Source organism: Lontra canadensis, unplaced genomic scaffold (assembly GCF_010015895.1).
Source record: "Lontra canadensis isolate GAN:19392208 unplaced genomic scaffold, GSC_riverotter_1.0 scaffold116, whole genome shotgun sequence".
Lineage (NCBI taxonomy): Eukaryota > Metazoa > Chordata > Mammalia > Carnivora > Mustelidae > Lontra > Lontra canadensis.
In genome coordinates this window covers 1,824,360-1,968,538 of record NW_022631110.1, presented here as the reverse complement: position 1 = coordinate 1,968,538, position 144,179 = coordinate 1,824,360, and the positions used below count along the sequence as shown (strand labels likewise).

General features: G+C 46.8%; 2 protein-coding genes across 6 annotated transcripts in view; one reads left to right on the top strand and one right to left on the bottom strand.

Moving 5' to 3' along the window:
* The first annotated feature begins 62,318 nt into the window (after positions 1–62,318).
* Positions 62,319–120,982, top strand: RAI2 (retinoic acid induced 2). 2 transcript variants are annotated; one of them, XM_032840812.1, is made up of 2 exons: positions 62,319–62,512; positions 118,999–120,982. In XM_032840812.1, exon 2 carries the CDS (start codon positions 119,023–119,025, stop codon positions 120,610–120,612), a length of 1,590 nt encoding a protein of 529 aa, XP_032696703.1. In that variant the 5' UTR covers positions 62,319–62,512; positions 118,999–119,022; the 3' UTR covers positions 120,613–120,982. The 2 variants fall into 2 exon arrangements, with proteins under 2 accessions (XP_032696703.1, XP_032696702.1); XM_032840811.1 differs by lacking the exon at positions 62,319–62,512 and adding an exon at positions 62,742–63,094.
* A 22,669-nt stretch (positions 120,983–143,651) lies between these two features.
* SCML1 (Scm polycomb group protein like 1) overlaps positions 143,652–144,179 on the bottom strand; it is a 13,220-nt gene continuing 12,692 nt past the window's right edge. For all 4 annotated transcript variants that reach the window (XM_032840727.1, XM_032840728.1, XM_032840725.1 and 1 more), the window contains one exon: positions 143,652–144,179. This exon is cut by the window's right edge and continues 1,131 nt beyond it. The gene's annotated coding sequence lies outside the window, so the exon portion shown is untranslated.

The following is a 144,179-nucleotide window of genomic DNA, read 5'->3' as shown; positions in this document are numbered from 1 at the left end:
CCCCAGATGGAAGGGCTTGGAAATCCACCACTCCAAGAATTCATTCTGCCATTGAAACCAGTACCATTTACATTGATAAGCACTTAAAACTCATCAAGCACAGTGGAAAGATGGGACTTCTCATCTCATTTCATTCATCAGAGCAGTAAACGGCAAACAACTTTTTTTTGTCTGCCAGCTTGCAAAATGATGACAATAACTGTTATTGATCTGCATATTATCACACTATGTCCATGATCAGGTTTTAGAAATAGAACCTTCAGATTGTACCCGGACACCTGGCCAGAGACCACATTTCTCAGCCTCTGTGGCAGGAGTGTGAGACCGTGCGGCTCTGTTTTAACCAATCAGAAAGGAGCAGAAGTGAGGTGCATGTAATATCTTGGGTCATGCTCTTAAAGGAATCTGTTTGTCCTCCCCCCCACCCCACCGGCGTCTTGTGGGTAAAAGTGAAGCTGTGATAGGTGGTGGTTCAGTTTCAGTCTGGAAGATAAGGAAAACACCTGCAGGATTTTGTAGGTTTTTATGTTTTAAGTGCGCGGGCTGAGCGGGAGCGGTTAGAGTCTGTTTGATAGGGAGGATGCTGGAGCTCAGAGCGGCCAGGCCTTTTTTGCTCAGTTGCATACCTCTGCAGACACAGAGTCACATCCTGAACCTGGGGATTCTGACCCTGATTCCAGTGCTCCTTTTACCGTAATGTTGCCACTTCGTCCTCGGAAACCTTAAGACATAGCCCTACACATTCCTGAGAGGGAGATCTGCATCGGTTGACACCCTTGCTGTTTCGGTAGCTTAAGCATCCCCGTCTAGCTGGTGTCCTCTCTTTTCTATACCTCTTCCCAACCCCCCCGCCAAACAACAAATAAGCAAAGCTATGTAAAGCAGGGTTGTTTAAAAAAAAAAAAGGTTGATGGCGTTGCTTAATATCAGAACTTTCAAGGGTGGGAGGGGAGGAGGAGCTGTAGGTGGAGTATTTTATCAGTGACGCTGTTTACAATTGCCAGCACATGGGGTAATAAAAAGCAGAACAACTTTTGGTCAGTTTTATTATTGTTTTAAAATTCTCTACAGACAGTGAACCCCTCATTACCTGTACCCGCTTTTTGCCTGTGCTTTGGATGGACCGCTTCTCTCACCCGCCCCCCCTTAGTATGCTACAAAATAATAGTAACGAAGGCAAGCAAAATCATAAAATGTAAAATCCACCAAACTCTTGCCTTGATCTCTTTGATATGTACACATGTCCAGGAAATGGCTAGAATGTTTGTACCAGTTGCCGCCTGTTACGTTAAGAAGAGCTTCTGTCAAGAAAAGGAAAGCTTGTCTGTTTCCTTGGGTTTTTCTTTCCCTCTTATCTCCATAGTTACAAGAATTGGTTCTGTGCGTTTTTTAAAGCTGGCATCTTGCCCAACTCAAATTGATTATAAAGGTTGGGAGGGACAGTTAAGATCTGCGCCTTGATTCCCGGCAAGTTGGTTGTTCTGGAAGATAGCGCTGACAGCCCAAGCAGCATGCGGAGGGGAAGGCAAGTCTAGAGACTCCCTCGGTTATTATGGAGCCGCTGAATGACTCACTGGGTTGTGCTCTTCCTTGGAGGAACACAGAAAGATGAGTGCCTAAGTGCCTGGCAGAAATTAGCAAGAGGCTCTTTCCTCAAAGGCTTTATCATAGGGTTGCCAGATTAAAGACAGAAGACCAATTACACGTACATTTCAGAGAAATAACAAATGCTTTTTTGGTATAAGTATGTCCCAACTATTAAGTGGAATATACTTGTACTAATAGATACAGGAGACCCAGTTAAGCTGGCATTTCAGACATGCACATTTTAGCAGGGCATCCCATGTTTTTATTCGGTAAATCTGACAGCCCCACCTATAGAAATCCGGTAAGATTTTATGAAATTGTCTCTTTCAATTTGGGATTAGCCAACGCTAATTTATTGGCAGGGGTGGGGGCATGCAGGGGAGAAGATCAAAAGGAAAGAGACTAGACTGGAAGACGGGAGCTCGAGCTCTGAGTCCTGTGCCAGCAGCCGCCTGTGTGAAGCAGGACGAGGCACTTCACCTGTCTGAGCCTTAGCCTCTTAAAAGGAGGGGATTACATGGTCCCTGTAAGGATAAAATGATTTTAAGTTCTTTGTTCTTCTCCACGCTACAAATATTATGATGGAGTTCCTTTTCCGTAGAGATGTTGTAGGTTGGTGCTGTCCAGTAGAAATAAACCACAAGCTGCATGTGTGGTTTTAGATTTTCTAGTAGCCACATTATAAGGTGAAATTAATTTCAGTAGTGTATTTTATTTAACCGATTATATTAACATATTATCATTTCTATGTGTAATCAATATAAAAGTCATGAGTGAGGTAGTTTACATTCTTTCTGTGTACTAAGCCTTCAAAATCTGCTGTGGAGCCTTATGGCACGACTCCATTTGGACTAGCCACAGTGAAAGCGCCAGTCCCCACATGTGGCTATTCTATGGCAGGGGTATAGGCTAAATAAATCACTGAATCGATAAATAAGTAGATCTTACAGAATTAGACAAGTTCAAAAGTGAGAAATCTGTAGTGGGAAGCATGTTCCTAAGCCTTTGAAAGTTAATATACAGTTGATCCTTATTATTCATGGATTCCATATTTGTGAATTCACCTACCTGCTAAACTTTATTTGTAACCCCCAAATCAATTTTGGTGGCAGTTTTGTGGTCATTGGTGAACATGATTTGTGCATGGGGTGAACCCTTTGAGTGGCCCAGTGCACGTGTTCCCACCTTGGGTGGAACAAGGTGATGTTTTGCTTCCTTGTATCAGTTCTCATACTGTACACAGAGCCCTTTTTGTGGTCTGCTTAGTGCCATGTTTTTTGCATTTTCGTGTGCCTTTTGTGGCTGATGTCGCTGTTTAAAAGGGCCCCGAAGCATAGAAGTGAAGTGCTTTCTCGTGTAAGAGGGCTGAGCTGTGCGTGCTGGAAAAAATATGTGTGTGAGATAAGCTTCTTCTGGGCATGAGCTAGAGTGCCATTTGCCATCAATTCAATGTTAATGAGTCAACTATATATTAAATGAGGCGGCTTTAAGCAGAAACACACATAAAAGAAGGTTATGTATTGATCCAAAAATGTTGTGACCAGAGGTTCACAGCCAGGGGTAATGGCTCCGTGTTCACCAGTTCGTGTTCGTGGAGATTTTATAGAATGCAATTACCACAAATAATGAGAATCAACTGTACTTCATTGCTCAGAAGAGTTGTAGATTTATAAAAAAGTTGAACCGATAGTATAAAGATTTTCTGTATACCGTCCTTTCCCCCCGTCATGGACACGTTACGGTAGTGTGGTTCTTTCGTTACAATTAATGAGCCAGTATCAACACATGAGTATTCAATGGCGTCCACAGATCATTCAGATTTCCTTAGCTTTTACTTCATGCTGCTTTTCTTGGACATCAGGATACCACACGACATTTAGTTGTCACATCTCCTTGGGCCCTTCTCGGCTGGGAGAGTTTCTCAGATGTCCCCTTCTTTTGGATGACCCTGATAGGTTTCAGGAGGACTGGTTAGGTATGTTGTAGAATGCTCCTGTACTGGGATGTGTCTGATGTTTTTCTCACGATTGGGCTGGAGTTATGGCTCTGGGGAGGCAGATCACAGGCGTAGAGTGACATTTTCATTGTGTCATATTAAGGGTACATATTATCAACATGACTGATGATATTGGCCTCGGTCACCTGGCTGAAGTAGTTTGCCAGATTTTTTCACTGTAAAGTTAGTCTTTTCCTCCCCTGGCCGTACTGTCATCTTTAGAAGGAGGTCATTATGGGTAGCCCACACCTAAGGTGTAGGGCGCTGTGTTCACCTCCTCGAGGGTGAATATTTACAGAATTTCTTTGGGATTCTCCTGCACGGGAGACTGTGTCTTCTCCATTTATTAAGATATTCAATCATTTATTTATTGCAGTAGAAACTCAGGGATGTTTGTTTTATACTTTGGTTTGGAACCCAAGACAACTTTATATATTTACTGCTCGAATTGTTCCAGCTTTGGTGACTGGGAACTTTTTCAGTTGATCCTTGTGACCACTCAACATAGTCCATCACTCTGCCATTGTGTGTGTGTGTGTGTGTGTGTGTGTGTGTGTGTGTGTGTGTGAGAGAGAGAGAGAGAGAGAGAGAGAGAGAAGGGGGAGAAGAAAGAGCATTTCCTTACTTTCTGGCTCTACAAGATACTCCAGGCTTATTTTGTATATTTCCTGCCCCAATCCTAGAATCAACCATTTCTCCAAGGAGTTGTGATTCCTTTTATTAGACCCTAGTACACTAGTATTAGAAATGAGTGTCTGGGGGGGTACCTGGGTGGTTCAGTGGGTTAAGGCCTCTGCCTTCAGCTCAGGTCATGATCTCAGGGTCCTGGGATCGAGCCCCGTATCAGGCTCTCTGCTCAGCAGGGAGCCTGCTTCCTCTTCTTTCCCTCTGCTTGCCTCTCTGCCTACTTGTGATCTCTCTCTGTCAAATAAATAAATAAAATCTTTAAAAAAACAGAAATGAGTATCTTGGAGGTAGGTTTGCTCATTGTTACTGGGGTGTTGTTTCTTTTAGGACCTCCCAGCTGACAGAACAGAGAAATAGAGGTGTGTATACTAACCCATACATTCATACGTCTCTATAAATATTTCTGTTTATATCCATCTGTGTCTATATTAAGCTAACCCTAAATTCATACTGATGTCTCCAACTAATCCATGACCACGTGGGTCATTCTAGCCTCTTCCCCTTGCTGATCTGTAAATTTCCACTCCAACAGTGAGAAACCTGGCTCCCACCATCTGCCATCCATTTACTTAATTGTTCAATTCCAGCATACATGTATAGAGGTATTAGCTCTGCAGAAGTACTGTAGACTTTTATGAGATGTTTGTTTCCATTATAAAGCTAACATACGTTTAACAAAGAAAATAGGAAAACTAGATACAAATTGGGAAGGAGCATCCTAAGTATGTCCCATCACCGGAATACAACCTTTGCTGATGTTTAAGGTTATTTCCTTCCCGTCTGTCTTCTCACTGGCCCTTTAAAGCAGCCAGAGTCTCCCCACACCCCCTAAAGCTGCTAGTGGCCATCTCTCAGGACCGTTCCTGGCTCCCCCTCCATGGCCCCTATCTCCAGTCCCCACACCCAGAAGCTGAGCTGCTCTGCAGCTTTTGGACTTGATGCTTTCCTTGGCTTCCCTCCATTTGGCCGTCGGCCCCCTCAGGGGCACCAGCCTATCCTTAATTCACCTCTTGAAATGAGACCCTGATTTGTCTCAGGCCCTAGTCCCAGCCTAGTCCTGTTTCCAGTCTCTTTCCTCCTATCACTTAGGGCTCATTTTTCATAGCTGTAGTCAGGTTTTAGATAAGATTTTGAATATTAATTTTTCCATCTTAATACTATATCATAAGTGTATTCCATGTTATTACAGTTTTCCCAATCCCCATTTTCCTGGGTTGGTTTCATCAACAGGATTTACTGTGAGTTTTTCTTTTTTTAAAACCATAACCTATTGAAAACCTGAACAGTCCCGATTTCCTGCTATTTTCAGGCACCAGCAATGATACGTTAGAGCCTTCTAGTCTTTTCTGCATTTAGAACAAATAAGACACATTAGAATATATTCAGTCACTCCCAGAAACTGAGATATTAAATCAAAGAGTATTTCAAATTTTCAATGCACATCAGTAAATTTCTTCAACACGTGTGGTACTAATTCCACTTAGGGTTAGTGTCAGAAGACACGGCCTCGGGTTTCCCAGTCCCTAGCCCCATAGGGCTGCTGCTGGGTGTTCTTGGGAGAAAGAGAAAGGGCCCCAGGTTGACCCAGTGAGGCAATTCTTTGTTTTTCTTTTTTATGTTATGACATGAATCCAGATATACTACAGACAAATCAGGGCCTCAAGCCATTGTAATAACAATAGTAGTATGTATCGAGGGCTTCCTGTGTGACAGACACTCTTCTGACAGTTTAAATAATGTGTTAAATAATGTCATTCTCACAACACTAAGAGGCAGGCATCTGCTGGTCTCCATTTTACCGTTGGAGATGCTGCGCCATGGAGAAATTAAAGGACTTGCCCAAGGTCACTTGGTTTGTACATGGTAGAGGCAGGATCTGAACTCAGGCACTCTCATGCCACAGGCCATTCTCTGGGTGCCTCTGTGTGAGATGATGAGCTCTTCATGAAACAACCACCTCCGTTCTGTGTATTATTTACTGTCTCCTAAAACCAAACCCATAAAGAGGGCTCCCTTGTCATATTCTGTGTCTTTTTTTTTTTTAATTTCCGTTATAGAAAAACTTGTCTTATTTAAATGGGTCAAAGAACAGTATGAATAAAGGTCGCTTTCTTTATTAGCAAGCATTCCAAAAGAGAAATTTGCATTTCCACTAATTAAAACTGTATCACAGATACAGGTGATGGTTCAGTGTTCTAGCCAATAAGGAAGTACAGGGTGCCGAGCTGAGCTCCGTAACTAACTCCGGGCTGTCCTTGCTCTTCCGGGACCGGTCTTGCCCCAGTGTCTGGGGGATTCCTAGAACAATCCTGAAAAAGGTGCATGACTCTAGAAAATGTTTTCTTATGTATAAAAAAGACCAGTTCCTTATCTTTCTACATAGAATGTCTAAGATTTGTCGTTCCTATATGAGTAAGGGAATTGGGTTGAGGTGGTCTTCAGTAGCTGGGAAAAGCAAAAAGAGATGATTTGAAAGATGGCCTTTGAAAAGTTTAAGATTCCCTCCATCAACACTGCTCTGTGTTCGTTACAGTAATACCAGAATCGCAATAGATGAATCCATTAGCTGTTTATTTCTGGCTGATGTCAAGTCCATCGCTGGGGCTCTCGCTCAGCAAGTGGCCTTCTGTGGCCTCCTTTGGGGGCCCATTTCCCCCCATCTTGAGCTAGGTCTGGAGCATCAGCGGATGGGGAAAGAGAGTCTGCAGAAGGCACCCTTCCTTCTTTACCACCTCTGCCCAGAAATGAAAAGTGTGTTTCCACACATGTTCTGCTGGTCACCAGCCAGTTAAAGGGCCTCCCCCGCGACTATGGGAGATGGACTTGCTGGCTAAGCAGCCGTTTTCCAGCCACACCTCAGCGTCACAGAGGCGAAGGCCAGTCCTGGTGGCTAGGTCGTCAGCTCTGCCATGAGAGCCGCAGATGGACTGGGTTCAAGTTCCTCAGGACAGTGGAGGACACTGGACACCGAGGAGGAGGGCACTCTGTGGAAGGGTAGAGCCCCAACGCCACACTCTCTGCGACTTGCGCCGCGTGGCCCTGGGTTGCCCTGGCTACAGAAATGTGTGGAGAGCTGTCTTCCTGTGTGTTGGACACAGAGGGCCTGGAGAAATCACAGTCCTTGATGGTTTGACTCTAAAGTGAGCACAAAATAAGGAACGTTAATGAGGTATGTGGAGCAACCCCATCGAAGTGGGGGTGTGGGGTGGTTTATGCATGGGCACTGACTTCGTTAAGCAACAGAAAAACTGCCTGATGCTTTAGAACAAAACCAAACAAAAAACCCAGATGCTGTCTAACTGTGTGGCCGTGTGCCTGACATTTGGCCACTCTGGGGCTTAGTTTAGGCAAAAATGATGATGTGGCCTGATTGTTTCCAAAGCATCTTCTATGATCCTATGACCTATGAACTCTAGAATGGTAACGAGCACTTCCAGAGCCCTGAGAAAAGCCTCCTGTTATAGATCTTGATCTGGCTGGTGCTTACACAGATGTGTTTACTTTGTAAACATTCACTGAGCTGTATACTTATGATTTGTGCACTTGTCTTTATGTATGCTGTCCTTCAGTTTTAAAAGTTTACAAAGGAAAAAGAAAAAACAACCCTTGTCATTGTATCCACCCCTCTTCAAATAAGGAGCCTAACATGGTTTTCAAAGTCCAATCCAGGCCATGAAACATGCACAGGATAGAGACATCCTTTGCTGGGCTTCTCCCCAGGATCTTTCCCCCTGTACTCTGTGTCTCTGGGACAGGGTAAAGGCAACTACCTATTGCAAATGCACTCAGACTTTTCTAGAATCTCTGATTCTCATAGATATGAAATCCAGGGAAGGAAGAAACAAGGCAAAACGTGGCCATACTCTGTAAGCCCACTGACCGGTTTTCAGTGACTCCTTGGAAGACTCTTTAGGGGGTGTCTCCTTTGGTGCTGGGCATGTCACATCTCTGGCCATCAGCCGCCATGTTGTAGATCCCTCTGAATGGTCCCCATCTTCAGGCAGTTCCTTAGTCAGAGGTCATCCTTCTGCTAGCATGTGACCTCATCTTCAGACCACACCAGATTGGGCAGAGATGGACACATGTCCGAACAGCAGCACATCGTGATCGAAAGCCCAGCAATAGCCTGGAGTAAAAGTTCCACATAAATAGAGATGACAGATTAACTGGTACAACCTGATCTTCCTGGGGAGCCTGGATGTGTTACAAATACAGAGTCGGGCAGGTGGGTGAGAGCCCCAGAGGAACGGTGCCTAAGAGAAGGCAGGCAGAAAAGCCTTGAGGAGGAAGGCTCGTGAGCGGCCATGACCATGAACAAGCTTTGCATAAGCAGAAGCCAAGAGATTAGCAGGCTAGAAGGTGGTTGATTGGCAGGAGCAGACACAGAAATCCCAAGGAGGAGGACACTGACTGAGAGAAATGGCAGAGCCCAGAGAAGGTGGCCATGGAGTGTGAGCTGCCCGTGAAGAGGCCCTACATCTCCACTCAGGCTCGCTTGAGGGCCCTTGTGCTGCTGTTCTTGCTTTCCTTCTTGGTGTAAGTACAAGAACAAGATTCCTGTCACCCTTATTTCATCTCTCAGTTCCCACATCCATAAAATGGGGATAATAATGCCTATGTCTCAGCATTTTATGGCGTTTAAATCAGTTGATGCATATAAAACACTTAGAAGAGTGCTTCCCACATACTAGGTGCTCAAGAAGCATAAGTCATATTCACGGGGACAACGGTGATGATTCTCACGCATGTTCTTAACCCCACAAGACCCAAAGCGATCAGAGTGACTGTTACTTTCATACAAAAGGCCCTAATTATTATTATTATTTTTTTAATAATTTTATTTTTTATAAACATATATATATTTTTTCCCCAGGGGTACAGGTCTGTGAATCTCCACGTTTACACACTTCACAGCACTCACCATAGCACATACCCTACCCAATGTCCATAACCACCCCCTCTCCCAACACCCCTCTGCCCAGCAACCCTCAGTTTGTTTTGTGAGATTAAGAGTCACTTATGGTTTGTCTCCCTCCCAATCCCAACTTGTTTCATTTACTCTTCTCCTACCACATTAACCCCCCATGTTGCATCTCCTCTCCCTCATATCAGGGAGATCATATGATAGTTGTCTTTCTCCGATTGACTTATTTCGCTAAGCATGATACCCTCTAGTTCCATCCACGTTGTCGCAAATGGCAAGATTTCATTTCTTTTGATGGCTGCATAGTATTCCATTGTGTATATATACCACATCTTCTTTATCCATTCGTCTGTTGATGGACATCTAGGTTCTTTCCATAGTTTGGCTATTGTAGACATTGCTGCTATAAACATTCGGGTGCACGTGCCCCTTCGGATCACTACGTTTGTATCTTTAGGGTAAATACCCAGCAGTGCAATTGCTGGGTCATAGGGTAGTTCTATTTTCAACATTTTGAGGAACCTCCATGCTGTTTTCCAGAGTGGTTGCACCAGCTTGCATTCCCACCAACAGTGTAGGAGGGTTCCCCTTTCTCCGCATCCTCGCCAGCATCTGTCATTTCCGGACTTGTTAATTTTAGCCATTCTGACTGGTGTGAGGTGGTATCTCATTGTGGTTTTGATTTGTATTTCCGGCCCTAATTATTTTACCTGATATTTTAAATTCCAAAATATGTGGCTCAATATTAACTCAATTCTGGCCTTACCTCTACTCTTAACTTTGCTTCCAAACACAGTCTGCTTTCCTGTCTTGGGGCTGTCCTCTAAAACACTTGCTTTCTGTCATAGTTGTTAGTGGCATCACCATCACCTGAAGGGAGCCTGTGGATGTTTTAGGCACTAGAGAGACTGTGGTTTTCTAGAAGCATCAGGAACCTTGCAGCAAGTCTGACCTGAGCAGTAAGGAAGGAAACCTGCTGAGTGTGCCAGTGTGAACTTGGAACGCAGAACTAACTTGTAAGATGAATGGCAGACCAGAAAAGGTGTATTCCACCCGGCACAGTATGCCACTGGATGTCATCCTCCACAGAAGCCCTGACATCTCGAAACCTGCTAGAGCATTCAGTTGCAAGGACCTCTGGGAGAAGATAATTGTCTGAGCTTGAGTTTCTCCGGAGGCCGACTCAGAAACAAGGTCTCCCATACATGGGGCTGATCTGGAACTCTGAGGAAACACCGGAGGGGAGCAGGCAAGTGAAACAGGGAAGGGACGGCGGCGGCGAAGGAGTGTGCTGTCTAGCCGATGGTCCCTGTGGGCAGCCGGCTTCAGTTCCTCGGCACTTCTGGCCTGCCACAGAGAAGGGCCGTGCAGACGTCAGGGACCAGAAAGGGTAAAGAAATGCAGGTTCTGGCAAGTGGGAGTCAGGCTGGAGCGCCCCGAAGTGTTAAGGACCAGGGGCGGGGGATGGGCAAGGCACCTGTCCTGTCCGTGCCTGCTCCAGCAGCCCAGCCTGCCCTGAAGACGGGGCTGCACGTGCACTTCTGGGGATCAGGTGCTTGTCTTACAAGCCATACTGACAGCCTGTACTTCGTCATTTTGCAAATCATTTGGGTTGAGACAAATGGAATGGTTCTCCTCAAATGGTAATTGCGTTTTCCTGGAACTCAGCACGGGCTTGTTTATCTGCCCCCTGCACGTTGCGGCACGTAGCACGTGTGGATGGGGAGCATGGTGAAACAGCCGCACAGAGCCCCAGCACGAGGCTGCTCACAGACCTGCCCAGAGGACACCAGATGCTCTGTTAGGTCGTCCTCCTGACTGCATGGCACCAACAAAGGAGCTCTCCATGCTGGAGGTGGTGCATTTCTGTGATCGCGCAGCAGGCTGCAGACACGAGATTTATGTCATTGCAAGGTCTGGCAGACGTTCTACAGCGCGTCAGTGGCACGGGTGAACACTCGGGATGGGGAAGGTTGCTATTTTAATTTACATGCTATTGCTATCCATTTTGGCTGGCTTACCCAGAATGCCCCAGATACCTATTTGCATGGGAAGCGTTCCATATTTGTAAGACAGACCATCTTGTGGAAATTGGTGTTTTGTCACTCTCCCAAACAGTGTGAAGTTAGGAAAATGGCTTGTGTGTCTTGTTTGTGTTATAAAATTCTAGCATTTTTTTCTTCATCTTTCTTTCTTATCAACATTTTTGTCAAGGGAGCTCACAAAAGCCAAAAGGATCCTTTTTACCATTTTTTTTTAAAACCATCCAACATGAAAAATAAAACCTTCTGTTATGCCTTAATTATTGTTTGCAAAAATTCTGAGTTGTTTCATGCCACGATTTTTGTATACTACTGAGATGGCCTGGTAGAAAATTGAAAGCTTCCAGAAATCATTTTGAGAATTTCTTCTTTTTATTTTTCTCTTGGAATATTGATGTATTAGACAAAATTTGCTACAGACATTTATTTTTAAAAGCTGTATGATTTCTTTTATATCCTAAACTATTATTTTGCAACATATTTCTATGCATTATTGAATTATCACATTTTTCAGTTTCATTTTTATATGATGAGTTTTGTTTGTAGAATGCCCAAAATGCCATATATAATATACATGCATATTTAAAATGATAGATGCATTCAGAATTCCAACAAGAGTCTCATATAATTGCAGTGACATAATAGAATATAATGCAATAAAAATGCAATTTATCCCAAGGACATATTTGGCAGAATGCAGAGGTCACTGTTTTCTGACCCTCATTTTCAAGCTTCTGTCTGACATTTACATTGTATATCATTAAGAGCATACACAAGTATATCATGTCTTTTTGAGACTAATTTTACATAAATTATGTGTCTCTTTGATTTGTTTGCATAATGGGGTCTTGAGTCTATATTAGGAATGTCACATAGACCAGCCCCCTACCATCACAAGAATGCTGGAAGTAAATCAGAGAAAAGAGAAGTTGGAGATTTCTTCTGAGACATTCTAAAAACAATCAACAGCAGACTTCTTCCAGTAATATATATATATATATAGATATAGAGAGAGAGATATATATCCAGAATTTAAGTACATACATGGGATCAGAAAAGGATAAGGAAGTCCCCAAATGCCAGACAGGAAGAAAGGAATCAAAGTCAGAGCACTAAGGCCAAACAGGTACTCTAGAACCACAAAGATTTCATCTCAGGTTCTGAAAAGGAGCATGGCAAGCTTACTAGGGAAGCAACCCTGGCCCAGGGAAGTTATGAGGACGCTGGTGGCTGGGCCCCTGGGCTGAGAGAAGTCCTCTACAGGAGATAAAAAGCCCAGGACTACCCTGTACTTGGTGTATAATTTGAATTCACATTTCCTATATGGCACAGGAAACAAGCTAAAGAACTAACATAAAAATGGATCTAGAACATTTTGAAAGCTACAGAATTCCCAACTGAAACAAAGGCAGACCTACTCTGCAGGTCCATTTTCACGGGTAGTGACTCACAGGACTCCAGGGGAAAAAACCAACCTGCCGAAGAAGAATTCACAATAAAAGTTTGATTGTATAGAATAATGCTCCCATGGTGAGGGTCAGTTAGAAAGTTCAGCAGACCGGAGAATAAGCATCCCAAGTTGGATATTATAGAATCATCTTGAATATGCCGTAAGTATATTTTAAATAGTTGAAGATATAAAAAAGAGAACCAAAGTGAAAACCCCAGATACTATGAAAAAAGACCAGAGAGATTTGACTGAGAACCAGATAGAGTTTCTACTGATGAAAAATAGAGTCATAGTAATTAGTGGACAGGTTTGAACAGTCGTGTAGACAATGGCAAAAGGAAACTTAGTTAAATGGTACCTGTGAGGAAATTACTCCACAGGTGGCAGAATGGGAGAGGGAGAGAAAGAGAGAGAAGTAAAGAGAAATAACTATGAAAGTAATTTGGAGCAAGTCCCAAATTATGTCTAATCAAAGCTGCAGAATGAATAATCAATGGGAAATGAAATGGGGGAGAAGCAATATTCCAAGAGATAGCGGCTGAACATTTTCTGGGGCCAAAAAAAGACATGAGTTTTTAGACTAAACAAAGCATGTCTTTTCCCAAGCAAGATCAATTAAATCCACACCTTAAAAAAAAAATGTGGTAAAACTACAGAGCGCTCCAGTAAAGGAGAAAATCTCAAAACCAGAGGGAAAAGGAAAAAAAAAATAGCCTGCAGAGGAACCATACATGTTATAATTCAATCACATGGTCAAATCTGACTGCGAACATACCTGGGAAATGTAGTCAGGCCATGTGTCCAAGAAGATGGTAACATGGCTTTCAGAGACGAGATGCCATCTCTGCCACAGTGTAATTATCACCTTCTGAGTGGTGAGCTCAGATCTATGGAAGAAGAAGGGAAGACGAAGGATGCTCTTTGGAGATTGAAGCCTTTCTAACTATCCTCCAGTCACACTACACAAAGCACTGGAACTTTCTTCTCTGATATTATCTTGGCTTTACTGTTGTAAATGGCAGGGAAAGAATTCCCCCACCCAGATGGAATATAACATGTTCTAGAAATGAATCTTGTCCAACCTAAACTCAGAGAAGGGTAATCATTTGGGTTTGTTTCTCAAATGCAGAGCTAGCCACTCATAGAATAATAAACTTAAGAAGATCTCAGTGAATCACCCAGGTTAGCCTCTGCCAATGCACTGAGTCATGAGGGTCTCATTTGCGTGTGGCACACAACAGACTCAGCAAAAGCTTGTTGAATCCATTCACTGATTCTTGCATTCAGCAAAAACTTATTGGATGGCTACACTGAACCATTGTTCTATATCTGCACCGTCCAGTACGCTAGCCATTAGTGACATGTGGCTTTTTCAATTTCAATTAACTAAAATTAGAAATTCAGTTTCTCCGTTACACTAGTCACATTTCAAGTGCTCAGTAGACACATGTGGCTAGTGGCTGCCACATAGGACAGCATAGGTAGAGAATATCTCCACTGTCACAGCAGTTTCTATTGGCTAGATACTGAAAGTATAATAGTGAACACGACAGACACATTTCTCATCTTCATGAAGCCTAGATGCTATGTCAGATGGTGATAAGCCTATGGAGAAAAATTAAGCAAGAGTGACAAATAGGGAGTGGGAGTAGAGGAGTGGAGGGGAAGTAGTTGCAATTTTAAATACAGTAGTCTAGGAAGGTCTCCCTGAAAAGATGACTGTATTAGTTAACATTATGCTAGCTGATATAACAAATAAGCCCTCAGGCCTCAGTGACTAAACACAAGAGTTTATTTCTTGCTTTAATCACCAGGCTGTGGGGAGGGACTCTGGAATCACCAGGTAGAATCTGTTCTGTGTGGTCCTTCAGGGCCACAGGCTATCAGAGGCTCTGCCGGCCACAGTGCAGAGCTTCCCAAGGGGCTCTGGATGCTAACATCAAGTCAGCAGATGGGAGAAATGCAGAAATGGAGTATGGTATAAGAGGTCTCTCTGGTCTGTGGGGCAGGCCTGGACATGATGTAATCATTTTCACCAGCATTCAGCTTGCCCAAACTCTGTTTGCTGGGTATAGAGTAGATTTGTGACAGAGGGCAAGGAGAACTCAAGACAGAGGACTTAACCGAATGTGGTTAGAATGCCTTATTTTTGCCGATTTTGCAAAAGCACATGACATGTGAACATGTTGCCCGGGCCCCTTTCGGGGCTGGTTAGGGGTCTGTGCAGGTGAGGGGCCTCGCAGCTTAGGCTTCATTAGCTTGTGCCAGTTAACCTTAAAATTATTCAGCCAGGGAATGGCCACAGACTGTGTAACTGGGTTTTAGCGAAGGAGTTAGCCAAGATCGTCATCAATTTTTTATAAACAAATTATGGCCAGTTGGATGGAAGTGAACAACCCACACTTGGAGAGAGAACCTGAGAAGATAGCCCTGGAATATCCTACCTCACCTCCCTATTCCAACCACACTGGCCCCCTTGCTTTTCCTCCTCGATGCCAGATGCACTCCTGCCTCAGGGCCTTTGTAGTTGCTAAACTGCTCCTCTCCCCTCCCCCCCACATTGCACGCTGGCCCCCTCCGTTCTCTGAGGGACCTGTTACTATGGTAGACAGCAGCTCACCAAAATGTGTGCCCCCAACCATAGGGTAGAAGGATTAGCAGTGCAATAGATGCATCTAGGTAAGGATATGTGCTAAGGTGGCCAAGTCATCCCAGTAGGCCTGGAACTTCCACGGTTTGGGCACTGGCAGCCCCTCAGCTCAGGAGATCATCTCCTTAGTACCGGCAGACTAGCTCAGTTAGTCACCCTACTCGGCAAGGCACAACTTGGGAAGCTCTGTGTTGTGGACAGCAGAGCATCCTTCACATCTGGTGGCCCTGAAGTGGCCAGAGATGAGATCGGGCTATGGGGAATTTGAGTTGGGGGTGCATTTAATTTATGCTTAGAGGGAAATATTTATGTGGTTCACAGTGACTTGTGTGTATAGTTAATTTATTGTTAGTTATCCCAATCCAAGAGTGGCTCTGGAATCCTTCTGCTTACTTTCTATGCCAAGACATGCGGCACTGTGACAAAGACTTCCCTAGTCGTATTGAGATGCCAACTGGACCTATGACGCCAAGTACCACAGATATGCACAGAGTGGAGGAGGAAGAAGGTCTGGAAAGCATACAGCTTGATGTTGTGGAAAATTCTTCCATCAACAGACACAAGGGGAGGATTCAGTTCTCACTGATGCCTAATCAAAATGGACATGCTCCTGGCAACGATATACTTGGGGTGCTGGCTTGAATAGTGTCCTCCAAAACTCATGTCCACTTGGAACCTCATAACGCCGACCTTACTTGGAAATAGGTCCCTGAAGATGTAATTTAGGATGAAGTCATACTGGATTAAAGGGGGCCCTAGTCCCAGGGCTGGTGTCCTTGTAGAGGAGAGGGCCCACGGAGACACAGAAGTAGCTATGTGAAGATCAAGACGGAGGCTGGGGTCGTGCTGCCACAGGCCAAGAAAGGCCAGGAGCCATGAAGAGCTGAAAGAGGCAAGGAATGAGTCTCCCTTCCAAACTTTGGAGGGAGCAAAGACCCCGATTTGGGACTTCTGGCCTCCAGAACGGTGAGAGAATGTTGTATGAAGCCACCCAGTTTGTGGTCATTTGTTTTGGCAGCAGTAGGAAACTAATACACTTAATAAACGCAACATTTATCATTACAAGCATATAATGTGGTTTTTTTTTCCCTTGATGAATTGCAACAGATAAGAATAGGATTCCCGTGCTCGTATGCACAGACTTACCGCAGTACTCTAGGCAGTACGGACAGTGTGTGTAGTTGTGTGTTACAGGCACCCCAGCTAGCAGTAATAAAAAGATGAATTTCAATCAGTCACGATGGAGCTAAGGCTGAATTATTTCTGTTGTTTCTGTAGACAATCGTAAAATGATTGTCACATGAAGAGGTTATCAGAGTATCTAGAAAAAAAGGAAAAAGTATTATAAGTATATTTCAGGAAACTAATTCATACGAAATACTGTCACTTTAGGATTTTTGTTTGGGAGCTTTGTCGTTCTTTTCTTTGAAATTTATAATTTGTTGCATGTTTTGTTCTTATTCTAAGTAAATATTTACATGTGTACCTAATTTTCTTATTTTGTATTTTTTAAAAGATTTTTAATTATTTATTTGACAGAGAGAGAGACAAAGCATGAGCAGGGGGAGAGGCAGACTCCCTGCCGAGCAGGGACCCTCATGTAGGGCTCAGTCCCAGGACCCTGGGATCATAACCTGAATGAAGGCAGAGGCTTAACTGACTGAGCCACCCAGGCACCCTGTATGATTTTTTTTTAAGTGGGTTCTACACCCACCATAGAACCCAATGTAGGGCTTAAACTCATGACCCCGAGATCATTGCCTGAGCCGAGATCAAGAGTTGGATGCTTAACCGACTGAGCCAGCCAGGCGCCCCTATTTTGTATGATTCTGCAGAGCTTCGGGCCCCACAAAGCCCGATCTGTCCTTGGGCATGAAAAACTGACTCCAAGGGAATTTTCCATCAGCATCTGTTCACTGCATGATTTTCAGAAATCTATGCGCAAGTTAAGCCCTCTGGAAGCTTGTATCATAAGTGAACCCAGTAATCCTAGATTTACAGCTATCCTGCACGAACAGGATTTTCACGAGGTAGTGAACACGGCTCTAAATTTGCTTGTGCTTCTCGTGGTTTTGACACAGCAGTTCGAATGGCAGCTTGGGCAGAACAGAAGTCTGTTGTTCCAGACTGTCCTGTGTGCGGCACACTGTTTGGCATCCCTGGCTTCCACCCACGAGATGCCAGCAAGAGGCTCCAGTCTTTGACATTAGAATCATCGCCAAATGTCTCGGCATTTCCACCAGGCTTGTTGATGGGGTCGGGTACTGCTCCCATGGAGAACCACCGCGGCAGCAGAGGGCCCTGAGATGTTCTCTGTAAATCCCATTTTATCAGATTAAAATTCAATTAGAACTTAATGCGAGGACGAATCCCTTTGCTTTGTGCCCCACTTACAGGGCAGACCCTCCTCAGCTTTTCCACATCAGCCCCTTTCCCCCACAGGGGAGCCTGGGAAACCAATTTTGGAAAAGCTCCCCGTGAGATTCTGACATCCATGGAGACCCTGGCTCTCAGATGAGAGTGGTTTTGTCCCCAGGGGATTCTGGGGACGTTTTGGTTGTGACAACTCAGGAGCGGGTGCTACAAGCATCTCGTAAATGGAGGCCAGGGTTGCTGCTGTATGTCCTACAGAGCACGGGATAGCTCCCATGGAGAAGAACGATCCCGTCCCAAGTGTCACAAACACCAAGGTTGAGAAGCCCTGATCTAGACATTAGATGGATCCCTGAAATAGTCCAAGTGACGCCCATTTAAAAAAAATCAAATTCTCTTTTATGTAACCAAGACTTTGTGTCCACCAAGTCCTAAGGTTTTCAACCAGGCTGACTTGCCTAGGAGCCATAAGCAGTGCGCCTGCAAGGTCCAGTCCTCCCCTGAATTGTTGGGAGCCCTCTGGCTTTGCTCCCCATCCCTTTCCCTCATCTGTCAGCCTGTCCCCAGCCCTTCTCACATCCGACAGGATTGGTCTGAGCCCTCAGGGAGTCCTGGTCTCACCTAGCCTCTCTAGGCAATTACGGCACAGCCAGTCTAGAAATACTCATCAGACCTTTTCTTCCTGGGTTCACGGGGATCACATTTCCCAGCCTCTCTTGCAGTTAGGTTGAGAGCCATGTGACAAAGTGCTGGCCCATGAAATGGGTGAAGAAGGGTACTCTTTTCCTGGCTGGCCTAACACTGGGGTCAGCAGGGAGGGCATCCAGAAGGGACCTCTCCGCAGGGAAGCCAACAGTAACCACAGTGCTGGCTGGTGAGCCCACCAGAGGAGGGGCTACCGAGGGGCAGAGTGACCCCGGGGCTGAGGGCTGCAAGGTGAACCCGAGGCTGGGGGCCCTGGAGAGTCCCAGCTGGACTTCAGGAGGATACACAACTTGTGTAAGAGGCAGGAGAGCGAAAGTGGGGCCCTGAGTAGCTGGGAGTCGCCAGCTGTATACACTGTCAGCAGAGACACCAGGGTGAACGGGGGCAGATGGACAGGGACGCCACTGGTCCCGAGGCCTGCCAGGACCCAAAGAATGTCATGAGGACGTGGCAGGTCTCGGCCTTTCTGCCCACACCCCTGTCCCTCTATCCCTTGAGCTGGGTGGAGCTCAGAAAGGGACTTTTCTCAGATATTCCCCTAGATTTTTATTTTTCAACTTGTCAAATAGTAAGAAAAGTTGAAAAAGTAATGTCATCACCTGGAACCTCTTCACTCAGAGTCACCTAACACTTCTCCTGACGTCATTCCATTATTCTCTCTTTCAACTCTGTTCCCCCTCTGCCTCCTCCCTCCCTCTGTCTCTCTCTCCCTCCCTCCCCCATCTTTTTCCTCTCTCCCTCCCTTCCTCCCTCCCTCCTTTTGCCTAAACCTTTGCAAGTGTCATAATGTGTGTTATAATCCATCCCTCGCATTAATCTTTGTGATGGTTAATTTTATGTGTCAAATTGACTGCACTAAGGGATGTCCAGACGGCTGGTAAAACATTATTTCTGGGTGTGTTTGCGAAGGTATTTCTGGAAGGAATTAGCACTTGAATCGGTAGACTGAGTGGAGAGGAGCTGTCTTCAGTAACGCGGTGCAGTTCGGTTCACAGCTCGGCACCATCCAATCCCTTGAGCGCCTGGCTGAGATTTGCTCTGTTTGAGGTGAGACATCCACATTCTCCTGCACTCAGACATTAGTGTTCCTGGTTCTGGCCTTTTAGACTCAGACCAGTACTTACTCCGTTGGGCCTCTGTGGTTCTCAGGCCTTCAGACCAGAACTGAATCACACCAGCTTTCCCGGGTCTCCAGCTCGTAGAGAGTAGGTTGTGGGGCTTCTCGGTCTCCGTAACTGCGTGAGCCAATTCCTATAATAAATTTCCTCTATCTTTCTATCTATCTATCTATCTACCCTATTGGCTCTATTTCTCTGGAGAAACTTGACTAGTATGGATTTTGGTACCAAGAGTGGTTCTAGAGAAACAGAATTTTAAGGGTGAATTTTCTGAATCAGTTCTGCGTTTCTGGAATTGGCTCTTTAACCTGATTAGATTTCAAGATGCTAATGACTCTGTTTCCAGCAGTAAACAGAGAGGGTGTAATTTTGTTACATCGTGCCAACCCCCCTCCAGAGTGGCTATGGCAGTTTCTGCATCCACCAGCAGCGTGGGAGAGTGCCTGTTTTCCCACAGCCATGCCAGCAAAGGTTTTTGTCAAGTCTGTGGGGTTTTGCCCAACAGATGGATGAGAAATGTAGTCTCACTGTAATTTTAGCTTATTATGAGTGAAGATGAGCAATATATATACATATATTCTTATATTTAAGAATCATTTGAGGGTGCCTGGGTGTCTCAGTCTATTAATGTCCGACTCTTGATTCTGGCTCAGGTCACGATCTCAGGGTTATGAGCTTGAGCCCCGTATCAGGCTCAGCACGGGGCGTGTGGAGCCTGCTTAATATTCTCTCTCTCCCTCTCCCCTGCCCTGTAAAAAAAGAATCATTTGTTCATTTTTTTTCTCCAGACTGCCTTTTTATATTTGTCCATCTTTTAATTTTGCTTTTGATCTTTTTCTTCTTGATCTTTAAGCGCTCTTTATATATGTGAGGAAGATTGGCCCAGAAAGGGGCCCTTTTAAATGGAAAGAGAAGTTTTAAAACTGGGAGACATGAAGATATGACTGATTGAAAGGTTGAATCTGCTTTGTTAGTAAGCAGGGGGGAACATGAAGATGATTAGGTCATACACAGAAAAATAAGATAGTTTTCTCTTCTCTTTTTTTATTCTCATAGAAGTCTAGTGCGGAGAGAACTGTGATGTACCACATATGGCTAACACTCCAGAAGGATTTCAAATCAAATGGGCTTCCCCCCGGACTTCCTGAAAGTGAGACCAGCTGCTGATACATGTAGCCAATTTGCCAACCATCTCCTTTTTAAAGAACAAGATGATGATGTGATCTCAAGGAAAGTCTTAAAGAAGAGGCCATAGTTCTGGTTTTTAAACGCTGTAATGGGTGCCATGATTAGAGGAGAGCCAGGTATCTCATAACTAACAGTAACACACTCTTGGCCCTAATTTGAATTTGGGGCTTATGTTTAAAGTAGAAAATAGCAATAGAAAAATGTGGAACTCAAACCGTTGTCTCCAGATAAACATCTTGTAGTAACCATGACTTGAGAACGTTCTGAGTGCGGCGGGCTTGAACGTGGTCACAGAGCATCTGCGCGGCATTCTCTTTGATGAGAAACGAGGAGAGAAAAAGCCACTAAGCGCCCTAAGGGAACACATCTTGGTTCTTCCCTTGCATCTTTGTAGGGGCTGAGATGTTCTCCAAGAAGAGAGACCTTGGGCCGGACAGGTCCTGGAGAGTTCATTTCAAGTCCCATTCTCACTCAGCCTTAGAGACAGAGAGAGAGAGACAGGCAGACAGACAGCAAGAGCCCTGGACAGCGACCCAGATGCAGAGGCACAGTGCGTGAAGCGACCCTTGCGGGGGGGGTACTGTGGCTGCCCCACAGGATACCACGGAGATACCAACGGAGAGCAGGCTGCTCCAGCCGACCGTCTGTAAGCAGCAAAGGTAAGTGGAGAACCCGGAGGGAGTGACAGCGGCGCTTATAATGGCGTGATCAATAAAACCTGATTGCGGTGGGGTGGAAAAAGAGGAGAGCAAACAATGATGGCCAACACAGATGGCTCATTCTAGAAGTTTGAGTGCAAAAGGGAGTGAATGCATTAGGGCAGTCTGGCATTGGATGTGGAATTGAGGGATGTGTGTGCGTTAAGTGTCGGAGATTTTACTTACGGTGTGTTTGCACACCGTTCCAGCTTTCTCCAGTATGCACGGGGAAATTGAGGAGATAGTTAGTTGCTGGGCTTGGTCTTTGAGGCGGGCAAGTGCTTGGGACTGGCGTCACGGGCCTGCGACCTGTGGAGGCACCCGGGGTCCCACGCTCTGAAAGTCCTGTTTAATGCTCTGTTATTGCCCTCTGGAGATTGTTGATACTTGGACTTTTGTAAATAAAGTCCAGTGGAACTTGGGAGGTGCCAGGGGCTTGGAGCCTCAGCTCACGCACAGTCCTGCCTTGTCCATCTCACTGGGGCAGGTTCTTAGACACCGGCTCCCAGCTGTCTGGTGCCCCAGAACCCACCTGGCCTCCCCCCCCATCCCTGCCCCACACCCAGAAAAACAGCTGGGTGGGAAGTGGAAGGTGGAAGAAGGAGGACAGGCCTGATTTGTGCTGTCAACATCCATTCCCGGGGCGCCTGGGTACAGGCTGCTTGAGCTCAGGTGCCTACACCCTGGGGAGTTTCAGGGCAGGCTGTGGTGGTAGCCATCTTGGCCCAGCGTTGGCACTGCCACGGCACGTCCAAGCAGCTTAACGGAGGCTGCATTCTGGTGGAGACAAGCTTCTCATCCACCCCAAATTTGGTACCTAGTGTGCCCTGGTATGCAGGTTTCAAGATCCCTGAGGGTCATCTGTCGGCTGTGGACTTAGGAGACACACCCATGGAAGGTGGGACTCGACTTGCTCAGAGCTCACCCCCGGTCTCAGGGCCACGGCTAGGCAAGGTGGCCAGTGGGAGACCAGGCCCAAGTGTGTGCAGCAAAATTTATGCTAGTAATCTAAACCTTTCAGTTTTTCTATGTAGCCTGACGTTAAGCAGCAAATAAAAGCCCCATGACAAGTCAAGAGACAGAATGAGAAAGACAGGAAAAAGCTCTATGTTTGAGTACCATTTCCCCTGCTTTTTAAGCAAGGTGTCCCACATTTTTAGTTTGCACCAGTCCCCACAAGTTCTGGATTGAATTCTTCCTCTTAGGCCAGGCACCGTGCTAGATGTTTTTATGTCAGTGATCTCATTTGACTTTCTGGGTAATTCTGCCCTAATGACCCTGTTCTTAGAACCAAGCAAAGGCATCCTTGAGCAAGCACAATGGTTAAGGAGGGATAGGAACTCAGGTCTGTTCTTTTTCTGGGAAGAACTCCGATATTCTCCAGGTAGCAGAAATGATGTGTGTCATGAGATAAGCCTTTATCTTTTTTTTTTTTAAAAGACTTTATCTTCATATCAGTGCTTATCATCTTTAGTAGCTAGTACTCTCTAAATAATTCTCTTTTTAATTCTTTCCTTAAAAAACATATAAAGGCTCAGATTTTTTTTTTTTTTCGAAGTGAGGGGGCTTTGCAGGGGACCAGTACTGCCAGAGCCAGAATGGTAGGTGTTTCTGGTTGGAGAGAGGATGGCCAAGGTGGCCTTATCTACCCTCCCTTCTCTCTAGTGGGCTGCTGGCAAATGGGAAACACCACTTCTTGCTCAAAATCAAAAGCCTCATTTGCCAACCTTCATGGTGGAAAAAGCTCCCAACATGACGAGGAGCTGGAAGGAGGTACATGGCAGTGAATGGCATTCCCATTGTAGCGATGTAAGACGTAAAAACCCCTCGAGATCATAGGCGAGATAAAGTACAATGCAACAATTAATAAATGATCTTGTTTTTAATATGATTTATATAATTGTATGTTTATTCCATTTAATTCTTTATTTTCACATTTCAAGTTTTTATCTAAATTCTAGTCAGGGGTGTCTGGGTGGTTCAGTCGGTTAAGCATCTGACTCTTTGATTTCGGCTCAGGTCATGATCTCCAAGCTGTGAGATGGAGCCCCACCTCGGGCTCCACAGAGTCTCTCTCTCCCTCTCCCTCTGCCCTCTCCTCCCCTCTCTCCCCTTCTCTAAAAAAAGATAATAAAAGAAAGTTCTAGGTAGTTAACATACAGTATAATCTTGGTTTCTGGAGTAGAATTCAGTGATTCGTCCCTTCCATATACCACCCAGTACTCGTCACAACAGGAATCCTCTTTAATATATTTAATTAATTGTTAATAAGGGCTGTATTTAAATCAGCCAGTTGACTCAACCCTGGAAATGAAGCCAGCTCTCGTGAGCCAGTGTGGGCCGGTGGAAGCTGTGTGGGCTGATCCGAGGCCCCATGAAGCGGCACAGGCCGGCTCTAGCTCACCATTGCTTCTGAGGAGCTGAGCTGCAGAGGGGGGTGAAGCGTGTTTATGTCAGTTTCCGGGGGCATGGGTACCCAAGGAGATAGGATGTGGGGTTCCCCGTTTCAGAGCTTTAGCCAACACCCATTGCACCCATTTTCCTTTCCAGTTGATCTGAAGAGCTTGCTGGATCTTTCTTGCTCAGCGTTTGCCCAGCTGCCCTGGCCAAGGCCCGAGGGAACCAGTTCTGCTCTGCCTGCAGCTGGAGTGGCTCTAGAGGAGCCCTGAGCCTGACCCCAGGGCCGAGGAAGGCGTCCTGTCCTTGAGCCAGTTTTCTTTCTTGTTACAGACATCTCAGGGCAGAAACAAAACCCCAGAGTAGGAAGGGCTCTAGGAAGCTGCTGGGCCCCTGCCCAGCTTACAGATCTGGAAATGAGTCCCAGAGGATGCAAGGGGCTTGTGCTCCGTGCACTGGATGCCCATGGACCTCCAGGGTCTCGGCCACGCTGCCTGTCTCTCCCCCCCACGCAGTCCAGACAGTTTTTGAGAGTGGCTTCTATAGCAGGCCTCACGCTACGTGCTGGGGACTCGCCAGCGACAAGCCTGCCATGGAGGCCGTGTAGGGCCAGGGGACAGGGGTCCACTGCAGGGCGCGTGAATAAGAGGCTGGATCCGTGCTTTCCTTGGGGGTTGTTGTCATGTACGTGCCTGGGCTGAGGTAAGAGTGTTGTGAGAAGAGAGGCGCCCACTGGAACATTCGGTTGTTGGTGCAGTTTGCCCCGTACCCTGGGCCGCCCTGAACGGTGGCAGGGGGAGGTGCTGGAACCCACTCACCTTGCTCCACCTGCCAGGGACTGCCAGCTCCTGCTCCCAGCTCCCCCGGGGCCCACGGTGGTCCATTCTCCTCCGCCTAACCCAGGGCCCCATAGTCTTATTACTGGAGCCGGGCCTGGCACCAGCCATGTTCCGGAAGGCCCTGCCCATTCTCCTCGACCACACAGCGCCTGCCAGGGGGTTCAGCCGCCTGCTTCCCTAGAGACAGGCAGCCTGGATGGGGGCAGCATGCCCTTTGTTCTTAACCCCCTGCTAGGGCCCAAGAGGCCCAACCCTGTCCAACTGGGAGGCCAGTGGCCCCGGTGCTGAGTGGAAACACCGTGGGTACTCTGCCTGTCCTGCTGCCAGGCCTGGGAAACCCAGGAAGGCGAACACACCAGTGTGTACTGTGCCTGCACCAGGCTCAGGACAGCCTGAAGACCAGCTGTCTGGAAAAGCACATCCGGTCCTACACACACGAGCGACCCTGCCGTGTGCCCCCTTCCCTTCGGCATTGCCTTTATGAGCCAGAGCAACCTAGACAAACACGGGCATATGCAGACACATCTCTGCTGCTCCCCACTGTCCCCTGAGGCTGATGGGGGTGGGGCAGCCTCCTAAAGGAGAGTTGTGAGCCTGGACAGACCCTTAGGACACAGGGAAGCTGATAGGACATCAAAGACGTTCCCTTCTCCCAACACCCAAGGAACCGGGCAGTACCCAGAGTCCGCCACACATCGGTCCCTGGCTGCCAAGAGCCTCAATATGAATCCGAAGCTGTTTCCTGTCCAGCTCCACATTTAGGGGCTGCCAACAGGGAAGCCCCTTTGGACTCCGAAACATTGCTTTCCCGGGCTTCCTGTTGGCAGAAGATGCCAGAGTACAGGTCTCCGCCTGCCAGCAAGCTGGGCCTCAGCGGTGACAGTAGGCACCATCCTTGCAGAGGCCCTGGAACACCAAGGCCTCTGAGGGCCGGCTGCGAAAGTCCCCGTCCCCCCCACTCCACTTTGACATCTGAGCGCTGAGCCGAGCGGAGGAGTCACAGCGCCCTCTCCTCAGCCCCTTCCACCTTCGCTCCTTCCGACGGGCCTAGGCCCATCTTCTTTCACTGTGTCTCCACGCCGCTCACCGCCCCCTCAGAATGTGTGCTCGTCTTCGGGAGCAGCTTGCTGCTTTCTGTCAAGAGCGTCACGGCACAGTAAGAAGAGGGCCGGACCCCGCAGAAGCCTGGCCCAGGCGGCAGAAGCTTCTGAGCCCCAGACCCTACCCGGCCCAATGGGGCTGCCGCTAGAGCTGGCCTTAGGAGGTGTCCCCGGCAGTGGCCCTGAGCCCGTGCTGCCACGGAGGGCCTACACTTTACCCTGATGGAGATATCCCGACCCCCGCGGAGGGCCCAGGTGGGAAGAGAAATACCACAGGGGAGGAGGCTGCTGGCCAATGTGTATCATCCATAGAAAAGTGTGGCCAGGAGCGGGGGGCTGTTCCTGGGGGGAAGCAGCTGGCGTCCGGGCATAAGGTGTTCAGGAACCTCCACTAGGAAATGAAAAGCTGCTGCCCTGGAGGCAAGAAGAGGAGGGAGGTGAGAACGGCCAGTGGGGTACAGCTGTACCCCCTCCCCGGGAAAAGGCAGTGGGGCAAGGCGGGGAGGGGAAGTGGCTGCACCCCGGCCCGGGGTCCGGAGGACCGCTGCTTGTGTGGTGGCATTTTCCATCCTGAGACCATTTCTGCTGGGGAAGATGGGGCTTCAGGAAAGTCCGCCAGCCCAGGAAGTCTCCTTGGTGGCTGAGTGTCCCAAGCGGAAGGAGAAAGTCGCCCGCACAGGAAGTGGCGAGCAGGCCGTTGCGGGGGACAGAGCCAGTCATTTGCCCCCATCCTAAACAGAGACCCCCCCCCCCCGGCCAGCCTGGGCAGTGAGAGTCCTCTGATTCCTCCAAATGGGAGGCTGGAGCCAGAGTATCAGCGGCCATCGGCACCTGGTCTTTTAAAAAAAGGGGACCCGGAAGCCCTGCAGCTGGTTTTGCCAGGCCCCAAGCAGGAAGGAGGCCTCCACAGTGACGGGAGGGAAGGAGATGGATCGGTGGGTCTAAGACATCTCCAGACTGTCCAGCTGTAGTTCCAGGAAATTCTAGCCCCTGGAGGATAAGCTCCCCTCAGAGAGGAAGAAGTGGAAGTGGAGTTGCTGAGCAGCCGGGAGAAACTAGACGTCCCCGGACCAGGCGGTGATCCCGGGGACAAGCCTGGGAGCCGTACTGGTGTGCGGACCACACGGCCTGAGTGCGACGGGCCAGCGGATCAGCCCTGGGAGTGCTTTGGCGGTTCCTTAGCTTCTTTGTGCGTTGTCCTGAGGCACGTAGGGCTGAAGGCAAAGGAACTCCCCATTCAGTGTGTGGCTGTGGTCACCAGGCAGTGTCTCAGGACCCTGGATGGAAGTGGCCCCCTGCTGGCTGCCTAGCCTTGGTTTCCAGGGTTGCTCGCTTCTCTGGAGGGCAGCGTCTCTTCCCCAAAGTACCTGCTCAGATTACCTTAACGGGAGACCCACTCACCACGGCCAGGATTCTCTCTGTGGCAGAAGGCGGCCCAGGGAATAAGGCATCCTTTCCGGGATGGCATTGCGGGCTGGTTTCCTGGACATGTGACCTGTGCCGTCCCTCAGGGCCAAGGCATCAGAAGGGCACCCTGCTGGGTTTAATGCTCTGCTGTTGGTGTCTTGGGGTTCTGGATAATTTTTGAATAAGGAACTCCACATTTTCATTCTGTACTGGGCTCCCCAAATTATGTAGCTGGTCCTATAAGTGCAGATGGGAGCCAGTGCATAAGTTAGGGGTCAGCTTTAGCTAAGAACAGACAATTCATTTGTTGTAGAGGAGGGAGAAAGTACAGTCACAGGGAGGTTGGTGGGTGTGGTGGTGGGGACCTAAGGGACTGTTCCCTGACTGCTAGTACATTTCCAGTGGAGTAAGAAACAAGGTCATTGGGTGACGGTGCAAAAGAGGGAGAAGTGTCTGTGGTTTGAAGGAACAAGATCGTCTATAAAAGTGGACTGATTGGGTCCTTCCCAACATCTGGGATGATTCATGGGCCCCCTCGGGGGGCACTGTGTTTAGAGGGTCTGAGAGGGTCAACCGGCTAAAAGGACTTCCATCGTACCCAACAAAGAGCTGCTGGAGCCAGCCTTGACAACAGTTGTCCAGTGTAGGGGAAGAGCATCAACAACAGCCCATCCAGCTAAGGTGGGAGCTGACAGAGTCGTCCCAACGGCCCCCACCGGTCCCTGATTGGGAAAACCACGATGGTCTCTGAACTGCAGGTGGCCAAAGAGAAATCAGTGAACCTGCTCTTATGAAGGATGTTAGTGGTCTCTATGGTGCCTCATCCCTTGGCCAGTCCTTGGACCTCGTCCTACTTGACCCATCAGCAATAGTGACAATGTTGATCACCATCTCTTCCTTTAAACTCCTTGTTTGGTCTCTGAGATGCCACCCTCTCTTGGTTTGCCTTTTTCTTACTGGCTTCTCCTTCCCACCCACCTGCCCTATACTTCCTTGTCTTACCAACCTCTAAGCTTTGGAGTACCCCCAGACTTGGTCTTCGTGTTTCTTGTCATTGCCTCTTACTCCCTAGGTGATTTTATCCAGGCCCATGGCCTAAAACACCACCCGGATACTCATGCTTCCCACATTTGTATCTCTAGCTCAGACCTTTCTTCTAAACTCCCTACTTGTGTATCTACCTGCCTAGCTACTGGACATCTTGATTAGGAGGCCTAACATACATCTCAACTTAACATATCTACAAGAGAGCTGCTGATACCTCTCACACACCTTCTGCCCTGCACACTTCTTCCTCTCAGTGAACACCCAAACCCTGCTACCGCTGCTTCCCAGAAAGATAGACCCTTCTACCACCACCCACCCCTCAGCCAATTCCCCACCGAGCTTACTCACTCCCACTTTAAATTCTGATTTGTAGAGCCTAGGTCACATGCCTGCTCCCTTGAGGCTGGGAGAATGGATTCTGACTTTGAGAAGGGAAATTCTCCAGACAGAGAAGAGTTTTCAAAGATGCTGAGTAGTGGGGCACCTGGGTGGCTCAGTTGGTTAAGTGTCCGACTCTTGATTTTTTCAGCTCGGTTCCAGATCTCAGGGTCATGAGACCATGCCCTGTGTTGGGCTCTCCACTCAGTGGGGAGTCTCCTAGAGATTCTCTCTCTCTGACCCTCCCTTCCAAGATAAATAAATAAATCTTTAAAAAAAAAGGTGCTGAGTAGCCACAACTTAAAATTTCCTCATATTTTTAAGGAAATATGAGTACTAACTCTCCCTAGAGTTTCTGATTTTCTCCTAATATTTCATACCTGAATCTACTACATCTAGACCATTAGCTTTTTTTTTTAACCTCCAACAGTCTGCCTTAGTCAAGTTTATCCAATAACTCTCAAGCTTTTTATTGTCTTTTTTTATATCGATTTAGGTCACATCTAATTAGGTTATAGAGGTCTAATAACAACTGTAAGCATAAACAGGTTTGAGAACAAATTTACCTCACTCTTGGCTAAATATTCAACTCAAGCATGACAACAGAAGCATCCTGACATTTGACAGAGTAGCCTTTTAGCCCTGAGCAGTTTCTGGCTCTGGGTGTCAGTCCTGCTTCTGGTGGCGAGTATTAGTTAAGGCAAGTCGAGTAAGCAGAGATGGGTTAAGAGAACTTCTGTAGCTTGCTTACTGCTCTTATGAGAACGGTGACTTCACATTTAGTGTCTACCTGGATTCCCTTTTGACATTAAACACCTTGGGCTCCTATGTGTCTCCTGCCCCTCACACTCAGCGAAAGGCTGGTTCTTTTCTCTTCCAGAACCCTTTGTTGACACATCAGTCTGTTGCTCTCTGGAGAGATAATGTGCACCTTTAGCCCAATTCTGAAACCATCTGACTGCAGGGAAGAATAAATTTTATAGATAGACTGATAAACAGCTATACAGCTAGAATTAAGTATCATATATCAAGCATTAAAATATATTTATTACTATTAATAATTAACTAAAATTAATAATATTATAATATTTATTATAGCAATATGTAAATAAATATGTAAATAAATACATATATCTCAACTAATCAGACACTTTTGAAAGTAAGTAAAGGGGGCACTATAAAAACTAGGATAGGACAACAAGTGTAAAAACCAAGATGTTTTGTCTTGGTAAAGTGAAATGCCCGATAAGCCTGATGTGTAGGTGCTCATGCAATGGCAGTCGTCTCCAAAGTTCCCAGAGAGGCTTACAGGGATTGTCAACATGGTGAATTTTGCTTATGGTATGTCGTCTGACTGATGCAGTGATTTTAGGGATTGAGATAAATGATTTTTGCTGTGGTACAGTAGCATTCCAGAAGGATAGACTGCCCGGGATAGACACACAGGGATAATGTGATCCTATCTGGTAAGATTCTGTTCCATATCTGGAAAACCAACATCTGGTTCTGGTTCCAAACCACTGAATTCTGGTATGTACTTAGACTGTGCCAGCTTGGAGAATTGAATGGTGATGGATACCACTCTATTTATGCTTTAAAATGCCATACCCTGCAATTGCATTGTGTATTGTATAACTCCAAGATTGATGAGGTGTACCTGGACCAATGATGCTTTGAGTCTTCCCAGCCCAGGTGCCAAACTCTGTGAATGAGTGAGCTTTCAGATGATTTCCACCCCAGCCATCTGCATTCATCTGAGAGATCCTGGGCCAAAACCTGCCCAACCGAGCCAATCTCAAGTTCCTGACCCATAGAAACTGTGAGAGATAATAAATTATTGTTACTGTTTGAAGCCACTAAGTTTATGGGTGATTTGGTAGGCATTAATAAATCACTAGAACAGGTACATATATGTTCTCTCAACAGAGTGTCCAACAATCAATGGATTTTATGAGTTGGAGCTTCAAGGGAGGGCTCACTGATGAAGACAACAATTTAGGGGAGAACCTGAATATATATGGTGGTTAAAAGGGCTGAATATGAAACCAGAGGCTAGTGCATTCATGAAAAAGATGAAGGAGGGACCCTCCAAGAGTTAAGCCTTTGTTTCCCAAACCCCACTTTCTCATGGCTTTCCTCTGTCTCACTGGCCATTGCCTCTCAGTGTCTTTGCTATTTTCTCCTCATGTGGGTGGTCTCTAAACTTTGGAGTTCCAGGCCTCAGACCGGACTGCTTCTCTCTTATACCTAGGCAATCTTATCTAAACTCATAACTAAATACTATCCACATGCTGATGGGTCCTTCCTTTGAGTCTCCAGAGCTAACCTCTCTTCTTAACTCTAGGCATATGTATCCAGCTGCCTGCTCTACATCTCCACTTGGAGGTCTACTAGGAATCTCAGACTCAATCTATCTAAAGCCAAACTCCCAATTTTCCCCCAAACATGCTCCTCTTTCAGTCTTCCCCATTTCAGTAAATAATGAATCCATCATTCAAATGGCCCAGGAAACATCTGAAGTTATGTTTGGATCCTTCCATTTATTTCACTGATTCATTGATTCATTTATTCATTCATTATTCACAGATTCATTTATTTGCTGATGTTTGATCCATCAGCAAATCCTTTTGGTTCTGCCTTCAAAATACACCGAGAAACAGCCCATCTCTCATCATTTTTACCACTTCCTCTATATTCCAAGTCACCATCAGCTCCCATCTGGTAGATGAAGGTGATGAAGAAAGATAGTGGTACACTCAGAAGATAATTCAAAACGGGAGTTGAAAATTTTTCTTAATTAAATTAAACTTTTTATTTAAGATAATCGTAGATTCTCATGCAGTTAAATAATAAAGAGAGGTTTGGGGTTTCTCCCAGTGGTAACAAAATCACAACAAAGATAATGACTTTGATATGGTAGAGATACAGAACATTCTCATCACCACAGGGATCCCTCTATTGTCCTTTCGTAACCACACCCACTTTTCTCCCACCCCTGCCTGCATCCCATCCCTAACCCCTGGCAACCATCCCTCTGTTCATTTCTAGAATTTTGGTCATTTCAAAAATGTTATATAAATGTTATCATACAGCTTATAATCTTTTTGGATTGGCTTTTCCCCCACTCAGCATAATTCCCTGTAGATTCATTCAAGGTGGTTTTGTGTCTCAATAGTTTATTCCTTTTTATTGCTGAGTAGTACAATAGCTTGTGTAACAATTCACCTGTGGTAGGACATCTGGGTTGTTTCCAGTTTGGGGTTGTGAATAAAGCAGCTATGGACATTCATGTATAGGTTTTTGCATGAACATAAGTTTTCATTTTTCTGGGATAAATGCCCAGCAGTGCAATTGTTGAATCATATGATACTTGCATGTTTCATTTTTTTCAAATAATCATCAAAGTATTTTCCAGAGTAGCTGTGCTATTTTACATTCCCAGCAATAGTTTGAGTCAACCAGTTTCTCTGCATCCTTGCCAGCATTTGGTGCTGTCACTGTTTTTAATTTTAGCCATTCTGATAGAGGCAGTAATATCTCTTTGGGGTTTTATTTATTTTTTTTTTGAAGTATTTATTTATTTATTTATTTGAGAGAGAGAGAGAGAGAGAGAGAGAGAGAGAAAGCAACAGTGGGGGGCAGAAGGAAAGGGAGAAGCAGGCTCTCTGCTGAGCAGAAAGCCCAATGTGGGGCTCAATCCTAGGACCCTGGGGTCATGACCTGAGCCGAAGGCAGACATTTAACCAACTGAGACAACCAGACACCCCTCTTGGTGGTTTTAATTTGCATTTTCCTAATGGTTCATGATCTTGAACACCTTTTCTTGTGCTTATTTACCATCTGTATATCCTCTTCTGTGAAAGGTCTGTTCATGTCTTTTCTCATTTTTAAATTGGATTGTTTGTATTTTACTGTTGGTTTTGAGAGTTCTTCATGTATTCTAGATGCTGTCCTTTGTTGAATATGTGCTTTGCAAATATTTTCTCCCAGTCTATAGCTTGCCTCTGCATCCTTTCACAGAGCAAAAGTTTGTAATTTTAATGTCCAATTTATCAGGGTTTTTTTTTTTTTTGAGAGAGAGAGAGAGAGAGGGGTTTGGGGGAAGAGGGAGGGAAAGAGAGAATCCCAAGCAGGCTCCATGACCAGCACAGAACCCAACAAGGAGCTCAATCCCATGACCCAAGGTCTGACCTGAGCCGAAGTTAAGAGTTGGATGCTTAACTGACTGAGCCATCCAGGTGCCCCTATCCTTCTTTTGAACTGTTTTTGTACCTAGATCCTTTACCTTTCCATATATTGTAGAATAATTTTGTCCATATCTACAAAAAGTTATGCTAGGATTTTGATAGGAATTTCAGTAAACCTATATATCAAGTTGGTGAGCGCTGACTTTTTTTCAGTGTTAAATCTTTTGATCATGTGCATGGTATGTCTCTCTATGTGTATCTTGTTGGATTTCTTTCATCAGTGTTTTGTAGTTTTCAGCATAAAAGTCCCACAAACATTTTCTTAGATTTACACATAAGTATTTACTTTAGGGATCATAAATGATATTGTATTTTTAATCTCAGTGTTTGTGTGCTCATTGCAAGTATACAAAAATGTCATCGGGCTTTTGTAAGTTCCTCTTGTATCATGCCACTTTTCTCAAACTTACTTATTTGTCCTAGGAGTACTTTGCAGATTTCCTGGAATTTTCTACCTAGATAATCATGTCATCTGCAAATAGGGAAGGTGTCATTTTTTTCTTCCCAAACTCTATGCCTTTCCTTTCTTTTTCTTTCCATATTATACTGGCTAGAACCTCCAGAACTATGTTGCATAAGAATGGTAAGAGCAAATATTCTTACTTTCTTCCTGGTCTTAGGGAGAAAGCAGTCAGTCTTTCATCATTAATATAATATTAGCTGTAGTCTTTTGGTAGATGTTCTTTATCAAGTTGAGGAAGTTCCCCTCTATTCCTAGTTCTGAGATTATTCTTTTATTGTGAATGGATGTTGAATTTTGTCAGATGTTTTCCCTGCATTATTTGACATGATCATGTGATTTTTATTCTTTACTGTTACTGTGGTAGACTACACTGATTGATTTTTGAACTTGAACCAGCCTCGCATCCTTGGAATGAGCCCCACTTGGTCATGGTGTATAGTTCTTTTTGTATCTTGGTACATTTATTTAATAAAATATTATTAAAGATTTTGGTTTCTATATTTATGAAAGAGAGGGGTTTTGTTTTGTTTTGGTACTCTTTTTATCTGGTTTAGTATCTGGCTAATACTAGTTTAATAAAATGAACTAAGCAGCGTTTCTTCCTCTTCCATTTTCTGGAAGAGATTGTATAGAATTGGTGTTAATTCTTTAAACATTTGGTAGTATTCTCCAATGAAACTATCTGGGCCTGCAGATTTCTTTCTGGAAAGTTTTAAAATTATAGATTCAATTTCTTTAATGGTTATAGGGCTATTCAAATTATTTGTTTCATATTGGGTGAGTTGTACTACTTTGTACTATTTGAAGACTTGGTCATTTTCATCTAAGTTGTCAGATTTAGGTGTGTAGAGTTTTCAGAGTATTTCCTTATTCTACTGTTGATGTCTACAGAGTCTGTAGTGGTAATCCCTGTTTAATTCCGGAGAGCGGTAATTTGTGTCTTCACCCTTTTTTGTCATTTTTGCCAGAGGTTTGTCAGTTTTACTGATTTTTTTCAAAAGACCAGCTTTCTGTTTCATTGATTTTCTCTATTTTTATGTTGTCAATTTCATTGATTTTTTTTTTTTTTGGTTTGGTTTTATTCTTACCTTCCTTATTGAGGTTATTGAGGTGGGCACTGACAATACTGATTTGAGACTGTTCCTCTTTTCTAATGTAAATGTTTTATGTTATACATTTCCCTCTCAGCATTAGCTGGGCCTCATATATTTTGATGTGTATATTTTCATTTTTATTCAGTTCATCGTATTTTTAAATTTACTCTTGAGACTTTGTCTTTAATGCATGGATTATTTAGAAGTGTGTTTAATTTCTTTTCTTTTTTTAAAGATTTTATTTATTTATTTGACAGAGATAGAGAGATCACAAGTAGGCAGAGAGGCAGGTGGGGGCGGGGAGCAGGCTCCCTGCTGAGCAGAGAGTCCAATGCGGGGCTTGATCCCAAGACCCTGAGATCATGACCTGAGTTGAAGGCAGAGCCTTAACCCACTGAGCCACCCAGGCATCCCTGGAAGTGTGTTTAATTTCTAACTGGAGATTTTCCCGTTATCTTGTAGTTACTGATTTCTAGTTTGAATCCATTATGGTTGGAGAACATGCTTTGTGTTATTTCAATTCTTATAAATAAGTTGTGGCTTTTTTAATGCCCAGAATACAGTCTTTATATATTACCCATGGACAGTTGAAAATAATGTGTATTTTTCCATTATTGGGCAAAGTGTTGTATAAATATCCATTAGATCCTGTTGCTTGGTAGTGGTGCTGGGTTCTTTGACATCCTTCCTGATTTCCTGTTTAGATGTTCTATCAATTGCTGAGAGTGGGGTACTCTAGCTTCTAAATATGATGCTAGATTTGTCTATTTCTCTTTTCAGTTACATCATTTTATTACTTCACAGATTTGTCAGCTCTGTCATTTGATTCATACACATTTAAGATTGCTATGTGCGCCTGGTGGGTTGACTCTTATTGTCCTATAGTGTCCCCCTCTGTGTCTGGTAATTTTCTTACTTTATAGTCTCACTTTATCTAATATCAATGTAGCCAATTCTGTTCTCTTTTGACTGTTTACATGGTATATCTTTTCCCACCATTTACTTTCAGCCTACCTATGTCATTATATTTGAAGTTCATTATAGTTGTGTCACGTTTTTTAATCCACTATGCCAATTTTTAGTCTTTTAATTGGTATGTTTAGACCAGTTACATTTAACGTAATTATTGGACTGTTAAAGCTTCAGTCTCCATTTCATTTTTTAAAATTTGTTCTCTGTGTGTATCATGTCTATTTTGTTTTCCCTGCCCTCCTGTCGGTTATGTAAACATTTTTTAGAATTTAATTTTGGGGTAGCTATATAGAGTCATTGAGTGTATCCCTGTATAGCTTTTTTAGTAGATGCTTTAGACATTGCATTATATATACATAGCTTATCAGAATCTGCTAGTCATTTTTACCAATTCTAGTGAAGTACAGAAACCTTAGCTGCCTTTACTCTCCTTTGTCTAGAGTATAATTGTCTTAAATATTTTTCTGCATACATTTAGAAACACATCAGATAGTTTTATAATTTTTGCCTCAATTATGAAACATAATTTAGAAGACTAAAAAGAAGGAAAATGTATTGACCCACACTTTTCTCTTTCTCTTGTACTTCCTTCCTTCCCGATGTTCTGACTCCTTTTATCATTTCTTTTCTGTTTAAAAAATTTACTTCTGTCACTCTTTTAAGATAGGTCTGCTGATGACAGATTCTCTTAGTTTTTCATCATCTGAGAATGTCTTGATTTCCTCTTTTCCTCTTCATTCTTGATGGATAATTTCACTGGGTATAGAATTCTGGATTGGCAGTTCTTTTTTCTTTCAGTACATGAAAAACATACTGCTTTATATTAGCAGTTTAATAATGATTTCTGATGAGAAACATGCTGTTGTTTGAATTATTTCCCCTCATAGGTAGTGTGCTGTTTCTCTCTCACTGCTTTCAAGATTTATCTTCACCTTTGGCTTTCAGAAGTTTTACTATTATATAACGTGGTGTGGCAGTTTCTTTGGTTTTATCCTGCTTGAGGCTTGCTCAATTTCTGAAATTTATAGATTTATTTATTTCACCATATTTGGAGAGTTTTCAGCTATTATTTCTTTAGCACTTTTCCAGCCCCATCCTCTTTCTCCTCTCCATCTGGGTCTCCAGTGACCCAGATGTTAGACCTTTTGTTATACTCCCGTAGTTCCTTGAGACTCTGTTCATATTTCTCTGACTTTTTTTTCTCTTTTATTCAGGTTTGGTAATCTTCATTGTTCTTTCTTTAGATTCACCAGTTCTGTCCTCTGTCCTCCTTTCTATCCTGCTATTGAGCCCATCTGTTGAGTTTTTAACTTTGGTCACTATATTTTCAATTCTACAATTTCCATTTGGTTCTTCTTTATATCTTCTCTCTCTTTGCTGAGACTTCCTATTTCCTTGCTGATACTGCCTGCATTTTCATTGCTTTAGTCTTGTTTGTAATTGTTCCTTGAAGCATTTTTATGATGGCTGCTTTTGTCTGTGTCATATCATTCTAACAGCTTTTCCATCTGTGTTGGCATCTTTTGATTGTCTTTTTTATTCAAATTGAGATTTTACTGGTTCTTTGTATGATGAATGATTTCTCTTTTTTACTGAGACCTGGACACTTCTGTTGTCGTATTCTGGCTCTTACTGAAACCTTCTGTTTTAGCTGGCTTCCTGACACTGCTCAGGCAGGAGAAGCAGGAGAGACACTTTATTCCTGCTTGGTGAGTAGAAATTCCGGTTCCCCACTTAACTTCTGTTGTCATCCTAGGGGAGTTCCAATTCCCCACAAAGCCTTCCCTGACACTTGGGGTGGTTGTCTCCTTACCGCTGGATAGTGGGGAAAGTCCACTAGGACTCCCAGTGGGGAGGAGAGAGAGGTGCCTCATTCTGGCTAGGTGGAGATAGGGTTCCAGACTTCCCACCTGATTTCCACCAACACTGCATGGGGTGTGTGTTTGTTACCACCAAGTGGGGAAGAAAGACATGGCTCCCTACTTCCCTACTGAGCTTCCTCTGACTGCTCTGGTGAGAGGGGGGCCCAGTTACAGCCATGCAATGGTGGAAGTCTAGACTACAGTTCTTTCTGTGGTGTTTGGCCAGAGTAAAGTAGTTATTTTCTAAATATTCCATCTCGTGAGACTGTCCCTTTCCTGGTACTTTGACTGGCAATGGCAGTTTTTTGTTTGTCGTTGTTGTTTTTTGTTGTTGTGTGTGCGCGCGCGTGTGTGTGTGTATGTGTGTGTGTGTATACCCTGTCTGTGTTCCAGACTGTCAGCTTCTTCAGCTCCAATTCTGTGCTATAGGAGGCAAAAAGAAACTTCACAGACTTCATGACCTTGTTGTTCTTCAAGGTCAGAGCTCCCTAGCCAGTCTGCCTTCCTTTCTCCACCTTTCAGAGGCTTTTTATGTTTGTTTTACATTTAATGTCTAGGGTTGTTAGTTGTACCTAGTGGGAGGAATAAGGAAAAGTATATCCACTCCATCTTCCTGAAAGTGGAAGTTCCCCAGAAGTTTTTTATATAAAGGTTTTCATATAAATATGGGGGAGGAGAAGTGAATGATGGTATCATCTTCATGAAATGCAGTAGAATAAACAACATCTGTCTAAGGGAGTTTTAGGAAGTAGGGAGCTTCATCGGAGAGCCAGGCTTCAATTACCACTAGATGGTGAAGGAACAGGCATCTGCAGGGTTGCTTGCTATGGAAGGAGGCATCAAAATTCCAACGGACACTGTGTAAAGGACTGGGAGGGACGGGAAGAGTAGGAGAGGTAAAAAGCAAAGCAAAAAAAAAAAATACCTGGGCTGACAGTATGGGAGGGGAGAGAGGACCTGTGGGGTTTATATTTGAGAGGTGACACAGGTGTGACAAGCAGATTGACTGCTTTAGCAATCACAGATAAATTTGGTGTCACATCAGAACCTGATCACAGTACACTCTTAGTGGTCGGGAAATGGGGTGCTACAATGGGGAGCAGGTAGGTAGGAGCAGGAATGACACCTGCAACATTTGGGTTCCATTTTCCCAAAGGCACAGCTGGACCCAATACAAATAAACCCTAAAATGAAGAGTTTAACTTCCAAAATGTTCTGGAAGAGTGATGGGCCACTCATTAACTCAATCTCTACCCCTTATTTTCCCATTCTAGTAAGGTTCTCAGACAAACCAGTATAATTCCTTTGCAGTGAGGCATTTTCTGATATGAATTTTTGGAAGATTTGAATATTAAGGTTGTCACTTTAAGATAAACTGTTGTTGTTATTGCAACAAGCATAATACTAATAAATTTATTGAGTGCTTATTAGATGCCATGTAATGTTCTAAATTCTCGACATGCTTTAAGTCATTTAATCCTTACAACCATCCTAGAAGGTAGATACTAATTACTATATTAGCTCCATTTTATGCATGAGAAAACTGGGGATGTGTCAAAGGAATCAGAAATATGTTCAAAACCTTCACTGAATTAAAAATTGGCAGAGCCACCTTCTCTGTTACCACATTCATTTCACAAGAATCACAAAGAATGATGTTTTCCAGTGCTTTCCTAAATAATTGCTACAATTTAGTCCCTGTATTTATTTCAGTTGCTGGGATAAAAAGTAACGAGTGCTAATCTCATTCATTTCATCTCTGGCAAATCACTTGATCCATTATCCTTATTTTCCCTGCCTTTCAAATTGGGACAATCATACCAGGCCACCACCCCTCTAGCCACAGAGAACAAAAGCAGTAAGATTTTACTGCAAAACATTTTCAAAAAAATTGAACTTGTGCTAAATTATTATTCCACCCATAGGGAGCTGGGTGGTGGCTAAAGAATGAGAAAAGCAGGAAATGGCAGAAAAATCTCAGAGGAGAAGAGGGTTACCTAGCAAGGTGTAACCCAAGAGAACAAAGGTGGAGGAACATTTTGAGATGCCAGAGGTTTGCTTTGAACTGTGTCTGCCCCATGTTGGCTCTAGGCCCCTTCAGACAGGGCTCGTGGGCTTCTCTTGGGGCCTCCAAGATGTCTATGTCATGTTGTCATGTTAAGTAATGACTTGAGTTGTCAAAAGAGCTTCTTTGGACTGTTTCCCAAGTCTTCACCCTTGTCTCTCAGCTCCTCTTTCATCTGCCTTTCCAGAGGCTCCCAACAGATGGTTTTCAGGTTCGCCCATATTGATTTTGCTTCATGCAGAAATAGTCCGGATCACCTCCCTCAGGGCAGAGCTCTAGGTCAGTACGATGTGGGCTGGGTGCGTCCGTGCACATGCCCTTGGAGCGCTGTTCTCTTGCCTGTTGTAGAATCAGTGTCCCGCACTTTGCATTTATCTTCACAGAGCAAGGAAAACAAGAACATTTCAATGTGGTCTTATTATAAGCCATTTAAACACTGATAAGTCCCCCCTAGTGATACACTTCCAGGGTGGGGCAAATTTGGATCTCTTTTGAGTCAAGACTATAAACAGAAAATTCCTCACTCCTGGGTTGAAGGCCACCACAGATCAACTTACTGCTTGAAAATCTGCAGATTCTCCCATCACATTGGCTCAGATTCTGAGCAGACTTTAAGATTTCCATGCTGTCATTTTTAAGGAAAGTTTGAATAATGGAAGACCAAAACTCAAATGCCATTTGTTTGCCTCTGTCTTCTTTACCAAGAGGAATGCTGGTCCAGGCTTCTTATCAAAGTGTAATCCCCCAAGAAGTACTTCTTTTCTCACCTCTGTTTGGAAAGAATAGTATACAAGATCAATGTTTCAAGATTTATTTATTTATTTGAGAGAGAGAGAGAATCTCAAGCACTCCATGCTGAGCGGAGCCCAGCATGGGGCTCGATCCCACAACCCTGAGATTATGACCTGAGCCAAAACAAAGAGTTGGATGCTCAACTGACTATGCCGCCCAGGGACCCCTACAAAATAGACTTTGAAACAACTTAAATTCACAAACTTTTGTATTTTTCTGTCCATCTCTTCCCTTCCCCTGCTCACACAATGGAATATACTGTAAACAAACAGTTTTGAAATAAAGTTTCCATCATAATCATGTCACTACTCAAATATATTCAATGATTTCCAGTGGCCTACAGGATAAATTTCAAAATCTTCAGATAGGCCTTACATTCTTATCTCGCATTCTTCTATCTATAATCCCTTCACTTCAGAAGCCTTCTAAATATGTTTTCTACTTTTCCCTGCAGAATAAGGTACCACCTTCCTCATAGCAACTCCCTGCTCTTCTACATATCTAAAATCCTTCAGAGAAATGGTTCTCAAATGTGGTCTCTAGACCAGCACCATCCACATCATCTGGGAACTTGTTATAAATGCAAATGCTTAGGTCTCACCACAGACCTAGGGAATCTGAGTTTCTGGGGAGTGAGGACCTACAGTCTGATTTAACAGTCCATGTGATTCTGGTATGTATTCAAGTTTGAGAATAATTTTTAGCTCAGATCTTACCTCTTTCTGGATGCTTCCCTGATCATCATAGCTTTCATCAAATCCATTAAGATGTTTCCATGTTTGTCCACTTCATTTGGTAATCACCATGTACAGCCCTGTCTAAGGTTAGCTACATTTTATGGAAGCCTGGGATGATTTCCATTCCTTCCCTCCTCCTCCTCCTCCTCTCCCTTCCTTCCTTTCTAACCTACCACAGGCCCTGGCACAAACATCAAGTCAGCAGTTGTTCATTGGCTGAGGTTAGATGGCTAAGCAGAGTTCATATGTTTTGGTAGTATCTTTACAGCTTAGTCTGTAAGAAAGATGTATCCTTCCAAAACTTGTCCTTTTATTTCCCTGACATAAAAAGAATACTAGGATAGATGGCTCATGGCCCTAACTCTTCTAGTACTTCCTGAAGCAAATAATCTGGAGACACTAAAAATCAGTGATATAGACCATCAATGTGTCAAGTATCAATGACTAAACAGGTCCCAGAAGAATCTTGATTGCATGAACGGTGTTCGTCCAGTTCAGGCTACTTAAGACAAAGAGACCCCAAACGGTAAGTCAGAAAGATCAATCTGATCAACCAGTAGGACCTCATGGCTCCCTACCCACCCCCACCCTACTCCTCAGGGGAAGTGGCCCTTCTCACCATGGAGGGCAGCATGGTCAAATGTCATGAGAGGTAGCTCATCCTCTCTTAGGGTCCACTGGTAAAGTGAGAACACTGTCCTTTCAATACCATCCTCCTTTATAATTTTCTCCCTTCCCTGCCCACCATGAACCCTACATTTTGACATTTTCCTGTACAAAGCAAATTGCTCTTAAATGTCATCATGCCGAAAGAAAAGTTAAGCAACCAAGTTGCTAGGAGTCTTGTGAGAACAGAGAGACACTCCTTTGTAAGATAATTCTGGGCAAAAAAGAGGTTTAATAATTTTTATTCTATGACTCTACTCTGGTCTGGGGAATTTCAACAGGATTTGCAGTTAGTGCTCATAAACCATTCTGAGATTCCAACTCCCCTTAGAGGAGTGAGCTCCAAACCTTTTTTTTTTTTTATAAAGATTTTATGTATTTATTTGAGAGAGAGTGAGAGAGAGAGAGAGAGAGAGAGACAGAGCACAACAGGGTGGAGGGTCAGAAGGAGAAGCAGGCCCCTGCTGAGCAGGTAGCCCAATGTGTGGCTCGATCCTGGGACCCTGAGATCATGACCTGAGCTCAAGGAAGACATTTAAATGACTGAACCACCCAGATGCCCCTCCAAAACTTTTTTTTGATCCAGACCCCTATATCAGTAAAAATATTGGGGGCATGAACCACTGATAGAGATATATTTGTTTCTAAGTTATATTTGTGTACTACTAGCTCAAGAAACCATAAGCAGTCACAAAAAGGTTAATTATGGTGGCATACTCTTATCAGTGCCCAATCCAGAACACCTTGGCCCATCCTAGCAGTCATCTGCAGAAGGTTCCTGTACAAGTAACTGCTTCCAATGTCTGTCCTCATGAAAGCATTCTCGGACTATTAAAGTATAGTCAGTATATTTGAGAGACGCCAAAGTGTGAGGGACCTAACATACCCCAGAACTGACTCTTAACCAACGAGGGACAAGAGTCAGTGGATAAACACTCCAAGTACCTTGCACCTCAGAGGGACAGGGTTGTTCCACACAGCCTTTCAGAGGGTCCTGGGTGCCCACAGTAGTAATCCGTTCATCAGCATACCTTGGATTGGCTTTCCTGCCTTTGTATGTCCCTTCCATACTCCCTCACTGTCTTTCCCAGAATCACCTCCCAGATAAGATACTTGCATCTAAATCCTTATCTTGGGGTCTGTTTTGGGGGAACTCCAAACTTAAATAATTACTAACAACATATTTCTCGATAACTTCGATTTTTAAGTACTCTGATTTGAATTCATTATTTTATATAATATGGCTGAGGCTGAGCTACTAGGGTAGAAAAATTGTTACTGCTGCCATTTCTCACTTTCGTGAACTTGGGTTAATGGCCATACCTTGATCTGTGGTTTCTTTGCAGGGATTCTTTAAGCTACTTGCCAAATTTGAGAGTTATTAGTTAAAACTGGGTAACATAATTTGCAATGCCCCCCAACCAGGAACATATCAATTGGCAATATGCTGAAAGAAATTATCACATGAGGGCTCCATTGTCAACTATTCCCAGTGTGGAACATTCGCTCCTTCCCCCAGGAGACCTTGAAAAACATTGAGCTCTCTCATACAGACTGATGGAGGGCACTGGGGGTGATCTTTATATTAAATAAGAATAAAACTGCATCTGTCTATCTACTGACTCTGACATTTGCTCCCTACACCTGACGGTATTATCTCACCCACCCCTGGGGTGGGACCACCGCATTTTGGAGACCACTGCTATAGAGAATCCAAAGCCATGTCGAAACAGCCAAAGCCAAGTGGAGGATTGAAGGTAAAGAATATACTATCTCACACATAGTTTTGCTTTGGAGCTCAGGTGACAATATGACACAGTGGAGAAGAGAGACATTCTCTAGACTGCTGGCCCCGAGTGAATGTCTCTCTGCTACTGCATCATGGACCATTTAGCGAGCATGGCAACGGAGTGCACTCCGTGGGAAACTGAAGTTCCCACCCTCATCAGCAGCCCTGGGAAGAGACCCTCACTCCACTTTTGAGTAGATGACACTGACAAGGGGAAGCCATTGCAGGAGAGGAGAAAAATTTGATCACAGTGGATGTGCGGAGGCTGCAGCTGCCATACTGGCTCCCGAGCTCACTGTGAAACCCCTCCAGGGACATCCAGGAATACTTGGTTGGGAGGGGGCTTTTCCAGAAAGCTCTTTGGGCTGTTGTAACAAAAATACCCTAAACTGGGTGGCTTATAAACAAACGTTTATTTCTTGCAATTCTGGAAGCTGGAAGTCCAAGATCAGAATGCCAACATGTTTGGATTCTGAAGGTCCACTTCCAGGTTACAGACTGCTGATTTCTTGTATCCTCACATGCTAGAATGGGTAAGGAACTCTGTGAGGTCTCTTTCATAAGAGCACTAATCCCAATCATGAGGGCTCTACCCTTATGACCTAATCACCTCCCATAGGCTGCCACCTCCTGATATCATCATCTTGTGGAGTAGGATTTCAATATATGAATTTGGGGGAGGAGGGGCACAGATTTCTGACCATAGCGCTGGTGGCTGTGAATAAGCAGGTGGAGTTACGATCCAGGGAGCTTGGATTAATTTGACTCAATCCATATCCCCCAGGAGACATTTGGGTTGCAATAATGATTTGGGATTTTTTAATTATCAAATAAGCAAATGATTATTTAACATCAAATCATTATTTCTCCAGTGTGCCTTGGCACTGCTGAGCCAGCCACACTGCAAATAAAACATCAATGGCTTTTTACCTGTTCACTTCATGGGAGGGCAGTTTTTGGCGCAGGGGAATATTCTGGAACATTAGTTGATGATCTTATATTGAAAAGGGATGAGGAGGAGAACCAATAATATTAGTGCTTCTAGGCAGGTTTGCAAGGGCAGATTTGCTTCCTCTTGCCCCAAGTTGCAGGATTATAGCTGTTAGAGCCTGCCCTATAAAGGAGTACATCACTCTTCTTGGTGAAATCATGTGTACATCGTATTTTGCGGCTCTGACCCTTAGATTCTTCCAAGTTGAGTCATAATTATACTGTTGGGTGAATTCTTGCACCTGTAATTTATAAACCTGATCGTTCATACTCAAATCCTTGCCATCTCACCTGCTCATAGAGTCATGATTTAATAGCTCAGCCATGAGTTGAGGTCTGAAGTTACCAAAGCATCATAACTTTTACCACAGAAACTCTCAGACATGGAGGAGGAAGCTAAGACCCTTGAAAGCAGTTGCACCTCAGGCAGAAGTGTCAGCTCACTGCAAGACAGACACTTCTGGAAGCTTGGTTCACTTTTTCCGGATGCCGAGAGGCCATTTCATGTGTTGGAGGAAATTCAGGGTAGGTGAGATGGCATCCCAACATCTTGAAAGTGTTAAGAGATTTTCCAAAGATACCTTAATCTATTTCCAGTGAGTAGTTTCCCATGCCTCAAAATAACAAATAATCACAGCCCAATTGCACTTGCCAAAATACATAAACCTTCTGTATCGGGTAGTGAATTTCATCCAGAATGCTATCTGCAGTTTGGTTTCATTTAGAGATAGTTTTCTTGGAGGATTTGGGGGGAAGGAAATCTCTTATCCTAAATTTCTTTAAAAACAAATGTCTTGGGGTGCCTGGGTGACTCAGTCGGTTAAGCATCTGCCTTCGGCTCAGGTCACTGAGGTCAGGTCACCCAGGGTCCTAGGATTGAGTGCCTCATTGGGCTCCCTGCTCAGCAGGGAACCTGCTTCTACCTCTCCCCTTGACAGCTGCTCTGCCTGCTTGTGTTCTCATTCTCTGTCAAATGGATAAATAAAATCTTAACGAAAAACCTCACCATTAAAACAAAAAATAAATTTCTCTTTGGAAAAAGACTCCTAAATATTTTATATATATATACATACATACACACACATGTATGTATATATATATTTATTTATTTGAGTCTTTCAGTAGATTTCTAAAAATTGAACCTGAAAAAGGCAGGGATATAGATATTGTTGTATAAAAAGATCTAATGAAAAACTGAAACACATTTAATTAGTAAGTGGTCAGCCTTTATTGGGAATCCTGCATATACTATTGGGAACAAAGGTTTAGCTTATATGAAAGTGATCACGGGCAAAAGAAGCTTGGAGAAATGTGAAATATTAGAAATTGTCACAGATAAATCTGAGAAATCAGACGCTTAAAGAAAGACATAAGAACTGGTTTTACAGACTTATCCAAATGCCAATTATAATTTAATAGTCTCCCCCTAAGAGTAAGCACTCCATTGGTAATTATTATCTTGAAATGAATTCATGAACATTAAGCCCCCTCCATGAAGGGTGCTTAAGAGACAATTAATAACAGACATTTAATACTAGTCAAATTTAGTAAACATTTGTTTCTTTTGAAACCTTCTGCTCATTTGCCAGATAGGCAAAAGGTACTTGGCTATTGTAGTCTGTCTTCTAGAAAATGTCGTGTTTGGAGTTTCAAAGTGGCACCCTGGGAAACAGTGTGCTGTTACCATGGTCTTGGAATGTCATAATCCTGAATTCTGCAACCATCCTGCAGCCAAATGTGAAAGCAATTTTGGGCAAGCAACCTAATGCTTCAGATGCTCTTGTTTCTAATCCCATCATAAAGCAAATAAAATAATAACCTCTCTCAGCTTCTTAACACTCTTTCCACCCTTGGCTTCAAGGCTGTTCTCCGCAGTCTTTCTGATCTCTCCTTTTACTTTGCTCACTCTCAGTGGCATAGCTAGTATATTGTACACCTGGAGCAGATCATTTTTTAAATGCCTTGATTTCTATACCAAAATTATTTCCAGTAGCAATCATATAACAATCAGAATGATACTTTCTTCAGTTGTTCTTTAGTTTTAAAATAAACAGTTAAAAATTAGAAGGCAATTTTGTTCTGGACAAGATGGCTTAGACCCATTTCTCCCTGCTCCTCCCTGCTAAGTGCAACTATAAATCCTGGAAAGGACTCAAGTGGCAACCAAAGGAACACTCCAGAAGGTGGGAAGAGAAAGGCAAGCTGGTTTGGAATCCTAGGACCATAGGAACAACACAGCAGCAGGATGTCTCAAGACCCAACAAAAGAAGGCAACCCAGGCCTGGCATTTTCAGACCCTCAACCTAGCAACACAGGGCAGGCCAGGTGGGCTCATTTCTTCACCAGATCAAATAGTAGGCCTTCTGACAACACCAGGTGATCCTGACAGTGCCGGCAGGGGGGGTTGATTAGGAGCCCCACTAAAAGCAAGCAGCTAAAGGAAGTGCTCTCCTCCTTTGCCAGACCTGAGACTCCTCCCTTGCCAAGAGACACCAAGTGCTAGGTTGGCACTGGCAAGAGAGACTCTGATCTACGCAACAAGCCGCCTGGCCCTGGAAACGTTCTTCATCTCAATGGTCCCTTGATTCCCTTCCTCTACCTAGAGACGTCAGGGGGCCCTGACTGGGGCAACCCCTTTGCTCCCCTCAAGCAGCACCACAAGGGACCAGTGGGAGTTCCTGCAGCACCCGATAAGCCAAGTTACTCCAGAAAACACTACAAAGGCTTTGAAAATTAAGCTGTCAATCAAGCCACACCACAAAAAATAGGTCGGGACCTGCATGCTAAACCTAAACAGAGAACTACTTGCTGAAATAAAAGATTTAAATAGGATCTAGAGTCTCATAGCATAATAGTAAAAATATCCAGGATGCAATCAAAAGTCACCCATCGTAAAAAAAAAAAAAAAAAAAGGAAAAGAAAAGAAAATCACCCATCATATTAAGAGCCAGGAAAATCACAAGTTGAATGAAAAAGACAAACAACTGAGGCCAACACAGGGATGACTCAGATGTTGGAATGATCTGACAAGGAGTTTAAAGTAACCATCACAAAAAGCATCAACAAGCAATAATAAATTCTCGTGAAATAAAAGAAAAAAGAGAAAATCTCAGAAAAATATGTTATGAAAAATATTGAAACAGATATCTTCTAACTGAAAAAAATACAGTACCCCAAATTTAAAAACTTGCTAAATGAACTCAATACTAGAGTAAATATGTCAGCAGATAGAATCAACGAATTTGAGAACAAATTAGTAAAATATACCCAATCTGAAAAAGACAGAAAATAGATTGGAATAAAATAATAAACAGACTCTCAGGAAACTGTGGGACAATAGGGAAATCATTCGTAGCTTTGGAGTCCCAAGAGAAGAGGAGAAAGAGAATGGAGCTGAACGAATATTAGAAAAAGTAACATCCGGGGCCCCAGGGTGGCTCAGTCAGTTAAGGGTCTGCCTTCGACGCAGGTCATAATCCCACAGTGCTGGGATTGAGCCCTGTGCTGGGCTCCCTGCTTGGCGGGGAGCCTGCTTCACCCTCTCCCCTGCTTGTGCTCTCTCTCTCTAATAAATAAATACAGTCTTTTTAAAAAAGAAAAAAAATAATGACTTAAAACACTCCAAATTTAACAAAAGAAAAGACACAGATACAGGATTCTGAGCAAGCCCCAACAGGCTAATTTTTTTTTTAATTGTGTAAAAACATTATAGGCAAACCTCCGAAAGCTGAAGGCAAAGATAAAACCTTGAAAGCCGCAGAAATGACACATTACCTATGAGGGAACACCAATTTGAAAAGCAGTGGGTTTCTCATCTGAAACCAAGGAAGGCAGAAGGAAGTGGTATAGAATTTTTCAAGTTCTGAAAGGAAAGAATGTCCTTTAGGTGTGAAAGGGAATCAGACATTTACAGATAAAGAAAAATTAAAAGAATTTGTTGCTACCAGACCTACTCTTAAATAATGGCTACGGGAAGTTCTTCAAGCAGAAAGGAAGTTGTAAAAGAAGGAATCTTGAGGCATCAAGAAGGAAGAAAGTTAATTTTGTATCCTGCAACTTAGCTGAATTTGTTTATTCTAGAGGTTTTTTTGTGGAGTCTAGGTTTTTCTATATATAAGATCATGTAATCAACAGAGACAATTATATTTCTTCCTTTCAGGTTTAGGTGACTTTTATTTCTTTTTCTTGTCTAATTGTTCCTGCTAGAAGTTCCGGTATTATAATGGCTAGAGGTGGTGAAGGTGAGCATCCTTGTCTTGGTCCCAATATTTCAGGAAAAGCTTTCACCTTTTCACCCTTCAGTATGATGTTAACTAGGAGCTTGTCATATATGGCCTTGATCATGTTGAGATACATTCTTTCTCTACCTCATTTGTTAAGAGTTTTTTTTTAATCATGAAAGGATGTTGAATTGTTCTACATTTATTGAGACGATAAGGCTTTTATCCTTCATTCTGTTAATGTGATGTATCATGCTTACTGATTTGTATATGTTCAACCACCTTGCATCCCAGGGTTAAATTCCACTTGGTCATGATGTATGATGCCTTTAATGTGCTGTTGAGTTCATTTGCTGGTATTTTGTTGAGGATTTTTGCATCTATCTTCATCAAAGATAAAGGCCTGTGATTTTCTTATAGTGTACTTGTCTGGCTTTGGTATCAGGGTAATGCTGGCATAATAAAATGAGTTTGGAAATGTTCCCTCCTCTCCGATTTTTTGGAAGTGTTTGTGAAGGATTGGCATTAGTTCTTCTTTAAATGTTTGGTACAATTCACCAGTGAAGCCATCTGGTCCTAGGTTTTTCTTTGTTGGGAGTTTTTTTTATTACTGATTCAACCTCCTTACTCATTGTTAGTCTGTTCAGATTTTGTTTTTTCATGATTCAGTCCTGATAAGTGTACCTTTCTAGAAATTTATTCATTTCTTTTAGAGTTCCACTTTGTTGGCACATAATTTTTCATAGTAGTCTCTTGTGATCCTTTTTGTTTTTGTGGTATCAGTTGTGATGTCTCCCCCTTCATTTATAATTTATTTGAATCTTTTCTTAGTCTAGCTAAAGTTTTGTCAATTTTTTCTTTTCAAAAAAAAACCCCTCAGTTTCATTGATTTTTTTTATCGTTTATCTGGTCTTTTTCCCACTTATTTCTGCCCTAATCTTTGTAATTTATGTCTTTGAACAATAGAAAGGGCAGCCATATGGCTGAATACAGTAGACTATCCTTCTTCTCCCAAATTTTACAAATCGTATTTTATAACTGAAACAAAAGTTATAATACCATCTGATATCCAGACAATAATGGCTGGAAGCAATGGGAGTAAAGGGACCTAAATGGAAGTAAGAGTTCCACACTTTACTTGAAGTGGCAAACTGTTGATGTAGACTGTGCTACATCACATATTTTTGTTGTAATATCCAGAGTAACCACTAAGAATGCTATATAAAGAGACATTCAGAAACACTATGAATAATGCAAGATGGATTCCTAGAAAAGTTCATGTAATCCACAGGAACACAAAAAGAGAAAGAAGGAACAATTAAGAAACAAATAATAAAATGGCAGACTTAAGCTCTAATATATCAGTAATTATAGTAAATGTAAATGGTCTGAATACACCAATAAAAAGACAGACTCATTGAATGAGTTAAAAAACAGGAACAAATAGGGGCACCTGGGTAGCTCAGTCAGTTGGGCAGCTGCCTTCAGCTTGGGTCATGGTCGCTGGGTCCTGGGATCGAGTCCTGCATCGGGATCCCTGCTCGGTGGGGGAGCCTGCTTCTCCCTCTCCCTCTGTCTGCTGCTCTGCCTACTTCTCGTCTCTCTCCATCTCTCTAATAAATAAATAAAATCTTTAAAAAAAAGGACCAAATATATGCAGTTTATTAAAAATTCACTTCAAGGGGTGCCTGGGTGGCTCAGTCGGTTAAGCTACTGCTTTTTGCTCAGGTCATGATCCCAAAGTCCCAGGATCAAGTCCCACATCGGGCTCCCAGCTCCACAGGGAGTCTGCTTCTCCCTCTGACCTTCTCCCCTCTCATGTTCTCTCTCACACACTCTCTCTCTCAAATAAATAAATAAAATCTTAAAAGAAATTCACTTCAAATTTTATGTTATAGGTAGGTTGAAAGTAAAAGGATAGAAACAGATTGACTATACAAGTACTAATTTAAATAATCAGAAGAGGCTATAATAATATCAGATAAAGTAGACTACAGATGAAAGAAAATTAGCAGAGACAGAGAGGGATATTACATAATAATAAAAGGGTCAAAACATTGATTAGCTATAATGACTCTGTGTATGCACCAAACAGCAGAGTCTTAAAATGAATGAAGCAAAAACTAATAGAGCTGAATTTGGAATAGATCAGTTCGCAACTACAGTCAGGGACTTCAACATATGCCTCTCAGCAATTGAAGAATTAATTATTAAGCAGAAAATCAAAGAGGATATAGAAAATCTGAACAACATAATCAACCAACAGTATCTAATTGGCATATATAAAACACTCTACCCAATAATAGCATCCATGTAACAGTTACCAAAATAAACATCTAGAGGCATAAAGCAAAATACAACAAATTTGAAAGCATTGTGATCATACTTAGCATGTTTCCTGAGCACAGGTAATCAAACTAGTAACCAACAACAGAGGAAAAAAACAAGAAAATCTCTAACCACCTGAAAATTAAGCACTCCTAAATAATTCAAGTGACAAAGAGGACGTCTCCAAGGAAATAAAAAATACACAAAAGAAATGAAAATAAAAACACAACAAGAAGAAAATATAAGGGAGGCAACTAAAGCAGTCCTGAGAGGGAAATCTATAGCTGAAAAAAGCTAAGATCAAAAATCAATAACCAAAGTTTCCATCTCAAGAAACTAGGAAATGAAGAGTAAAATATACCATAGCAAGAAAAAGGAAAGAAATAATAAAAAGAAATGAATGAAGTTGAAAATAGGAAAATAATAGTAAAAATTAATGAAATAATGTTTTGGTTCATAAAAAGTAAAACAATATTGATAAAGTTCTAATACAGCTGAAAAGAATGAAAATAGAAAAGAAATAAATCACCAATATCAGTAATTAAACAGGGGATATCACTACAGATCTTATTAATTATGAAAAAGTTAATGAAGGAATACTACAATGGTTTACATCAATAAATTTAACAACTTAGAAGACATGGACCAATTCTTCTAAAACCACAAGCTACCAAAACTCAACCAAAATGAAATAGGTGATCTGAATAGTCCTATGACCACTAAAGAAACTGAATTTGTAGTTTTAAAACTCCCCCAAATAGAATTCTTCAAGTCTAGTTCCATAACAACATTCTACCAAACACCAGTTATACAAAATCTTTTCTAGACAACAGAAGAGGAGGAAAATTTTCTCATTTATTTTATGAGGCAAATGTTACCCTGACACCAAACTAGAACAACTGGTACCCCCAAAAACAAATTTGAAAAACAAAACATTAAAAAAAACCTACACACCAGTACTGCTCATGAACTTAGACCCAAAAGTCCTCAACAAAATATTAGCAGACCAAATTCAACAATGTATAAAAAGAATACACCATGACTAAGTAGAATTTATCCCAGTTATGCAAATCTGGTTCAACGTTCAAAAACGTACTAATGCTGATCTTTGACAAAGGAGCAAAAGAAATACAACACGGTAAAGATAGTCTCTTTAGTACATGATGCTGAACAACTGGACATTCACATACAAAAAAAAATTAACCTAGGCACAGACCTTATACCTTTCACAAAAATTAGCTCAAACTGAATCATAGACCTAAACGTAAAATGCAAGTATAAAATGTCCAGAAGATAACATAGGAGAAAACCTAGATGAACTTGGGAATGGCAGTGAGTTTTAGATAACACTAAAGTCATGATCAATGAAAGAAATAATTGGTAAGTTGGACTTTATGAGAATTAAGAAGTTCTGCTCTGCAAAAGACAATGTCAAGAGAATTAGAAGACAAGGCTGGGAGAAAAGATTTTCAAAAGACACATATGATAAAGGGCCATTATCCAAAAATACAAAGAACTCTTAAAATTCAACCATAAAAAACAACCCAATTAAAAAATAGCCAAAGAGGGGTGCCTGGGTGGCTCAGTGGGTTGAAGCCTCTGCCTTCAGCTCAGGTTATGGTCCCAGGGTCCTGGGATCGAGCCCCACATCGGGCTCTCTGCTCAGCGGGGAGCCTGCCTCTCTTCCTCTCTCTCTGCCTGTCTCTCTGCCTGCTTGTGATCTCTGTCAAATAAATAAATAAAATCTTTTAAAAAAATAGCCAAAGACCTTAACAAACACCTCACTAGAGAAGATGTGTAGATGATGAATAAGCATATAAAAATGTTATGTGTTTATCATATGTTATAAGGGAATGATAGCATATATTATAAGGAAAATGCAAGCTAAAATGACAGTGAGATACCGCTCCCCATGTATTAGGATGCCAAAATCTGGAACACTGATAACACCAAATGCTAGTGAGGATGTGGAGCAACAGGAACTCTCCTACATCGCTGGTGGTAATTTGAAAAGGTACAGCTAATTTGGAAGATAGTTCGGTAGTTTCCTATAAAACTGAATGTGCTCTTACCTTAGGATTCAGCAATCACATTCCTTGGTATTTACCCAAAGGAGCTGAAAACTTAATGTCCACACAAAAACCTGCACATGGATAGTTATAGCACCTTTATTCATAATTGCCAAAACTTCAGAGCAACCAAGATGCCCTTTAGTAGGCGAATGGATAAATAAACCATGGTACGTGTAGACAATGGAATATTAATAAATCAGCACTAAAAAGAAGTGACCTATCAGGCCATGGAAAAACATGAAAGAACCTTAAATGCTATTAATAAGTGAAAGAAGCCAATTTGAAAAAATCTGCATACTTATGATTCCAATATACGACATTCTGGGAAAGGCAAAACTATGGCGACAGTAAGAAGATCAGTGGTTGCCAGGGGTTGGGGGAGAGAGGAGGAATGATTAGCTGAAGCACAGAGGATTTTTAAGGCAGTGAGAGTGGTCGGTATGATATTATAATGATGACGAAATGTCATTATACTTTTGTCAAAATCTGTAGAATGTACAACACTAAGAAGGAAACCAAAGGCTTTGGGAGATTATGCTGTGTCAGTATGGGTTCATCAATTATAACAAATGTATCAGTCTTGTGAATGATACTGATATGGGTGGGCTGTGTATGTGGAGGGGTTGGGGTTATATGGGGAATCCATACCTTCTCAATTTTTGTGTGAACTTAAAACTGCTCTAAAATATAATAAAGTCTTAAAAAATAAATCAATGGAATCTATCATATCAACAGACTAAAGGAGAAAAATCAGTTAATCACTAGTAATTGATGCAGAAAACACATTTAACAAGATTCAACAGTCTTTCATAATAAAAAAAAACACTCTCAGTGTCTTCTCCTTTCCCAAGATTGCTTTGGCTCTTCAGGGTCTTCTTTGGTTGTATGCGAGTATGAGGATTGTTTCTTCTATGTCTATGAGAAATGCCTTTGGAATTTTGATAGGGATTGCACTGAATTTTTAGATTACTTTAGGTAGTATGGACACTTTAACAATATTAACTCTTCCAGTCTAACAACACAAGACACCTCTCCATTTATTTGTGTCTTCATTGATTTCTTTTCATCACTGTATTATAGTTTTCTTTTTTTTTTTTAAGATTTTACTTATTGGATACAGAGAGAGAGAGATCACAACTAGGCAGAGCAGCAGGCAGAGAGAAAGGGGGAAGCAGGCTCCCCGCTGAGCAGAGAGCCCGATGTGGGGCTCGATCCCAGGACCCCGGGATCATGACCTGAGCTGGAGGCAGAGGCTTAACCCACTGAGCCACCCAGGCACCCCTGTATTATAGTTTTCAATGTATAGAACTTTCACCTCCTTGGTGAAATTTACTCCAACGTATGTTATTCTTTTTGATGCTATTGGAACTGTGTTTTCCCCCCAAACTTCTTTTTCAGATGGTGTGTTGTTAGTGTATAGAAACACAACTGGTTTTCATCTATTGATTTTGTATCTTGCAACTTTACTGTATTTGTCTATTAGTTCTAACAGTTTTTTGGTGGAGTCTTTAGGGTTTTTTCTTTTTTTAAGTATTTTTTAAAAAAGATTTATTTTAAAGAGAGAGAACATGAGCAGGGAGAGGGGCAGAGAGGGAGAGAGAGAATCTAAAGCAGACTCTGTGCTGAGCACGGGGCCTGACACAGGGCCCGACCAACGACCAAGAGATCACAACCTGTGCTGAAATCAAGAGTCGGATGGGGATGCTCAACTGACTGTACCACCCAGGCGCCCCTAGAGTTTTTTCCTATATAAGATCTTGTAATCTGCAAAGAGACAATTTAATTTCTTCTTGAGTTTGGATGCCTTTTATTTCTTCTTCTTGCCTAATTGCTCTAGTTAAGACTTCCAGTACTATGTTGACTAGAAGTGAAAAGAATGGGCACCCTTGTGTTATTTCTAATCTTAGAGGAAAACTTCTAGCTTTTCACTGTTACGTATGACAATAGCTGTGGACCTGTCATATATTGGCTTTATTAGGTTGAGGTATATTCTTTCTATACCTAATTTTTTGAGAGATTTTATCATGAAAGGATGTTGAATTTTTTTCCAATGCTTTTTTCTATATCTACTGAGATGATCATATGGTTTTTATCCTTCATTCTGTTAACGTGGTGTATCACATTCGTTGATTCCTGTATGTTGAACCATCTTTGCATCCAAGGGATAAATGAAACCACAAGAGACCCCAGTTGGCCAAAACAATCTTGAACAAGAAGAACAAAGCTGGAGGCATCACACTTCCTGGTTTCAAATTATATTTCAAAGCTATAGTAATCAAAACAATATGGTACTGGCATGAAAACAGACACATAGATCAGTGGAACACAATAGAGAACCCAGAAATAAACTCACACATATATGGTCAACTCATCTTTCACAAGGGCGCCAAGAATATACGATGGGGAAAGAACAGTCTCTTCAAGAAATAGTACTGGGAAAACTGGATATACACGCATAAAAGAATGAAATTGGATCCTTATCTTATGCCATACACAAAACTTAACTCAAAATAGATGAAAGATTTAAATGCAAGACCAAAAACGAAAACTCCTAGAAGAAAACACAGAAAAAGCTCCTTGATGTTGGTCTTGGCCATGATTTTTTAAATATGACATCAAAAGCACAAGCAACAAAAGCAAAAAATAAACAAGTGGTACTACATAAAACTAAAAAGTTTTTAGGAAGCAAAGGAAGCAATCAACAAAATGAAAAGACAACATATGGAATGAGAGAAAATATTTGCTAACCATGTATCTGAGGTATAAAAGAGGTTAATATCCAGAATACATAAGGAACTCATATAACTTAATAGCAGAAAACCACAAATAACCCAATTAAAAAATGGGCAAAGGACCTGGATAGGTATTTTCCCAAAGAAGACATATAGGTAGTCAACAGGTACATGAAAATATGGTCAGTGTAATTAATTATCAGGAAAATGCAATTCGAAACCACAATGAAGTAACATTTCACCTATCAAGACAGCTATTATGAAAAAGACAGGAGATAAGTGTGGTCGAGACTGTGAAAAGAGATCCCTTGTGTACTCTTGGTGGGAATGTAAATTGGTACAGCCCTCATGGAAAACAGCATGGAGCATCCTCCAAAAAATTAGAAATAGAGGGGCATCTGGGTGGCTCAGTCAGTTAAGTGTGCGACTCTTGATCTCAGCTCAGGTCTTGATCTCAGGGTCATGAGTTCAGGCCCCTCAATGGGCTCCACGCTGAGTGTGGCGCCTCCTTAAAAAAATTAAAAACAGAAATCCCATATGATCCAGCATCCCTACTTTTGGGATTTGTTTGTTGTTATTGTGACTTACATTTACGTTGTATTTAAATAAAGGACACATATACACAAATAAGATGCAAATGCTCTTATTTAATTAGTAAGTGTGTGAAAGCAATAAACTGACAAAGTATACAAATATTCCTTAGGTGTACAAGTAGAAAGCACAAAAATGGCCCACCTCCCTAGTAATCAGTGAATATAGTTTAAGACAAAATAAAACAAATATTTTGGCCTAGGCCAGTAAGTACTCATAAGGCAAGTACTCTCAGAGCTCACACTTGGAGTTAGTGGAATATCCTTTTTAAAATCATTTTGGCAACATATAAATGTTTCTGAGTCTGCCCCAGGAATATTACAGCTGTGTATTTATTCTGAGAAATAATTATTAATGGGAACCTTGATATACACAAAGAAAATAATTGTAGTGTTCGTTACAACAGCAGAATTTGGAAATAGCCTACGCTCCCAACAGTAGGGGAAAAGCTAAGTATATGGTGATGAATGTACTTGATAAAATCGCTCACGGAACCATCGAAAATGTCTATTTTGATTATGTAATATCAGGATGCTATGGGAAATGCATATTAGTTGAAGTTATTAAGAGGCAAAAATAAGAGTAAAATCATATCTAATATTATTTCAGATGGGTAAATGCTATAGAGAGAAAAACCTGAAGGGAATATATAACCATTGAGAGGGGTTATGATTGAATGTTTATACTGAAGATAGAATAGGCTGTTTCAGTTATATATAATTCTTAATGAATGTTACAATGAAAAATCATCTGAAAAGAATAAGTTATATGTATTCTAAAATATTTTCGTATTATGAATTTTTTCTAAAGCAATACTGTAGTTTTCAAAAGCTCACCTTATCTGTGAGTAAAATGTTTGTGCTTCAAAAAGACAGGAACAATCACTATAAGTCTGTAATGAAGACCCAGCTAATAGGAGTTCAGGAGATGGTCCAGGGTGGTGGCAGTCCACAATTCATGCAGATACTCTTGTCAAGGTTTGGGGCATTCCGCGGAAGGCAGGATGTCAGCGACGGAGAAACCACCTCTGTCCGGAGCTGAGGGAGTGGGATCAGGAGGCGGAGCTCCACGTTCCGTGGAAGGCCTGAGAGCCACGCAGAGAAACAGACCCGCACGTCTCATCGCAGGGCTGGGGCCAGTGTGGGAGGGGGTCACGGAGACGATGACCGGGCAATGCCGGGACTCGGGCCGAGCGATGGCTCGGGCACACAAGGGGCTCCGACGGGAGAAGCCAGCTTCGTGTCAGAGCCGGCACACTGCTGGTGTGGGTCGGAAATCGGGCAGGCGTCCTCGCGGGGCCCACGAGCCTCGGAGAGTCCCCCTGCGAGGGGCCGGGGTGGGCAGGGGCTGACAGTGAGCCATCTCCCGACAGCTCCGATGCTGACCCGGCCCAGGAGCCACCAAGGCAAAGGACAGCGACGAAAACTGCTAGCCGTCCTAGCAAGGGACACCTTACTGCCATTCTGTTTTCCTCCTTCTGTGACGTTGTGCCTACAGTGCAATGATTGGAGAAATTGTCCCAGCTGAGGACAGACAGCACGATTAAAGTCCTCTCCGTGCTACACACTGATGCGCTCTCCCAAAATGTATGACCTTGTCGAGTCCTTTCACCTCCTGAGCTTAGTACAGCAAGAGAAATCTTGTCAGTCACGTTGGAGAGACTTGCCATGAGGGAATGGGGACAAACCCGCTGGGCCATCCCAGCACGGGAGGAGGTGGCAGGAGCACGCAGTCATCTGGGGGCGTGGCCCCCTGTGAAATTGCAGGCCCCGCGCCCTGTCTGTCGGTGACCGGCGTGCTGGCCCGGTCCCATAGGTGTGTCTGTGAGGGAGGCCATGGCTCCCAACAGCCTGTGGGTTTGCCGCTGAGAAAGCCCTTGTGGCTCTTCTTCCGAGAGATGGCAGAGAGGGACCCTTGCTGTCACCCCCCTGGCGCGGGGGATGCTGGTTTCCAGCCATCGGGATGTTTAAGAGCCGCTGCCCCTTGTCTCCTTTCACGTCCCCACTCCTCTGGGGGAGCGTCTCAGCAGGTACCTGTTGCGAGTGCTTTGGATAATAGTCTGATTGTCAGCGCTCATTGACACCCCAGGGCAACTTTGACGAGCTTCCCTTTCTTACCGAGAGATCAATGTGGTTCGTTTGTGAATAAATTTTTTAAAAAAGGAAAGGCAAGTCTGGCACCTGGAAAGAGAAGAGGAAAGAGAGAAGCACTTGGCTTATGTAAAGGGTGTGTGTGTGTGTGTGTACGCGCACACGTGTGTGCATGTGTGTTTCTCTACTGAACATCATTTTCCCCGTCAGAAGGCTGGGGTGCATGGGGTCATCTCTGAGCCAGCCTATTCTTGGTCCTTTATGGGCCAGTATTTCAGACACACTCGTGTTATTGCTGCCATTATTTTCCCATCCAGCAAAATAATTTAGCTCTCCAAAACCAAACTGGAATCTATTTTCCACTTAATCAAAATCCACTGCCTATTATTTCATGCCCCGTGACTTCAGATTTCTCTCCCGGCTTTAATTTTTGTTTCTGGTCCTTTTTTTGCGGATAAACATGCACTTACTTTGTCTCATGCAACCTGGCTTCTCGCTTCGCTTGTACTGGGCTCTCCACTCATTTGGACAAACGCTGGTCTGGTGACACACGGCTCCGAGCCCAGTCCATCCACCTGTTCCTGCACATGGAAAAGGAGGTTGTAAGACTTGCAGTAGGTAAGGGGTACTGAAGCTCCTTCGGACTAAGAGCCCAAAGCACGAACGTGAGAGGAGATAATCCTGAGTAGCTGTCCCTTCCTGAGGGCCTCCTACCTTCACTTCCAAATCAACTTTCTGCTCTTGAATCCTTGTCTCAGGATTCTGCTTCTGGGGGACAGATAGCATTCATCAGCTCCAGTCCCAAATCTGCTTCTCTTCCCAGGATGTCTTTCTCAGTGCCTACCCCTGCAACCCCATCACCCAGTCCAGAAAGCCAGGTACCAGTTATCCTAACTCCTACCGTGCCCTCCATCACTGAGTCCTGTCAATCCTGAGTACAACTTGCCTCAAGTTCCTGCCGGTCATCTCCGCTGGTCCTACCACGATTCAAGCCCTGATCATTGCCGCAGCCCCTGTCACCTGGTCTCCCTGCTGCCAACGTCACTCCCTCCGGTCAGCCCTTCACACCTACCAACAGAGGGAGCATTGCTCCACCCAAATGTTTCTTGGTCACCCCTTGCTTAAAGCCTTCCTTGGCTACCCATTGAGTGCAAGAAGCTCCTTTACGTGACAGACGACAGAGGAGGGCCGTCAGCTGCCCTCCAGCCTCCCCCCCCCCCCCCCCCGTTATTCTCACGGCCTCCACGCAGTCTCACAGAATATTTGCAGTCTCCAGAATGTACTTTGCATCTGAGCTTTGGTGCCTGCTGTTCCTTTCATTTGTAATGTCTTTCCCTTACTTTGAAAAGCTCCCATTTATTTCTCAGTGCTCAGCTCTTGTAGCCATGTCTGTGCAGTCTCCTCTGACTGCTCTGCCCCATGCCACTCTCCACCCTTTCCCAACGCAGGGCTGGCCCCAATCCTTTGGGGCTCACCTAGTCGATGTGATAAAACCCCGTGCACCACATAGTATCACACTGTATCGTTAGCAGTTCGTTTATTGGCCTCTGAGCTCCTTGGAGTCAGCAACCATATGTTAACCCTTTCTCTAACTATAGCCCTTAGCTTAGTGACTGGCATACAGCAGGTGCTTAATAGATGTTTACTGGATAAATAAATGAATCATCCATCTGACATGTATGTAAAAACTCGATTATGAGGAGATGTTATATTAGAAAAGCAAGGTATAGATCAAAGATTCAGATCTGAGATGGGAAGTTTCTTGAGTCCTTACTTAAAATAACCAAATTTTCAAATCAGAGATCTCGAAAATCACCCTGAGCAGACCTGGAAGATTTGGGGGGGGGTTCTTTCCTGCTATTTAGGCATATTGTTTCTTCCCTCCACTTTCTTGGGCATCCCTTTAACTGTATGAATACGATTCTTCCATAGTAAGGTCTTATTTCTGTCCCCAGATATCTCCTCCCCTATCCAAACCTGCTCTATAATTATGGACTTCTTCGTTTTCCTTCTCTCTGCAAGGGCAGTCACAATGAAAATACAGAAGGGTGCCACTGTACACTTCTGTGGAACCATAATGCCTGTTTATTATGCATTAATCTGAATTAATATAGTCTTTCCTGAAAACATAAGCCCCTCAAATGGCAGCAAATATGAATCACTACTGCCAGCAAGGATCAAACATTAACCCAGGGTTGTGATGAGGCCAACAAAAGAAATAGGCTAGTAATTGCCTTCCAGGGTATCAGTCCCTACCTTATACACACATACCCCCTCGGCACACACAAAACCTTTATGGATCTTTCATCCATGAACTTGCCCAATTATAATTGCCCAGCTGTGTCTTTAGTTGTATTCAGGCTAAGTCCTGGCAACACAGACCTCACATACCTGATCCAAGGATTCAAATATTTGTGAGATCTCGAGAGGAAGTCTTTGGCTACTGGAATGGTTGAAGACACATTCACAGACAAATACTTCCACAGGTATCATTAATGACTCGAAGCTGATTTAAGACCCCAAGAGCCTGACCAAAACAAGTAGGAACTGGTACTTTCTGTTGATACTCGTTATTATCGATTCTTAAAGTTATATTGTGTATCTTTCCGCCTCTATGTCAACTGAGTACTTCTTAATTTAACTGTTGTTTTTTTTTTCCACAAAAGAGGAAATTCAGAACCAAGGAATGGTACCACCAGAGCTTACTTCTTTCTTACGAGCAGTGGGCACTGTGCATGTAGCTCACAATACTTTTCAGAGGCCACAGAAATGTTTTCATGTCATTTAAAATCAAAAGAAAAATTGATCTTCTAGGTTGAAGGAAATGTACTCACACATAACATTAATACATTTGTCTTTACACCAATACAACTGTAAAATGTCACTTTTAGGTATTTTTTTAATGGAGAGGGGAAATCACAAAGGCAGAATTGTCCACAAAAGTCATAATGTGGCCCCGATTTCTACCACATTATGCTTGCAACACAACAAGGTTTGACCAGAACCTCTCAAATACAAGTTCAGGTTCCCATACTAATTATAAACTTGCCAGGCTGCTCTCTAGGTCTTTCACACTCTGTGTGGCCACCCCAAATTCTACAAGAGGGAAGTCATGGTTACTAGTCACGCTGTTGAGTTAGAGGACTAAGCATGCAAAGCATAGCTGGATTCAGACTGTGCTCTGCTCTGATTAAAGTAACATCAGCTCTGCCATTCTTTCTCCACTACCTTCGTCCTGCTTTGATTTCCAGGGGGGAAAAAAAAAATCTTTACCTCTGTAAGGATTGATTAAACCAGTGCAGTTGCTTCCTTTGCTCTCTTAAAACATTTATAGAATTTAGGTGATTTTATTTTTAAATGACCAATAGTACTACTAATACCTACTATTTATTTACTGATTAGCAACCATATTCAGTCACCTCTGTAACCCCAGGTCTTAGCCCCGGTGTCTGGCAAAACACCAAGTGCTTAAGAAATGTTAGATTAAGAAACAAATCACCTCCCAGGCAAGTTTGTGGAAATTAGATTCTGTCCGTGGGGCTAATTTTGCCTTTAATAATCTTACACCTTTGAGAGAAGGATCTTCTACCTGTATCACATTGACATTTTAGGAGGTAATCGTTGGGCCCTTCCCACCTCTCCTGCCTCCATCAGCCAGCCACTTCCTTCCTCCGGGGCTCTGTTCTCGCTCTTCTTCATCCTGGGGTCTGGAATGGTCCCCAGTCCGCCACTTGGCAGCGGGATCCCGGCTCCGCGGGCCCTCCCCAATGTCCATCTCCCCCCTCCCCTGGCCCGAGCCTCTGGCGCCCCTTCCTCCTGCCACCCTGCGCCGCCCACAGCCACGCCCTCCCCGTGGGCGAGATCACCTGTCCCTCCTCCGCCGCCGCCTCCTCGGGTACCCTCTCGGCCCCCTCCCGCTCCCCCTCCTCCGCCACCTCCCCCAAGCCCTCCCCTTCCCCGCCTCCTCCCACCCCTTGGTGTATATAGTAAAGGCCGGGCGCCGCACGCAGACACACACTCGCCCGGACACAGGCGCACACACACTCACGCACAACCGGCAGCGGCGGCGGCGGCGACAGCGGCTCGGTGACAGCGGCGACGGCGGCTCCCACCGCTGCGCACCCCCTTCAGGCGGCGGGCGGCGACGCCAGACCGGAGAGTTCCCGCACCCGCGACCACCCCTTGGCTTCCTGGAGGCGGCGGCCGCAATTGCGAGGTAGCCACCGCGGTGCCCCAGTGCGGGCCGGGGTCCCCTTCCCCCGCCCTCCCCGTGCGGACCTGCCACCGGGACGCAGGGGGCGCGCCGGGGTGGGCGCGCCTGACGGGGCCCGGCGCCCGGGGAGGGGCCTGCTCCCGTGGGCAGGACGGCGCCCGGAGGCCGGGGCCAGCTGGGAGGGCCGGGCGGGGGCGGGGACGCGGGCCGAGGCCGCCACCCGTGCGGCGTCCCCGGGCCCCGCTCCTGCTCCCGGCGCCGCGCACTGGCTGGCGGGGCCGGAGAGGCGGCGCCGGCCGGCGGGGCGGGGGCCCCGAAGTGGGTTTCGGGCCGCCACCAGCTCTGGCACCCGGCACAGAGGGCGGCGCGCGGCGGACTCCGCGCCCGGGCACCGCACCGGGCCGCCGCCGGCTTTGCCTCTCTGCCCCGGCCCGGAAAACCCGGCGCCTTCCAGGCCCTTCGAAAGATGGATTCTGTTGACGTATCTGGCGGCCCTGGCGAGCCGGGTGGAAAGTTGGGTTTTGCCAGATCGCGCTGGGCTTGTCTTTGTGACGCTCGGCCAGCCCCGCATCCCCCCGAAGCCGGGTGAGTGTGCGACGGCGTCCCGGGAGCCTTCGTGCCCCCCAATGCCCAGACCCGGGGTGGCCGCACCAGCTCGGGCTTTCTGCCATGTTAGGCATCGAGCAGCGTTCTCGCAGCGTTTTTGCGTGCGTTTCAGCCGTGCCTTTTGCTGCGGAGGGAGTTACCGCTTCTCTCGGCGTTGGCTTTTTCGGGGTTGGGGTTGTGCTCTGTGTGTTTGCTTGTTTGCCGTTTAAAGCCCGACTATTGTTCAGGATAAGCTCCGCCTGGGTGGGGAAATGGCATCCCACCACAGTTGCCGGCGAGGGGTAGAAATGTTGCCAAACAGCTGCTGCTTTGTGTTTCCCTATCAGAAGTCCCTGGAGTAGGTTTGGGGCACGACGGATGGATGGAGAGAGGGATGGGGCACGGAAGAAGAAGGTGGCTTTGGAGGAGCGAATTGTCACCCACCCCATGGCATGCAGTCAGCCTCCCTTTTTGTCTGCCAAACTTTTATGAATATTCCTTTTGTGGCAGGGGAAAGCTTAATGAATTCAGCCCAGTTTTCCAGGGAAAAGCAACCCGGCTTTAACAATGGTTTGAGAACTTAATCAATGAGAAAGGCAGGGAGAGGAGGAGGAGGCGCTGACACCATATGGGGGGGGTGTGCTGCTTCTTGCAGTCAGGTAGGGGAGAGGTGGGCAGGGCAGAGCGCAGCTCCTGGGTGGCCGGGTTCCGGGAACTGTCGGTAGCTCTTACCTGTGCCCGCTGGAGCCACCTCCTGTCGTGCCCGCATCTCACGGTCTGCCCAGAACCTCGGCGGTGGGGCTTGAGGGGCGCCCTGCAGCCAGCCCCCCTCATCTGGCGTTTTTAAGGATGTGTAAATATTTTGCTGAGTATAAGTGACATCAACAGAATGATATTCCGCAGAGCCCGGGTGTGCAGCGATGATAAATAGATACGGCCAAACAAAGTTTTGATAACTGCGGATTCTCATGGCTCACTCTGTTTCATTTGGGTCTTTGTTTTTGTTGGTTTAGCATTATCTCTCATCCTCTGGTGTGACCCCTTTATTTAGCTGATTTTGGAAGCTTCTCCTTAGAACAGAGAGAAAAGCAGCCAGCAGGGAGAAAACAATTCTTAGCCTTGCGTGCAAGGTTTTCTTTGCTTCTCCCAGGCGGTCTTTCCCAGCGTGGTCTAAATGCCTCTCTTCCTCCTTTTGAGTCTTCAGAATCGTTTGTTGATTGACCAAGAGACTTAGGATAACTTTGCAAGTGTATTGTGATGTGCTTTTGGTACAGCGGAGGGGTGGCAGTGTGGGAGGGGGCTCTGGGGAGGCTAGCGGGTGGGAGCCACTCACCAGGGCAGGATTGTGGCCCCCGCCCCGCTGTTTTGTCATTTGCCTTTTCTTCTCAAAGAGGAGCGGGGGAGCTGTGCCACTTTCAGGAGTCGGGGGTGGGATGGAACGCACAAAAACACACACCTGGTGCCATCTCAATTTCCCTGCCCCTTAGAAGCCCTGAGAGGCCACCTACCCACCCCCGAATCCACACCCCGCCCCCATTAAATATCCTACAAATGGCCACTTGTGTCTCATCCTGACTGATGCCCACTAGAGGCATTCCAAGGCAGCCCGGGCACGGTGAGCCAAGTCAGACTGGAACTTGAGGTGTCGGCCGCTTTGGCACCAGCCCATGGAACATGGGGGTGGTCCTTTATCAAGCAAAGAAGCACCAGACTTCCTGCTGTTGAGGTTTGGCCCCAGAAAACCTGCCCATCTCAGGAAAAAAAAATGAGAAAACAGAGTTCCAGGTGATGCCAGTCGCCAGTATAAGAACTTGGTCGGTGGGCAGTTGGGCAAAAACTCGAAAATAAATAAAAAGTCTTGTAGCCAGAAAACAGCCTCTGAGACAGGGCGTCTGGAAAGCAAGAAAGAAAAAGAAAATGCAAGAGGTGTGTGATGAGGTGTTGCTAGGAGAGCTGTAGGACCCGGAGAACTGACAGAGCTCTAGCTCCAGCCCCCCGAAAGCTAGATGAGACTGGCCTCCCCAACTCCATCTGATCCTGAATGGAGGTTATTCTGGATGTGGCCATCTCCACACACAGCATGCTCTGAATGTATAATAAGAAAAGAGCCAGTGTCTGTTCTCTGGCTCCTTCCCTAACCTTAGATCTGGGGGGAGGAGAGTAGTGGAGGGAAATAAATAGGGAAAGGAATTAACATTTGTCGTTGCCCTCTGTCTGCCAAACACTTTGCATGTGGGAAACCATGATGTGATGGAGGCATTATTTTCCAGATAAGGAATCTGAGGCTCAGAGAACTTTCCAGTCGTGTGTCTGAGTCCCGACTTTGGTGGTTATGAATTAAAGGAGCGGCACATCCCTCTAACCCCTCTTCCAAGTCTCTTATTTATTTCTCCCAAAAGCCAGAGTCCTCAGCCCCTCCATGTTCAAAAACTGGCTCCCAGCTTGGGGGCAGGGAGCCTACCAGTGAGGCAGCCCAGTCAGCCAGGGTACCTGCTCACGTGCCAAGTGCATAGACCCCAGATAGTCCCAGACTATTTCAGATGGAAAGACTGTGTCTCATCATCTTGGAATTTCCAATGCCCAACTGTTGCTTAATAAACAGGAGTTGAGTGACTAAGTGATGGAACTGATGGAGCAAATGGTGGGGGGGAGGCAGCTGTAAGTCATCATCAAGGGAGACTCAGCAGGGAGAAATCCAGAGATTTTTTTCTTTGCTTGGGGATTTGGAGTTCTTGGTGTCATGCTCCATTTCTAGCCTGCGGTAGGTCCAAGTCGACAAGTTTATGTGGTATGGGCAAGAGCGTTCCCATTTTTACAGGTGAGGAAACTGAGCTTAGACAGGTTAAATAATTAGCTCTCCATGGAAGGACCAAAGGATGGATAAAGTATTTCTGACTCTAAACTGTCTCGAATAAATAAATTCTCAATAAAAATGAGATGAGGTCTTACCACGCACATGCATCATGTACTCAAGTCCCTTAGTCCCTTTCCAACAAGATGGTAGCCTTTAACCCGCTAGAAATTCTGGAGCCACTGGGAGAACCAGGATTGGAATCCATATGTGATTCTGCTGTCTCCCTGATCAGAATATGAAGGGGACCTCTGAGAATGAGGCTCTCAAGGCTCACGGAGGGCAGAAGTTGGCAAATTATCCTCTCCCCTGTACAAAAGCCTGCGTGGGATTCTGAATTAAGCTTGGTTTGGGGATCAGGGTGCCATCCCTGCCATAGAGTTGGCAGCTCTTGTCTTCGGAGATAAGATTACCACTTCTTCCTCTCACCTGTTCATCTGCCTGGATGCCCATCATCTCGTTCTTTCTAGACCCAAGGCATCTCCTTTGTGGCTCCACCTTTTTTCATGAGCCTCTTAAGTCTACCTCTCTCCTGCTTTCTGATGGCAACTGGCGAGGAGGTGATTTTGGTGGTCGCATTTGTACTTCTGGGTTTTGCACATGACCCTCCTTCCCTCTCCAACCAAGAACACACACACAAACACACATACATGGGCAAACACAGGCACACATAATTTGATCATGTTTCTTTATCTGCTTCACCAAATTAGATTGCAAACCCAGAATTGTTATTGAAAGAACATACGTGACTTTGGCGATATTCTGTCCCAGCCCCTGCCTGAAGCAGATCAGAGGAGCTAAGATGGGGGCGGCTCAACCCGGAGATGCCTTGACCAATTACTATACTTGCTGGCTTTCCCACTGCTATGGGGCAGCCCCCCCCTCAATGTAGGTATGGGTCCTGGGATTCTCATAAAAGCCCATTTTAATCTCCCCTTAATAGTAGGTCTGGGCTTCTAGAATATCCCAATATCACCCTGCTCTGAACTGTCACTCTTTCTTCCCACAGCTTTTTGGTCTTGTACTACACTGTCTAATAGAACCTTTTACGATGATGGAAATGTTCCATTATCTGTACCATCTCCTACAGTAGCCGCAAGTCACATGTGGCTATTGGTAGTCGGAAGGTGGCTTAGTCCAGAGTAGGAGGCGCCAGCGGGATAACGTATGCACGTGATCTCTAGGACTCAGTACAAAAAGAAAAGAATGCAAAATAGCTCATTAATAATTTTTATATTAATTACGTGGTACAATGATAGTATTTTGATTGTATTGGTCAACTAAGTTACAGTATTAAAATGAATGTCACCTGTTTCTTTTTCTTTTTCATGTGCCTACCAGAAAAGTGACAACATATTATTTCTGTTAGGCAGTGTTTCTCTAGAGCCAACTAACCACCAGCCTGCGCCTTCAGCCTCATGGTACTTTAGGGGACATGAAGACCCTCCGTCTCCATGGCAGATGGGAGGCACGGGCTGGCAGCCTGGTCTCGGGCAACTTTGATTTTCAGTAGCTAAGGTGTTATTTGGAGCGGAGTTGCCTCATCAAGGCTATCCATGAGCATGTTTGCTCAGTTAGGTTCCCCCGAGGAATGTGGGCTCCTAAAACTTCGGGGAGCTCAGACAGCAAGGCAGGGCTGGGAACAGGCAGGGCTGGCTTGAATGAAGTGACCCCTTTCCTCTCCTCTCCTCCACCCCACCCCACCCCAGGCTGGTATCTTTGTCTAGTGGAGAGCTGTCTCCTGCCTGAGCAGCTGATTTCCTTGACACCTTGTCTAGGAATATCCTTCCTGGGGATTTGTGCTTGGAGAAGAGTGTCCCAAGTAGACACCCTAATGGTGAGAGTGGGTTATTTGGGGCTGGAGCCAATCTTATAGAAAGGAAAGGGAAAAAGAGGATGCACATAGTTATTTCCTGACAGCTTGATGAAAACAAGAGCAAGGAGATACATACAGTTTCTCTGAAAGAGACAGAATAAATGCAAGGAAGCCCAGTTTTACACACCCCGGTGGTGCAGACGAGGAAATTGGACAAAGGGACGGTTGCTGGGGATGGGGGGAGGCTCCCAGCCAGCGCTGTGGTCTTCCTGGGCCCTTCCCTGGGAGATGGGCATGGCCCAAGTAGATTGAAAAGGCTGGACTAATGAACTTGGGGCTGTGGTGATTTATAGGTCAGGCCCTGTGGCTCTGGCCCCTGAGGGGGCTGCCCCCATAGGGGACCCTTGGCTGACCTCCTTGAGCTCCTCGGAAGGAGCTGGTTTTGTTTCCCATGGCAGAAGCAGACTGTTTACTGGAGCACAGGAAGAATCCGACATTCTGGCGAAAAATAATTCATTAACAGCCAGGGTATTACCAGTTCCCTGGAAAAGCTCCTCCAGCTGCACTGTAGCAACTGCTCTTTTTCAACAGCAGATTCGGGCCTTGCTGGCAGCCAAGACTGGGTGTGTTGGGGGCGTTTTTGTCGTTGTTGTTATTTTTGCCTTTGTGCGTATGGCCACTTTGGCCTTATAATTCAGAGAAAGGAATGGTGGCCTGGTAGGGTCGTGATGGTATATCTGTCAGCCATTGTTTCCTTCCTACTTGAAGCCTGGAAGCTCTAGGCCAACTCTAGGAACCTGCATTTCTCCTGAAGAAAGCCCACCCCCACCTTAGGGGCACCGTAGAGCCACACAGAATATTCTAGAACTGAAGGAAGTTTAGAGAATCTCAACACCTGCTCTTAAGACGCTCTGGAAACAATTGGCTGAAGGATGCCCCCCCCACCCCATCCCAACTTCACGCTCCCACAGACACAGAAACATCAGGCAGAAAGTCCTGTCTTGGCTGTGTGGGATTCTTCGCTTACTATTAATTGACACAGTGGGGCCAAAGTATATGATTCATCATCCCAGTTTTGAGGGCATTTGGAAAGCCAGGCAGGCATAACCAAGAGAATGGGTTGCACGTTTTGCTCACTAAGAATGATTGAATCTACAATAAATAAAATGGAATGATTCAGGAAGCTTTTTATGCTCTGGAAAAATCTGCTTTAAAAAAAAAAAGATTTTTGTCTGTTTGTTTGTTTTCTATGCCTCATGTTCAGAAATGTGTACCCAGTTAGCAAGAAATGGAAAAGAATGGCATTTCCTTGTTTTCGTTTTTTTAAAAAGCTCTAATGGCAGGTTAAGTAAGATACGATGTATTGATTTTGGTTTTGTATGGAACATAACTAGATAATCATTTTATTTTATGGGATATTAATTTCCATCCATTTAGACTGATGAAATATGCATTTAAAATGCACCCTTTCTACCCCTGCCATCACTGCGGTATTTCTTTCTTTCTTTTAGGGGGGGGAGAGAAAGGGGGAAAAGAAAATGTGAGTGAGCATGTAAGCAGGGGGCGAGGAGGGGCAGAGGGCAAGGGAGAGAGAGAATCTTAAGCAGGTTGCATACCCAGCACAGAGCCCAACGTGGGGCTCAATCTCACAACCCTGAGATCATGACCTGAGCCAAAATCAAGACTCAGGTGCATGGGAGCTCCTGGGTAGGGCAGTCAGTTGAGCATCTGACTCTTGGTTTAGGCGGTCATGATCCCTTGGATTGTGGGCTTGAGCCCTGTATTGGACTTCGGACTTCCTGTTCAACAATGGGTGGGGGGCAGAGTCTGCTTGAAGATTCTCTCCCTCTACTCCTCCCCCCCACTCCCTCTCTCTCAAAAAGATAAGTATTTTTTAAAAAAATGAGTCAGGCACTTAACCAACTGAACCACCCAGGCACCCCTCTCACAGTATTTCTTTAATGTTCCTAGGTCGAGACTGAGAACCTATGGCACTTATTTGGAAAGGAATAAACATGTCCTTAGCTAACATATATGTAAACCAACCTTAGATGTCAAGGGAAATGACATCTTCTCCCTTTGAGGACTGCCAAATAGATGAATATTAAAGGCTGAGCATTTTGGTTTTATCTAGCGCACAGTTTCTCCACCTTGGCCCTGTTGACATTTTAGGCCAGATTTTTCCTTGTTGGGATCAGTGGGCCTGTGCGCTGTAGGATGTCAGCAGCTCGTCTGGCCTCTTCCCACTGGATGCCAGTAGCACTGTTCCTGGCCACCGCAGTTGTGACAACCCACAATGTCTCCTGACTTCGTCAAATGTCCTCTCTGGGGCAAAATCGCCCCTGGTTGAGAAACACTGGTGTAGACCAAGGTTTAATAAGTAATTTGTGGGTTTTGGCGAATTGATTTTGAAATAGCAAAGGACACAGTTTATCCCCTGGACTTTTATATATACTGTTCATGGGGGCGAATAATTAACACCTGGAGGTGTGTCATGTGCCTGATTTCACTCTAAGGTTGGTGGATGAGTCTGTAAGATTGTATAAGCACAGGCAACTAAATAAGATGTAGGTAATTAGGGATACTGTAATAATAAGGGCTTTTCTGGTTTTTCATAAAGAGAGCAGGTTTATTCCTCCCTAATTTCTTTTTCATGTGCACCTGATTCCAGGCATGCCTTCAAAGCCAGCAGGCATCTTCGTCTATCCTACCCCCTCTCCACTGTCATTTCTCCTGTAGCATCTTAAGCCTGAACCAATTAATTTAGCCCGTTAGTGTACTTGGGAGAGCTCTGTGCATAACCCTGTAATAGACTCATTTTAGATCGTGGCAGCCCTTTACCCGCCACTAATGTCTATGTTTTCCAGGGCTGTTGAGGGAGAATGTCAGTGGTGGGCAGATGGGGTATTTTCCAAGATGCCGGGGCATTCAGATCTAGGTGGTCCTTCTCAGCCCTCCCAGTTCTCTCTCTCTCGTACACATTCGCGTCCCCGCAGCAGCTCTGCTTCGGAAACAGGATGTCAGCAGCGCTCCTGCAGGCAGCTCAGACCTGGTAATGCCTGTGGTCAGCAGCGGCAGGGGGAAGGCTGACGCTGGGACAAGCCCTTAGCTGTCCTCTTTCGGAGGGTCCCTTGAAAGGCTAGAGAGAGGGGTTATGCATTCTCAGGGAAGGCATCCTGGGGCTAAAACATGGAACTGGGATGAGCGCTAGGGGGACAGAAGAAGAACAGAGAGGTGGGTCACACGTTACCCAGGCGAGCATCCTGAGGTCAGTGTGTCCTGCCGGTCTTTGGAATGCAATGGGCCATGGGCAGCGCTCAGTGCCGACCTCAGTGGGGTCAGTGTCACGGTGCGGCCATCGAGGCAGGCTGACCTTTCCCAAGGAGTGTCTGAGGGCATTCCAAGGGTCAGGCTCCGCCAGTGAGGAGAGATGGAAAAGCTGAGCACATCGGGGTGGGCCAAGCCAGCAGCACACCTGCGTGGGTGAGTTCTAGCCTCTCCTGGAGAGCAGTTCGATCCTTCCTTGTCGTCCTGAAGGAAGAGGCAGTGAGCTTGGCAGACATCCACAGCGTGCCAAGTCCAGGCAGATAAATAATTGACTTGTAGCCCAGGACACTTGGTCATTCTGAGTAGCCAGCCAGGATTTGGGTGATGGTTGCAAGACTGGGAGAGGAAGCAGGATCATAAATCTGGGCTTTGGAGGCCAGTTTCATGGCGTAGAGGCCACCGGGGCCACCGCTGTGTGCCGCAGAAGCAAACAGACAGGTCCAAGTGGTGTGTGGTTCCTCAAACTAATGGCAGTGGCAGTGGCTGTGAAACACATTTAGACCCTTGTCATAAAAATGCAAACAGTCCTCCTGCTATAGGGAAAAGCTAAATAAACTCCATCGCAGCTGTATTAAGTAGAAACAGATTTGAAAATCGGGTGTTTTTTTTCCTGAGACACTTATTTATAGCAGGTTGGGCAAAGGCTGCCACTATCTTTCGCGACTCCGGAAGAGTGTTTTCCAGATGGTCCTTGCTGTTTTTCTCTTTATTAAGCTTAGCTGAACACGGCCTCACTTGGAAAGGTTCATCGAAACTGGTGTTCTTTTTTTCAGATTACAATGGCCATTGATTGGCCAACAAATCAATGGATGGGAATGGATTGAGCCCATGCTGATGAATTTCCTTTTGCATTTTAGAAATAAGAAAAATATCAAGGAAAGCTCAGAATAGGGGCGCTCATTCTTTGGCTGTATACATCAGCACTACAGAAATCATCTGGGGCTACATTTTCTATTAATTTACATCTGCTTTTTTTTTTCTAAATTAATGCCCTTCTTTTTGCTAAACCTCTCCAACATCACTGTTTCCTTTCCAACATCTAAACAATGTCCAGATATATTTCAGATTGAGCAATTAGCTCTGGCTGCAGTTTCCTTTTAAGAAAAAAAAAATCACTAACCCGCTAGACTAAATATGAAATTATTGAATGCGAAAATCTCAATCTGAGACCATTTGTTGTAGGATCCTTTGTGGTTTATCACTTGCATTTTAAGAGGGCAAGAAAAGGCTGATCCTGCCCTGCCTTTCCATGCTGGACACACCCACACCAAGAAACCTCAAGCTTTGTTTTTGCTCTTAGGAGCCGGGCAGCTGGATCTGGGGTCATGAAGTCTGATTCTTATAGCCCAAACCACGCAGGGAACCATTTCAGAATGTCACATAAACCATTGGTCCCCACAGGCCAGGCATGCAACAGAATTTCTGCCCATTCACAGTGTAATGAAAGAAAAGTGAAAATGTGGTGAGTTTCCTTCTTAAAGCCAAAACTTTTCCATTTCACAGAACTGCCCTTTATTCTAAAATGGCCTTCCTACTTGTCTTGCTGTTTACGGCTCTTTTTTGAATGATCAAGATAGTCCCTGGCATTTGCAGTTTAACGTCTTTTTTGACAAAGTCGGAAGTTGTCCAGCTCATGTTGGATCCTCCATTTTTTCCAACGTTGCTCATCCAGGAGACCTAACTGGATCATGAAGGGAAGCCTTTGTTAGGATTCTGAAGCCAGAAAAACCAATCGCAGCAAGAGTCTTGCTCTGAGTTCCCTTACTCGATTCTTCTGACCCATCAGCCACAGGCCGCTGGCTTTGTCCAGAGCCCATGGGCAGCACGGAGTCGCATCTCCAGAGGAGTTCGAAAGGGAAAACTGGCATCTTGGACGTGGTGTCTGAGTGTGCATCCTGAACTCTGGGAGCCTGGCCTTTTATCCCTGATCGTGTTTTCAACTCTGTGGCCGGCTCTTACAGGTTCCACCCACCTTCCTTCTCTCCTCAGCCCTGAGGAGTCACATTCCGTGACTCCCTGTTTCTTTAGTTAAAAGAAAACTCCACATATGAAGCCCTCTTCCCATTTTCCCAGTCCATTCTCCCCCTCATGACTGGCCTTCGGTAAGGATAATGCCTCTGAGTTGTACAATTATCTGGGGGTTCGTTTGTTTTCTTATCTGGAGGAGATCTGCAAGAAGGTTACAAGATCTCTTGGGCATCTTTCTAGATGAAGAACACTGAAGCCCTGATTCTACCGTAATGGACCATTCCAGGGATTATGACATTCGTGTTTGGAGGCGGGGGAGGAAGGAAGGAAGGAAGAGAGAGAGAGAGAGAGAAAGAAAGCAAGCCCCACAGAAATTGAGGCTCTCTGGCTTCAAGAACTGTAGCCTTACCACAAGTCTCTTACGGACTGCTTCTGGATGGGGAGGCCACCTTTCTAGCCGGCCGACAAATGGGTATTGCTTCAGGACGGTACTGCTGACTTGTGCTGCTGGAAATAGAGCCACTTTCACAGGTGCTGAAACTTGCAGTCGAAACACAGAAGAAGGAGTCTGTCCTACCTAATGCAGACTGTCCATTCCATTAGCAAATATCTCCAGGGGTTGCTCATAAAATCATAATAGCAACAATATGACCTATCATTTCTCAAGCTTCTGCTATAGCCTGGACGGTTGTCAAGGTGATTTACATTTTATTATTTTATTTCCAGTTTTGTAACCCCCTTAATAAGATAGGTGGGTATTATTTCTCAAAGGAGGAATCAGGGCTCCGAGAGGGTAGTAGCTTACACAAGGTCACACAGCTCGTAGGAGGTGGATCTGGGATCCTATACCACCTGATTCAGTAGAACTTCCATTCTACACTAGAAATACACTCTATGGTAGGACGCTGGCTGTCCAATATGGTAACTGCTAGGGGGAAGTTGCTGTTGAGCACTAGAAATGTGACTAGTATGGCTGAGACCTGACTTTAAAATTTTATTTTTAATTAATTTTCTTTTTAATTTTTTTCCTTCAGCATTTCAAGTGTATAGTTCACTAGTATTAAGGACAGTCACACTGTTGCGCAACTGTCGCTAGCATCTACCACCAGAACTCTTTTCATCTTGCAAATGGAATCCCTGTGCCTGTTAAACACGAGCTCCCCAGGTCCCCTCCCCCAAGTCCTCGGCAACCACATCTATGTTCTTTTTTCTTTCTTTTTAAAAAACATCTCCTTTCCCCCCACATCTGAGCCTCTGGTAACCACCATTCTACTCTGTTACTATGAGTTTTTTTTTTAATTCCACATTTAAGTGAGATTGTAGATATTTATCTTTCTTTTTAAAAAAAATTCAAAATGTAAATTGCCACCTGGGGCTAGCAGCTACTGTCTTGGACAGTACAGCTCTGGGCAATGCCCATCTCATGGTGCCTTTCTGCCCTTCTGCTCCCAGCTTTCCTATAATGTCCTCCCAGTCGAGCATAGCTCCTCCCTTTCTCAGAGGCCTGCAGATCAGTGGTTCTCAACCTTTGGTGTGCATTCAGATCAGCTGGAGGGCTTATTAAAATACAGATTCCTGGGACCAACCCTGGGAGCAGGTCGGGAGTGGGGCCCAAGAATTTGCATTTCTAACAATTTCCCTGGTGCTGCTGGTGCCAGGGTCTTTGGTTGAACATTATCTACCTGGGCTTAAGGACTAATTCCTGCATCTTAAAGTGGTATGGCCTGGGGTTCAGCTGTTTGCTTCTGGTGCACAGAGAACAGCAGGGGTTGCTGGCTCAGGTCCTTTGGGAGAAACTTTCTTCTTGCTGCTGTCCTGGAGACCTGGCCCTCTACCAGTCCCAACTTTATTTGGGCCACAGTTAGATTTGGTCAATCCCTTGGCAATTGTTCTGGAATGCACTCATTTTAATTTGGGGCTCCTTGGGAGAGGAGATGGGAAGCCGGGGGCAGGGCGGTGTGTGTGTGAAGCAAGAGGTACTATGTCTAGGAATTGTCTGAGCGCCCAGGTGATGGGCAAGTATGGACACGTAAGAATATTTGTTGTCCAGCCTGCTGTTCTCTGCAATTAAACAGTGGCAGAAACGTTAAGTAGGAAAGAAAAAAAAAAGGCAGGTGAAGGGACAGGTGACAGAGCCAGGTCCCCCAACCATGTATCTTCATCCTAATTAAAGCCTTTGTCCCTTTTAGAGGGCAAAGGCTATTTGCCATGGGGCAGTGTTAGAGGTGAGGCAGTGTGAGTGGCCAGGGGGCCTGGAGAGGTCCCTGGAAAGGGGACTGTCATGTTGGAGACCTTGACTCTTGATCTAGCTTTCAGTGGTGCTGAGAATGTTGTTCTTGTTTTTGAAAGAAAGAAAAAAAAAGGAAAGGAGAAAGGAAGGAGGACAGGTGTAAAGAAGTAGCTGAGGTTACTCATGAAAGTAGCTGTTAGGCTGTTTTTCTTATGAATATTTATAAAATGAAAGAGCAATGTGGAATCACTTTGGGTCTAAGTGTGCACAGATCTTCTGTGTTTTCTCCCATGGAGCCTGTTCTTTCCTCTTGCCATTTTCTCTCTTTGTTTTGTTGTTGTAGTTGTTTCATTTTTGGAGAGCAGGAATCATGTGTCTTTTTTTGTGGCTTGGTCTCAAACCAGCCTTCAGTCTCTCGAGCCAGGCAGCACTTCCTAAAGTTCATTTTAATCACCATGTTTAACAACCCAGCCCTCCTTGGCTCCTGGCACTGTGCTCTACAGCACTTAGATGCTGGTAGTAATATGCTTCATACAAAAAAAAGTACAAACACACACATTTCTTCCAGTTTATCTGTTTCCAAAACCAAGTCTTCAAAGGCATGAACTCAAGGCCCGTTTCTGCTACTGCAGGGGTTCCATCCCTGTTGATCGGTGGTGGAAATGTCAACTTCCTGTGCTTTGAGTACTTCCATCATCTCACTTAGCTCTGGGCCACCACCCCAGGAGAGAGCTCAGCAAGTCGGAGCACACCCGTGGGGCCCCACCCTCTTCCCTCTCTTCTGTCTCCACCACTCAGCAGGGGCAAGACCCGCCTTCCTCCAGTCCGCCAGACCAAGCCTCAACTCCATTTTGGACATTTAGAACATGAAGCTCATCATCTCCTATTTGTATGGGATATTGCTTTCCTTCCTTGAAATCTGTTGCTTGCCCCATCTCTGTAGTGACTAGTGCCAAATGCCCTATTCTTTTTTTTTTAAGATTTATTTATTTATTTTAGAGAGGGACCATCATGCAAGCCAGGGGTTGGGGCAGAGGGAGAAGGAGAGAGAGAATCTCTAGCAGACACTGTGCTGAGCGTGGAGCCTGACGCAGGGCCCGATCCCAGGATGCTGAGATCACGACCTGACCGGAAATCCAGAGTCGGAAGCTTAACTGACTGCACCACCCAGGCACCCCTGACCTGTTCCTTTTTATGACTCCTGTGGATGGCACGAAAGACTTCAACTTTTCCCAACCCACAGTGGAGCTGAAGCACCCAACCAAAAATTTAATATACATGCTCGCACTTAAACCACAGAGTAATCTTTAGAAATAGCTGCTTTCATTTACAGTTGAGGAAAGTGAGCTTATGATGCTGAGCAGAAAAGGTAGGTGGGGTCCGGATCATAATGAGTCTTGTTAGCCTTGAAGAAGAACTTTATCCTGAACAGTTTCATAGAGGCCAGTGACATTATCTAGTCTCTGTGGTTAGTTTTTTGTCTTCGTGGAGACTTTCCCTCCTTAGCAGGAGGCAAAGAAGACCCAAAAGGGGGCTCTGTTGCAGTAATCCCAGAGAGCAGCGACCTTGAACTGAAGTAGCATAGTGGCAGAGGCAAGTGGTTGGATTGTAGAAGTGCTTAGGAGGCCACCCCTGGGATTCGGTAATGGCTGGTACGGATTAGGCCCCTTGATGGGTCAGGGAACTCAGGAGAGGGGGGAGATTGGGTATGCGGACCCTCCCTCCCTTTGCAGTCCGGCGAGTGGGCAGACAATGTTGGCATTGGCCCATGTAATCATCTGGAGCCCCCAATCTTGAAGGGAGTGTGTTGAAAACAGCGAATGGGCCAAAAAATGGGGGAGAAAAAGAAAACCTGACAGACATAGTCAACAGCCCGAGCACCTTCAGTCGGCAGCTTTAAATACACTTTCCAAATGCATGTGCTTTAAATAGGCCAGAATTTGTAGGCAGTGGGGGACACGGAGTAATCCTGCCAGTTCAGGCCTTTACTGGGCTCAGCAGGAAGAGAGGGGTTTGGCTGGTGGCCTGCTACTAGGTTGACCAACTGTCCCCATTTGCCCAGGATTGAGAGGATTCCTGAGACATGAGACTTTCCGCTCTAAACCTTGGGCAGTGCTGGGCAAACTGGGATGCGTTGGTCGTTCCACTTACCAGGGGAGCTATCTTGGGCCAAGCAGTGAAGACCCAGTTCTTCCTGGGGACTCAGTATGGCGATGCCGCCGCAGAGCAGAAAGGGGGCTTGGAAATGGAGAAGGCAAGAATGTATCCCAAGCCCTTTCAGACAGTTTATCTGGGTCCAAATGAAAGTCTTCTCTTAAAGGGCCTGGGAACTCCATTCTGCTTTCCCGGAAACTAGCCTGTGTCGCCGCCTTCTTGTAGCGCCCCCCACCCCCACCCACTTCCAACCCTAGGGATTCACTGGAACATTTTGGGTGAATTTCAGGTGAATGAACAAATTCTTTGGTTCTGCCAGCATTTGGGACCCGCAGGTCCTTAATCGGATGTGGGAGTATTTTAAACTGGATCCGAGGTGGGAGAACAGTTTCTTTCCTTAATACGTTCCTACATCTTTGAAATCGCAGTTAGAAAAAGTCTTTATTTATTTTTTGAACAGCAGCAAAACACAAAATCATTTGTAGCGGTAGACCCTTTGGATCTTCATATGCAAAGGAACCGTAGCTCTCCATTATTCATAAGTCTTTTGAAACCGAATGACAAATTTTTTGTCTTCAAAAGCTTCCCTTCCCCACCCCCACCACCACAAGTATTTCTCTTGCAAAATAAACCTCAGTAAATAGCAGACAACATGTTGTAAAGGGAGGACAGAGGGGCACTTGGAATGGAAAGCTAATGAGATGGCTTTTTCCTGCGAAGGCCTGGCCTGGTACAAGCCTCCAGCTCCATCCAGAAATGCAGAGAGAAACAACGGGGTGAGGTGACAACCCTCACCTCGCACCTGTGACACCAGTGACCGGGAGAGGCATCAGAAGGAGAGGGTCAGTGCAGGGAAACAAAAGAGAAAGGGAAATATAGAGGGAGATGTGAAAAAAAGTAAGGTTTAGATTCTTCTGGCCACGTGGCTCAGGTAGTAAAGGAGCGAGAAGGGCGCCAAACGGCACTGGGGTTTTTGGAAAGAGCCTCCAACAGTACGCTGTCCTCTAATGAGTCTGAGAGTGAAAACGACCTTTGTCATTTCTCTGCGCCCTTCTGTACCACTTTATAAGGAGTGGATGTTCGTTACAGCGAAATCGCCTGTGGTATATTCTTAACCAAGCATAAAGGACATAGTGGGTAAAAGCTTAAATAATAGTATCAGCATTTTAAAAGGGTTTTTATTTCACATGAAATAACACACCCAGGTCACCAGCACCCTGATGGAGACGGGGGGCCACACCAGCCCCCCAGAAGCCCCTCCCCACATCCTGTCCATTACCTCTCCCCGGCAGTACCCACTGCCTTTCAACAGCGTAGATTAGTTGTGTCTCACACAGAATTTTTCAGTCCTAGCCGTATGGATGAATAACCACCCCCCCAAAAAAAGTCCTTGTAATTTTTTTTTAGAGGGGAGGGCAGAACTTTTGTAATGGTTTCCTTTCTCCGGCTGCTGTGAATTCGGCCTGTACAACAGGAAGTTTCTGAGCTGGGTTCCTGCTGGTGCAGGATTTGGGGCAGGCTGGTCTGTGCTGCCCAGGACGATGCCCAGGCTGTGAGCCAGTAGCCTGCCCTTGGCGTCCCCTCTGCCAAAGGCAGCCACCACGCTTGCCTTATCGGGCCCATTAAAGCCGCTATCAGATCATGCAGACACGTGTCTAGAAGCACTGAAGACAGGACAACAAAATGGCTGAGAGTTCCCCGAACGTACTGGCCTTCTGGAAAAGAAGGTCAGTCACGACCATTAAAACAGCATAGCCAACGAGCTCATTTTTTTTTCCACCTTACAAATGAGAGTGCGATTGATTAATTTCACTTCCTCCCAGGCTTCGTCGAAGCTCTCGACGTGCTTTCTCCCCCCTTTTCTTGCTGCAGGAAGCAAGCAGTACGAATGCGGGAAGAAAGCTATGGAACATACCTCGTCATGTGTCTGGAGCAGCATCAGAAAAGGACTTATTTGTTCTCCTGGGCTGTGTAGTGCCGAGTGATTGAATGCTCGCCAAGCTGTCAGTTTTATGAAACAAATTCCCTAACCCCCTTGGCCCAGAGCTTTGCTCAGCCTGAGATGGAAAAGAAATAACTTTTAATAGAAAACTCATTGCTAAAATCTAAGATAAGATTTCAGAGTTACTGCTCTCCTAAGAATGAAATGAAATATTGAAGAATGCATTTGATGAGGGATTCTTAGGGAACCTTATTTCTCCGTTCTTGCTTAACAAACTGTGTTAATAAAAATATTTAGACCTTCATGATGCATAATGCATTTTTATTCCTAGTGAGCTAGCCTGTTTGTATACACAGATGTTTCCTGTGGTCCTTCTATCATTGCTTCTGCTTTTTCTGAAACAATATTTCTAGCCGGAAACAGAACCTTACGTTAAGAACCTAAGCCCCTCACAGACCCTATTGGTTTGACCAAGGGTATTTTTATTGCTAGATTTGGGGGAGGGGGTGGTGGGAATCTTCTTTTATTCAAAAACACAGAGAACGCTTTGAATAAAAAGATAACGCAATGAATCCACACTATGGAGACATTATTAGAACATTCTTCCTTGGCTTCTAAATTAGACCTGGCCAGATCATCCAGGCACATTCATTACTGAAGGGCTGGCTGGCTTTTTAGTCTCCGTTCTCACTGTCAAAGCCCCATGAGTAATGCCTGCCCTTTCATACAAACCTTAGGTGTGTTCGACTGGGTTTTACAGATTTTTCCAAAGCATTGTTCTCCCAGAGCGGCAGTTTCCTTTCCAGCACCAGGAACATGGTGGCAAACGCAGCTCACCAGCCCAGTTTCTCTGCCACTCTCAGGAACACATGGAAATCAATTAAAAATAAAATCCATAGGCCCGTTGTGCTAAGGAAGGAAATGAGGTTTTTACACGTCAGCACTTTTCCAAAAAACAAAACAAAAAAACCGATCTTAATTGAAAAATGGCACAATGCCCTAATGAAAAATTAAGCTTCAGGATTCAGTCCTTAATATCTCAGTGATGAGTGTGTATTTCCTCCGGTGGCTGCCGCCGTGAGTGAATTCTGAAGGAATCAGGCAGTGTGTTGAAATAAGATATCACTCGGCGTGACTGTTGGAGTGAGGCATCGCCCTGTCTGGAGGACTTGTCAGTTGCTGCCTAAATGCCAGGAGAGGAGGGTTCTGGTTCTCTGGAGTTTTCTTGCCTTTGACGTTTTGGTAAATTTTGCTTCTCTATTGTAATAAAAGTAGTACATACCTACTTGAGGAAATTTATAAATTTAGAATGGCAACAAGAAACAAATAAATACCATTTGTAATCCTGCTACCCGGAGATCACCGCTAGCAATGACTTTGGTCTCTATCGTTAAGGGTCTTTTTTGCCTACGCCTATCTCCTTTCTCTTCCCCAGGAGTTTGGAAGATACAGCCCACCAGTTGGCTCCCTGCCCCCCCCGACTTCTGTTAACATACATTTCTGTAATTGTCAGCATCAAGAATGAAAAGGTATCTCTTTTATTACCTCTCACGTGTGACAAAAACTTGCGGGATATTTACTCGTCCCTCTTTCACTGTCCCCCCACGCTCCCCACCCCCAAGTCTCATTCACTGCCATATTCCCAGCACCTGGAACAGCATATGGCACCCAGCTATTGCTTAGGAAGTATCGCCGAAGCAATGATTGAATGGTGTGACTTTATCCTCACATGACATCCCAAACGTGAGCACTAACTCATGAGGCCAACCCCTTTCCACCTTCCTTTGCTGCCTCTCCCGAGAAGTCCGACAAAGCCATGGGTCCCACTGCTGTCTGCTGAGTCTGCTTTCCCTGAATTTCCACGTGGGGAGGCAGTGAGAGGGAAAGCGCCCAGCCTTTAGTCAAACAGACCAGCTTCCCAGGTCTTCAGATGACTCTGTCACTGGGCAGGTGTCTTCATCTCTCTGGGCGGCAGAGTTGTCACTGGGAAAACGGGCAGTGGTGAGACTTGCCTGGCAAGAAGAATGTCAGGTATGCACGGTGCCCGGTACTCGGGAGGGATCCAAGATCTGTAGCTAGTAGTGTTGTTCCCACCTCTCTCCAATGACAGCATAAGTAAAGAGCCCCTGGGGGATCCCAGATGTTTTCTTTCGCATTTCCAGTCATGTCGTCTAATGAGTACAGGAGAGTTTCTAATGGGTAACTTTATGCTTCTGTGCCAAGTGAATCAGAAATGGCAAAGAATCAGGTGGCCTTCTAGTAATCTGTGCATCCCCTGCCACACGGGGCTCATTGTGTTGTGACTGCGTATCCGCAGAGCTGACTCTCCGTCTATGCGGCGAACGCACATGCCATCTTGGTGTCCTCAACCGGAGACCCCGGCGCTGTAACTGAGGCATCGCTCACTATGAACTTGCTGAATGGGTGAATGACCAAATGAATGAGTTGTACACACCTTGCCTCATCGTGACTGTTATCTGTGGGCTTTCTGCTATCTCCTCGATGACAGAAGCTAACCAAACCGTAGACTTCAATCTCTAGCCTTCTGAGTGTCTACATTAAAATGGAAGCTTCTGATAGATAGACACATAAGTATTGGTTCTGAAAAGGGCCAGCTTGAGGGGGAAAGATACTCCCTCTTAGTTCCTACCGCCAAGTCCATAGGTTCGTTGGCTGGCAGACCAGGTTCCTGGGGAGGAGTGACAACGTGTGCACAGCAAGGCTCCCGTCTTCAGCTTTTACTTTGAGTTAGATGTGTGTTGGCATCTCTTTCACACAGAATCTGATGAGTTGGCATTTATTTTTGACAGCATCTCAAATCTTGTGAAAGTCAGAGCTGGGGGCTGGTGTTTTTTTTAGTAATATCTCAGATGGTGGCAGGATAACCTTGATAGTAAAAAAGAAAGGTTTGAAAAGATATCCCCTTAGAGTTCCCCCAGGAAACTAAAAGCTCAGCAAAGAAGAGCTTCAGAACTTCTCAGAGCGAAGACTTCCTTGAACATTGGCTTTTTGTAGGCTGCACACAAATAAAGACACAAACGCACAGTCGCTGAGGTGTGTTTCCTCCTCTCATTCACCATGGCAGCAACTGCTGGTTAGTCCCCCACACGTGTTTTGTTCATCTTCCCCCCCCCCCCCCCCCAGACTACATTCCCCAGCCTCCCTTGCAGCCTTACATGTGGACACGTGACCAGGTTCCACCTGATAGGATGTGAGTGGCAATGATGTGCGTACTCTGGTCCAATCATAAAGACTTTCCAGGTTTTCCTCCATGTTCTTTCCTCATCCACTGGCTGGTTGGGTTGGAGCAAAGTCCCAGGGTAACCTTGGAAGCTGGCAGAGTCCCCTCTGCCTGGGGAAGATCATTGCATGAGACGAAGTGCCCCCTCCAGAGCCCCCACCTTAGACTGTTACAGAAGCAAGAAATAAGCTTCCATTGGTGAGTTATTACAAATGTGAAGCAATTTGCTAGGCAGCCTGTCCTAACTTAACAAAGCCATACTCCTTGGATGTTTAAAAAAAAATGTAGCTGGACAGTTTTCAAAGCCCTTTTATGTGCCAGGAATTATTTATGTTAATAATAATCCCCTCGGTAGACCTATGTCACCCTCGCTATACAGCTAGAGACACAACTCCCAAGTGGGAAGAGGGTGAGTATTTTGTCCACCATGGTGGCTCTGGGGTTGGCACAGAGGTTGGAATTGAGGCATGTTGATGATTGCAGAAAAGAAGGCCCAATAAGGTGGTCATATGCCGAGGGCCCACAGCTGGAAAATAGTGGACCCACTGTTTCATCCAAGTTGACCTGGCTTCGAGGTCCAGCTGCCTCTGAGTACCCATAACCCGAGATTTCAAAAAGAATGAGTGAGGAATCAGTGATGGGCCCATAGAAAAAACATTTTAGTCTCTCGTCTTGTATTTCTGAATGGACAAAGTAACATATTAAAAATGATAACATCAACATTCCCAAAACAAAGAAAGGAACAACTCTCTGTAAGCTTATCAGAGAAAACTGGTACAAGCTTGGTTTTATTCTGTAAGTTCTTAGCATATACACACATTCAACAAAAATTAGTTCACTTTGTGTGTAGAAAATCCATATTCTCACCCACCACATGATTTTGTTATTACTTTCCCCTTAATAATTTCCCTGGACATTATTTCCATGTCAGGACATACCATTCTGTGCCGTCCTTCCCAACAACAAGTACTATTCTGTGTAAGGATCTGTGGTAATTAACCAGTGTCCTCTCAGTTGTCATTCAGGTTGTTTCTAGTCTTTAGGACACAAAAGAGCTGCGCTCATGTGTATCTCTAGGGTAGGATCCTAAGAGGGCAGTCATGAGTGTGCAACAGGCATATGTCACCGTCCTCCATATGTGGACACCTCTTACTGCAGGAAGTCCAGATGGTCAGCAGATACTGAAATGGACTTGATGGGTTTAGTTCTTAAAGTTAAGGTAACAAAGAACAGTGGAAGAAAGGGTTTCTCACACCTCATTCAGAGTGTTGCAGATCGGCTCCGTGCCATGGCAGAGAATAACAGTAAGGAGGCACTGGCGTCCTGCCTGGAAGAGGTGTCTCCTTCACACTCTTGGCTGGTCTCACTGCAGCACCCTCACAGTGAGGGCAGTGTTGTCAGGCAGACTGGGGCTGACCCGGGCCCCCAGGAAGACACTGTCCCACACTAGGAAGTGAAGCAAGGCTTCCTTCCAGAGGAGGGGGCAGTGGCCAGGAGGCCAGAGAGAAAGAGGAGGAGGGTGTCTGGATGTCACTGTAGGTTCTTGCTGGGGCTGAAGCTGAAGGTTCCAGGACACTCACTGCTCGCAACCAGGCATAAGCCTGACATGCCTGGACAGCTTTCGGGACAAGCAGGCAATTCCAGGCAGATGTCTCTGTCTGTGGGCACAGCTGTGTGAGCTCTGAGATGTTCCTCTCCATGAGGGACGTTTGTGGAATGATGGTGATGACGGTAATGATGATGACAGTGGCCATGGTTGGCAGCACGAAGAGGGAGATGATTACCTATGCAGACAGTGCTGGAACACTGAGAGCTGAACCTTTGAGAAGAGCTGCCTTCTGGGTGTGTTTGTGTGTGTGTGTGTGTGTGTGTGTGTGTGTGTGTACACACACATTGTGATGTGGTCATGTATGCGAATGTGACATACATATGTGGTGTGTAGTGAATGTGTAGTGTGTGCAGGGCTCTGTGTTGTGTGTGACCGTGTGGGTGTGTGCTGTGTGTGGAAATATTTGAGGAGGGGAGAAGGCGCTGATTAAATCCCCCGAGGCCATGATGTAGCCTACCAGAGGCTTTACAGTGCTCACGTCGCATTTTCCCTCCTGTATTTCCTGTTTCCAGTGGCAAAAATGCCAGCTTCACCCAAGACAACCCTCTTGACCATTTTCTCCCTTAGGGGGCCAAGCTCTAGGGAAACACTTTAGCTTCTGCCCATCATCTCATTACCTGGCAGGCTTAGAGAGATGGCAGCAAGCGTTCTCTAGAGCTACCTTATATTAGCTCATTATTCTTTTTTTTTAAAAATATTTTATTTATTAATTTGACAGACACAGATCACAAGTAGGCAGAGAGGCAGGCAGAGAGAGAGAGGAGGAAGCACGCTCCCTGCCGAGCAGAGAGCCCAATGTGGGGCTCAATACCAGGACCCTGGGATCATGACCTGAGCCGAAAGCAGAGGCTTTAACCCACTGAGCTACCCAGGCGCCCCTAGCTCATTATTCTTTTTACTTATTTTTCTATTTTACTTTTCACTGAGGTCCACATAACACGTACAGCAAAGGTGCGTGGAACATACAAATCTTAAGTGCTGATACACCCATGTAACTGCCTCTCAGTTCAAAATAGAATCCATTTCCAGCATCCCATAAAGCTCCCTTGAGCCCTTTCCCAGGAGATATCCCCCAAAGACAACCACAATTCTGACTTCTGTCTCCATAGATGAATTTTGTCTCTTCTAGAACTTCATATCCACGGAAGCATGCAGCATCTATGGTCTTTTGGGCCCGGCTGCTTTCACTTAGCCCAGTGCCTCTGCGATCCATCCACGTCGCGGCGTGTATCCACAGTTCGCGTCTCCTGCTGCCGGGTAGTATCTCATTGTGGGGATGGATCAGTTTGTTTATCCGTTCTCCTGCTGACGGACATCTGGGTGGTTTCCAGTTTGGGGCTATTGCAAATAAAGCTGCTATGAACATTCTTGAACATGTCTTTGGTGGCCATATGTAGAGCTGTCTTAATGTTGCCTGTGATAGCATTTGACAGAGATAGAGCTTGCAAAAATCAGACAACAACAGAACCCCCAACTTACTCCAGCGAGTTTCACAGAAGAATGAAGCAGTTGACTGGAAGTGGCTTGTCTTGAGTCTGACGGCTTCCCTTCCTTTGGGGCAAAGGGCATCCCCTAGGGGAGAGTGGCAGACTTTCTGGGACTTTTAGACCTCCTGCAAAACAGACATCATCTCTGAGGATTGCCGTATTTACGAAGCCAGGTTTCCCAGTGTAAAAGTGACTCTCTGGGGGCAAGCTGGGGCCGTTGGGAGGGCCGTTGGCTACTGCACTCGACGGCTTATGATTTGGGCTCCAACGCCAAGATTTTCTCACTGGGAATCTCAGTAAGGCTGGGTGCGCACAACTTGGAAAGATGTCCAGTTTTCTTTGAGCGAGCTCAGACTTCGGGAAACTCCGGCCTCTTGCTGGACCCTGGGACACCAGGACGGATTTCGGGGAGTGAAGAAAGAGGAACCAACAGGCTTGCACCCGCGTTGTAGTCACTTTTAGACTCTTTGGTGTCTGTAGCACCTAAACCCTTGACTTTCTCTCTAAGGAAGCTCTGGGGACTGACCCCTATGTCCTTCGTACTCATTCCACCGGCTTGTGCCTTCACTGCCACCTCTTCGGTTCTTGGCCATGACACTCTCATGCTGACCATGGGAGCGTGCCTGGCCCAGGCCTTGGGCAGGCAAGAGGCGCTGGTGTTTCTGCCCCCATGGGCAGCCCCTAACCAGTGCCCCAGCAGAGCTGGGGGAAGGGCACCGAACTAACCCTGTTCCTTGGCAAGGATAGCTCTGACGTTAACTCCCAGAAGAACTGATGCCTGGGTGCCTATAGCAGGCACCTGCTTGTTTAAAGTGCCTTTGAGGGGCGCCTGGGTGGCTCAGTGGGTTAAGCCTCTGCCTTCCGCTCAGGTCATGATCTCAGGGTCCTGGGATGGAGCCCGCTCGCTCGGGCTCTCTGCTCAGCAGGGAGGCTGCTTCCCTTTCTCTCTGCCTGCCTCTCTGCGTACTTGTGACCTCTGTCTGTCAAATAAATAAATAAAATCTTAAAAAAAAAAAAAAGCACCTTTGAAGCTTTGAAGCGCCTTCCGGGCTCACTTCCCCACCCCCACACTGGAGCTGCCTGACACCCTCTCCTATGCAAACTGTCTGCACTTGAGTCTGTCTCCGGGTCTGTTTTTGCAGGTTTCCCAAAGGAAGCCATGCTCCTCCCTAAGAAAAATGCTCTTTGGCACGTACCGTTGCTTCTTGCCTGGGAATTTTGCAAATTCCACGGCACCTTTTGCATCATCCGCTTGGGGCTTTGGCCACGCCTCCGCCAGCTATATTTGCTGTGGAGGAGTTTGAGACCAGTGGCTGACCCACGGGAGGACGGTAACAAATAGTATTTAATTGTCAAGCTGTGCTGAAGACAGACAGCCTTCGTCCCATTGCTTACTGTCAGTATCGGTCTCAATACTGCATGTGATGGACGGGATACTGCGGGAAGGTGTAAGTTAATGAAACCATTTAGGACACCCACTGGGGGGTGGGGGGAATGTACGGTCGGGGAGTGGGATGAGGGTGGGCATTGCTCTTTAAGGAGATTGCAAGCTGTTCCGTAGCCCTGAGGAAAATGGTTTATTATAAAATAGAATGTGAAGAAGAAGAGACAAAAAGTATCTGTCTGCCATGGTAGGTGTTTCCTGAAAAGATAAAACAATAATACCAAATAAGGAGTTTTGATTTGTTGGGGGTATGTGATTCCTGAATGAATGTTTCGTTCTGTTTTTGACTTTCCAAAATCTGGTTGTGATGTAGGTGTGATCATTTTGAAAAGAATTCTAAAATGAATCCTTTGGGGGAGCAAAATCCACGCACAGAGCACTTTGCCCAGTGTCTCTCTCGTCTGTGCTCGGAGGGGTGGGTGTCTTTCCATGGAAGTCAAGCAAGGGAACATAGAGGACTCTCATTAGATAGAGCACTTGATGATTTGCATTCAAATTTGCGGTTCTGGAAGAGGAAACACAGGGACCCATCTCCGTGGGGCTGGGGCATCCGCAGGCCTCCAGCATTTGGTGGGGGGAGTGGGTCGTCTGCCTGCAGGTGCAGGGGGCAGCTCACCTGTGGGGAGGGCGCAGCTGAGGCAGCACGGGTGTGTGGGGCAGATTTGAGGGCTCAGGTGAACTCGCTCTGCCAGGATGGGTCAGGGTGGCGGAGCCGGGCATTTTGGGTTCTGAGGACTGACTCCCTTTTGTCTGTTTCTCCTCACCACCCCGCATACTTAGAAGCACCCAAGCTGTTTAAGTTAATCTTTCCCCAGGGCTGGATTTGCTCGGGTTGATCAGTGCAACATCGCACGCCTTTTCGAATCATTTTTGCTGTTTCACTGATTGCGGTATTAGAAGCCTCCCCTGTCTGGTGAAAGTAGGTCGGGGAAGTTCCTGACTTCGCTAGGCGGCTAATAGATTTCTGAATGGCAGCGTGCAGGGCGCCTGCATGTGACATTTGAGCAAAAGAACAATGGTGATCACTCACTGACGCTCTCGAGCCTGAGTCATTCTGTTCCACGGCTGGAGCGCGCTCGTGTGGCCGAGGTGTCGCACACCACAGGTGCTGGAACCCTGTGCCGGGGGGGGGGGGGGGGATGGTGAGCGCCTCTATCAGGGCCTTACCCTTCCGGGTCTCCTCTCCCAGTGGCCCTCTGCCATTGCCCTTCCCTGAGCCTCCACCGCGGAAACCTCTTCTGTCCCTCCTCCTGTGGAAGAGCCCCGTACCAGCATCCCGCGTACACAGCCTCCCCTCCCAGGAGCAGCCTCGGCTTGGCGGGTGCACCTGCTCCCAAACTTCCTTCTTCCTCCTCTCGCTGTTGTACTCCTTCCCTGTTATTTCAACTTTATGATACTGTTGGTCGTGCAGAACCCACAGAAAATGAAACTGCATAGCCTTACAATAAAACAATGAAGCCTTTAGGTTGCCCCCAGGAAAAAGCAAATGGAATCAGATGATTAAGACCTAGACATTGTCAAATTCACCAAATGGCTTTGCTACTGTCAAGTAATTACTTAGATAAGGCATGCTGTGGGTGTCTCTCTGGCTTGCTGTCTCTCCTTATTAAAATTTCTTTTCTTCAGTCTTCAAGATGAACAGTTTCTCTGTAGACCCCTTCTTTCTTCTAGCTACAGACAATGGCAATCATAATCATGTCTGACCAAAACATACTGCTTGTGTGTGTTCATGTTGAATTTGAAAAATGACAGCAGTGATTTCTTTGAAGTCTCCTACTCAGCCAGAGCTACCTCACTATTGGAATATCCTGGAGGAGGAGAAGGAATAAATCAACACAAAATGATGTCATAAAATCCTCTTAAATAACAACCAGGTAGTAAATTAACATATACACGACCTTTGAAATGTTCACATACAGGGAGAGATACAGCTGCCGGAAGATATTGGAGAGTGGGTCCTAGATGCAGCGGTCTTTTATAAAAAAAGAAAATCAGAACCTTCGTTTGACAGACCCTAATTTCATTGAGATTGACAGCATTGCCTTTGTCGAGCATACATTTAACAAATGAGATTGAACAACCACCCCACTCAGTTTCATCTAATTTAATTTGACAGCCAAAGCAGGTAGGTAGAGTAGTGTACTTACAGAGGGGGTAGGAGTGCTTTTCCGGGGTGAAATGAGCGGCTTACCTCCTCGGTTGCCTGTGTATTTTTTATTTTATTTTGCCACCTATACGTGGAATTTTTTTTTTAATTTTTAATTTTTAATTGAAGTAGAGTTGTATGATATTGTCTTACTTTCTAATTGACATATAAAATATGTCTACTCCCTTGACATACTTTATACGTCACTTAAAAGCTGATCTTCAACGTGCCATTTAATTAATTTTTGCCACTATGTACATTTGTACAGCCACCATCTAAATCAAGATACAGGATATTTCCGTCCTGCAAAAAATTCACTTTCCAATGAATATAACTCCCCTTTCCTGCTTGTAGCGTAACCACTGCCATGACTTCTAATGGTTTTTGTTGCCAGTTTTTGAATTTCATATAAAGTGCACCATGCAGTATGTCCTTTTGTGTCCGTTTTCCTTCACTTAATGGGAAATTTGTCCATGTCGCTGCATGTATTAGAAATTCATTCTGTCACTGCTCTGTAAGATTCCATTATAGGAGGAGAGCACACCCTGTATATTACTGATGGATGTTGGGTTGTTTCTGGTTTCCCCAATACCTTCAGTTTTAACTTCTATTTCTAGAAGTCTTTAGAAGGGCATCCTAGAAATAAGCAAGAATGATATGCACCCCCAGGTGAACTTCTTCCAAACTGGTGGCAAAATGCTCTCACTACTGTTTAAGCAAGTGTTCTATATCCTGAATGAGGGGACTGTCTTGGGTCTTTCTCCACGGAGAATGCAGCCAGCCCTGTGTTCCCTCATCCCATTCCCCGCAGAATTGCTGGGCGAGGGGGCTGCTTCAGGACCTCTCCTCCTTTAACCCTGAGATGGAGGATAGAGAGGTGAGCAGGGCCTGCGACTGGTCCTGTTGGTGTAGCTTAACAAACAGATGGGAAGGTGGGCCTGGGGTGGTTTCGAAAGCAGCTAGGAAGGGAGGGGAGCAGTTTCCCTCCGGAGTGCCTGTGTATCTGGCACCATGCCTATCTTTGGGCAGACTCAGGGACACAGCTTAAATTTGGGCATCCTTCCTGATCATTCTGACACCTTCCCATTTTCTAAGTCTTGGAAATAAAGCAACCATTATTAGCTCTCACAAAGAAGCTGACCAGGCAGTGTGGCTCAGGGAGGCATTTGTCACAGGGCAGAAACGGGGTTCAAAGCCTTGTCATCTTAGAAGGCCACCCCCTACCTCCAGCTGACGGGTAAGTCGAGCGGCTATACATACAGGTGTGGCATGGCTGGGAACTTCGGGGAAGGGCAGGTCTGCAAGCCGCCTTTGGAAATGAAGGGAGAGGGTAAGCTCTTTAACCCACCCGTGGTCAGCCTGGGACTGTTACCGGTTGAGCACTGAAAGTCTCGGGTCCTGAAAAGCCCCTCAGTCCAGGATGGCCTGTTACCCTGAAGGTTGGTCACCTTTGCACACTCACTTACCTGTGCATTCCTTTAACAGATATCAATGAACTTCTATCACACAGTGGGCACCTTGCAAGGTTATGGGCTTAGAATGGTCATCAACAAGGCAACAGCGATCTCTGCCCCACTTCCAGAGTCCTTCCTCGAGAGAGGAAGGTGGGATTTAAGGAAGTGATTACAAGCCGCTGCAGCACTGGCTTTGATAGAGATAATAAGGCGATGAGTGCTTAATTGGGAAAATACTGGAGGCTGTGGGAGCGGGTGGGGAAGACAACCTGCTACCGGTTCTTTATCTCCTTAGCGCGTGCACGAAGTTCTAGACCTGCTCAGAAAGGCAATTTACAGCCGACTCTGATGCATTCAGGATGGCTGTGGAACAAAGAGGGTAGGGATGGGGGTGACAAGTAGCCAGATTTAAGTTCACTGTTGTAATCCTTTGTGCTGCTTAGCCCTCGGGCGCAGCTTCCCAGTGGTGTGTCTTCTCCCATTAGCACCTCTTGGGTGATGCAGAGAAGCCAGTGGTGTGGTGAGCAGGAGGTCTTGGAGTTGTCCATCTCCGTGCATTTGCATGGACAGGCATGCCCTGGCAGACCTTTTGGATCTTTCCAGGTCATGTAGATAAAATGGGGGGCTGCAGGTAGGGATGATGAGCCCGGGTTGGTGAGGCAGTATATTTGTGAGCAGGGCTGGGGGAGCAAAAATTTAGCACCAGATTCTTCTCTGTGTTTTGTTACACCAGAACAGCTTGTACTCCTCTCAGTATCAACCACTAATGGACATGTGCTCTTGCCTAAGAGGCCCAGTTATTGTTGGTTAAAAAAAAAAAAAAAACCCAAAAACTTTTTTAATGCATTAGAATATATGGCAGCTGTTGTAAGATCTGAAAGGCTAGCCCAAAGCAGGTTTATTTGCTCATTCATTCCACAGTCATCTGTTGACATTAATGCCCCTAAATATTTTACTGTCCACCTAGCTGTCACGTAGAGCCAACAAAACAAATCCCCTGAAAACTAAAGCCCTTCTCTCCAGGGGAAGGTCCGAAACTTAGACCAGTGTCTAAGACAGCCTAGCAGAATGAGTCTTGAATTTGAGAGTCTCTTTCTTGTACTCCTCAGCCTAGAGGGTGCCATTGGCCTTTCTAGAAGGCACAACCTTTCACTGATGTCTGTAGAAAAGATAGATGTAGAGGATTTTTCTAGAGAAAGCTTTTCATTATGAGTTAGAAACAGCACGGCTGCACTGGGTCGGGTTTTTCCTCTTTCCCTACCTTTGCCATTGTGCAGTTATACCAAGATCCCTCCAAAGTATTCTTTTTCTGTCGCATGGGAAGCTATGCGCTGCCCATCTACTCTGAGTACTGACTTTTTGAATGTTCCCAATGCTCATGCAGCTCTTTCTAGTCTTGGCATGTGACAGGTTAAGGCGGGACAATGACACCCTCCCCTAGATGACCTCCGAGCTTGCTTTCGCAAGCAAGGAAGCAATAATGGATGGAGACTTAGCCATGAGGAAAGAAGTGCCTCTTCCCTTTACAGTCTGACAATGCCTTCCTTTGTAGCTCGTTCAACACGCTTGTCCAGATTTATGGTTTTTTTGCCATCTGGTTTATTTCTCTTGTTGTTTGTATTGTTTTAAATATGCTTGAGGCCATCTTTCAGTCTTTTCTTAAAAAAAAAGAACAAATTAAAAAAGCAAATCATATGAGTGTCATTTGAAGGTTAGGGATGAAAGAGAAGTTTAAATAGGACTCGGATCTTCCCTGTGAAGTTCAGTAGCTAAAAATAATTTTTTTTTTACTTTGTTGATTACGTAATAGAACACGGTGCTCAGATGTGAACTCTATGGAATGTCTCAGTTGTTTGGAGAATTCTTGTTTGGGTTTTCTTAAACAGAGGTGCAGGCATTCTGTAAAATCATGGACCGGATTCGGTTAGTGATTGAGCACCTACTAGGTGCTCGTCCCTTTGCCAGCCGCTGCCCGGGGCTCACTTTCAGATGCTGATGGGTTTTAACCAGAGGCCAGACTTGCTTTGCACTTGGTCTCACTTCATGTGCATTCCCTTAAGCCAGGTTTCTCTTTCTAGAGAAACATTTGTGCAGAAAGCACGGGAGGGAGTCTTTTTAAAAGAGGAAAGGGTGGGGTTGGGTGGGGCAGTCTTTGTTTCAAAAAGAAAAGGTACTCTGGGTGCTGTGTTCTGGGAAGCCATGAAATCCCAGTGACCTGGATAACTATGTTTCAACCATGCTCTTATTAAAACCAGCAGTGCTGGCTTTCCCAGACAAAGAGATTCTGAAACAATTTTGGAAATACATTCACAAGAGTGGAATACATAAAAGGAACGGTACGGGCCATCCGCTGCACTGTGTAGACATAAAATTGGATGGGCGAAGGGGGAATTTCACAAGTACAAATTCAAAGCTTTTAGATGAACTTGCCTAATTAGTAGCAGTGATGTAGAGCATCTTGCTGGAAGGAAAACAAATCTCGTATCTAAAAACGTCCTCTTCGATGTAAAAGTAAGTGCAGCTTCAAACAATGCTCGGGAAATATCTTGGTTAAGGATTTCGGAAACCATTTAAGGATCACGAGTTAGCGTCTGGCACTTGGTAGATTGCTCCACACGACTTAGAAATCTTGCCAAGAGGTTCCTAAATCCTATTCCATTGACTTTAGAGTCACCTGGGGGTAGTTTGGGACCCGTGCAGCCTTGGCCACCATCAGATGCTTTCGGTCAGGCCTTTGGGTGTCAGGCAGAGGGCCCAGTCTGCCTCTGTTGCTTAATCCCCCTTTCCTGTGCTTCTGGAGGCTACTACCCCCCCCCCCCCCCGTGACAGACTCATTCCGTCTTCAGGCACCTTATTAGTATTTGTAATCAGGTTACGGTTTGTCTTTTTGACTGAGGATCCGTCTGTCTCTGTGAGGTGACAATGGCTGGTTCTGTTTTGCTCTTAGCTCATCTCATAGTTAAACTGTTAGAAAGTGACCTTCCTTCTGGGGATTTTGATGATTAGCCCAGTTTGAGAACTGCTGGCCGGGTCCGTTTCTCTGGACAGGATTCTGTCGATACCATCCCAGACAGTTTTCTGCCACACAGATGGCCAGGAAACAGCATCCTGGCAAACGCCATTGACTCTGGGTGGTAAGTTTATTCATTAGCTGAAGCCCGATTTGAAAATCCGGTCAACTACGATTCCTTCAAATGACTTCAAACCAAGTCACGTACAATGCTTCTTAAGGTGGATTTTGTTTCTGATTATTCTACTGAGCGCTCCCGACAGCTGGTGGCTCTTGGGTTGGTGGGCTGGAGCCATAAATAGCTTTGGGATCCCACGGGTGTCAGGATGGTTAAAAGGATAAATGGCGAAAAGAGCATAAAAGGATGAAGGTCGGTGGGTGAGCAGACAGAAGTTGGACAAGGCTCTGCTCTCCTCTACACACCGTGAGAGGCCCTTTCGCACCATCCCCTGCTGACCCTCACAGCGTCTCTGCGGGGATGTCACAAACCCCATGTCACAAGAGGGTGAGGCGGGCTTATAGTCCCAGCTCGCAGAGCCTTCAGAATTTTCTCCATCACCCGCTTGCCCCACTCTTTTCCATCCCTAATCTGATGGTGAGTTTTCTGCTTTTTACCACCTCTCAAGAGCATTTTAAATTTTCTTTGGGGCTGCCGTGGGGTCCAGCTTGGAAAGCTGGTTGAGCAGCAGCTGGGCTCGCGGGGCCCCCTCCCTGCTGCAGAGGCTGCCTTCCTCTTCTCGGAGGGGTAGCGCGGTTCTATTCTGATGTGGCATGCTGGAAAGCAATCAAAGGTAGGACCGCTCATTTCTGAATTATACATGGGCTTCCCTTCATCTGTAGAACGTAATTAAGAAAAAGGGCTCGAGGAATACCAAATTCTGAGCCAAGCATCTTAAGAAGCTGCCACAGGAATTGGATATCAGCAGCCTCTGCTGTGGGTCCCATGGGCCGGGGCTGCCCTTAGCTTCTCGGCGGGAGGGAGTGGCCTCCGTGCCAGGAGCCAGGAGCGACAAGCAGTGGGAGGAAAGGCTCTTGCCTTCTGCCCTGGAGATCTTGGAGAGGTGCTGCAGGATCCAGGCTGACATTTCTCAGGGATTCCCAGACGGGCCCTCCTTTGCTGGCCTCACCGCCATTTTCATGAACTTCCTGCCAGGTGGTCTCTGGAGCACCGGGGCCCTTCACCCTTAGCCCTGCTGGCATCTGGAAGGACATTATTCTTGGTCATTGGGACTGTCCCGTGCATCACAAGACATTTAAGCATCTCCATTGGCCTCCTCCCACTAGCTGCCATAGAAATCCCTTTCCCTGAGTTGTGACAACCAAAAATGTTGCCCAGACATTGCCAAATGTCCCCTTCACGGCAGGGACAGAGTCACACAATCGAGAGCTATAGTAGCAGGAGGAAAGGGAGGAGTGTTCTGTGGCTGGGGGAGGAGCCCCACAGTCCCCACTCCCCATGCCCTCCCTCGAGCCCATGGGGTGTGAGTCTTTGCCACCAGGATTCCTTTAAGGACCAAGTCCCCAGCCTTCCCACTTAACCTGTTTTCATGCCACCTCCTCTGCCTGTCCTCAGTGTGCAGGGCCGTGGCCTCGTTCATACCCCAGCTCTGCCACCGAGCAGCAAGTCATCCGTTCTTTTCGTGCCTCGGTTTCCTCATCTGTAAAGTAGCGAGAATAATAGCATCTCCCTTGCAGGGTTGTTCGTGAGGACTGAATATTTATAAACGTTGTTAAACCTACCAGCACACGAGAAGTATTCCGTAGAAACGTCTTGTAAATAAATCGTAAATAATCCGGAGGAAGACCCTCTGTGCAATACAGCCATTCACCCAACGTTACTGGCCACTGACCAGAGCCCCACCCCGGCCCTCCAGGTCTCCGAGTTTGGCCATGAGCCAACAGTCACTTAGGTGCGTGTGTTAGTCAGGACGTTAGTGAGGAGCAGCGCCCTGGCCGGGCTCTCCGACACAGTCCAGGAAGAAAGCTCTCGACACCCCAGCAGACCCGCCGTCCAGCCTTAGAGGCCACGCAGTGCTTTCTTACTCATCATCGGTTGAAGGCGACTTTACCTTGCCATGAACTCAACATTCCATCTGACAGTGACTCAACTCTGTAGAGCCTCGGCTATGGCCAAAATCCATGGAACCCCTCACCCAAAATTTGGAAGCACCTCTGTGAGGAGTCTGAGGTATACCGGTCTTCGAGTACCTAGTCAGGAACACTGTACTTCCCCTCCCTCCCTCCCTCCTTTCTGTTCTCCCTTCTTACAAATGTCTACTCACTGAGCACTGTCCGCGGAGTGAGTATGATTCCAGTTGTTGGGGTTACTGCAGTGAACATGGCAGAGGAGGAGCTTACATTCCAGACAGGATGGAGGGAGACAGACTATAAATAGTAGACAGAGGGAAAAAAGATAATTTGCAAATAGGATAGATGCTGGAGGAAAGACACACAGAGACTGACGTGAGGGAGAATCACTGGATGGAGGTGGGGGCTTACAGATGGTCATGGAATCTTCTCTAAGGAGGCTATTTTGACTTGAGACTCAAAGGCTGAGAAGGCACCCACTGAGGGAAGGTCATTCCAAGCTGAGGAAACTGCCAGTGCAAAGGCCCTGAGGCAGGAAAGAGCTTAATAGCTTCTGGGAAAATAAGTATTCTGTCGGAGGAGGAAAGTGGTAGGAGAAAAGGATTGGAAAGTGTTGAAGTGGGGCCAGGTCAGATGACCCTTTGTAGGGCTTGGCTTTTACTTTAATGTATGATTGAGAAGCCATTGGTGAGTTTTACGCAGCTGAGTAAAACAATCTACCTTCAGATTGAAAAGAAAGAAGGAGTGGCATGCCCTGTCTTTTGGTTTTAGAACATAATGGTCTTCCCAAGGAATAGGCATTTTCATTTGAAGGGATCAATAATCCGATCACATTTCTTAACACTGCTTTGTCGGTCTTCAGGAATTACCTGGTTTTCTTCTCTCCTCAATGATGGTGGTGACAGTGATGTCATCCACCACTGCCTGCCCCCCTTCCATCACCTTAGTGATTTTCCAGGTGTGGGACAGTGCCAGCCCAGCCACACACAGCCCGTGAGCCGCGCAGGGCTCAGAGGGCTGATCTCAGCCACCTCCGGGCCCTGCTCTGATGGCTGTCCTCTGTGTGGCCTTGCCCTTCCAAAGTTCACCCACCGCTTCAACCTTGCATGCACTTTTAAGCCCCAGAAGGGCAGAAAATCCCTCAGCATAAATCCGTAAAGAGGCATTTGACAAAGCATCTCTAAACTTACACTTGGTGAAAAGCAACTGTAGAAAAAAGTACGTTTAGCACCAGCTTAAATATTACCGTGCTTTTCATGCGGTCTCCCACAGCATTTTGGAACCCTGACATTTTTCCTGACTGATCGTTCCCTTTGATTTTTTTTTTTCCCCTACGCTGCTTTGATTCTGTAACACAAGAATAATATTTTTTCTGGACTAAGCTGCTTATAAGTGGTCTTACCCAGGGAATATTTTAAAATGTAAAGATGATTCTATTTTCTCTTAAGTACCAAGAAGTCCACACACATACAAACACACTTAATAGCTTCCGAGGAGAGAGTTTGACTAATTTTTAAAGGCCTATGGGAAAAATGTGCTCCTTGTAATTCCAGCCCCTAGTTCGGAGTCCCATCATTTTTATGCTGTTGCACGCACGCGGAAGCACCTCCCTCATCTCCTGCACAGACAGACCCTGGCCTGAGAGGCAGGCCTTGGTTCTTGACACATGGATTTATCCTAATGTATGGTGTCTTCAAGATGACTCAAAGGCGAGTCCATCCCATTTTTAGAAATGGAAGGGTTCTAACGCCCCCATGTTAAATACCCATGTTTGGTGTGTGGGACAAGGCTCCAAAATGCTAGCACCTTTGTTTTTAGCATTGGGTCTAGTCATTAACCCCATGGGGGCACATTTTGCAGTGAACTCACTCTCAGGAGGTGGGGGCCAAAAGAGGGCTGCTCTGCTCAAAATCCGACATCAGGCGTCGAGCACTGCCTGCCTAACTGTGGCTTTTTAATGGCTGAGGTGTAATCTTGCTCCTATCTAGAAGAATGTCCTTTGTGCCTCTGCCCCTGAACTCTGGGGTCCGAGATGAGTTCTTATCTCAAAGTCTGTGCAAATCCTGAACCTTAATGAAAGAAAAAAAATTAGCGGCCTTGTCTGAGGGTGCCCCCCCACCTCCCCATGGCAGTGGAGTCGCAAGGGCACAGTCACCCTGGAGAGCCCTCTCTTTGGCTTCTTTTGCCCACGGATCTCTCTCCAATCAGAACTGCAGGCACGGGGAAGAGAAGCCAGCCGGGGCCTGCATTGTCCTGGGGGGATTCCAAGCAGTAGATTTTCTGGGTCAGTGGGTATGAATGCTTTTAAATGGCCCTTCAGAAAGTTTTTTAACTAATTTTACTTCCATATCAGCAGACATTTGCTTTGGTGCTGTTTTTACTCATCCGTCCATCCGTCCGTCCATCCATACATTGATCTATTCATTCACTTACTGAGTCAGCGCCAAGACCGTATCCCAGGCACTGTGGCCTCATACACAAATACTAATCAATTTCTGCCCCGGATGGGGCTCAGTGGGTTCTCTCCGTCTCTGTGGAGAGAATTGAGGCTGTGTGTTTGGGCCTCATGAGGACCGACCAGGATAAGACTTCAATTATGTTGGGAGGAAGGGGATCCAGACCTGAAGGTGGGGTTCTCAGCCCCGCTGGCACACTGGGATCGCCTGAGGAGCTCTAGCAAATCCCACCACCCAAGCCAACTGTGGAAGGGTCTAATGTTAGTGGTCTAGGTGTGCCCTGGGCATCCGGGTCTTTCAAAGCTGTGCAGCCCGAATTGATTGTCCCTCCACAACCCTTTATCCTGGGGAGTCTGGCTTAATGAAAACCCTCCATCAGGTCCCCACTGCCTCTACTCTTGACCTTATATTTGTCACTTCAGATTTGGTGGCAGTTACTGTCCCCCTGCACATTTTGGCCACTGTGGAAGACCAGTACCCAGCCAGGCTTAAAATTGCTGAAAAGAAAAGCCACCTCCTTTTCATCGTATTTATTACTTATAGTTTAAAATGAAACTCTCACCTTATTTATTTAGCCTTCCACAGTGAGGGTCCTTTGGCTCCCTTTTTTTTTTTAAGATTAAAAAATAATTTTTTTTTTTTGAGATAGAGCAGGAGCAAGGGGAATGGCAGAGGGAGAGAGGATGGGTAGGAAGAAGCAGACCCCCTTGCTGAGCAGGGAGCCCGGTGCAGGACTCAATCCCAGGACCCTGAGATCCTGACCTGAGCCGAAGGCAGCCACTTAACCCAGTGAGCCGCCCATGCACCCCTCCCTATCTTTTTCAGTAATAATCACCAACCCCTATTGAGTGCTTACTGTATGCCGGGAGCTCTTCTAAGTGTCTTGCATGATAGCTCTTGCACCCTTTGACAAACAACCCTGAGGCATAAATACTGTTGGCATCCCCATCTCACACATCAGGACACTGAGGCATAGAGAAGTTAAGAAATTTGTTCTTGCCCCACAGCCAGTGCATGGGGCATCTCCCCCCACCCATTTCATCAAATAGGGCTCCTCTCTCCAAGTCAGAAGGGTTTGGATTTGCTCTGCCCCTGCTCTGTATTTTCCTTCTCATATGACAAGTAGGGTGGATGAGTGAGGGTCCACCTGCGAGGTCACTCAGCATCCCGACGCTTTCCTAATGGCGAGGAGCGGCTTGGGACAGAGAGCTGAGCAAGGAGTCATCCTCTGGCTTCTCAGCCAACAGTTTGAGTCACTTCAGTCTGGTGAGACCCAGCTGAAGTAACTGAAAGCAGATGGCTCTTACCTGCGCCAAGCACTGCCATTAGCACTCTCCCGCCTGCGTACTTTTTCAGAATTGTCCTCCTGTCTGAGAGAAGCCTGGGCGGGATTCACCAACAGCCTGAATTCATCTCTTTGAAACTCCATAGAACTTCTCATCTGCTTACTCTCCTGGGGGAAGTCAGAGGCTCTCGGAAGTCAGTAATTGTGAGCCCTTGAGTCATCATTTTTGCAGTTGTAACAGAGCCCGGTGTGGGGACGCGAGATGGAAACAGCACGTGGGTCGATTGCCATAGACGAGGTGCAGAGTGGAGCAGCTAAAATCTCCTCCTGGAAGGAAGGGATTAGCCAAAGTGGAAAACAGATTTGAGAAATCCATTTACCCTTAAGGTTTAGTAGGGAATGCAGGTCAGACTTACTGTAATGTCTTTAGTCACGGCTCTGTCTCCTGGTTTTATCTTGGACCGGGCTCAGAGTTTCAAAAAGAAAGGGAGTATGTGTGCCTTTAAACCCTGGCCTTAGTACTTCCATCCACATTATTAGGAATCAAAATTCTTGTCATTTATCGAACTGAAGGGATGGCATTAAAATATATGTAAAATTATTAATTTACTACTTGTGTATTTCTCAGTTATCGTAGGTTATTAAGGAAAAAGTCTTGCTTCTGCTTATATGATCATAGAACCCAACTTAAATTTCACTAGCATATCCTTGATTTTTCTCCTGAGAATAAATATCACCTATGATAAGATAAGAGCTTGGAAATACTCACATAGATTTTGACATGGTCCCAGGCCATAAAAGAATGTCAAAATCCTAATTAGTCTTCAAATAATCTTTTTTGTGGCAAAAAACTTCTGCTTGGAAGAACACCATTTCAATATACTATTTGTCACCTCATTACCTGAAAGCCACTTGGAGGCATTTTGTGGAATTCAAACCCTTTGAAGGCCCAGAGGGCCAGCACAGCATCATGAAGATGCACGCGGCCTTGAACAGAGAAGACAGAATCCTAACTGTAAGCTTGCCCCTGACTAGATGTGCGTCCTGAGGCAAGTCCGCCTTTGTGAACTTCTGTTTCCTCGTCTGGAAAGTGTGTTGCACTAGATAGTCTTTGTAAAATGAAAATTAGAAGGCTGTGTGTGATCTAGTCCCTTGCTTTTCTTTCCCACTACACTCAAACTTGCTCCCTCCCGCCTTGTAACGCGAGCGCGGACACGCACACTCACACGCGCACGGGCCCAGGTCTTCCTGGAACACTGGAACGCTCTATACCGTGGTGCCTCTTGCCTTTCGGGGCTTTCCTCAAGGGACTCCGCCCCACAGAGCTTTCCCCCCTGGATTGCCCTCCCTGAAGTGGTCTCTTCCCCACCTCGTTTCCCCTTGTCACTTACCCTGATTGACTTTCTTCAGGGTGCTTCGCGCCATCAGAAGCTATAAGCCCCAGGATGCTGTTACATGGTAGGTGGATGATGGAACTAATGGAACACAGTAGAAAGTCCAACAGAGCCACATGTTGAGTTGAGTGATGTCTTCACGAGCATTTATTTTGTTATTTTAAATTGTATGACCTTAAAAATAAAAGTTTTCAAAATGAAATTTTTAAAAAAAGTGAGCTGTGCATGGAATAGTGTCATGAACTAAAGATTGTGATTATACAGATTCTGTGCACCTGAGATCCGAAAATGTTACAGTGGATGCTCACTCAGTGGGAGGGGACTCCTTCTCCAGCTGAGAGATCGGCATAGGTGACCAGAAAGACCTCTGGAACCCAGCAGTGGCCGCCCCACCCCCATCCCGTCTCACTGGCTCACTGGCGAGGGAACTACAGCTCAGAGAGGCCAAGTCCCTTTTCCAAGGCCACGGGGTTCCGAAGGGGCAGAGCAAGGATCTGGGGCAGGCCCCACTCACGAGCCCGTGCCTGGGTCACAACACCATAACGCCTCCCTGGGCTGTCTGAGGGCTGAACACGGCGGATGGCAGTGTTGCCGCAGCCTCTTCCCAGGGAAATAGAAGAGTCCTCTCCACCCTACAAAACAGGAGATCTTTGCCCTCACGGAACTTGGGATTTCTGCTCCAGCAGGACTTCTTCTGGGCACCCCACGGCAGAGACCCGCAGAGGAAGTCTCAGTAGCAGCATTCTGAGGCCTCTCCCACAGGGCCCCTCAGTTGGGAAGCCGTTGCTGTCCAGAGACCAGCACGTTTTGGCTTTTGCTCGCCTCAGAGCTCCCTCCCCTTTCCCAAACACAAAAATATTGGCATTTCCTGGAAAGTGGTTTTGGCCCAAAGCCTGATAGCTATCCCACACTCTTGGGCCAGTTTTCCTTGGGGCCTCTGTTCTTTTATTTCATTGAGCATTTGAGAGCTGGTGATGCTCCCTCCTGTGTTTATACCTGAGGTAAAGGGCCCCTGGCAGGTGCCCTGGGGAGCACCCCGCCCCCCCCACCATCAGCCAGCTCTGCTCCATCTCCACTCCCTCCAGGACACTAAGAATTGGTCGGAGTCACAGTGCTCACACACAGTACCTCTTTGGGTGGTGTTTCCCCTCTTTTGGTAGCTTGATAGTATTTTTAGCTTCCCCCCCCCTTAAATCAAGGGTAATTAAAGTCAAATGATTCTTAAGTGGTCAAATGATTCAGTTTTGAGAATTTGTCGTACCTGTAGAGTCACTGTCTGAAAGAGGCTATAAAACATTCCTGTCACCCCAGAAAAGTCCTCCCCCCCCCCCACCAACTCCCCATAGCAACCACTGTCTGATCTCAGGCATACATTCTTTGGGCCTGTTTTTGGATATTGTGCCAATGAAATCTTATAGCATGTACACTTTTGTATCTGGCTTTTTTCACTCAGCACAGTGTTTCTGAGACTCACTGACATTGTCACATGTGGCGGGAGGTCACTGCTTTTCATTGCTGAGAGAAGTCCACTCTGTGAGTGTCGCACGCTAGGTTTACCCATCTGCTGACAGACATTTGAGTTTCCAGTTCTTGCCTTTCTTGACTAGACGTCTGTGTACGGCTCTTCTTGTGAATATATGTTGTCATTTTTTTTTATTTAAAGGTTTTATTTATTTATTTGACAAAGAGAGAGAAAGAAAGAAAACACAGCAGGGGGAGTGACAGTCAGTGGGAGAGAGAGAAGCAGGCTTCCCACTGAGCAGGGAGCCCAACCCCAGGACCCTGGGATTATGACCTGAGCCGAAGGTAGACGCTTAACCGACTGAGCCACCCGGGCATCCCTGTATTTTCATTTCTTTGGCGAGGATACCTAAGAGTGGAATTGATGAGCCAGAGGGTGGACAGTTGTGTAACTTCATTGGAAACTGCCAGATGGTTCTCCAAAGTGACCGTACCATTCAACCAGCAGTGTATGAGCCCTCCAGTTGCTCCAAGTTTTGGTGTTGGTCTTTTTTATTTTAGTTGTTCTAATGAATGTGATACGATCCCTTAGTTTTTTATTTTAAAGGACAATTTTAAGAATTTTCAAACATGTCAGTCAATGCCGGCTCAGACACTAAAAATGTCCTGGGAGAGGGGAAGACAAGTGTTATATTTTTATGGACAGGAGGTTTCTGCTCCTCGTCCCTGTCCCTGAAGCACAGTCTCCAGCCCTGAGGGCATTGTCTGTGGGCTTCCACAGGGCAAGCTGAAGGCCAGAGTCCCCCGAGAGGCAAGGCTGGGCAGGAGAAGAGGCAGGCAAGAGAGCCAGGGTGGAGAAGGGAGGGACTCCTACACAGAGAGCTCAGAATCACACTGTGACAGCCCTAAGACCTGCCTCCAGGCAAACTGTGCTCTGCGCCTGCGTGGGCACACACAGGGTGAGAAACTAACATGTAAGTAACCAGCAGGCACAGACCAGTTCAGAAGCCTGTTCTAGGGAGTCCCAACTGCTTATCTCCTGCTGCTGTGACCACACATGGTATGAAAGCTCCACTGGATGCAGATATGACAATATTTCTGAGGCCGAATTTTGGCAAGGCAACTGTAAATCCTCCAAAACCAATTGCCAGGCATGGGGCCGGCATGGTCGGAAGCATCAGAAGCACCCCGGGGTGCTGGCTATGGGTTTCCTGGCTTCTCCAACTCTATGCACACAAGGTAGGGAGCACCTCTAAAATGTTTTCACTAATCTGTATATCTCACATGTCACTATTTTACCCATTTATTACAGTCCTCATGCTAATTAGTGAGCTACTATTTTACAACCTGTGAGTTCTAATATTCCCTGTGCTCTGTAGCCAAGCCTCAGGTATTGATGGAGATGAAGAGATAACCAGGACTCTGGTAGCACTCTGGGAACAGGTCTTGCTGATTAGAACTCAAGCTGACACACATCCTCCCCACCCGTGAGGTGTGTGGCCTTGATGACAACACTGACTGACAGGGTTAGGGTTTCACCTGAGTCTTAGACAGGAAATGTCGCAGTATAGGTGCTGGTGCCTCTTCTGTGTTGTGATTGGTTCTCTACAAAGTGTCAATGTCCCAAAGTCTTTAGACAGATCAGTATTTTGGAGAGGAACCCAGAAAGAGATCAATAATGTTGAACACAAGGCAAGAGCTTGCTACAAGTGAAACTTCAGTGGTTGCTAGAGGGGAGGATACTATTGAATGGGTGGTGTCTGCCTAGGAAATCAATTATGGAGGGCAGGAAGGGAAAGCTGGCCCAGACCCTTGAGCCATAGACGATGAGCCCCCCTAAAGGAAAATCCACACTGACCTGTCCAATAAAGAATCTGATGTGACTGGGAAAATGGTAAAAATCCCAGGCCTTCCTGCTCCACCAACTACCCCAGCTTCCCAGGTCTCTTGGCCTGTGTCATGCCAGGGCCCTGCTTTGCCTCCCTCCCACACCCATACCCATTCACACGGACCAGGGCAGCCTTTGGGGTTCCAGGAACGAAGGCTGCTGAGAGCTCTTCTCCTCTGGCTCTGTGAAGGCAGCCTCACCCTCCTGTTCTCTCGAAACCCTGCCAGCTCTGAGTCCCCATGAAATGGACTCTTTCAGTGGCTCTTAATGCAGGAACCAACCAAAAAATGTCCTGAACCCACGTTAGTAAATCGAGCCAAAAGTTCCCACACTTTTAGTGCTGAAAAGTTAACTCGAGGTAGCTCAGAATTGGGCTCTGAGTGCTTGGGCTATCTTGCCGGTCTGGTTTTCAGCTAGTGGGGTTCAGTGTGCTCTGAGGCTACAAGTCAGTCTGTCCCCAGCACTCACTTTGCAGAGCAGGTCCCAGGAAGCACTGATGGTGTCCTTGAAAGTAATGCTAGCTGCTGTTTCAAATAGGTTGGAGGTGTGTTGTGGCTCAAACACGGTAGAAGTTTATTCCTCATTTACAAAAACCCCAAAACAGTTGTTCCTGATGGCAGATGGTCCTCCTCCAAACTGTGATTCAGGCGTGCAGGCACTTCTATCTTGTGGCTCCACTGTCTCCAACAGGTAGCTTCCAAGAGGTCTCTGTGCATCAAGCTCAGGTAGAAAGGAAGAGATTGGAGCACCATGTATGGAAAGTTTATAGGACCCAGCCCTGGAAGCGGCACACATCACCTCCAACCACATTCTATTGGGTAGAACTCAGGCACATGGCCACCCCTAACTGCAAGGGAGGCTGGGAAATGTAGTCCAGGCAGAACAGGAAGTGGGTATGGTGAACAGCTGGCCAGTCAGCCAGGGATGAAATATATCCCCGAGAAGGATGGGAATGAATCCCTGCCTGGGCTTCATGTTTGTGCAGAGGTGTAAGAAGGAAGAGCTAGGCCACAAAAGAAATGGGAGCTCCTGTGTCCTTCAGGGGCCAGCAGTGGCTGGCTACAGTGGTATTGGTGGAGGGAGGGGCTCAAGGCTGCCCCTGCCCCAGGTGCAGAAGCAGGCCAAGGAATTCTAGCCTCCAGCAAGAGGTGAGATGATGCTTTCCCCTTCTCTCTCCCTTCCTGCCCTCCCCCAGCCCCCTCTACCCCTACACATGATGCCAGGAACCTTTGCCCTCTCTTGTCCCGCCCTCCCTCAGACCTGCCTTCTCTGTACTAAATGTTGTTCACATTCTGGAAAGCTCTGGCCCTCCTTCCCATCAAGATAGTCATTCCCTGGGGATTCACAGCTCAGTTCCTGGAAGGAAAAAAAAAAAACAAAACACAAAAAAACGAACCAATTCACACCAAGGTAGTACTGATTTGCTGGGGTTTCTGAGACACTGGGATGAGAAAGTGAGTGTGAAATACCTAGCAGGGTGCCTGGCACATAAGTAAATGCTTAGTAAATAGTTTATTAGTATCATGTTGTGAGCCTGCGTGTCCAGGGTGGGGGTGGGTGGGAGGGGGAGAGAGAGACAGAGAGGCAGACAGGCAGAAAAGGGAAGGAACTAGCAAAGCCTGGCAAATTAATCTACTTCTCTGTTCCTCCCAATGTAATGGTCTCCCTCCCGAATCATGGCATTCTGTTGGTCAGGATCTGTGAAGACATCAAAACTGTGTGGGTTCAGTTGGCAGTCCTTTGGGACATGAGGCAGCTTTTCACTCCCCGTGGAAGAGCCAGACACCCTCTCCAGTTCACAGCACCCTGTCTCTCCCTGAAGCCCTCACCAGCCTTGGGCTCCAGCCCTGGCCAAGCCACACACCCTTTCCCCCTTGTACCTTTCCTCCTGCTCTTCTAGAAACCCCCACTCCATTCCACTCTCTCCTCTGTTGAAATCTGCCCCATGTGACACCTCCAGCAATTAAGGTTCGGTGACCAGAACCCAGATGTGGAATAGGTGAGGACAAAGTAGATTCCAGTGAATTCTGGTTGGAGAGTTACAGGGACAACAGGTGGCCTCATTCCTGCTCACCTGCTGTGCAGTGTGTGTGTGTGTATGTAAACACATGCATTCCAGAAGAACTCTTCCCTGAAAGAAAATGGGAAATAACACCTATAATCTTCATTGTCAACTAACCAGATGTTACACAGTAGCTTTTGCCTTCCCCCGTCCCAGCCTTGCATTGTTTATGCTCCATTAGCTGCGGCGACAAGGCTTGCTTTCGGAGAAATATAGTGAATTTCTAGGACTTCGAAAGGCTCACCGGCCCTAAGATTCTGCAGTGGGTGGTTCTGCTCTTGAAAGAGCTCACCTCCAGGCAGAGAGATGCTTCTGGCCAAAGAGAATTCCAGAAAGCAGTCTCCCTGTTTAAAAGACGAGCATTCTCCACCCTCTTCTTCCTGCACTGTCTGTGCACTTCTCAGGTCAAGGCTGCTATTATTTTTATTTTTAGGCGGGATGCAGCTGATAAAGTGAAGTGGCATTTGTTTATTTATTGTTTTTTGGTCCCCGAGTTGGAACACAAGATCCCCAGAAGAGAAACTCCCTCTGTGACTCATCACAGGAACATCTAGCCTTCCAGCCAGCACAAATATGATTAAAACAACTTTCTTGAGGGCCCCAGTTATAGTCTAGCAAAGGAACACATTAGCCAAGCTGACCGTCTCTGGACCATTGCGAAAACACCCTACCGTGGCGGCCTGAATTGGTGACATTTGGGTCTTCACATAAGAAGCACTTTCCAGGGTGTGGCTGGTGTAGTAGACATGGTTTGTCCCCGTCCTCATGTCCCCTCAGACTGGCCTGTGTACCCTGAGGGCTGCTTACTGCAAATAGCTGTGACTTTCTTGAGGACATCACCCCCGCCCCCACCCCGCCGCCAGGAGCACACTAGGCCACCTGCTGGGCCAGTTCGAAGGGCTAGAGAATTAACACATCATCAAGGGAGCAGCCCTTGACCTGTGACAGATGGGTGTTTGTCAATAAGCACCCCGATTCTGAGGCATGTGGTTTCTGCCACCTCCCAGCTTCCCCCAGTGGAATCGAGCCCTGGTTGCCCACAGTAGTAACTTAGAGGATAAATTGGCTTCCTTCTCTTCCATGTCTCTCTGCTTCACTCCTCTACTGGTATTTTCTGGGATCTTCTCCCAAATAAACTAGTTCCAGGCAAATCGATCTGTTCATGGAGCAGCACAAACTCAGACAACTAGCCGGCTGAGTTCGTCCAAACCCAGCAGCCCTCCGCCCACTGTATCCATCACCACTGGTGGTGGTCAAGAAGTTTCCACCGTGACCGTGGCACTGAAGTAGCATCCTGTATGTGGGGTTGGGGCCCTCTGAGAACCCCTAATTTCTTCATGAAAACCTAGGAAGACAGAAACCAGACTTCCAAGAGGCAGCCAGTTCAACAGCAGGGCCCAGTACCGTGAAGTAAGGACAACTTCGGACAGTGCACCTGTTCAGTATTTCAGCTACGGTGGGGGCCAAGTGAATTTTGGTGGCGACCTCCCCGTCAGGCGCAACATCAATTCTATGTCAAATGCCTTCCCAGGCCCTTGCAGCTAATTTAAAAATAAATCTTTGAACAAACAGGGTTTTAACTTGGGAGCTTACTGTGCAAACCCACTGGGAGCATTTGTAATGCTATTTAAGACCCTCAGAGGAAGGATGAGCGGTGAATGTAAAGATGATAACAGTGACGCCAGTGACACGGTGACGATGACGATGACGATGATGATGACAGCTTTGACAATGAGAATGATGAAGATGGAGACAGCGATCCCGACGATTAAGACAATGATCGTGGTGGTGGCGGTGATAATGACCACGTTTCATGCAGGATTTTCCACGTGCCTGGCATGGTGCCAAGTTCTTTACATGGACTATTTCTTTCAGCCATGACGACCACTGCAGCTCTGGAAGCCCCATTTTGCAGAGAGGGAGATCGAGGTTTCGAACTCACTTGCCCAAGGCCACACAGCTAGCAAAGCGAGGCAGAGCTGAAATTTGAACCCAGGCCTGAGTTCAAATCTTGTACTTCCGACCACTCTTGTGAGGGGGAGCCCAGGGCCCTGGGTGAGACTGATACTGCTTCTATGCCGGTACGTGGTGAGAGGCTCACGTGCATTAGGAGAAGGGAAAATCCGAACTCCAGTCCTTTGACTTTACAAGTCTACACCCCTTTCTTCCAGTGACCCCTCAAAGGGTCTATTTCTGGCACACTAGTCTCTGGAAAATGTCCGGCTAATGACACGGGATTATAAACAGTCCTTTTCCCAGAACAAAAATTTAACCTTTGTATCTCAATCTAATTAGAAGTATTTTCTCTTCCAGAGGCAGGTTCCCCCCCGCCTTTGTTCCATAGCGAAGAGGTTTCTTTATTGCAAAAACAAAACCAAACCAAAAAAAAAATCTCTCCAAACACCATAGCTTTTGAAGATGACAGACACAGGCCTGAGACCTTGGACGAGACCTGCGCTCCCGCACAAGGTGGCCACTTGGACACCAGCACCTGAGGGTGTTTGGGGTTTCTGTGTCCAGCTGAAGGGTGGGTGACCTTGACCAAGTGCAGGGCCAGACACTCCCTGACCCTCCCCGCCCACTGTCTAGGTGAGTGTCCCCCGCCCCCAACAGCAGTTCTTCATGGTTTCTCTCCCTGGGATTCCGAGGTTCACCAAGACTTGAAGGGGCTGCTTCTTATCTTGTAGTTTCTGGACAATTAAGCATTTCTTCTCTACTTTAGAGGCATCCTTGCCTTAACATCTCTTCCTGTTGCTGTCTTGGGACTGGTGTTCTTCCAATGAGACTTACTGCTTTACCTCTGCAGGAAACAGGGGCCTTGAAGGAGCCCCGCTGGAAGCAGATAACCCTGAGGGGACATGGGTTGCTTAATCCTTTGGGGATTGAGCCCCAACAGAAGGGAACACGCCTATGGAGGAAACAGTACCAGGGTAGAGGAATAGGAAAACATGCCTGGCACACAGTAGGTGCTCAGATAGTTTTTGAAAGAATGAAGACAGGAATGGAGGGGCACTTTGTTCCTATTCTAGCCCTCACCCAGTCCTGTGTGGCCCAAGGGCCACCATCAGTCCTTGTGAGCAGGCCAGAGGTAGTTGGGAGTATGAAATGAAATCACAGATGCAAAGACATCTGACACTCTCCACCTGGGCAAGAAAGGAGACCGGGCAACCCCATGGTGCCCTCCCCAGCCAGTCTCCCAGGTCCCTCCCATGCTCTAGTGGAACCCAGCAAAGGCCATCAAAAGAAAACCGCCTCTGGGCCTCTGAGCTGTTGGCTCTAGTCGTGAAGTTTTCCCTGTAATCCTCAGATTTGTCCAGTTTTAGTATTTCTCATTTTCAACCGAATGTTTATCTGCGAGGCCCAGCCTTAACCTGAGACCCCACAGAGACCACAGAGTAGGTATGCTTGGTACTGGATAGGTTCTCTGCCAGTGCTGTGTCTTCAACCCACAGACGCTGCCTGATGATGGGCAGTTGAGTCCCAAGAGAGACAAAGTGTACTCTGACTGAAGCCAAAAGCAAAACAAAACAAAACAAAAAAACACAACAAAACTTCGTACCTTCTCCCTTCCCTTTAGCCTTCACTTCTTCCCTGGCCTGGTTTAAAGATGACCTGGAGGGGCGCCTGGGTGGCTCAGTTGGTTAAGCGTCCGATTCTTTTTTTATTATTATTATGTTAGTCACCATACAGTACATGATTAGTTTTTGATGTCGTGTTCCATGAATCATTGTTTGCGTATAACACCCAGTGCTCCATGCAATCCGTGCTCTCCTTAATACCCATCACCAGGATCACCCATCCCCCCACCCCCTCCCTTCCAAAAACCTGTTCGTTTCCCGGAGTCCATAGTCTCTCATGGTTTATCTCCCACTCCAATTTCTCCTCCCTTCATTTTTTCCTTCCTTCTCCTAATGTCCTCCATGCTATTCCTCATGTTCCACAAGTAAGTGAAACCATATGATAATGGACTTTCTCTGCTTGACTTATTTCACTCAGCATAACCTCCTCCAGTTCCATCCATGTTGATGCAAAAGTTGGGTATTCATCCTTTTGATGGCTGAGTAATATTCCATTGTGTATATGGACCACATCTTCTTTATCCATTCATCAGATGAAGGGCATCTTGGCTCTTTTCACAGTTTGGCTACTGTGGACATTGCTGCTATGAACATTGGGGTGCATGTGGCCCTTATTTTCACTACATCTGTATCTTTGGGAATAAATGCCCAGTAGTACAATTTCTTGGTCATAGGGTAGCTCTATTTTTAGTTTTTTGAGGAACCTCCACACTGTTTTCCAAAGCAGCTGCACCAACTTGCATTCCCACCAACAGTGTAAGAGGGTTCCCCTCTCTCCACATCCTCTCCAACACTTGTTGTTTCCTGTCTTGTTAATTTTGGCCATTCTAACTGGTGTAAGGTGGTATCTCAGTGTGGGTTTGATTTGAATTTCCCTGATGGCTAATGAAGGTGAATGTTTTTTCATGTGTCTGTTAGCCATTCATATGTCTTCTTTGGAGAAGTGTCAGTTCATGTCTTCTGCTCATTTTTTGACTTGCTTGTTGTTTGGGTGTTGAGTTTGAGAAGTTCTTTATCAATCTTGGATATCAGCTCTTTGTCTGTAGTGTCATTTGCAGATATCTCCCATTCTGTGGGTTGCCTCTTTGTTTTGTTGACTGTTTCTTTTGCTGTGCAGAATAAGTGTCTGATTCTTGATTCTGGCTCAGGTCATGGTCTCAGGGTCATGAGTTCAGGGGAGTGAGTCTTCTCAGTGGTCCTGGGAGTGGCCCCAGAAAACCTATCCTTCGTGCACTTCCCATCTTTCCAATTCTTCACACTTCCCCATGTTTCATGGCCCTGTAGCAATTCCCAGAAGGCTAAGTTTGACTCCTTCCCATCACACACCACTCACTTGAGGGAGGCCTGAGTTAACTTCCTCCCCACAATGAGAGCAGGGCAGTACCCCATGTCATAAAAGAGGAAACTGAGTCCCAGGGACATAAAATGAGTTTCCCACAGTCATGAAAATTTCATGTGTGTGTGTGTGTGTGTGTGTTTTAAAGATTTTATTTATTTGGCAGAGAGAAAGCACAAGCAGGGGGAGCTGCAGAGGGAGAGGGAGAAGCAGGCTCCCTGCTGAGCGGGGAGCCCAATTCAGGGCTTGATCCCAGGACCCTGGGCTGAAGGCAGACGCTTAATGACTGAGCTACCCAGGCACCCTTGAGTTTCTGTGTCTTGAATCTCATCTCTTCTGTTTCAATCACTTGACTACTAGGTATCACGGTCTCAGGAGCTTACTTCATCTTTTTGAATCTAGCTCCTTCGAACTATATTTGACATTTTGATGGTTGAATCAGACCATCCCACAGACTTTGGTGTTCAATGCTGGTTGTGTTGGAGAGGTAACTAGGGACCCCTTCGACTCAAGTGGACTTTGAAACCAAAGCAGTGGGCGAAGGGCTGTGCCTTTGGAGGAGCAGAGCTCTGGGAGTAGGTGCTCTCTACACCTCTGAACCTCAGCTTCCTGCGTAGCAAAATGGAGAGATGAACTGGGCCAGTGACCTCAAGACTTGTTCAGGTAAGGGGGACCCGGACATTTTGCTGGGCCTTGAGAACGTCATCATCTGTCCTGCTGAGTTGCAACATTTTCATTCTTGCACTCCTGTCAGAAAAAACTGCACAATTTCCCAACACACACACACACACACACACACACACACACAATTATATGTCTACCTATATTGATTTACTACATATGCTATAAAATAGAAAAATGGGAATAAAAAGGGTGAGATGGCAAAATGAACATAAATGAGTTTTATGGTGACCTTACCTCGCTCCCAGGAAGACCTGGGAGTCCCCTGGTGTCAATGATGCTCAGGGCCCTGCTTGCCCACCTCCACCATGTTTTTCCCAGTGGGGAGAGCAAAACCATTTTTTATGCAGCAGCACATCAGAGCTGAGATTTACAGGCTGTGCTCTGCAGAGCTGCCCAGAGCCACTGCCCATCTAACTGAAGGGGAGACTCAGTCCTGAACCCTGAGGCCACCACTGTTTCCATAAATGAAGTCTCATGTCGGGGAACTCATTTCCAAAGCTCACTTGGGTGGTCATATTTCTTTTGGACGGCTGTGTGGGTCTCTGGATATAAAAGGCAGTCAGCTCTAAGGTGGGTGACTATTTTGTGTATTCTCTGTATTTTCACTAATTTGAGAGCACATTCACGTGGTAATTATGTTCACAGCACCAATAGATCGACTCTGTGTTGGTGTTTAAAGCTCAGAAAATTGAATCACTGGGGCAAGTAACTAACAATTATTACACCCTATGGGGAGAGCAAAACCATTTTTTACCCAGCTGGAATTACTTCTTAGATACTTAGTGCATATCAGGTCCTGAATGGTGAAATCATATCCACGTTGTATTAAAAACGAAAATTATGCATTGCTCCTGTAATTCCTAGTAAGTGGCGGGTGATTTTTACATGGAATTAAGTCAGTCACTGGGGGTGTAGTTGAAGTACTGGATGGAAAGCAGAAAATAGACTCAGAATGGAGAATGCTTAGTGGGGCAGGATATTTAGCAGAGGTTTCTGCAAAGTCAGCCTTGCAAGAGGGAGAGATGTGCTACCTTTTCCTAGGGGCAGGAGAACTTGGGGGACACTGTGAGAGCTGGGAAGAAGTTGAGGGAGCTTGGGTTGATGGCTTTAGTTTTTTTTTCTGTGAAGCACAAAGCCAGATCCGTCACTAAGAAGATTGGCCAACAGCTGCCTCGTCTTTTGGCCTCTGGATTAAGAGTTCCCAACCTGACTGCATGTTAGAATCACCTAGGGAATTTTTTAAAACCCCAATGCCCCAGTTGTGCCCTGGACTAATTAAATCAGAGTCTGGGGGAGGAGGGGAGGGACCCAGACATCAGTAGTTTTTAAAAGCTCCCAAGCGATTCTAATGTGCAGCCGAGTTTGCAAAGCAGCACTAAGCCTGAACTTGTCAGACTTTAACATGAGGTCCTCAAACCTCCCCGGGGGGAGCCTGCCAAGGTGCAGATTCTGATTCCGGAGGTCTGAGGTGGGGCCCAAGAGCCTGCATTTTTTAGCAAGCTCCCAGGAGATGCTGCTGCAGCTGCATCAAGGACCCCACTTTGAGCAGGGAGGAGGTAGACAATCCAGGTTTGACCTGAAATAATTGATAGCTGCCTACAGGCTCCATAAAAATCAAAGCTGTCAATATTTTGCAGTGGGAAAACATGCATCTTAAGAGAATTATCAAGATATGTTCTTTAAATGAATGTTTTAGAGGAAGAAATTGATCTTGATAGAAAAATCTAGATGAGGCTCATTTCAGTGGAAGAGGAGAGCAGGTCACATCTGCCTGTTCTTGCGGCTAAAGGGGGCATACTGAGACGTAGGGCCAGCAAGCCCACGGTCATTAAGGTCACTTCCCCGAAGGCTGGGCTTGCCTTCCAGTCACCTCGCACAGTGGTCCCTGGCTTGAGTTGCTTTGCTATGCTGAATCACCTCTGCTCCTCATGCCCAGGTACCCAGCTATAAAGTGTTTGCTGAGGGGCACTGAGCTCTGCAGACCAGAGCCTTGTGATCATCTGGCGGTTGTCTGTGCTGAAAATGTTCTAAATTCTCAAAATAAAACTAAGCCGCTCCCTAGAAGATGATCTGGGCCTCTGAGAGAGACAGCCTTTTCCAAATTCCCTGCTCAGAAACCAGACTGTACCTGAACTGGTCTTGAGGACTCTGTCTTGGGTCAGTGTGGAGTTCACAACCACATTTTGAAGTTCCTTCACTTTGAGTTGCAGGCTCTTCAGGGGGCCCCATGGCATCATTTGGGATGTGGCAGAGAGCATTGGGGTGAGGGGATTTGGCTCTTTGGGAGTGTGTGTGTGTGTGTGTGTGTGTGTGAGAGAGAGAGAGAGAGAGAGAGAGACTGACTTAGTGATAAATGCCCATGATGAGGAAATTAGATGGACTTTAGGACCTAGAGACTAGTCTAAATAATCTGAGTGTTCAAGTGTTCTTGCTTTTTAAAATAAGCCATAAAGAGGGCCACCTGGGTGGCTCAGTGGGTTAAGCCTCTGCCTTCAGCTCAGGTCATGATCTCAGGGTCCTGGGATCGAGTCCCGCATCGGGCTCTCTGCTCAGCGGGGAGCCTGCTTCCTCCTCTCTCTCTCTCTGCCTGCCTCTCTGCCTACTTGTGATCTCTGTCTGTCAAATAAACAAATAAAAAAATCTTAAAAAAAATAAATTAAGCCGTAAACAAATCCTCATTATATAAGTCTGTTTGTAAGGAGGCCCACAGAGTGATATGAGAGCAACAGTCTGGAAGCAGGAGGCCTGAGAGGAAGGCATGGCTTGCAGCGGCACCTGGTGGGTGCCAGATGTGGGCTAAGTCCCTAACTGACTGCCCGGGAGTTAGGCCCCAGGTCGGCTTCCTCCCGAATGTACCTCCTTAGAAGGAAAGAAGCACATAGCAGGCTTCACTTCACTTTTCTTTTCCTCGGAGTGCCAGAGAAACACAGGAACCTGGGGTGGACTCCTCCTCATGCTGCTGGCTGGTGAAGGGGGCTGGCTGTCGTGTTACCCTCTATGGTTCCGCTGGGGCCTGACCCTCCACTTTTCTCACAGCAAGAGCATGGTGACTTTTGTAATAACTGGTCTTGGGGAAGTTTGGGTCAGACTTTCTGGGTCACAGTTTCCTCATCTGTGAAAAGAGTCAGGAAGAGGATGGAGACAGGAGCTTGTCCACCCTGGCAAGCCTTGACATGCCGTGATCATGTACATGGCAAGCCGGCAACCAGAGGTTGGGCAAGAGAAGTGAGACTTGGGAAGTCCTGCTTATTCGTGTGCCCCTACTATTCATCAGACAGAGAAAGATGAGGCAGTCCTTCGCTCCTGAAGAAACGAGTGACTAGGCAATCCCAGTATGGGGTGGGGGAGGGGGCACTCAGGACCAGACAAGGGCAAGTTGGGGTGCTGTAGGACCTTAGTGATGTGGGGGAGAGATCACCCCAAAGTTTGATGAATGAGCAGGAATTGGCTGGGTGAGGGCCAAGGCCCAAGAGGGCTCAGGCTGAGACACAGATCCTAGGGAGAACCTGCCTCTGGTATACTTAGATCTTGGTGATAGCTAGATGAGGGGTCCAGATGACAATTCTGTGACCCCCACAGCTCTCTGAGCCTAACTACTGCCCCAGACAGCCTCTCCTCACCTCCTCATTTGTCCTGGGCCCTGAGACTTTTCCCCAGCTCTAGGGAGCATGTGGCCTGTACTGGGGTGGACCCCAACCCTCCAGCTCCAGCAACTGACCCATGGCCAAGAGACCGAGAGTGACCCACACTTCCAAGCTGCCCACTTTCCATCCAGCAACACTGCATTTACAGACCTCCCCCCACCCCCGGGTCATGATGGGCGTAGGCAAGACAGAGACAGATGGATGACCTCATTTAAACCCATTTGCAAAAGATGTTTGGAGAAAACCTGAACAAAGTGTTCGCTGTCACCTCTGAAGAACTCCTGCCTGTCCACTTGAGGGCTGGTTGGTGGCTTCTGTGATTCCTTTCAATTTGAAGAGGTCCCTAGTACACCTGCCTCCCCCTGCTCATCAGCAGGGAGGACGCCTTCTCTCTTGCCAGCTTGCTTCTCACTCATCCTGAGGCCTGAGGGGACAGAGACCTGCCCTTTGAACCCTCCTCTCATGAGCTGGGTGGTCTTCGCAGAGCATCGCTAGGGCCTCCCGCCCTGGCTCTGGTAGCAGCACCCCCCTCTATGCTGGCACTGGGGGCTCCCAGTGGGGGGGGATGAACAACAGGGGAGGGAGAGCAGAGAAAAAGAGAAGAAACTTCCTGGAAGACAGGAGGGTGCACGGGGAAGGCAGGGCTACTTGTTCCTTTGCCAGTGTAGCCAAAGGCAAGCCTCATCTCAGCAGCCCAGTGCCACTAGAGGGAAGGGACTGGGGGTGCTCATGGGGCCCACTATGGCTGAGTAGTCAAGCGGGTCCAAAGCTATGGTGTGGGAGGACGTGAAAGTGGGATTGGGCCCGTGCCTCCTCTCCCCTTTGCCCCAGCCCTGCTCCCACAGACTTGAGTCCGCAGCTGAGCTAAGGGCCTCCCTGTAACTCATGGGTGCTGAGCTGCCCTCCCACCCCCATGACAGCTGTCTCAGGAAGGTTGAGGCATGGGGGATGCCAACCTTCTTGCCCTCCAGTAATAGGGCTTTGGGCTGTCTTCCCCAAAGATAGGGACTCTGATGACCCTTCAGCTCCTTGCCTGGTGAGAGGGCCAGAGGAGGGCCCTGGTGGACAAAAGAGAATAAGCAAATAGTACAGTGGTTTTCTGGGAAGGACCTGGCCACCACTTTGAGGAAATCTTACACTCCAGTGCTCTCTTTTACACGGCTGAGCAGGCGCAGGCGCTCAGTGTGGAAGGGAAGGCTGTAGAGGACTCTTCCTGCCAGGAAACCAAATGCATGAAGGAGCGTGGCCCTCACAGCTCCCACTGGGAGAAGCAGCCTGGGATTAACCCTGAACTCTAATCCCAGCCTCAGCGTCCCTTATCCCATCATCTAATATTCTTAGGGGATCCATTTTCTCATCAGTAAAGTGGGCATAATCATAGGACCCCTCTCATAGGGTTGTTCTGAGGGTTAAGTGAAGTAATGCATGGAAAGTACTCAGCATTCTTGGCAGAGGCCTGGCTCATCGCCATAGCAGATGCCCAGACAGCAACAGTAAGAGAAGACGCCCGTGGCCAGCCACCACAGTGGCTTCTGATGGCCGTCAAGGCAACTCCAATTCATTAATCGAATGAGTGCGTGAAGGCACGCGTGCCTTCAGGAAGGAGAGAACTGATGGTGTCTTGGGGGTATGATGTTTGATGGGCTAAATCAGGGAGGATTCCCCTCGGGAAAAACCAGGCCCTTCAGTTAGGGCAAGCCTTCTCAGCTTTCCTGGGGTGGGCTGCCTCGCTACTCTGCCCTAAAGGAATTATTGGCCTGCACGCTGGGTCATCTCCTGGTTTTCGGAGGACACCCTGGTTCTAGGGAGTCGGGCTCTGGAGCCCCCCCTCAGAGGCCCCACAGTGTAACCCTCTACCACCCCTCGCCCTCCCGTCCTCCTGCTTTAGAGAAACTGCTTGTTCTATGCATTTGATGCATTTTGATTATCTGGAAATATCACACCTTTGTTTGTTGGTTAGAGCTGCCTTCCCGTAAGCGGGACCTCATGTGTTTATTCCCACTCCCACTGCTGGGCTGCCTCTCCTCCTTGTTGGGGCAGATGTGTTGGTAATTTGGGGGTGAGGAGAGGACGTGCGTGAGGTGACTCCAGGACTAAAGTCTAGATGGCTCCAACAGGTGAGGCCAAGAATCAGAGTTCCCCAATGCCTGCCTGGCGAGCCTGAGGATTATTGAATTATTATCAAGCCCAACCAGACTCCAGGGCTGTGCAGATCCCTGAGTTAGACATGGTGCCTGCCTTCTCCATGGCAACGAGGCTAAATACGGACGCGTTTCCATGGAGAGCCATCTCGCGGTGGCAGCCCTGCTTCCTCCAGGAAGCACCCGCACTGGGTTCCTTCGGCCTCTCAGGAAGTGGCCAGAGGTGCCGACGAGATCAGGAAAGAGTAGCTCACCTTCGAGGATGTTCGTTTCCAACAAGTCTTCTATGTCTCCAGCCCTACAATCATTAACATCCCTTCATGACAGTGGAAGTTAGGAGAGGTCACAGGTCGCACAGATGAGCCAATTGAGGAAAGCAACCCTGGGCCCAATGAGCATTCATGCAATTTTCCCATGTCGGCCCAGCTCTGCGGAGAGGATTTTCCTGTGATGGGGAGGAAAAGGGATGGCGTTTGTCAGAGAGAGTCCGTGAGGCAACTATGGGGACCCTTTGGAGATGCGCCGCTGCTCTTCTCACCAAGCCAATCTGGGGAGAATTATTGCTACAAAGAGTTCTTACACTGTTTTCCATACCTGGGATGGCCCTTTTCCGTTTTCTTCGAATGTTCTAATGATGGCCGTTAAGGAGGGCTTGTGATGTAAGGAGCAGTGGGTATTCTGTAAGACCGATGAATCGCAGACCTGTACTTCTGAAAGCAAGAACCCGTTATATGTTAATTAAAAAAAAAAAAAGAACGTTCTAATGTGACAGGATTTTATTTTGTTCTCGAAGTAAAGTCGGTCTTTGCCTCCCGTTTGAATCCAAACAGGTCAAATGTCCACATACCCTAACCGCCCAGTACAGCAGTGTGGAATAGAACTTGGTGTTTGGCAAAAGCTAACCCTATAAGCTGAGTATTAGGCTTAAAAACACTCTGTTTAACCTCTCTTGACTGTTTAGTCCTTACGTCATCTGTGTTTATAGCTTAATCGTCTGTTAAATTGGGCCTCTGCGTGCACAGCTGATCACGTGGGTGTGTTTGTCTGTAGCGGTTAATATCTATAACGCGTATGTGTACATAGAGAGACGGGTGTGCTTCTCGGTTCGCTGAGATGCGGAAACTTTCCAGAGATGCGGACAGGGAGCACTTCAGGCCGTTCTAAACAGTGTCTGACAGAAGACTCACGTGGCGCGTTCTGTGTTGCAGGCCCGGTGGCATCAGAGCCGAGTGATGGACGATCTGCGGTCCCAGAACCTCTCCGTGGACATGACTGAGTCCGCTCCCGCCTTGGCCGGTAACAGACTGGAGAATGGCATGGCCCAGCTCATCACCACCGAGGCCTGGAACATCAACTCCACTGACCTGGTAAAGAAGGCCCTGGTGACCGTGCCGGCCCCGTCCATCCTGAACCCCCCGGCCGAGTCCCAGAGCGGCGTGGCTCTGAAGGTGGCAGCCACCGTGCTGCAGCCCCTGTGCCTCGGGGAGAGCCCAGTGGTGATGCCCATTCACATGCAGGTGGAGGGAAGCTCCGCACCCGAGCTCCAACCTAACGGCAATGCCGCCTATGTCATGACCACGCAGGGCCCCGTGCAGCTGCCCGTGGTGCTGGAGCAGCACGTCTTCCAGCACCTCAACTCCCCTCTGGTCCTGCCGCAGGAGGCCCCGTGCTCCTCCAGTGCCATCCACAACAACCTGTTCCAGGGAGCCGAGGACCCTGAGGCGCAGCCCCAGCTCCTGGACCTGCGCATCCCCAACCAGCCGCAGGAGCCCGCCTTGCCGTTCGAAGCCGTGCTCCAGAATCTGTTCCCTTCTCAGGGTGCGCTCGGCCCCCCACCCTGCCAGCCTCCTCCTGGATATGCCCCTATGCCCCCCCAGGCCTTCAACTCCCCGCTGTCCCCGCTGGTCCCTCCAGCCACCCTCTTGGTGCCCTACCCAGTGATCGTCCCCTTGCCCGTGCCGGTACCCATCCCCATCCCCATCCCGGTGCCTCAGAGTCCCGAATCCAAGCTCAGCTCCGCTTGCCCCAAGCCACCGCCTTCCTTTGGCGCGCACCCCTTCAAAGGCGCCCAGCCCCCTCTGGAGAAGGAGGAGCGGAAGCCCTTCGGTATCCTGCAGCCGAGCGAGTACTTCCAGCTCAGCCGCCGCACGGTCATCAAGATGGGGAGCGACAACGAGGCCCTGGACCTCTCCATGAAGTCGGTGCCCTGGCTTAAGGCCAGCGAAGTCAGTTCCCCTGTCTGCCAGGAAGACACGGCCCTAGACCTGTCGCTGGCAGCCCACCGGAAAGCCGAGCCTCCCGCCGAGACCCTGTATGACAGCAGCGGGTCCGTGAGCAGCCCGGGTCACGCCACGATGGAGAAACTTCCCGGTGGCGTGGAAGTGTCCTTTGCCCCCACCACGGCCCCGGGGGCCTCGGCTCTGATGGATAGCCACGTGGGCGGCAGCCACCCCACCCAGCTGCCCATCCAGCCCAGCCAAGCCGGCAGCGAGGTCAAGGCTGAAAATCACATCGAGATGCTGAGCGAGTCCCAGGCAGCCAAGGTGATCGTCTCAGTGGAAGACGCGGTTCCTGCCATCTTCTGCGGCAAGATCAAAGGCCTCTCGGGTGTGTCTACCAAGAACTTCTCCTTCAAAAGAGAAGACTCGGTGCTTCAGGGCTATGACATCAACAGCCAAGGGGAAGAGCCCATGGGAAGCACTGAGCCCCTCCGGAAACCCGTCAAAAACCGGAGCATAAAGTTAAAGAAAGTGAACTCCCAGGAAATACACATGCTCCCCATCAAAAAACAACGGCTGGCCACCTTTTTTCCAAGAAAGTAAATAATGGCTTTTTAAAATTTTTATGATTATAATATGGGGAAAGGTGCATTGGTTTTATAAAAAGGCCTTTAAAACAAATTATCTTTGTTAATTATTTTGGGGAGTAGTTGGGAAGCGGGAAAGCAAATTGACTCTAGAGGCCCTGTAAGCTAGTATCGTTTTCTTTTTTAATTTTTGACTTTTCACAAATGAGTAAATAAGAGCAACCTATTTTTCAAGCAGATTGCACATTTTTTGCAGCTTTAATGGAATATTGGGTGAATCAGAGGGGTAAAAAAAAGCTATTTTCATTGCCACAAAGTGCTTTGATGATGTAATACCTGATAAAGGGTAGGATGACTATTTCACAATAAATGTTTGTTTGCACTAATTGGTTGCAGCATTCTATCATTTTTAAAAAATTTGCATTCCTTAACTGGTGTGGTTTGGCTCATGAAGCACGTTGCTCATAAAGCACGACAAGTTCTCTGTGCTTTGAGACCTGAGCTCTTCGGGCATGTTGGGCAGAGAAGAATTATATTGGCGTGTACCCCCATAAATGGGCACTATGTATGACCCAGAGCAAGTCACTTCCTCCTCAAAACCTTGGTTTCTTCGTTTGTAAAAATGTGGCACAGAGAAGGGGTGGGGACGTGAGTATCGAGCACCCCGGGTCCCTTCAAGTTCACGCGGGGCTCTGGGTGTGGACAATTCTGTGTCTGAGCCTTCCGTAGACTAAAACAGACAAATGTGTCTGAAAGGAAAATTTGCCTGCTTCCTCCCCACCCCCTCCCAGAATTTAGCTGGAAAGGACCTTCTTTTCAAAGGCAGTACGAGCATTGTTCTGAATGACGGAAGGTCTTGCAAGTCAAAGGTATTACTGCAGACCACTCAGAACGAGAGGTAAGTTCTTTGCTGGTGGATCAGGAGATGGCCCAGAAATGTTCCTGGCCTGGGGCAGAGACACCCGGGAGTGGGGTCGGGAAGGGAAGAGAGAGTCGCCCCTTGTTAGTGTAGCCCAGTGGTTTTCAACTGGGGGTGATGGTGCCTCCCCGAGGAACATCCGGCAATGCCCGGAGACACTTTTGGTTGTCACAGCTGGCGGGGGTGGGATGCTACCGGCATCTGGTGGGTAGAGACCTGGGACGTGGCTAAATACCTCACAGGCACAGGGAACCCCCCGCCCCCTCCCCTGACCACAGCAGGTGATCCGGCCCAAATGTCAGTGGTGACAAGGCCAGACACCCCTGTCTGAGCTATTTCTCGTTGAGCGAAAGCGAGGCTCTGGAAGAAGGGACCAGCACGCTGCTCTTCTGTGACAGCACAGAGCATCCCACTCAAATCAGGAACCATGAGTGTGCGCTGGAAATAGACCTGCTAGGTGCCACATCACACTTGGGTCTGAAGCCGTGCTGGTGAGAGACGGCTTACGGCATGCCTGCTTTTAAACTTAGAGCTCTTTCTTGCACATCTTTGCAATTAGCATGTATCCAGCTGTTACTGCGAACACGAACAGGAGGAAAAGCAGTTGCGAGACTGTTCTTTTATTACCAGGCTCGCCATGGATAGGATTACCATTTCAGCGGGTCCTGGGCTCTACCCCCAGAATGGATTTTGTTTTTCCTGCTCTTTTCCCGTGCTGTTCAACTTGACTTTTCCAAGTGCACCGTGGTGGTAAGGGGCAAATAGATGCTGCTCGCCGGGCTTGATTGGTCCTCTTCGTGGCCCTGACTACACCCCGTCCCTTCGGCCTCCACACAGGGTGCTCCTTTTCCCCACTTGTACTGCCATGCTGGGTTTCTGGCCATGTTTCCTGAGCTTGTGTGTTCTGGTCTCGGAAACGACAATCCAAATGTGCCCAGGGACTTGCTGATGTCTCTGCTCCCTGTGTTCGCGGTCGCTTGCACTGCCCCTGTCTTCCCAGCATGCTGGCAGGAGCTGCTGCTTCCCTGGCTCCGAGAGAACAGAATTCTCAGTCTGGCCTATAGAAGGAGCAGGTGCTTGAAGCCGAGTGACATACAGGTGGAAAGGAAGGCATTTGCGGCCTGTAATTACATTATAAACCTCAAGCCACAAATTCCTCCTTGATGTGTCTGGAAATGCCCCCCTTTCTCTTGAGCTGTTGGCCCTGGTTGGGTGAAAATTTACCCAAATTACGTGTGTGGCTCCACAGCCCACCGGGGTGTGGAGTCAGCATGGGCTCCCCCCTCGCCCTGGGACAGATCCCTGGAATAGGCCTCCCACCCACCTTTGCCGCGCCCAGTCCCAGGACCTGCTGTTCGGGCATGACTGGGGGGCCTTTGGGGAGAGGCGCCGTGGCATGGAGAGGCCTGCCTCCTGAGGACTGTGAGGCCTACACAGAGTGTTGTCTAGTGACCAGGCTCAGGGTAGTGCTAGGGGGGCAGTGACACCCTCTGCCTGCCCCCATTTCCAGCCTGTGATGGAAACTGGAATCTAGTTGGCTGCCCGCAGGCCAGGGGATGAGACCAAAGGCCTTGTTGCTGTGGCCAGTGTGTTCCTAGGGTTCCCTGGTGGTTCAGTTCCCTGCTGCCTTCCCACTCGGATGTTTACAGCCTTTCACACAACCTGATGTAAGGGTTATCAGCCTGGAACCACAGTTCCTAGCCTGGGGCATGTGACCCCCACCAGGGTCACGGAGGGGGCCACTGGCCAAGTCAGGTCCCTTCGTTTTTCTGCTTGATTCAGAGAGCTGCGGTCACTTACTCGCCCACCCCTCACAGCTGGATTTGTATCAGACTCTTTCTCGTGACTTAATTTCCCATTTCTTCTCAAAGAAAAAAAAAAAGTTTGGGCCAACCAGCCGAAAGAATAGCTTTTCAGAGTCTTTTAGGAAATAAGTTTAGTCCCCAGGAATGTTGATATTTGCTCAGACTTGTCAAGATGGCTTCAGCTGGCTTCAGTTCAGAAATGATAAAACATTGGAACAAATCACAAAGATCCATATTTGGGGGTAGTTATCCTCCTGGCAAAATAAAAACTGGATGGAAAATGAGAGACTTAAAGACGATACAGTTACTATCCTAACCAAGGAGGTCCTTGACAGTGAGTAGAAAATTCTAAAGTGAGGTCAAAGATTTGTTTAGATTCAAATGCAAAAGTCTCATATTTTAAGCATGAAAACCATTTGTCTGTGAGGGTGAAAACTCCAAACAAAAGGAGGGAGGAGGGGGGATAGATGGAAGGAAGGAGGGAGGGAGGGAAGGAGGGTAAGAAGGAATGGAGGGAGGGAATGGTAGCCAATTACTGAGAGGGTATGTCAATACAGTGATTATCTTCATAAATACCATAATTAATAGAGCAGGAAAGGATTTAGATTCCATTTTACAAGTGAGGAAATTGAGGCTCAGAAGAGTTTTCTGTTTTCAGTTTTTAAGCATCAACAACTTAAAAAATATGTACTTTGCAATGATTCTTAAATATTGGGTTTGAAGCCCAATGAACCCACAGGAATTTGGAACCTTTGGTAGAAAAAACCAGTATGAATTAGTGACGAGTCTGAATTACAGATTTTTTTTCAATTATTTTTGAAATCATTCCAATTAACTGGAATGCCCAGAGCACTCGGTACAATTATAAAGGGGTGATTTCAAGCTGAAAGGTGGCAATGCCAGGCCTTTAAAACCCACACTCTAAAGCTGCTAAGCTGAAAACCTTAACAGCAGGGAAAAAAGCGTTAGAGGTCATTCTGGCCGACTTTACTCCTCATTAAATAAAAAAGGCAATTTTCCAGAACAGCTCACTACCACCAGGTCAAATAACTGACCTCCCACATCAGCGAAACAAAATAGGGTGTATTTGAGGTCCTGAGGGTGCCATTTTAATAAATTGGTATTTATTTTAATTAACGTATTGGTTGATTTTATAGTAAGTAGCATATATGAGTGCGGGAAAGAACTAGTTTCAAACCATTGCAAATAATCCATCTGCAGCTGTTATGAGACCAGGGGATTTCTAAGCAAAGTGAGATTGTAGCAATGCCCTGCCGAAATTGCACGAACGAGGAACAAGTTCAAGTTAAAGGAGATGAGCTCTTGAGGTTTACTGTAGGTTATCTTCTGTCCAGCTAGGTTCTAGATATACACTCAGAAGTGCTCACTCTGCTTGATAAAGATGTCAGGTCACCTGGAAATGGTCCTCCCCCTGCTAAATAATTTTTTTAAGTCTAAGGTTTGATAACCCAGTCAATTAGTAAGAATGTGATGAACCCCTTTACATCAGCAGTCCCCATGCTCTCAGTCCCCAGTGGTACTGGGAATTCAGTTTTATATATAATCGTTTCAAATAAGGAACTTGGAGAGTTTCTGTAAATGCAGAAATTTTCATTAGGTCACACTTCAAGCCATATTAAGAAACACTACAATGATCAGACTTAATTCTTTGAAAACAGGGACCGATCCCTATTTCTTGACCTCAAGTTTTCTCCACTTTGGCTGGATGATTCTCTGTTGTAGGGTGCTGTCCTGGGCACTATACAATGTTTAGCAGCACCTCTGGTCTTTCCCATGAGACGCCAGCAGCATCCCTCCCGCCTGCCCCCCATGACCCCCGCTGGGACAATAAAAATGTCCACAGGCTTTGCCAAGAGCCCCCTGGGGAGCAATGTCACCCCTGGTTGAGAACCACTGCTTTATTCCCAGGGTTTGTCTTCCTATACCTGTTCCCCAGCAAGAGCTCAAAAACTCTGAAGAATGAATTAAATCAAGAGACAGGAAGAGAGAGCTGCAGCTGTGGTCTCTGGTACCCCACTCATACTTTCTGGCTTATCACCACATGCTTGATCTGACCGGGAAACTATCATTTGGAAACTTCATTCATCCGTCCAAAGGGCCATCACTCATCTAGCATGTAACAGGCCCTCTAGAAACTTCTCCCAAGAAAACCAGGTTCAGCAAACCTAGTCCACCTCACAGAAAGGGCAGGCACTCAGCCAGTTCTGAAGGGATGCCTCATATTTTACCAGCACCATGAAGCTGGAAGGACCCGTTACTCAAACCCTGCCCCCACCCATGATGGCATTCATCAGCCGTATTTGCAAGGGCAGCATAACCCAGGAGTTTACAAATATTGCCAGGAAGTTGGGTGTGGTTTTTCTTCCTTGTATTTTACCTCAGTCCTTCTTGATGTGCTTGAGCCTAGTTTTTTAGTTGGTCCTTCATGGAAACCAAGGCCAAATCTCCTCCTCCTAGCAGTTCCCTGTTTAAATACCAGATCTTTCCGCAGCCTCCTTCCCTTGGACTCAAGAGTCCCATCTCCTCTCGTGCTCTCTGAGCTCCAACTTTGTAGTCCTTTTGTCACCTTGTTGCTCTTCTCCCAGTTTCTCCATCTACTTTGTAGAGTCAGTAGCTCCAGGTAGGTGATGGAAATATTGTGGAATCGACTGTGGCGGTGATGATTGTCCAACCCTGTGACCATACTTTTAAAAAAAAAGTAATTACAGTATATAGATTTTATCTCATTTATTGAGCTTTATGCTGTTATCTTTTTTTAAAAAATAATGGAAGAACTCCAGATAGAAATTGGGAACCAACTGTGGGTTCCAGCAAAGCGTCCTAGAACTCAGTAGTTCCTTCCCATCTTTGGTCAGTTATATATCTCTGGTAACATATCTCCAATTCCCAATGGGGCCTGAGATCTTTGATTCGTTATTTCCTTTTTATACATCCTCACTTCCCTTTGGACCCGACATATCTGACTCTCCCAAGTTTCTCTTTACGGTCAGAATTTTCCTTGGAGCCTCATCAACCCATGTCTCATTTCTTTGAATCCGGAATCCCTTCTTCCGAGTGATTTGCCCTGAATAGGCCTCCCCAGGCCTTTGGCTTGGTCCTCACCAATTCTCTCCCAAATTATATTTGGCCACAGCCTCTTAATTCACACAAAATCACACAAAGAGGACCAGAGTGTGTGTGTGCGTGCGTGTACGTTCGTGTGTGTGTGTGTGTGCATGTGTGTGTGTGTGCATGTGTGTGTGTGTGTGTATAAAATCACACGACAGCAGCCACTCTGCTCTGGACTCCCACCCTCCTGCCCCCTGGCCCTGCACGATTGAGAAAAAGCTGCTCCACGGTGGTGGCGCTGGACTGACCCAAGCACTGTAGCTGTTGCCGCCCGACCACCACCACCACCTCTGCCAAGTTTTCTCCACCAGATCTCTGAATGACAGGGCAGTGTGCCTTCTACTATCTCATCTTAATCTTCTCCATGAGTAGAGGGGACATTCAGGGCACACGTGGTCCAATGAATGACCTGTGAGCTCAGAATTAGGAGACCAGGTTCCTGATGATGGTTCCCTCCTCCAGGAGTGGGGCAGGGTACCAGTGCCAGAGAAGCAGTCAAGGACCCAACCACTGTCCTCTCAAAGCAAACACTCATCCCCTTATTACAGGTTGTTCGCAGGTATCAGTCCCTGAGGCAGCCACAATGGCAATGGAGACAATGGAAATGCCCTCAGGAATTCAGTCTTCCTTGAGGCGAGGCCAGCGTACAGAGTGCAAAGTTGGTTGTTAACAAGTGATGTTTGTTTGAATGCGGCTCCATGATTTCAAGCACCAGACCAATGCAAACCAGCTAACCAGGCCTTACCTGGCAGAAGTCCTTGGGGGAATCTTGTTAATACTGGGATAGCATTATTGGTAAGAACGATTTGTAAGTGAATGGGTACTTCTGAGGTCCTTGAGGGTGGATGAGAACAGTGTGTTTTCTTTGTGTGGCTGGGGAATGAACCTAGGCAGGCAGTGGGAGAGCCACTGAAATCGAGGGCTCATTCTTTAAGCTCTGAGACCTTTTTACTGCCACTGTTTTCAATGGGAATCTTTTCAAAATGCATCAAGCACCCGGCAGGGGAAACCCCTCCTTGACTCTGTCATTGTTCCAGCCATGGGTGACTGGCCTGAGCTGGAATGACATGATGCCTTGCAGGGTGCCCAAGGTCAAGGGCTGGCTTTGGCTGTCCTGTCCCCAGTACCCACTCCACACTGGTGACTTTCTTCTTCATTTTCTTGAAAATCTCTTCCAGTCATGTCCCTTCTTTTCTTCCATGACAGAAGGTCATGCCTGCACGGCCATCACTGGCCAGCACCTCTCGCCCAGAACCTGGCCCGCAGCATGAAGTGGTCCCTCTCCCCCTGCAAGGGCCTTCGGTCCATGGCCCACAGTGCAGAGGAGCTCAGAAAGCTTCAACAGTTGCTTATCAACATGAAACACAGCGTGCTGTCTTTACTTCCTCATTTATCACCTCTTGGCTGTGCTGGGCCCTGCCCCGGACTCGGCCACTGATGGGCCCTACTGCTTTAGGCCGGTTCCAGACCCCAGTCTCGCGTGACCTGTGCAAGCATCAGATGAACCTGACACTGTAGCTTAGAATCTTCACTTGGGGCCCGCCCATCCTATTTAGTTACTCTTTAGACCCCCTGTTGCCACCATGAAGGTTAAAATTCAGCAGAATCCATTTGAACCACTGCAAATTTCCAGAGTAATGAAATTCTAATCGACGTTTTATTGAAGTAAGTTCCTTCCTTCCTCCCTCCCTCCCCATCTTTCTTTCTTTTCTTTCTTTTTTGTAACATCTCGAAGTTCTGCTACTATTTCATGTTCCAAGTGACAGTAATTCCCTGGGGAGCCATGACACCTCTCAACCCCATGTTGCTGGCCTCGCGGGGTGCTTTTACCCCCCTCCCTTCTCAGCTTTCCTGGCACGCCTCTCGCCGCGTTCTTCCATCTCCTGACTGTGGCATCCTTTGCCCTTCCTGGACGATGATGCTGATGTTCCACTGCTCACCCACATGCCCTAAAACTTCACACAGCAGCCCCCTTCCTCACCCCGGCCCCAGATCCAACTGTGTCGCACCCTCTCTACAGCTGCCTCCTTCCCCATCGCCCAAGCAAGAAATGTGAGGCTGTTGTCCATGACTCCGCCCCCTCCTTCACCTCCCACATTCCATCTTGTTCATTTCGCCTCCTTGATATTCCCCAAATCCTCCATTCCTTTCCTCCACGCTTACTGTTCGTCACCCAAGCCACATCATCCTTTGCCTAGACGTTTAAAATGGGCTCAGAGCTGGCTGGGGCCCATGCCTCCCTTTGTAGCCACCCCCTCCATCTCCTTTCTAGTCTTCCACCAGAATAGTTTTGGTAAAAGTCAAGCCTTACCATGTTCTGCTGCTGCACAAAAGCTCCCAGTGTTGGCTATATCCTTATACCCTGAAGAGGCATTCTGTCTCTGGCCTTCTGAGATCAGAGTGTGGACCACCTCTGTGACTGGAACTGCCCCCTTCACCCCCATATGTAAGCTCCAGGAATAGAGAAGGTTAACAGTTCCCAGCATAAGCTTCTGTGGGTCTACTCTTCAGGGCCCTGACACCCCCTCCCCACCTTCTTACTCTGGCTAATGCTTCAAGATTTAGATTAAAATAACATTGCCTCCAGAAAGGTTTCTGTGATGAGCCCAGCATAAGCCGAGAGTTCTGCGTCCGGCCCTCCCATGGCAGAGTGCACACCTATGTCATTTTGTCAACCTCCTTCGTTTGCAAGTATGTCTCTGTCCATCCTACCATACCATAAATTGCTCTAGGACCAAGGTTAAGGTCATTGTATCTCTCACATCCAGCATACTGTATGGCATTTAGGGAGCCCTCGGGGTGACTAGGGACTCTTTAGAGCTTCAGAGTCTGGATTCAGACAAGTCACTTCCATCTCTCTGCTCCCATTTCCTCATCTGGAAAATGGGAGTAATAAGACATCCGTGAGAACATGACACGACGCGTTTGGGGCACCAAGGACGGAGCACTCAATAAATTTGTTTGTGTTATGCTTTGTTTATGGCTAGTGATAGAGACCAAGGCCACCAAAGCTCACTGAAATTCCTGATTTTATAAAGCTTTTCCCCGTAGCTGGCATATTTTGGGGTTCTGCTTTGTTCCAGAAAGGGAGGTTTCAAGCCAAGAGCCATGAGGGCCTCCTGCAGACTACTGACTAATAGTTGAAGTGGCTTACGTGTCCTCTCATTCTCCGTCCTAGCCTGAGACGGGATCGATCGCTTGGCCATCAACAGGAAAAGGGACTAGTTAGAAAAGGAGACAGAGTCCCAGGTGGGGAGAAAAAAACCTCAAAGGCAAGATTGGCCATGGAATCAGAGCGGTGCACATAAGCTTCACTCTCCCTGAGTTTTCTCATCTGGGGACCCATGACTCAGCTGCCTTGCTGTGGGGATTGATGACACAAGGCATATGCCCGGGGCCTGCCAGGACAAAGCACGCACAGGCCACCATTCCCTTCCTCTCCTGTGGCAGATAGGCTCCCCCTGTCCAGAGGCCACTGCTCAGCCCCATGGCCCATTGAAGGCCATGGCCCAGGAGAGGCTCTAGAGTGGCCCTGGGGGCTGTGCAGCCCCAGAAGCCTACTGTCTGGTGGATAGGGCCATGGGGTCTTCCTCTGAGGTAAACATGTAGAGCCGTTCTCCTGTTTATCAAACCCTTCTCATGTCTTAGAGAAGCTAAACCTTCATTTGAATTAGAAATATAAATTCATGAGGTGCCTGGGTGACTCAGTCAGTTAAGCATCTGCCTTTGGCCCAGGTCATGGTCCCAGGGTCCCGGGATCAAGCCCTGCATGGGGTTCCCTGCTCAACGGGGAGCCTGCTTCTCCCTCTCCCTTGGCCTGCCGCTCCCCCTGGCTGTGCTCTCTCTTTCTTGCAAATAAGTAAATAAAATCTTGCAAATAAAATATGTATATATATATATACACACATATATATGTATATATATATATACATATATATATATATATACATATATATATATATACATATTTTTTTTTGCTGTTCGAGAGATAAAGCAATTTCTTTTTCCAGTAAGAGAGCTTTCTTGGGTGCCCTTTAAACAAGCTCTAGAGTGTGGGCAGCCTCCCAGGAACACAGCTACTAGACAAATTGAGGGCAACTGTATTTGAAAGAACTACAGAAAAGGGTTGGTGAGGTTAGTGCTGAAAAGGAATCCCTCGCTCCTCCTGTGTAAGAGCTGCTGACCCCTCCACCACGGAAACAGGAGCCTTTGCAGTTAATGGGTTTTCAAAAAGTCAGAACAGCCAGTGCTTCTCCGCAGTCCTGCTGGAGAGAAAGCACCACATCCCCACGGCCCCACTCCGTCTGCGCCCGGAGGACAGCGCCGCCTGCTGGCAGCCACCGCCACAACCACAGGGCTCGCGCCCGCAGTGGTCCTGACACCCGCACCTGGCTAGTGACGTTGTTCTGGAAGCAGCTACTCTGTGAGCATCCTAGGACATCCGGGGGAAGGATCCACATGGAAAATCCCCAGGACCCCAAGTTCTCAGGAAGGCGCCTCCTCACCCTTTAGTAAGGGATGGGAAACGTCATTTCGGCAAAGTGGGGGAGAGAGGCTGAACTGCAAGCTAGGAGGACGGCACGGGCTCGGAGCGCATGGAGTCCAAGCGACAACCCCACCTTCGAAGGGAGGAGAGAAATCCAGCAGGTGCGGGGCGGTGGGGCTCTCAGAAGGCAACAGGGAAGGGCAGAAGGTGAGGTCTCCAAGAGAGCACAGGCCCCAGACTCGAGCCACTGTACTCGAGAGAAGGGGACAAGGAAGCCACCCATGTCACAGCTGTCACAGGTCGCTCCTCTGAGTGCCCCTTCATCGCCCTGGCCGCACGCGGATCCACCAGGGGAGCTGTGCAAACGGCTGGGGCCCAGGCCCGGGCCCTGGACGTTCCCCGGGCACTGGTCAGGGGAAGCGGGGTGCTGAGCTCCGCGGGGCGGGGGCGTCTCACGGGCATCAGGCCGAGGGGCGCTGCTCTGTACGCTTTGTGGAGCCGGTCCCGGGATCGTGGCACTCGACTCTCGCGTCTCCCAGGCAGGCTCACGTCCCAGGCCTGGTTTCTAGGCAGCAGGAGAGGGCGGGGCATGGCCACGGCATAAGAAGAGGGTGTGAAGTGACCGTAAACGTGACCTACGGGACCATGACCCACTCTGCCCGCGAGACAGAAGGGGTGCGACACTCACAGAGCAGCACGGCCCCGCGTGCTACGCAGGACATTCTGCCGGTTTCATTCAGCTCCGGGAAAAGTGCTGCCACGGGTTGGACTCACGAGGCGCGACGGATGACGGGTTGCCACTCCAAGGGGGGTGCACACGGACGTGTCTGTGTGTGCGAGTGAGGGGCGGGAGGTAAAGAATGTGTGAGAGATACAGGGAGACACACAGAGATGGAGGCGGAAGTGGCGGCAGAGACTAGGAAAGAGACGCGCCAGGGGTCCGCAAATACAAGGGGACACGACCCCACTACTGTGGGAGTCTGACCACAGCCAGTCTGCCTTCCAGGCTGAGTCTGGGCCTCAGAGCCCTGGGAGGCTCCCACCAGGGAGCACTGGGGACAGCAGGCCGGCTCCGCTCTGGGGAACACCATGGCCACAACCTCCCCACACCACCCTGCTCCGGGCTGACACCTTGTCCTAACCAGAGGCCACACGGCGGCCACCCGCTGCAGAAGTCAGAACCTCTCCTCCCTTGCCTTTTCTCCGGTGCTGACGCCAGCCCCACGTTGTCACCTGGCTGTGGTCCCAGACCTCGAGCAACCTGAAACGTGATGCCACCTCCCATTCTAAAGACAGAGGTGGTTGTGCCTGACCGTTCGTAGCTATCACGAACCCAACGACTCTGGCCATCCTCAGAGGGACGCCTCCTCCTCTGACAACAGCCCAGGAAAAGGTAACAGTGAGATTGTTGGGAGTCGCCGCCCAAAAGCATACCAGAATGGGATTCCAAGGACACTGTGCACGCTGGAGGATGGATTCTGTTTGCTGAGAGCTCGGTCCCGACCCCCAGCAGCTGCCAGAACGATCTGTCCAGAATGCCCACAATGCTGGTCTGCTGTGTGACACCCACCCCCGTTCAGAGCTCCTTAACTGCTTCCCTCGGACCTCAAGACGCCATCTGGAGGTGACCCAAGGGCCTTCCTGTCCAGGCCTCGTTCAGCTCTCCAAGTTCGTAATGACTCCCCAGTCTCCAGCCCATGCTGCGGTCTCTCTCAACACTCGTGGTCTAGCAGATGCCTCGGGATCACACAGCCTGGCAATGACCTGGGCGGAATAAGGGACTCTGTCCTCCTTCACGTGTGGCCCCAAGTGCCCCTGTGGCCGGCTGAGCAGGGATTGTGGTCAACATGGAGGATGTGAACGGGAACCCAGGTGGACAGAGAGAATGAATGCCCACAGGCAGAGCCAAGATTCTTCTTAGAAATGCCGGGTCAGCTTTACCTCCCAGAGGAGTGGAGGGCTGGCCGCTCGAGGTCCCAAGCTCTGAGACCAAAGGGCTAACATCCTGCACTGAAACACAGAGGTCACATTCGGCCCGCATCATACACGTTTTATCTGGCCTGGGTTTTCATATACTTAGGCGTCCGTCTTACAGTTGGGAGATTTCCCATGAAAATCTGTATTTCTACTTGCTCTGGTAAAACTGGAAGGTCTGTGGCGTGAGACTCAAAAGTTTGCATGTCCACAACTGCCAGGACGACGACTCTCCTTGGGGGCAACAGGCGGGCTCCAGCCAGACTCAGCCCCCCCAGGCACCTGTCCACGCATCGGCACTGCACCCCTAGCTTCTCAGTGAGGCCGCCAACCCGGCCCAGCTCCAGCGCCATCTGCCATCACCCTCGCCTGGAAACACGGGAGGCACAGCCTCGGAGAAACGATGCTACGTGGTGCCCAGCCCTTCCGTTTCCCTCTTCTTGGGAAAACCACGCTCTCCCTTGAGCAGGGCCACATGCTCGTCTTACCAGTGGGACCCGAGGAGAACTACCACGGGTCACCTCCGGGCTGGGGCGATGAAAAGATCCTTGCAGGGGCGCCTGGGTGGCTCAGAGGGTTGAGCCTCTGCCTTCGGCTCGGGTCATGATCTCAGGGTCCTGGGATCGAGCCCCGCGTCGGGCTCTCTGCTCAGCGGGGAGCCTGCTTCCCCCTCTCTCTCTGCCTGCCTCTCTGCCTGCTTGTGATCTCTCGCTCTGTGTCAAATAAATAAATAAAAATCTTTAAAAAAAAAAACAAGAAAAGAAAAGAGCCTCACAGGCCACGCGTGCCGGGCGCGGCGCCAGAGGAAAGACGCGGCGTCTAGGGAGCATCAGGCCTCGCCTGGGAGAAGGGGCGGAAAAGCAAAGGCACGGACCTGTCGGGGTCTGTTTGTCACTGCGGCGGAGCCTGGGGTACTCGGACCAATCCGAGCACAGTGACCAAAACCACATCTGCCTCGGGCAGTTTGCTTAGTATGACGTAATAACACAGCTGACGATCCTCAGCACTGTTGTCATCCGTATGTCCAGCTAGCAGGCAGTCCGGACATCTGGAAGTGTCCACAGTGGAACGCAGGGCTGATTGCCAACCCTCCCGGCCCTGACCAGTGTCTCTCCGTAGTCCGTTGACACTTTCAGGAAGGGGGTGCATTGGAGCACTTTCCTGACCAGAATCGTGTCTTGTGTACCTGCACTTTTCCTAACGGCACTATTGCTTTTGCTTTTGCCAGCTTCCATGCTAACTTCTGAAATATATTAGTACATAAATTAATACAGAAAGGTGCAGCGACTCCTGGGTGGCTCATTCGGTTGTGCGTCTGACTTCTCAGGTCGTGATTCCAGGGTCCTGGATCGAGCCCCTTGTCAGGCTCTCTGTTCAGCGAGGAGTCTGCTTCTCCCTCTACCTCAACCTGTGCTCCTGCTCTCTCTCTCTCTCTCAAAGAAATAAATCTTCTTAAAAGACGCTGCAAATTAGAAGCAAGGAATTCTCACTCGGTGACTATTTCCAAATGGCGACAGTCATATGGTGATTATACGTTCTAAATACATCTCCCATATAGAAATGACATACAGACTCCTTGTTTTTCATGACCCTGCACACCGTCCTCTTCGGAAGGAAGTCTCTGCATGGCCCACACTAGGGCGTGGGCAGCGGGGCTCCACCCCCTGGAGTGAGAATCTGCATGACTTGGGGTTCTTCTGCACAGGTGTGTCTATTGTCCCCCATCTCTTCATTCCTTCCGTCACTTGCTCACAGCAGTATGCTCTCATGGGGGGTTATTTTACGCTTTGGGGTCTGATCCAATACTACTTTACTTACTGTTCAAATTGTCCCAGGCTGAAGCACCGGGAGCCCTGCTGGTCGGCTCCCGTGTCCCTGTGAATTGCCCCATCCTTGTGCTTTTTAGAGCACATCCTTCTGATACGACAAGATGCTCCAGACTCATCTGGAATTTTCCCTGCCCTGGTCCTAGAATGAGACATTTCTCCAAGGAGCCCTGGTTCCTGTCATTAGAGAACAGTGTCAGAGATGAACTATTCGAGCGTGACAGCAGTTCCTTTAAAAAAAAAAGTTTCTTTATCTTTTTGATATGCATACTGACCTATTTAGGTTAAACGATCAGTCGTATTTGCTTCAAAACAACATGGAAATGGGGGGTGTGGGTGCGTGTATGGACGCAACAAGAGTGACCGTGAGTTTGTAATGACTGAAGCTGGGTGATGGGTCCGGGCTTCCTTTCACAAGTCTGTTTTTGCAGGAACAAATGTACTATCACAGAGCTTTTTAAAAAACATAGTCATCTGTGACCAACAGAGAATAACCAGCCCCTAAAAAGGAAGTAAGTCACTGAAGGTGTTATCAGTAGAGACGTTAAAGGGACTGGTTAGCTTCCTGTAAGAGACCAACCCTAGAGGCCCTCGTTGGCAGCCCTGTCGGGACCCCCTCACTCTTGAGACCTTTTTCTGTGTCTTCACTGAATAAACTTCAATCGCTTTACTCAATAAATAAATAAATTAATTAATTAATCTTACAAAAGAAGGGAACATTTGACAGAGCCAATGGAAACATGTGTTTTATGGGAAATACGGACAGCAAGAACAACTTTGACCTTCTATGTATTTTTAAATTATTTTTTAAGATTTACTTATTTATTTATTTGAGAGAGAGCAAGAACAAGTCAGAGGAGCAGCAGGCAGAGGGAGAGGAAGAATCACGCCCCCCGCTGTGCAGGGAGCCCAGTGCGGGACTGGATCCCATTGACCCTGAGATCATGACCCGAGCCAAAGGTAGATGCTTAACCGACTGAGCTCCCCAGGTGCCCATATACTTTTATTTTTAAATTCCAATTCCAAAGCATGAAAAATGTAGCCTCTAAATTGTGGAGAAAAATATTAGCCTGACTCAAGAAAAAACGGCATCAGCCAGCATTTGGTTTGGAGATACAAGATATAAATTGTAAGGTATAGGACAAAAGTCCATTGTTTAGAGGCCATAGTTAGATCTTCAAATCCTAGTTACACACGCACACACACACTTGCGCTCACACATGTGCACCCAAAACACCAAGCCATTTTTTTTTAACGCACTTGGTTTGTGTCTTAGACAAATCTTTCCGTACGTGCATACAAGGTCAGGACTTCAGTTCTCCTGCAAGCACTGTCTACCTTTGCCACAAGAATCCCTGGGATCACTCGCCCTTCATCACTATTCAAACACCTGTGAGATGTGTCATGGTGGTGGTGGGAACTGCGTGGATTAGTCAGGTACAAACATTCATAAAAATGAGTTCTTTTAAACTGGCAGATGTACTGGAAATGGATATGTTTTTCAGAAGAAAGTCTGCTTTTGTTTATTCAACCAACACTTATGTATCTCTTACGCAGGCGATACTGAGCTAACCCCAGAGAACCCAAAATAAAATGTCAGCCGTGGAAGTGCTCCTGGGGCAGAAATTTAACTGACATGACCTCTGGCAGCGAGCTCAGGGAATGACAGACCGGGGGACCCAGATGACCAGAGGGCTGTGGGAGGCGGGATGTGCGGGAGCTGGTGACCTGGCAGACAGTGGCTGCCACCCCATCAGGGGCCTGGCCACGAGGGCAGGTGACATGTTGTCAAGAATGCAGGACTGCAGAGGGCTAGATTGGCAAAGAGGAGACAGGAAAAGATTTAGGTGTGACGAGTAGGAGATGGGCCTGGGGGCTAGCAGGTGCAGGCACCATGGGCCAAGAGCATACACAGCAGTCCCCCTTATCCGTGGCGGATACTTTCCGGGACACCCAACGGGTGCCTGAAACTGCAGAGAAGACCCAACACTACATGCACCATGATTTTCCTGTACATACATGTCCCTGATTCCGTTTCATGCATGAATGAGGCACAGTAAGAGGTGAACAATGATAACTAACGAGAAAATAGAACAATGACAGCAGAGTACTATAATGACAGTTCTGTGAACGTGGTCTCTCTCTCGAATATCTTAGTGAACTGTACTGACCTTCTCCTTCCTGTGATGACGTGAGCTGGCCACGTGCTGAGATTAGGGCAGTGAAAGACGTAGACGTCGTGACGCAGCATCAGACTACTCTGGATGTGATGATGCGTCAGGAGGATCATCTGCTTCCAGAGCTGGGCTGACCTAAGGGAACCGAAGTTCATGGATGAGGCGAGACGACTAGATAGGCCTAGTACTCAAGGAGAATGTTCAGGAAAGAAGCTGTACCTAGAAAGGTGGGGGACGATTATTGTTTTCATTGTTAGTGTTTCAGAACCGTCCCCTTAACCTCTAATTTTATGTCTCAGCCTGTAGCCTCTACTAACTTTGCTTTGTGTAATTCCAAGGGTACTTTGTACCTTAGGATGGACTCGATTTTGTGAAAGTTCCATAGATTCCTGAATTCTCTTTCCAATCTGATGTCTGTTGCTAACACTTTTTTCATTATATCATATCTGCCCTTAATTTTGCTTACTTATGTCAAAGGCTAAAAGATACAGTGAAGTCTTTTTTTTTCTATTGCATTTCTAGTAAATCATCTGTATGGTCTATCAGATGTGGCTTTTTACTTGTTGATTCTGTGTCATTGGTCATCTGTGCCAGTCCACGATCTCTCTCCCCTGTACTCAAACATCTCACCATATAAGGACTCCTGATGCGTTGACTGCTTTTTGCATGTAATTGTATGGTGCAGGGATCGATAGATTCACTGGGTCCTACTTTTGGTTCATCTGCAGATCCCTTTCTCTCTAGCCCTTTATTTTTAAAGTTGAAAGCAAGTGACAAGATAGGTAAAAGCATATAATTGTTTTTAGAATCCATCTTTGAATTTTTAAAAATATGGATGTTTAATCTGTTTTGACATGCCATTACCTTAAGGTGGCCTTCTGACACAGGTTATGCATTTTTCTTACGGTTTGGCTGCTTCTGCCTCCCGCTACGTGGCAATGTGTTATTTCCTTTTATCTTCCACCAATGATTTGAACATGCTATGGCCTGTGTTTTTGTAATTAAACAATCATTATAAAAGCAATAGCAAGATCAGAAAGTAAATATAAGCAAAATGAAATGAAACAGACCCGGAATCCCACCTACCCAGAGACGCCCACTGTAAGCATGTTTGTATCTATCTTCCATAATGTCTTCTAGATATGTAAACACATCTGTGTATAAACACACAATAGAATCTGCCGGGATGTTAGGCTACATGTCTGCTTCCGTGACCTACTTGGATCGACATATAACACATGCCTTCCCATGTGAATAAATCTTTACTTAATTTTGAAAATCCCCTTGTAGTGGACACAGTCAGGCTTCTTACAGATATTTTCAAACTGCCCTTTGGATATGTTTGTACCAAATTTGCTTCTCATCAGCATGAATAATTAATTCTGTTTTTCATCTTCACCGGTTTGATAAAAGGGGAGGAATAACACGCATCCTGTTTTCATTCGGGCTAGTTTCATTCCTAGGCAAGCTGCGCGTTTCCAGGTTTTCTTAGCATTTCTTCATCAGGATTTAATAGAGGGTGAAGGTGATTTTTTGGAACCCATTGGGAAGGGAAGCAGTGTTCAGCAAATGATGTGGGAACCACTGATTTACCATGAGGACAAAAGCTAAAGGTCCTTGATAAAATGCTCACCAGATATATTTATGATGTCTTCAAAAGAGCCACAGATCTCCTAGAAGAGACATGGGTGTGCTTCTAGCAGTTTACCCCTGCTCGCTGTCCCTGGCCTAAAAAGCCCGCTGCTGCACCCCTCCTCACCACCCCACCCCACCCCTCCATCATCCTTCTGGGCTGGGCTACAGCGACCCTTCCTCCGGCAGGGGCTCATCCTCCACCCAGCAGGCAAACATCATCTGGTGCATCTCCTGCCTACTTGAGTTTTGCCACATGTTGTACGTTTCTAAGGGACCCAAGTCTCTGGAGCTTTCTCATGCTCTCTTCCCACATAGGCGGGAAGGTGCCTCAGGTCAGGGATCTCGCCTCTTACCTTCACTCTTGCACACCCAGAAGCCTGCTTGTCGTTTACCCCCTTTCTGGGGGTGCTTCCTCCCACCTCCACTTTTTAAAAGACTCATTAGAATTTACCAGAAATTGCCAGGGCTCTTCCTGTTTTGGCTTCCACCTGCAGTGCTCGGCCTATGGGGTCTTCCGCCCCCCCCCCAAAGAGTGCCGCTCCCCTCCGCCTCCTTCCTGAACACAGTGCACTGGCTGTTTGGGAATGGATGTAAGTGAAGGGAAAAGCAAGGGTAGAGCGTGATAGAGCTCAAAGGCCCATGCTCGGTGAGATCTGCAGCTGCCCTGGGTTGTAATGCGCGCCCAGAAGCCAGACATGCGCACGTGTCTGGGCCGGGGGATGAAGGATGTGTGGAAATGGAAGTCACAGGAATTTTCTTACGGAGTGAGAAGGAATACTTAGAGTGAGTAGGAATACTTCCCAAACCCCAGCAGGTGCAAGCCTACCCATCTTTGTTTTCAGGGCCAGTGTGCGTTTTCCTCATTTTCATTTCCTTACAGATATTTAGTAGGAAGGCAAGCACGAGGGACTCAGGGCCGCTAGAGAAATGCTGTGTTAAATTAGATAACTGCTTGGGAATTTCAGTGTTTCACTCTCTTCGGAGACACTGTTCTCCAGTAACTCACTCTTTCTCCCTGGGCTTCCAGTGCTTGGCACTAGGTATGTAAAACCAACTGGAAAATGAAATAAAGGCCAAATGGCAGTTTACAGTACTAACTACCTGGGGAAAAGGCTCGGGGTGAATTTGGTGCCAAGAAAACTCAAGCCAAACTTGATTCCCCAGGGGGAGGAGTCAGTCCACAAACAGCAGGGCCGTACTTTGGTCAGGGGCCCTTCAGGACAGACACTGCTGGCGCGCAAAACAAGTGAGTGAGGCTCACTGTCCTTACGCAGAGCTCCTTCCGGTGGGGAAGACAGCCAGGGTACAAATAAACAAGATGTCAGCAAGGGCCTTAGCTACATTCCACCCTATTTTTGAGCTGCGGTATTGAGTCCCCCAGACCCAGGACACTGCGCACATTGACTTCTTAGGGACACTCTCTGCAGGAGGCACGGGATGGCCTGGCCCCACCCCACAGGCCTTCTTGCTCCAGAAGCTGGTCTGAAGACGCAGACCCTGGATGGCACACGCTGGGCTTGCAGCAGAGGGGAATGAGAGAGACAGATGACCAAGAAGCCACCGGAGAGCTTCTGCTGGGGCTTGATGTGCCTTTGGGCCACTTACGTTTCAGCCAGAGCAAGGTTCAGGGCCAACAGGGGCACAGACAGTAGGTTTTGCCTGTAAGAAGGAACCGTAAGCCCATGCCAATGGAGGCAACGCAAGATCCTCTTACAGGGAAAGGTGGAGGCAAGGACTAGGAACGATAATATAACCAACCCCACGTGTAAGGGCTACGGAGAAGTCAGAGGAGCCAGGTGTGTGAGTGGAATGCGGGGAGGGGAGGATCCAGGAAGACCAAGACCAAGGAGGTCTTGAGTGTCTTAGGTTTTGCCATTAGGATCACGATATATGGTTGAGACTGCTGGCTATTTATCAAAGATCCAATTTTGGGTCTTCTTGGGCACAGACATTTCTGGTCACCATCAGTCTGCTGTGACCACATTGTCCTAAAGGAATAACTCTTTACACTCATCTAATATCCACTGGGCACCTGCCTTTCCCGGACTGACTCATACACGCCTTTTTACTGTTGGCTTCTCTTAGGCCGGATCTAAACAGGATCCATGCATGTGTCTAAGACTGTGTTAATCTACGATCGTGGCAACTTCCTCTTTCTTTTCTTTGGTGGGTGCAAGGAAATTGTTAAATGACCTGCTAAATGTGACGGCTTCTGTCTGGCATCAGCTGATGCCTAAAGACAAAATAGACGCTCGTGGCAAGAGCTTCTGCTTATGCTGTTGGCTACACTTTCACATTTCAGAGTCTCGAAAATTGCGAATTTCCGGCAGATCTGATTAGGTTGCTCCGTTTTCATCTGTGCTGTGGTTGTTACTGAGCTCAGACCAGGGCTGCCCTTTCATGCTGGGCACTGGGCTCACGTGATCAGTCTTGAGTTCTCTGCTTCTTTGCTTTATCCTTTTCAAATAATCTGTTCAGCTTTTGAGAGCTAAAATTGTATGCCTTAACCCACTCACTTCTCCCCACCTCCTAACATCTATGGAATTAGTGACAGGGATGCCCATGGCATCTGATTGAATAGGCCACCTTCTTCTCACCCATTTGGTCCATTAAATGACAGCGGGTCTTATAGCCAAAGGAGGCTCAGATCTGATTACATAAGGCCCTTCACTGTGGAACTTCTACTCCTCCCTCCCAACAGTGGGCAGCTTCTCTGGGGCAACCCGCTGAAGGAGGTAGACAAGTCCGGGTTTGAGAGGGCATATGCAACGTCCTACGTCTTCAGAACGGAAGTGGTGGGGTACAGAACCAGAAGCTTCTGCAGTCACTGGAGGGCAGGGGGCCAGGACAATGGATGTGGCTCCCAGAGATCCAGGCGTGCAAGGGTTGCCAGGAAGCACCCCCCGTGGTTTCAGCCACCTGTGTGCCTGACATGGAGAGGTCTCCAGATGACATCTGGTGGCCACTGGCCAAATGCACATCTGCCTTCTGCTGTGCCAAAGGCCTGTCCTGAGCAGCCACCAGAGGAAAACTGCTTCTGTTTACTGTCTGCCTTCTCCCTTGTGGGGGACTCTAACTCCCACTGCTGGCAAGGGGGCCTGGGAAATGCGGCCTCCAGGCCACAAAGGGGAGAACTCAGCAAGGCCGGGGGTGTGGGGCGTGTCAACACCAGCTAGCGCTCCAAAACACTGCATGTTGGTCAGTCCGTACGTTCAACGTGAAGGAGCTTCATTTCTCTCACCTTCTCTAAACATAAAAAAGGTGTAATATATTCCCTCTCTCACTGGACTGACTGCTGTGCCTTACGGAGTCTACAGACCCCAGCCCCTGACATCGGTGAACTTGAGCACCACAGGCCCACCAAAGGCAAGTGCAACAGTGAGGCCAAAGGTGGGGTGGGGCTCCCTAGGACCGTAGCCTGCCTTGCCTGCCCCTTGCCCCTGAGGGGTTAGTTCTGCGAACAAACAAGCTTAGGTATGTGCTTTGGTTCTTTAGCTGAAGAGCAGGACACAGTCACTGGAGTGTTAGGACACTGAGCCCTCACAGTCGCCAGGAACTGGCTCACGTGCGCTATCATGAGTTTCCTGAGGCTCCTTTCCACGAACGCTGGGTCACCAACGTGTGGTGGAAGCAGCTTGAGGCGAGGAGTAGGTCTCTTACTCCTTATGGCTCGCCCCCCGGGTTGCCAGCGCCCCTGGAGCCGAAGCAGGTGGTCCCGCATGTCCGAAGCTGCTTCTAGAAGAGTAAGGAGAGTGGGGACGCTCGGGCTGAGGACCCTCCGTGGAGAGCTGCTTTCGAGGTTCAGTTTCATCAACCTTCAGGACAAAACGGGAAACGTCGGGAGGTCGAGGACGGAACCCGTCTGCCACGCACTCTGAACGTAGGCCCCGGGCTGCACGTCCCCCGTGCCCGAGAGCCCTCCCTGGCTCCCTCCCTCGTTCCCCGGATCAGCCTCAGAGGACTGCGAAATACAAGCGAGTCCCAGCATCTCAGCGAAGCAGCAGCCCCGGAAGTTCACACGTACTTCACGCACTCAGCCGGCTGTGAACGCGATCCCTTCGTAGCTCGGAAAGCGGGGCTTTTCCTCCCAACTACATCGTTCCTCATCATGAGGTTCAGTTCTTTTCTAGTCGCATTACAGAAGGGCCTGGGTTTTTCATGCCTACAGTGGGGGCCTGGGTTTAAGTCTGGGAAGTCCCACCCTGGACACACACTCGGGAGCCGCCGCAACGATCAGAAATCACGCAAAGACGAAAGCAAACGCTCCATGCGCCCAGAGGGCTGCCGCGGTCAGCTTGCAGAATTCCGCCCGCTGGTGTGGGAAGGATGGCCTGAGAGGCAGAACCAGAGGAAAGATCATTTTAAAAGCCCGGAGAGTTCCCGAGAGCCTAACGCGTTAGACCGTCCCTGGGCTACAAGTTGACAAGCCGGATGGCCGAGAGCAAGCGGGTCTGAATCACCCAAGTCCCAGACAAGCACAGTGACACCCCGTTCCCGCCACTACAGCATCAGCCCTGGAGGCTCGGTGGGGACCGTGTCAACCGGCAGACGTGCTGCTGCAGCGGGAGGAGTTTGTGGGCTTGAAGGCGTGGAGCAGAAGCTCCTGGCATAGCCGAGAGGGGCAAGGAGTCAGGTGCCGAAGGCGACGCAGCCCCCGTCCTGAGCCTCTAAGGCTTTTGCACCCTGTCAGCTGGGAGAGCTGAAGGCGGAAAGGCAGTGTGGCTCCTGGCCCCCCGGTGACAGAAGAGCAGCCAGAACCGCAGGCAGACGCAGGAGCTCGGGGACGGGGACGAGATTTGTGGGGGCCCTGGCCTCTTCTAGTGCACTCGCATCCTCAGTACCACGGCGAGCGGCAAGTGCTGAGCACAGACACAGCTCATGGATGGAACTTCGTGCTGCTCCCCTGGGGGCTCATTTAAGGTCCTGCAGGACATCAGCCCTTCGCTGCTAGTGATCTGCTTATCTGTAGAATGAGGGCAAGTGTTAACACTCAACGCAGACAACCACAAGCTTGGTATAGCATTTCTTTATCAACTCTAATAAATTCGTACATTAATGTCATGTAGTGAAAGCAAACAAAATCAAATCTGAGGCCTTGACATTATTGTGGTTTTAAAACTTTATTATATTTTAAAATCTGAAACTGTAAAACATAGTATTCATACAAACACCTGAGGACTGTTCAGCTGGGCACAGCATCTTCACACAATTTGAGAGAAGATCAAGTTTAAAATAGAATCTTGTCTTACAAGAAACAACATAAATGAGTAACATAAATAAAAGCACCTTTTAAGTCACATATGCCCAGTAAAGAATTGCATTTGTTTATAAAGCACACTTGGTTTTTGAAAAGTAAGATGTGTATTTTTGCCCCTGGTGAACATTTTATTGGCATTTGTAACAAATGGCTAATACACTTAGCACCAATTCTCACAGCTTATAAATATTATATCAAATGTTATATAATATAACAAGGTAATAAATAAAACAATGAACAGGTTTCACTTGAATGTTCTAATTTTCTAATTCTTAAAATAAAGTCCAAAATGACAAATTAGAGCTAATGTATTTTTCAAAGTTTAGTAGGATAAATGGCTCAGAAAGCAAATGAACTAGAAACATTGCACAGGAC

Coding starts and splice junctions, on each gene's coding strand:
- RAI2 (XM_032840812.1), top strand. CDS start 119,023: ATGGACGATCTGCGGTCCCAGAACCTCTCCGTGGACATGACTGAGTCC.